At 41.2% G+C, this 144179-nt stretch overlaps 2 protein-coding genes across 3 annotated transcripts; one reads left to right on the top strand and one right to left on the bottom strand.

Annotated features, from left to right (window-relative positions):
- Nucleotides 1–24758: 24758 nt before the first annotated feature.
- Nucleotides 24759–103692, top strand: fbxo41 (F-box protein 41). 2 transcript variants are annotated; one of them, XM_049569198.1, is made up of 15 exons: nt 24759–24773; nt 24930–25030; nt 44874–45679; nt 47889–48118; nt 72168–72375; nt 81603–81676; nt 87814–88202; nt 92601–92839; nt 92981–93096; nt 93623–93775; nt 93941–94036; nt 94143–94261; nt 95688–95846; nt 97145–97260; nt 99513–103692. In XM_049569198.1, the coding sequence occupies exons 3-15, from the start codon at nt 45131–45133 to the stop codon at nt 99573–99575; spliced, it is 2511 nt and encodes an 836-aa protein (XP_049425155.1). In that variant the 5' UTR covers nt 24759–24773; nt 24930–25030; nt 44874–45130; the 3' UTR covers nt 99576–103692. The 2 variants fall into 2 exon arrangements, with proteins under 2 accessions (XP_049425155.1, XP_049425148.1); XM_049569191.1 differs by lacking the exon at nt 24759–24773 and having other exon boundaries at nt 24791–25030.
- A 6229-nt stretch (nt 103693–109921) lies between these two features.
- On the bottom strand, nt 109922–131146 carry smox (spermine oxidase). The gene is made up of 7 exons (XM_049569271.1): nt 130988–131146; nt 123857–124091; nt 121683–121909; nt 117563–117736; nt 115001–115745; nt 113088–113248; nt 109922–110473 (listed from the first exon to the last, which is right to left on the bottom strand). Exons 2-7 carry the CDS (start codon nt 124062–124064, stop codon nt 110321–110323), a joined length of 1668 nt encoding a protein of 555 aa, XP_049425228.1. The 5' UTR covers nt 124065–124091; nt 130988–131146; the 3' UTR covers nt 109922–110320.
- Nucleotides 131147–144179: the final 13033 nt, after the last annotated feature.

Genomic DNA, 144179 nt, shown 5'->3' on the forward strand with positions numbered 1-144179 from the left:
CACTTCATCCCATTGTTGGTATGATAAGAGTTATTTCATTGAACTGCTGATCTAGATTTAAAAAGGGACCAGTATGTACACTAGTTGTGGTACAGCTTTTCAACAAAACTAATTTTACAGTATGTACAGAAGTATGTTTAATCAAGCTAGAGATGACTAGCAAATCATATAAACATTGCTTTTGAGTAATCAGGTAGCACACATTGCTGCGAGTTTCTGTGGACTTTACCTTGGACTTTTACCATGAAAGGGTTTTGACTCCTGGTATCTTTTTTTGCTGGAGATACTGTATGCTGAAATGTTCACTTTAGCAAAAAATACAAAAAAAAAAAGAAAAATACAAAGAAAAAAATGAAAAAATGTCAAGAGTTTGGTGAAATTGTCACCAACAGGGTACTGCAAAAAAAAGTAATTTAACTCGCCTTAAGTTATATTAACTGTTCAAGTAAAGATTTTGTACATACACAGTTTCTACAATACTTTAAATTAATATTGATGTTGTTATTTTTATGAAAAGTTTATGAACAAAATAAACATTTTCTGGAAGCAGCCAGTTTCTTGTGCATGGTTTAGAATTTTCTCACTTTGCCCAGTCTGTTTCATCCCCCCCATGGGAGCGTTCAGATGAGTGTATCTCGTCCCAAAATATACATCCCAACAGTCCACCTGTGGCACCACACTGTAGCCCTAACATTAGACATCACAGTGCGGCCCTGTGACTCACAAGGCTTTTGACTCCAACACATTAAAGTGAATACCCTATTACTCAGTGCTGTGATTCTGAATCCCCTCGACTTCAAAGATCACTTTTCTCATGCTCTAAATGTAGAGATGAACACCATGGGCGCCATGGTACTCTCTACAGGAAACTTGTTAAACAGGACATTTTCTTGCCATGTCAATGAGATGATCTGATGCTCTCGGTTCATTCATTCCTTTGTTCATTCACTCATCCATTTTTGCAATAAAAGGATATTAATTTCCACTCAATTGCTGAACGCGATTATGGTCTATTATCATGGGTTTTTTTTTTTCTCTTCCTCTCAAAGAATGGTGGTACTGAAGTCTCCTCTTGTCAAAACTGCCTGTGCATTCTTGTAAATGCAGTTAATGGTCTCCGTGCCTTGAAACCTCTCTATTAGAATAAAAATAGTGGTGCAAGTCATCGCTTCTTTTTCTGATAGTAAGGGCATTTTTTTCAAAGCAGCAAAATTTGTATGACACAATAAAGAAGGGACCAAAACGGTGCTGAATTTTCACTTAACGTAGTAAAATTCCCAACACTTTGAGCATTACATAAGCAATGTTTAAGGTAAACAGATGCAACTTGTTTATATAGAGAGATTTTGGGGGATAAGATGGTTGTGTCTATACTTAAAATGGGATTTCAAGCTGCTTAGGATGCTCAGACTTTACAATCTGTCATTGCAAACCATGCAGGCATGTATTACCAGGGACTCCGCTGTGGTACGTAGGACATGCATGTGCCCATGACGCAGTCGGCTGGCAGAACACTACTTTGCTTGCCCACGGCAGTGCGTAAGTGCCTGCGTTGTCTGTAGCTGACAAACATACTGTACCAGTGTGAAAATGCAAGCTGCCACATGGAGCACTGTGAATAGTATGTACCCATCCTCTCCTGTCCATCACTCATCATCACTTACAATAGCACAGGGCCCCACCAGCATCAACACACACTCCCTTATCCATGTTGTTTTAGTGGCAAACATTGTCCAGTGATGGATAGTTGAGGTTTTGAATTGCAGTGATGTGCAGTCACAGTGACCATTATCCAGACACTTGAAGACTGAAGAGTTATTGAACTCTGGCCAGTGATGGAATTTCTGCATTTGTGCATTTGGAAGCTCAAATTCACATTTGCATACTGTAAATGGTCCTTGATAGATCTAGCATGTGCGTACGGTTTCAGCCGCGTTGTCTTTTATTGAATACGTTTACCATGTCATAAACCCGTGCTTTGGTACAGACTAAAGACATAAATCAGTTCTTTTCCACTGACTGACATTTATGTGTTTTTTTTTTACTCCCGTAGATATGCGTAATTGCTGAAGCCATTAAGTAATTGTGCAGGGAGGGCACATGACCGCCACTGAGAACCATGATTTCTCAGAACGCGGACCTCTGCTGTGAATGGTTGCACATCCAGTCCATTAAATCCTCGCCAGGATATTACTAATGCAAACATGTTAACATTAGGACACTTGCACTGGGGGGTTTATCCAAGGTAGTGTCAGTGTGTGACTAAAATATTCCATATGAAATCATAGAGGAAACCATGAACAGATTTGATTTCACTTCTTCATTGTCTCATCCAATTAATCGCTTACTGTAGGATTGCTTCTGGTTAAGTCAATGGGACTATTTATCTGCTGTACCAAATGAGTACTTTGGCTCAGGATTAAATAAAAAAAAATCCCTAAAAATGACAGTGAAGGATTAGATGGGCCCAAATTCTGAGGATAAGTGTCATCGCAGAATGATATGTACTTACATGATCATTACTTGTAAGCCTTATCTTTCGTCTGACTGGCACAAAGGGTTGTTTTTTCTGCATATTCTATTTTTTTGCATCATACGCAAGCAAATACTGACCTCCAGTAGATCTACGTAATATATGCTCATAATTGGAGCACATCCTCCTCAGTGTCAAGCCCATCCACATCTGTGCTGCCATCACATATCTGAAGTCTATCTGAAGAGGGACAAGTACGGCCCCAGTCGTCTCTGAAGAGCCCAGCATCCCTTTTATCCATGCTTGAACTCCAAACAATCCTACCTCTACAACAATAATCCAATAATGACTTTCAGAATGTATGAAAATGAATTTATTTGCTTATATGAAGGATCAGAGGCAGTTTCGGCGGTTCAAGCCTCAGGTATCAAGTCACCTCAAGTACCTATTAATAATCACAGTCCTACTTGAGACGGTCTATATGGCCACACAGTCTCATTCGCTTGTGGATTGATCTATTGTGGGGTAATCACCACATAATTTTATGCGCACCTTTAAAATGTGCACCGGGGCACGTCATGGTCCTTGGGGTGGGCTCAGTAATCAAGGTGCATAATCGCATGGCGGTAATGGCAATCAGGCTTAGCAGATTAATTCTTTGGATCATACATCAGCCCGTCGGTCCTGTATCTGATCATGAAGAAGGGTGTAGGTGGTCTGGAGAGTGCAGGTGATTAAAAAGAAGAGAACCATTGCGACGAGAAGGAGCTCGTTATGCAAACATTTTAAAGTGCCTAATTCTTTCCATTGTTCCTGCTCCCAAATTCTCCATTTGTATTACTGATCAGACAAAGCACAAGACTAAGAAAATAACTTTTTCCATGCTCCTTCATGAACTACATGTCAATTCTGGGGGTCAAGGAGTCCAGTCTACCACTTTTGTCCTGGACATCTCTATGGTAACTACCTCAAAGGACTTGCAGTATATGCTGCATCTAAAGTGAATGGGAAGCAGCAAACATACCCCAGCTAGCTGAATGACTTCATAGCAATTCAGTTACTCAGGAAAATTTACAGCTGCCCTTGGAACATTCCAGGTTCGAGCCCTCATAATACTGCAGCAGCACTGCCGTGTACCGATGTGTACACTGTGGCAACCTCCAGTAATCTGGACCGTCAATGGAAATAATCAGTCGATACAAACAGCTCTGACCATGTGGTCATTTCTTTTTAACCTGTTGACCTGACTGAAATCCCAGGGTGTTGAAAGGCTACTGCTTCAGGTTAGTATAGGAACAGGGCACCCTTTAGTAGCCTATAGCATAAATCATAAATGACTTAAAGCTGCTGTAATCAGTATTTTATATTAACAATAAATCAAATGACTATAGCCTCTTTTCCACTGCACAAAACCCCCCAGCAACACCCACTAACATCTAGCTTTTGTATTTATAATGGGGAAGATCACAATTGATATTCACTCCTGGGACAAATGACTCTGAAATTGTCACGAGTATTTATCGGCTCCAGCTCCAATTGGCCCAATCAGCAGTAATGGAAGTATGACACTTGGGTGGACCACGGATGTACGAAGAGAATTGGATACAGCGTTGGAGGCATTGCCCCGTTCATTCTTATGAAAGTGACTCTGTAGCGCATGAAGACAAAAATTGGTTCAAATGCCACGCATAAAATTATCCAGATGATCGGCACTGCTTCCACACTGTGTGGCCCATAGAGCAGGCACACTAGAGACTTACACTGGCCGAGCCAGATATTTCTGGTTTGGCACTTTGTTAACTTAAATGGGGATGAAAAGATTTAAAATGTGCAGTTCTTCTAGACTTTTCGGTTGCTATCAGACCACATTAAATCTTAATGGTGGAATGAGTCATTTTGCCGGGGTGTGACGCTCAGAAACCTTTATCCACTGATTTACAGATGTCTCCTTCGCCATGTAAATCTATGGGAAGAAGTTTTTTTTGGGCCACCAGGCATCACGTGACTTTGTAATTGCACTATTTGGTTACAACATAAATTGGATTCAAAGCCTGGCACACTACTTCAGGGTCTACGCGTCAATTCTTGCCCCTTTTCCAGCACAATACAATAACGCCATGCCGCAAAATACCACTTATCTCCATACAAGCAGCAGAGGTATATCGTTCAAAATTAGTGGCATCAAGTTTGAAAGGTAGTCTGAATAAGTAACCACCGTAAAATTCTCACTGGCCTCCATGCACTTTCTACTGTTTACTAACCTGTTATCTGGTGTGTCTGTAGTCTGAGTGGGCGGAAGTTCACTGCATAGATCAGCCTCTCACTGGGCGGAACGAGCCACCCGCTGAAGTCCTGCCCTACCACCTCCGGTTGTGTAGCAGTTTTCAACTGTTTTCAACATGTCCTTTACTAACTTTTGTGGTGTTTGATCTTGCAAGGATGTAGCCATTTTTCTGCCATGGTTTGCGTCCTGTAGGCGATATTTTTGTGGGCGTGTTACACCAAAACCTGTTTCCCCCCGGCAATATTTTTGCAAGCGCACCGTTGCTGTGGCACCGCCCAGAACTATTGTGATTGGTTGAAAGAAATACAAGCAGCTGGGCATTTTTTTCTCCAATCTTAAAGTGAAAGTCGGCCCAGCCAGACCTTTGTTTTCTTGAGAAAGGTCTGGTGAGCGAGACTAGGGTGTCTGTGATGTTGAATGCGACACATCAGAAAATAAGAACAGGAAGGCGTACTCAGCTACTGCAGAGAATGTACACTGCTCTGGTCAACTGGCAACGGAAAAGGAGTCTATCGCCTATTTTTAGTGGGTTTTCCCCTGTTTGAAAACGTGCTTATATTGGTGGGAAAAGGGTATCTGCGTATAGTGAAAGGGGATGCTCGTAGTGACGAACCTACAGAGAATAACCACCAGACTCTGTGCTGTGTGGAGCAGCTCATAACTGTGGCTCAGGATGGTTCGGACGGCTGTGACAGCAGCTTGTAGTGACAATAGGATGCAATGTTAACCATTAACCTGATCAGCTGGTGGCAGATTACTACAGCTTCCTCTAACACTGAATGATCAGTCAAATCCGTCATGATATATGTCAGAGGTGATGGTGATGTGCACAAAAAAGAAACCCACCTATGCTCTCATCACTTTGTTGGAACAGTTAACCTGTTACCAATGACATGGCCAGCGCCAATACTTTGAGGTTTGTGGAGGAAAATAAGCTTTGGGTGCTCGTATATCATCAACATAGCTGGGTGCATCTCGGATTGACAGTAATGACTCTGAAGGAAGTTTGTGCCTGTGGGTAAAAAAACTATTACTTGTTGCAAATATCTAGAAACCTGCTGTCACATTAGCATGCAGCCATCCCCCAAAGTATCTGAAATTTAGAAATCCACTCATCAATATAACATCACCATGTACACACAGCCGTTAACCCCTCTTCCCATAAAATAAATTACCGTATGACCATGTGTCCAGTAGAGCTGTGAGTGATTACTTTAGTGCTTTGACATTTGCAACAGCAGTAATGAGGCATGTCTGTGACAGCTGTGTCACTACCAGCAGCCTATGTCTCGGCTTTTCAGTTCAACGCTGGGAAGAAGGCATACTGTGGCCAAACACTGGCACTCTCTCTAGATAATGATGGCTCACCCATAGAGAAGCAGAGAGAATGTGTCGAAGTCTGAGGAAACTGTGCGCATGTGTGTTTTTGCCGAGAGAAAGAAGTGAGGCCGATTGAGAGTGTATGTGAAGTGTATTAGTGTGTGTGTGTGTGTGTGTGTGTGTGTGTGTGTATGTGTGTGTATATGCATGTCTGTCATTGCCAAGATGGAATCAGAGACTGGGAGAGGAGGCTGGGCTGGGACATAAAGACTAGTAGTATAAAAATGAGTGGGCTGAACATGCTCAGCTCATACAGTGCACCCTCCCGTCAAGCAGGGCGGCGATTTGCATGTGCACACCAGCCTCGACGCCAACTACAGTATGTATTCTGCATCTAAATTAACCATCAAAATCAAGCATCGCTCTTTGGAGCTCCGTGAAATGTATGCAAAATGTAGCTACTTCAGCACTGGCAGCTTGCTTCCTCTGCTGCAACAGTTGTTTTAACGCCGGCTGAGTTCTGATAGTTTGTGAATTGGAGCCATTAGTGAAGAATAACAGAGAACACAGAGCCTCATTATTTTCAAGTCAGGTTCATGAGTGACCTAATGGAATTAGACACTGGCTGTTTGTAGACGTTTAACATCATTTGGGACACTTTTTTCTGTTTTATTCTGATCTGTGTCATTGGTCATATTACTGATCATGTTATTTTCTGTTCTATTCTGTTCTATTTTGTTCTATTCTATTCTGTTATGTTCTCATGGGTTCTGTTGTGTCATGTTCTGTTGTGTTATGGTATTTTCTATTTTGTTCTATTCTGTTCTGTTGGGTCCTATTCTATTCTATTCTATTCTATTCTATACTGTATTATTCTGTTCTCGTCTATTCTATTCTATTCTATTCTATTCTATTCTATTCTATTCTGTTATGTTCTCTTGGGTTCTGTTGTGTTCTTTTCCATTCTATTCATTTCAATTATATTCTGTTCTTTTGTGTTCTTTTCTTTTCTTTTCTATTCTATTATATTCTGTTCTCATGGGTTCTGTTGTGTCATGTTCTGCTGGGTTATGTTATCTTCTGTTTTGTTCTATTCTGTTCTATTGGGTCTTTTTCCTTTCTATTCTATTCTATTCTATTCTGTTATGTTCTCATGGGTTCTGTTGTGTTATGGTATTTTCTATTTTGTTCTATTCTGTTCTGTTGGATTCTATTCTATTCTATTCTATTCTGTATTATTCTATTTTTGTCTATTCTATTCTGTTCTGTTCTAATGGGTTCTGTTGTGTCGTGTTCTGTTGGGTTATGTTATCTTCTATTTTGTTCTATTCTGTTCTATTGGGTCCTTTTCCTTTCTATTCTATTCTATTCTATTCTGTATTATTCTATTCTCGTCTATTCTATTCTGTTCTGTTCTAATGGGTTCTGTTGTGTCATGTTCTGTTGGGTTATGTTATCTTCTATTTTGTTCTATTCTGTTCTATTGGGTCCTTTTCCTTTCTATTCTATTCTATTCTATTCTATTCTATTATGTTCTCTTGCATTCTGTTGTGTTCTTTTCCATTCTATCCAATTCAATTCTGTTCTGTTCTGTTCTATTCTATTCTATTAGTTCTCATGGGTTCTGTTCTGTTATATTCTATTCTGTTCTATTTCTGTTCTGTTCTCTTGGGCTCTGTTGTCAAGTCAAGTTCAGGTCACGTTCAACTTTATTGTCATCTCCTCACACACAGTACATGGGAAAGAAATAGCGCTCTCTTACAACCCCAAGGTGCCATCATATACATGCAAGTGTAAAAATATAAGGATAAAAAGATAAAAAAAATATATACACATCACACATATGTGCACGTATACATGTGTACATATATACATATACAGATTAATAAAAACACACATGTAGAATGTAAGGACAGTTCCAGCAGAGCCCTGGACTATGAGACATCTGGTATTTAAAGTGCACAGCAGAATGAACGGCCAGTTAAATAAATATGAATATAATGTTGTGTTGTTTCTCATTCTATTCAGTTCTATTGTGTTCCAATTAATTGTTCTTTTCTATTCTATTCTGTTCTGTTTCATACTATCATGTTGTTTTCCATTATGTTCTGTTCTATATTGCTCCATTGTGTTGTTTTCTATTATATCCTGTTCTGTTTTTTATCTTTTCCTTCTTTCTTGTTCTCTTCTATTCTGTTCTTTGAGTTTTAGTTGACTACATTTTGCTGTAAATGTATAAATCTTTCTTAAGTTTTTAGTCAAGTTCATCTCAGGACTGACAGGCCGACCAGCCTCCAGTCTTTTTTTTTTATTTTAATGTATTTATTCTTCATTCAGCAGCTTTATTGCTGTGGCAATATTCATACAATCATATCATATACAGTCTGATATTTTCTGTTACTGCACAGTTCACTGTCATTACAATCAGTGGGCGGGAGAGGTTACTGAACCAAATGTAGCAATACGAAACTGCTTAAAATACGCCATTATAAATTAAAGTGGTTCAAAGTTTTACTTGATTCGTCTACATCAGGCTGTTCGAGCACCATTAACCTCAGATGAACTTTGTAATATATATTTTAGGACTGTTTCCCATCACTTACATTGAAGATACATTAGGAAGGAGTCTTTTAATGTCCAATATGAACAGCAGGAATTATTGTAAGAATCAAAATTTGTGTCAGTGTTCATATGGGCAACTGACTATTGTTCGAAAAAGATTTGAAAAATTGTGAACCAATCCTTTAATTACAACACGTGAAGGTGGATTATGCCGAATGGATCCTTTCAGATATACCAATGCATTAGTATTGTGGATTCATTTATCATTGCATCATATCTTATTTATCATCATGTGTTAACTTGTAAAATCTGCAGTGTATGGAGTATGTCAAATTATAGAATTTACCTTTGAAATGTACTGCGGTATAGTTCAAAATATAAAGCAATATAAAGTAGAAATACTCAGGTTAAGTACAAGTACTTCAGGGTTTTACATACATGTACATTACTTGAGTGAATGTCACTTTCCACAATGGTTTGCATGTAAGTCAGTGAGGATATCCTATAACGCTGCTGAGCACTTCACTCAGCCCTACATGCAGTGGTAGGATGTAACTAAGTACATTTACTCAAGTGCTCTAGTTAAGTGCCTCTTGTGCTTTGCTTGAGTATTTTCATTTTCTGCTACTACATACTTTTACTCTGCTACAGTTTAGAGGAAAATACTGAACGTTTTCTCCTCTACATTCATTTGACAGCTACAGTTACTTTTCAGATATCATCAGTTTTTATATTGGTGCAGATTTAAAAATTGAAGGCATTGTAGAGTATTTTTACTTTGCTGTATGGCTACTTTTACCTAAGTATAGGATCTGAATACTTTATCCACCACTGCTTGCTCGTACTTGCTGCTTTACCCCCAGCAGCATAGCAAAGCAAAGCTGTGACACAGTCCCCTCCCCTCCTTATTCCTCACTGTTCCCCCACAGTAGTGCATAATGGCCAGCTCTGCCCCCCCCCCCCCCAGTGGCTTTTAGCTGGTGATGGACTGTCACTTTCGAGCAGGGGGAGTGCACCCAGTGTGACGTCTCTCCCTGTCTGAGTGTATAGGAGCCATGCTGGGGTCACACAGGGGCGTATACAGCACCGCGTGTTTCCCAAGCCTAAAAGCCCGGCCGTATATCAGACAGAAGCTGTCTCTGATCTCAAACCTGTAGAGTGCTGGGAAACCTAAAGAGACGCGTTTTGCTCCCCTCCTGTGATTCTTGGTGCTTGAAATGGTGGCTTTCATATGTATGAGTCAGATCAGCAGTACACATTTAAAAATCAAAACACTTTGGGCTCACTGCAGGCCCCAAAGTCTCTTGTCTTGCGTTGTAAGCAATCACCATGTGAATTAACAATGTGATTCAGGTTGTAGTTTTTGTAATTGCAGAAGCTTTGGTGAGTGTGATGGCAATGTATAGCTGGAAATGGAGAAAGTGATGGACTTAAAATTGTTGTTTATGCTGTAGCACATTAAATAAGGACATACGATTACATTTATGAAGTTACATTATGTATAACTTCACAATCCTCCGACTCAGGCATTGTAGCATACATTCTGACATTTAATTTGGTTGCGTCGTTTTCCTACATCAAATTTTCTGCAAAGAATAAATGAAGGAATTAATGCTACATTCAGCTGTGAAAAATTAGCAGCAAAAATGCTTAGTGAGGAAACAGAAGAGAGAAAAAGGAGTCTCTCTGTTGTTGTTAGTCATCTGTGATCCTGTCACTCAATGCTGTGGCGGCATAGGGTCTGCTTCCTGTTAACAAGATATGTTTACAGCATCAGCATTGGGCTCCTACCGTCTGTGTATTTGTGCATTTATACTCCTTGTCACTCCTCAGGATTGATGCATCCGCATGTCCGTTAACTATTAACTAATCAGGAACTGCCATCTTTGGGGAGACAGATAGTGACAGGGCCCCTGATGCTCCTCAGCGCTCAGTGGCTGAGGCAGGCCTTCCTTTGTTATGGAGCCAAAATGGTGCCCAGTGGCAGGATGCTGCGTCTAACCATTAACTAGAGTCTTGGCACTCGGGCCTACTACCGAGGTGACAAATCACAATGTCCCCCAGAACTTAGGCTGGAGAAATATTAACCCCATCTCAGCTGGGGCTCTTCCTCTATCGTCCTGCAGATAAATGAAGAGATGCTGATCCTTCCATCACCATCAGCTCCTGCCTCCTCCTACTCATCCACTCTCTGTGTTTGTGTCTCTTCTGGCACCACTGACAGTGGCGTCTTGTGAAGGAGGAAGAGATTGATATGATGAGAGGTAGATGTGCTGCTTCCTGCCTCTGGACGAGAAAAAAAAGATAATTTATGGACTCATCACTTTGCTGGTCGTGAAAGCAGTATTTTTTTTTTCTGACAAAGAATAACTCTCAAAGAAATTATCATTATGAACGAATCCAGAAGTATGATTGAAGTTGAACAATCACTTAAACAGTCGCAGAGCTGGTACAATCAAGGGCTTTAATTTATGTAGCAGATTCTCTTCATTTGTGATCTCCTACAGCACCTGTGCTGTACAGAGTCATTTTTAATGTGACCGCGTGTCTGTTCATATGGCCCATTCACTGTGCCCTTGAATGTTGTAGGTCTCCCTGTGTTTAACACCTCTGAAATATTTCCTCCCTCCTTTCACGAGAAGTTAAAAGGGTGACAGATTTAGCTGTTGCCTCCATCATTAAATCCTGTACCCCTTCATAAAGTCAGCAGACCTCCACGGTGTCTCGGTCCTGCGCCGTAATGGCCGCTCATGGTCCAAATGGACTGAAGAGCTTTCATGTGTCCTGAACAGTCTACTCCTCTCATTACGGCCCATAGTGGTCTCACATCAAACAGCCTCATTATTTTCATCGAGGGAGGAAGCGCAAATGTGTGACGAGTTGAAGCTACAAAGTGACTACCAAGTTCAAATAAAATCTGCACTTTATGGTTATGCTATGCAAGCAAAATGCTGTACAGATTAAAATGTTTCTCCAGACTGGTGACACTGGGCTTTAAGTCACTGGTTTCTCACATTTATATATAATATGGTGGAATTTCTGTGCAATCAGAGCCTCTAATATTTTAGCTTCTTCAGCAGCAAAACTGCAAAAAATATCTGCTTTATGCACACTGAGCCATTTTAGTATTAAACACAGTGATTATGATGAACAAGATTAACATTCAGCACCTCTGAATATCCTCTATCATAAATGGCTTTTCACAATCTGATCATTAAAGCACAGCAAAAATGTTTTGATATCAGCGAGACCATCATATCAGCTCTCAGCTGAATTATGCCTATTTATAGTTTTAAAGCATTTTACATCATTTACATAAAAAGCCTCTATTACGAGGCTAATTTAATATTAGCTGACAACAATTTGACAAGGCAGGATCAAAGGTTAAGCTAACACACAATGGCTGTTAACTCTATTAACATGGAAATGAATGCAACAACTCAATAGCCTGTTGTCATACCTACAGTGAACAGCCTAAATAAGTTGCAGTGAAAAATCACAAGGGCCGTACTTGATAAGACATACTCGTGTTACTATGGCAACATCCATGGCTCAAGCAAAGAATGCAGAGATCTGGATAATCATTGTCATTGTGATACATGGGCTTTTTTTTTGTTGCTGTAAGACCTGTGTATTACTATGTTGGGACATTAATGCGTTTACAGTCAGCAAGATCAGTTTCCATTCAGAAATCATTTCAACAATGGCTATACATTCTCTGAGCTGCCTGCAACACAAAAGCCTCTGTCCATCATTTCATCTCCATTCTCAAGATTTATATGCTCCTTCCTTTACAGATGAGTTGTACATCACACACACATGAAATCGAGTTCAGCTTTTCTGACAAAACACACATAACATTTACTGAATATTCTGCAGCAGTCCTATCAGTCAGTGGAGATGTATGCAATGCATTTATTTTTCAAATGCAGGTGCTTCGCTAAATAAGTGTTTGAAAGTGTATCAGTATGCATTTCCTATTTCAGGAAGCACCACTATGCAAACAAATCCCATTGTGATCTGTTTGATTTGCTTGTGTATTGCATTTTAATTTGACAAATTAATTCAAACAGTAACGCTGAAACATCTGATTTGATATTTTAGTCAAAATAAAATACTGGCACTGTCTGCAACACTTCCAGCGGCCTTTGAACCAAACCACACCATTGAAAATGCTTTTAAATATACATTTGCATCAGTGGAGGAATTAGATAATAAATCATCAGCGTCTGGCGTTGTACTCATAACATTCCTGCAGAATACTGATAAAAAAGCGGCGCCGTTTGACAATATCACTTGAACGATTCTTAAAGTGATTTCCAAATGTTTTATATTAATAATTTGGCCTCTTGCTCATTCTCATAGCTGGACTGCATGATGATAAACTGTACACTTACAGTTGAGTTGCACTGTCGTGCAGTGAATGTGATAATGATTTCCAAGCTGTTAGCCTGCAGTTTCATCACATTTTAGACCTTTAATGAGTATAATTGGCACTTGAGGTGATATATTGATATTGGCCGAGCTCCCACAGGCTTGTATGTTGTTCTATTGTGTTACTGCGAGTGTTAACAGACGGCAAAAGCCCATTTGACTTACTGATGTAGCAAGAATTCCTCACCCTTTGAGGAAGCCAGGCTGGCTGTCATTCTGCGTTGTGTGAGGTCTCTGATCAGTGAGTGTATATCTTTGTGAGATTTCTCCTCAGAAGATTTGATGACAGTCAGATATATAGATGTTACACTGCTCAGCTGATCATATTCAGCATTCTTTAAGTCTGATTTTAGAGATAATGAAAATACAGGTGGACAAAAAGGTGACAATCATCTATTAGGACACAATGTCTGTACAAACAATTACAGACATCTCTTATATTTGATTTTATTTTGATAACTAAAAAGTACACTACTGTATCTCTCACTAACTGTCATAATGTGCATCAGTTAATCCTTGCATATTACTGGTGCCCCCTGCTGTTCAAACCTTTAACTGCTTTCTGTGCCTTTTTTTGTTCTCACATTGTTGTTGCTACATCATACAGCCATGGCTTATTGATGTGTTCAAGGGTGGGTTATTAAGTCTAACATGACCCAATGAATTAAATCCGTCTAAAGGCCAGATAAGCAGGCTAATTTCTTGTGAGAATGTCATCAAAACTACATTGGGAGGGGGGAGGATTGTGCCAAAATGTTTAAACTGAAGGTGTCCCTTTAAGGTGAGTTAAACACGATCACCCCGGTTGCTTCTTTATGTTTGTCCCCTCCATTTATGTCACATTTGCTGTCGACATCACTTAGAAGCAGAAGTGTTAGATGCTGAGCGTCATGCATAATCTTAATGAAAAGAGATTCTTTCTGTGTCTTTACAATCTTCCTCTCCTTTTAAACCCCCCCCCCCCCCCCCCCCTTTTTTTTTTTAAAAATCCACGCAGCCAAAATAAAATAAACTCTGAGCAAAACGTTTTCATTGTACAAAAATGTCAGACATGTGTTGTGGTTGCTAAGCAAACAGTGACTAATAATATCTACATGGAAGAGGTTTGCATTAGTGCAGCAAGCCAAAGCACAGCATGTCTCAGTCTCTACCAATCTAAAAACAATGAAGGTTCACCACACTGTAATTACCAGACAATGAGTTTGTCAGTCACTTCTCATAAATATGAATAAGGAGGGATGGATAAAGGTGTTCGGTCTAAATTTGCCATGGTTTTTGACGTGAGAACGAGAAAACGGCCTAGCATCATATTCATCCTATCAAAATCTCCTGAAGGAGAGAGTTTTTAAGCTTTTGTGTGTCAGTCTTTCCCTGTCATGACTGGATGAGTGCGGCATGTAGAGGGCGTAGAGGGGTAGAGATTGATGTAACAGGTTTGGGTTTTTACTTTTTTTTTTTTTTTTTTAATTATGAAAGGGGTGATATTTTTTTTAGAAACAGCCTGAAGGTGTCAGCTGTTAACTGTGAAATGCAGGGAAATGTCAGGAATCCAGCAGACACTATGGATTCACAAAACAGAAACATACAGCTGATTGTTTTATCATCTAGTTTATTTAAATACTAATGGCATGTATGAAAAGCACCACTTACACTGCTGCATGTTCGTCACTTAGCATCTATGGAGAGTACTCTTAATGCCACCAAAGTAGGCTCCATCACAACCAGTGTGCTACATTTACATTGCAAATTAACAATATTAAAGGTTATTTTCTCATCGGAAACTGTAATCGTCAATTAATCTTTATTTAGTCATGGAATCAGCCTCCACCTCTTTAGATTGTGTGTCTAGCTCCTTGCTGTTTAATGGATGCATCGCTATACATGTTAGAGCAGCTTAGACACAGTGTTAGGAACAACATAAGGTGGAATAAATCCCCCCCAGCTGCTCGAAAATGACGAAAAAGCTGAGCTGAATGGGTTCATGCTATTCTCAGATATTGGTTTGATAACAGCAGGTGCAATTAAAAAAAAGCACACAAATGTTCAACAAACCTTGCATGCTTAATCGTTAATGAAATTATATTAAAATTAGTATTATTATGTGTAGTATTTATGTTGCATGTTAGCTGAATGAAGGTTTTTAAAGGTCCAGTGAGTAGGATTTAGTGGCATCTAGTGGTGAGGCTGCAGAACTGAAATATCTGTCCTGTGCCAAGTGTGAAGGAGAACTACAGTGGCCAACACAAAAATGCAAATGGCCCTGTCTAGAGCTATGTTTGATTTGTTCATTCTGGGCTACTGTAGAAACAAGATGGTGGACTCCATGGAAGAGGACCGGCTGAATATGTGGATATAAACGGCTCATTCTAAGGTAATGAAAACAGAACATTCTTTCGCTTCAGGTGATTATAAACAAATAAAAACATGGCTATGAATATTAAATGCCATTTTTGCCAATAGATGCCCCTAAGCAACACATTCTCACTCAAACCTTGTCACATATAAATGTTTGGTCATGAAACTTCCACATTGTGGTTGTTGATGTTCTGGGACGCCGTGTTAACTTCTTCCTGTTACATGCAATGACTTCTTTCAAAATACTCTTCCGTTGTCACAGGAAATTTACCATTTACATACAGTCTCTTTCAAAACGCACTACATCAATACAACAGTGCGAACTGACGTTTTTTTTCCTCCAACAACTAATGTACATGGTTGGGTTTAGGCAACAAAAACATGTGGCTAGGTTTAGGAAAAAAAGAACAGGGTTTGGCTTTATAATCTTAGAAGACACAAACACCACACTCCCGGGTGAAAGTCGAGAGTTTCGCTGCCTTAAGTTTCATTCTTGTCCCGCTGTGTTTACCCCTGATGCTGCAGACCGCCATTAAACTATAACAGCGTCCAGCTGTGTATCATGCCAACATTAAAGGATGGCTTTTTTCGTCAGTATCTGACACCAGAAGTCGTTGCCCAAGCGCCACATTTCGACAACTTCAGAGTGAGACCAGGTTGCCCTAAGCAGCAGTAAGCATTTTCTTGCTAGATTTAATGAACTTCTTTGACCCTCTTAGCGACTTTATTTCTAAAAAGCGAGAAGCAACAAATGTATCGGCTTTTCAGACCATCAGAAAATAAGAGAAATATATTATGCTAAAATCTGCTGCCATGCACGCCACTCACAGTAATTGAGGTCCACGGCTCTTTCGCCATACGCGTCGGGTCTCTGATCTCCTCTCCTCCTGCGCCGTGCAGCAAGTGTGGGATAGATAGGAGGTGGGGAGACACTGCTCACTGTTGGAGTTTTGTTGAAGTGAGTTTCTATGGTTTCGTTGATGCTCCCACTGTCTGGATTGGAAGCGAGACAGTAGTGCATTGTTTAAGCACCGTAGCTCTCATGCCATTCAGATGTTTTTGGTGAAGATTTTTCTATTGAAACTAATTTGCGTGATTAATGCGTGATTATGTCACCAATAAACAAATGTGCGCATGACGTCATCTGGCAACTTATAGCGACTACTTCGATTGTTAGCAACACTGCCCCCAACTGTAAGTCCTCCACCCTGGACCTTTAACTGATACTCAACACTTTGCCCTAACATGACTTTACAAAGGACAAGATGGACAAATTCCTTTGTTATTCACGTACATAAATAAGATTATCTATCTATCTATCTATCTATCTATCTATCTATCTATCTATAGGTTGGTTGAACATACCTGAGGTCTTTCAAAATACCAAAGTTTTAATTCAGCACCAACAAAACAACATGAGATATGTGTGTGTGTATGTGTGTGTTTCCTGTGCATACACGTTGACATTTAAAAAAGATTATTTTGGGGCAAAAACATTCCCTCTCTATAACATCAGCATGCTGCTACCAGCATGACAACTGTACTGTATTTACCACAGTGAGAAAAGCTTTAAAATGAATGCTCGCCGGCCATAAAGAACACGGTGTAGCTTTGATCTCCTGCGAGTTTTACTGAGAAAATTAGTGAGGGAAATGTTGACATTTGGCATGAGTAATTTGTCAGGTGCAGGAGTATGATGAATTATGGACCATTTGACACCTTAATGCTCTGTGTACTGAAGGCAAAGAGGGTTCGACTTTTTAATTGCGATTTCAAAATTAAGCCAGGGTTTTTACATTTCAGACATCACCATGAAATGAGGAGGAAAAACTCTCAGTCTATTGGATGAATTTTATTAGTTTATTTGGCATCCTGATGTAGAATGCCATCACAAAACAGGTTGTTGTCTGTCGCTGCAGGTGACAACTTGTTCGTCACTGTATTTTTGTCTCTTTGTTTAAAATTATAATTCTGCTATGTGCTGCAATGGTAATGATGCAAAGAGGTTTTGTTTTACTCATTATAATTTACGACATGACTGATAATAGCTTTGAGTTTATTCAGTATGAGAGCTTTTGTGTCTTTTACAGCAAACCCGATGACATGCTGAATCTTAAAAAGTGCTTTCTAACTCACAGTTATGTGTTTAAAATCCAGCACTGAATCCTAAATAAATCAAGATTTCCTCCAGTAGAGATAGTTGTGTGCTGCACGGTAAATTTGATGATATATATATATTATACTTCATTTCATTGCAATTCATCACATGTAACAAGAACATTATGGAGACAATGTGGGAAGTGTTAACTAATATATTTCAGTTGTTAAATTATGATTATGTACATTCACTGTATTTTCAAATGGCAGTCTGTACACGGTGTACTTCCTGTCTTTGACCAGTAAGTGGTGCTTGAGCTCCTAAATGGGATTTCTGGGGAACCTGCAATTCTCTCCCTCTCTGTTTCACACACACACACACACACACACACACACACACACACACACACACACACAATGTGGTTGTGGCTGAGTGATTTTTTAAGCTACAACAAAATTAAACCTTACACTGTACAATCACTCTGAAGTCTCCAGCTTCAAAATACAAAAACTACTTCCAGCAGTTGAGGTGTAATGTTCCCTATTAAAACACACCCTCTTCATGAGCTGTTATAAGAAAGAGTTGCAAATGTTTACACTCCTGCGCCTGATGTGCTCCCCAAATAAGATATGCTCATCCTACTTTATGGTGTCACCCACGTGGAGTAATTAACATCACGCCTTTAATAACAGGAATGCACTCTGAAAAAAAGACACTGAGACCTGAGTGAGATTTAGGATTTCACAACCCTTAAAATAATCTTCTCTGTTGTAGCTGTGTCATTGTATAAAAATATTTTTTGCTGGTTCACACCCATTTAAAGGAATACTTCACCCACAAATTTTGAACTCATGAAGGAAACTTTGCTATTCTGGCATGCGTTCCTGCAAAATGGCAAGCATATTATTATTGATTGATTGGGGACCATGTTCAACAACATAAAAAATATGTCAAAACATCTGTTTACAAACTCTCATACAACTCCTGCAGTATAATCCAAGTCCCATTTATCCAGCTGTATGCTCAGTATCTCCCAAACACATGCATTTTCCCTAAAACCTTGATATTTAAAACTGAAGTGAAAGAGAAATTTATGTGTTCTCTTCAGAGCCAGACTCCAGCACTAAGGTTTTTTTGTTGAAACTGCATGTCTTTGAAAAATACTAATCATCCGACTGGATTAATTAGATTTAGATTATACTGCATGGATGTTTTGGTATAGTTTTGCTGCTGTTCAGTATGGTCCCCAATCAATCAATAAATCGATATGTTGCTGTTTTACATGGCGGCATGTGAGAAAAACAAACTTCTTCATGAATTCAAGGTAACACAGCATGACTAACTGATATACAAATAGTAATTTTGTGGTTGATGTATTCCATTAAATCACTGCAATGACGACTATGTTCTGCAGGCACACTACACACCCCATATTAAGGTTTTGTCCACTGGAAGGTTGGTTGCTTTACATGCTTAATCCTAATTGTAGCATCACTTCAGTGACACCTAGGCCTGTAGGAGAACCAACCAGTCAGATTCAAGGATTACATTTGCATCATACAGCCGTAGCACCGGAATTAAATTTAAAAAGTGATATGACAAAGGCAAATACTAGTTGCTGTAAATACACAGCTATTTTTAACCACTGCTATAGAGAACATCCTCAGGCCGTGATGCATGGGACCAAAACATCAGCTGGAGAATGAAGCACTGGGAGCAGATTTGTAGTTGTGAAGTCTTGTTTCCATTTTCTTCTCTTTTCTGTCACAGCGTAGAGACTTAATGTGTGATTAGTTCTAAGAGTTATGACCCCCGCACTAACACCCTGCGTACAAAGGGCTGGAGTGTTCTCAAACTTTGTGACGTCAAGAACCCTCAGAGAAATAAACAGCATGCAGCTGACACCATATCTGACTTTTTGGAGTACTTGTAATTACAGTATGAAAACTGACTGCAAAATATATTAAATATACAGTAAAAATTATCAATCTGCACCTGCAAACTCTAACATGATCTTACACAATAACCAACCCTTTCATTTAAGGTCATGTACTCCTTTTATAAAAATAACTTTTTAATAATAATAAATAATAATGCATTTTATTTATAGACACCTTTCAAAGCACTCAAGGACACCTTGCTGTATCCATAGATCATAAAATCAAACAAGTCTGTTATATACAATAAAAGTTAATAAAATGACAAGACAAAAATCTTGGGTATAAAAACATCATCATAAAGTCATCATCAGTGCAGGTCACCATATGTGTGTCTCTATTAAATCAGACGGAATATGCTGAATGTCGCAGGGGAGAGTTCCAGAGGCGAAGGTCAGAACGACTGAAGGCTCTGAAAATGTCACTACATACACATAGTAGTACGTGAGACAGATTTTAGAAAAAGAAAGATCATGTCCCTCTTCCTCCCCTAAGTGCTTTTAATGGCATTTGCTTGAATCTACCACGTCGTATGGAAAACAGCCAGTTAGGGCCAAAGAGTCTCTATGGCAGCTGTCAATCATGTCAATCACTGCTGGTGAACTGTGGTCACAATGTCAAGCTAGTAAATCAAGATTCTGTTACTGCATTGCCTATTTCTCATCTCAAGTGTTTCCCGAAACATATTTTGTTGTACTGTTTAGCTGTAAAATGAGAAAGTTGCTCCTGCCAGTGGGCGGTGCTTTTGCTCAACTGTTGACTACCAGGTCACAAACTTTCTCATTCAACAGCCAAACAGTGCACTTAGAAATGATTCTTTAAGCACTTGAGGTGAGAAATCGGCAATGCAGTGACAGAATCTTGATTTATATATATATATAATAGTCCATCAAAACACGCACCACAAGATTCACACACAGTCTTTAGCCCAAGGCCATTACCATCCTGAACTCTATATGCAATAATATGCAAAGCACTTTTTTATTATCCCATTTTAACTGCATATGTTGGCAGTGAGTGTGTGAAGAGTATCTACAAGTGTGTAGAATGTGAGTGCAATGGAGGCATTTATTTATTTATTTTTATTACTATTTATCACTTATTTTTATATATAAGCCCGGTCCTTGAGTGCACCTGAATTTCATTGTATGTTTATACAAAGACAATAAAGTAATCTGACATTGATTAACAAAAACCATAGCTGGAAGCCTGTTACTGGGGCCTGGGGCAAAAATTTGCTCCTGTTGCCTCACGGTTTTCCATATTTACCCACAAACCAACACTCCTACAGTGGAATACTGCCTAACCTCAGTTAATCTATGTTTATATAATGAAACGCAGCTTTATTATACTTCCATAAATGCACCACGTGATATAAACTAAGTATAATATAAAGTAATACAGGTCACAGAAATGGGTTCTGACGCAGGGTCCCTCTAGAAAGCAGAATCACAGGACTACTTAATGATGAAGGACCCAGCTAATATTGTTCTTTAGAGATGCTAAGTCCCAAACAAGTCTGCAAATAATTAAAAAGCGGCTACCACACAGTGGACACCGGGGCTTTACTGACAACAAAAAATACTATAAGCTTCACTAAGGTGCTACTGATTATGGTACTTATTAGACTACAATATATTTATACAGGTGCTCAGGAGCACTGTGTAGCATCTGTTGGCAGTTATGGTATAGAATATTCATAACTATGTTTTTATGCACTTATATACAGTGGTGGAAAAAAGTTTTCGGACACCCTTAAAATTTAACACAATCTCAAATATTATCATGAAATATTTGTGGAAAAATCTTTTTCGTGTTTCAAAAGGTGTGGCTGCATTAGACAGATACAAACAAATACAAATTATATTTTTTTGTTTATTGTTTACAAGAAAAACTAACAAAACTAAATTCTTGACAGTTTCAATATGTCAGTTCTCAACATTGTCGGTATCAAAGTCAACAAATAACAGAGAATGAGTTCAAAACTGAACAAAAAATAAATAAACCATCACATCATCAAATTAATATTTAGTAGTCCTGCCATTGGCACGTAGTAGAGCTCTAATCCTGGCTGGCATGTTCCCCACGAGCCTTTCACACTGTTGAGGGCTAATCTTGTCCCATTCTTCTTGAATTACTGCTTTTAATTCTTCTAAATTCTTTGGTTTATGCTTTGAAGCAGACCTTTTGATAATCCACCACAGATTTTCAATGGGGCTCATGTCCGGGGATTGAGCTGGCCACTCTAAGACCTGGATACTGTGCTCCTGCAGCCAAGTTTCACTGGCCTTGGATGTGTGGCAAGGGGCATTATCTTGTGCCATCACAGACAGTGAGATGACCAACACCAGCAGCACTCATGCATCCCCAAACCATGATACTGCCTCCACCATGCTTGACAGTAGGTACTGTACATGCTGGAGATAATGCTTCGCCTGGCCTTCTGCGTACCCTCACATTAGTAGGAGGAAGATAAAGCTGGAAACTGGACTTGTCTGACCACGAAATCTTCTTCCAATTCCTGGCTGTCCAGTTCTTGTGTGCCTGGGCCCAACGACGCCGGGCTAACCTCTGTCTCTCATTGATCAGGGGCTTCTTGATAGCCTTGTAGGACCTTAAGCCATGATCTAAAAGTCAGCCACGTACAGTGCGGGTGGAACACTGGACACCAGTTTGGTTTGACCACTGCTGCTGAAGCTCCTGTGATGTCATTCGGCGGTTTTGCCTGCACATGCGGATCAGGATGCGGTCATTTCTTGCTAAAGAAACCCTTGGACGCCCAGATCTTGGTTTGTCTTCCAAGCTGTTGGTTCGTCTGTATTTCTGCAGAGTGTATCCAACTGCTGAAGGACTGCATCTGCACTTCCTGGCTATCTGGCGGCAGCTGTACCCTTCCTGGCTGAGAATCTTTATCTTCAGGCGTGTTTCCTGCATTAGGTTCCTTGTTTTAGCCATTTTTGTGTCTGAAGAACTTTCAAATGTGCTGGCTTTATGTAGACATGAAGCTTGGCAACAAAAATTGTGTCTTTTAATAAAAAGAACGACCTTCATCACTGGTACCAAAAAAACCCCCCAATACTCAAAATTTCTTATGTTTTTTTATGGAACCAATCAATTTTAAGTTTTTAATGGCTTTTTTAGGATTTATTTAGTATTTTAGCTGTGACTGTGCTAAAAGAAATTGCACTTGAAGACCTAAGAGTGATTCTTAATGCAATATTTCTCAAATGCATGGGGTGTCCGAAAACTTTTTTCCACCACTGTATATCACCTGAAAAAAAACATTGTATTTTTGTTACTTTAGAATGAGCAGTTTATATCTACATATGGAGCGGGTGTTGTAAATCAGTTCAGGAAGGAAGAAGAAGCAAAACAAAACTGAAAACCAAACGGGGTAATTCGATGAACTCAGGTAAAGAATCCAAATAGAACACAAGACACCAGGCAGGAAACAGATCAGGGAACAACACCAAGAACACAGGATGAACACAGACAAACTGACAAGGAACATAGGGAACACACAGGTATATATACACAGAAAACAAATCTCAAGAATGAGACACAGCTGGAGTAGGAGGACACGGACAAAAGGAGGGAAATGGGGTAACAACAAGGGTATGGTGGGGAACAAAAGGGTGGAGCAAATAAGACTAATACAGCACATGTGTGAAGGGAAGACTCTGGGAACTGGGATGGACTAACGAGACTGGTGGAAGACAGGTGTGACAGAAAACGGGTGGGAAAACGCACAGGAAGTAAAACCAGGCCTGACACATAGAGAGAAGCTACAAAAGTAAACAGGAAACAGATTAAATATCAATGAATAGTATAACACAAGGAAGAACACAAACAGAAAAGCCCAAAACGAAGTCCACAAGATGACGTACTATGAACAAAAACCCAGGATCATGACAGTGGGACCAACTCTACAGAGTCCACCATGTTGATTCTACAGTAGCCCAGAACAGACAAACCAAACACTGGCTCTAGATAGGGCCATTTGCACTTTCACATCAGCCGCTGTAGTTCTGCTAAACACTTGGCACACAGAAGTTTACGTTTTGCAGCCTCACCACTACATCTAGACACCTTTAAAGCAAGACTTTATAATTTTCAAAAACAAAATAACACATTATTTTTCTTACAAACGTAAAGTTAAATTCATAGGCATCCATCACTTTACTACACTCAGGGGCAGTGGTGTATGGTATGTAGGATGGGCCACGGAACACGTTATTACGATGCACCTTAGTACAAGATTTTGCATCTAAACTAGCTGTGATTTGACACTGGACAACATCAACATAGTCAAGGCAAGGCAATCATCAGTGCAAATCCGTATATGACAAAAATGCCAGTAAATTTTTGGTAGGTTAGCTTCAGTTAGTGCAGAATGCTGCAGCTCGTATTTTAACCAGGACAAATCTATTGTTGAATTGAAAGTATTTGTTTAATTTTATATTTTTTTTACAGTTTATTTGTAATTTTATAGTTTATGTAGACATATTATTTTATAGTAGAATAGATTTGCTGTTGACTTTTTCACACACAAAAAAGGAAACCATAACTGAGATGGGTTTGCCTTTACGATGACATTTATAGCAGTTGATTTAACATTGGTTTCTCTTTGAACATGAGTGTATTTCTGAGGCAGCAATCTGAATGAGTTACAAGAGCCTGTTCTCTGGCCGACACGCTGTTGGAGGGCCTACTTTCTCCCCTGTCCCATGGGCTAATGTTTAGTAATGTTAGATAGTAAAGGACATTACTGGCTCAGTTTGCTGACTTGAAGGTACTTCTTGAGCTACTGTTACACTACATTTTACCCTTTATAATCACCACATAATTATCACTTATGGCCACAGCGGCCTCAGTTTAATAGTCTTGTTCTAAAGTGTCCAATCCGTCTTCATTGTAAACAAACTTTACATGAATCAAACAGCACCAAGAGGGACATTTACTCTCTTAATCACCTTCTGTTTTGCAAAGGAGGACCTCCAGGAGCAACACAGCAGGAGGTCCATAGATTGCATGACTTCTGGTGTCCTCCTTTTGTATCAAGGCTGTCTGAGAGACATATTGTTTGGATGACTGACAGGATGCTAAACAGTAAAAGTGATGCATGACACACAGATGATGTTTCACAATCCCCCACTTTACTTGCTGTGGATTCACAAAGCAAAGCAGCAGCTGGCAGGAGCAAATTGTCTTTAACAGCTTGCAATGCTGAGCTGGAAGAATGTGATGTGTTGTCTGTGTGTGTGTCCGTCTGTGTGTGTGTCAGCTATCTCCACACCCACAGCCTCACAGGTACAGTATCCACTCCTTAATCAGAATGGGAGGGATGCATTTTTTATGCTTCATGTTTTTGCATCTGTTAGAGCATTCTCTCTCTGTCTCTATCTCTCCTCCTCTCCTCTCTCCTCCCTCCTCTCTCTGCCTCTCCTCCCTGGTCGTCCTCTGCAGGCCTGCTGCTCTCTGCTGCAGAGAGGGGCTGCGTGACGTCAGTGAAGGCTGGAGCGGTTCCTTGGTTGGAGCGGAAAAAAAAATGGGGAGAAGATTGCGAGGTGAGTGAGACGCACATTTCTTTCATTTTTTTTGACCCCCCCGCCACATTTGTGTCGCCGCGCGTGTGTTTTTGCGTTGTGTATATGTTTTCAATCATCGCTCCATTGACGGCGCTGCTCCTGTGCAACACATTTACGCAACGAGTCCGGTCCAGCGATGAGCCAGTGCTGCTGTGAAAACAGCAGAAAATCGGGCACATGCCAGCCTGTCGCCCTTCCCCTCCGAGGGCACAGCTGCTGCCATCAGCATCGGTGTGCATTAACCTGACTCCAGGGCCTGTTGGTGCGTTTAAGTCATTTACGGTGGCGTTCATTGCTAACATGATGACATTTGGTGATGCCGCTCGTCCACACCCACATGATACGCTGCTTGTGATTGATCCATGTGCAGTGCAGATATGAGGATCAATGTGTTTTGCAGCGCTGGATGTGCCAGTGTTTACTGTCACGTCGTTAAGCGGTTGTCAATCGACAGGAGACTGTGACCGGCCTGTGTTGGCCTGGGTGTGTGGGGATTGTACCTGCTATTGCTGTATTTATAAATGTTAAAGTGAGCTCCAATGCAAGTTGAATGTGTCTGCTTATGTAGTGCACACACAGCTGTTTGAATGCGGCAGTATTTCCATAAACTATCTCAGCATGACACACATGCATTTATATTTTTTTCTTGCAGCCATGCTCACAGACTAGTTTCCATGCAAATCCTAGCTTTTTAATATTCCTCTGAGCAAACACCAAACAGACAGAGTCCACTGAAATCATGACTCTCCAACAATAATATTCCCATGGGATGCCTGGAAACTCTCCTGAGCAGCACACTGCTGCTGAAGTGACAAACAGCCAGGGCTGCTGGAGTTTGGGAAACTGTCATGTGACTACGGTGCATGAGAAACCTGACTCAGAGTCAGTGGGCTGTGGCCTATATGCTGCTGTGTTTGTAGAAATCAGATGTGACAAAAAGTTGGGAGCAGTCATGGTGAGACGAGGAGGAAGAACTACAGGAGTAAAAACAGGAAATAAACATGTTTTTTTGTAGGGTGAGATTCACTGTCAGATGATAACTGAGCCAGGGAGAGTTGTGTTGTGTATCTGCACTGCAGCACTACACAACACACACACATATGCTATGTGCGTGTGTGTGTGCGCGGACCTCATGGCGTCTTCATACATGTAGTTTTCAGCCGTCATGTAAATGTGGCAGCAGACAGATGGTTTCCCAGTGATCACACGTGAGGCGAGGATTCACACTGATACAGAATATTTTAATGACTGTTGTGCAGTCCATAACGTTGAATATTCCTACTGGTGTGTGTGCTGGTGTGTGTGTGTTTTCATTCTGTATGCATGTATGCATGGCTCTCAGAACTGTGACAGTGAGTCTCGTATTCATTACCCACGATCCCACAGGCAGATAGAAATCCTCCGTTGGTAGAAAACTTACGAATGTGTGTTTACAGTATTGTATTTGTGCCGTTTTGGGACAGTAGGGAAACTTTTGTTTACCTTTTTTCTGAGTCACACCGAATCATACACTCTCTGCCTCCTTCTCATGCTCACCCACCTATCCACCCACCAGCTGACTGATTCACCCTGAGTGACAGTTACCTCTCTGGATGTGAGGTTCATAGATCAGACAGGGATGCAGATCCACCTGTCAGGATGCTGTCAGTCAGTTCATGGGTACAAGCTAGCAGCGCTCGCACTAAAATTCACATATCCCACAGGGCTTTCAGTGCAGGTCCTGATGTTAGACACTTACTGCGTATTTAAAGAATAATTGTCTGCAGATTCCGTGAAAACACCAAAACTAACAGTGCTTTAGTTTGTCTCTGAAAACTTTACGACCTCCTTACCTTCCTCAAGCTTATTCACGACTGCTGAATATGTAAATCTCCAAGATAGAGGGTCTCAAATGTGTAGTTTCATTTACTAAAAAGCTCTAGTTATTTTCCTCAAATGGTTGTTCTGTGGCACAGAGGACCAAACTAAATCAGACTGTGGATACACAGCCAATACTTTTCAGTAGGATCGTAGATAAAAGAAAACAGTGACAGGAATCCTTCACTCTTTCTTAATACCCAAGTCGATGTCTTTAAAGAAGTGTCTCACTACTGGGAAGATGTTTTTTTTTGTTTTATATATAAAACTTAGCTGTCTGTGCAGTAGAAAGAGACAAATACTTCTGAAATAGATGCTACATGACCAGAGGAAACAGAGGAAAAGGACTGTGGTGTTTGCTTCTGATCAAGAGATACAAAAGCTAGAACTACCAGAATGCACTGCACTGCACTGGACCACTAATTGCTCCTGCTGGTGGGTGACGTTGTGCAAGCTTGGCAGTTTTTCCACAGAAAACAATATTGCAACTGCTAACAAAAGATTTTGAATTACAGTTAAACAGCTAGAGTATGTTTGTCATTATAGGTGAGAAATAGGCAACGCAGTAACAAAATCTGGGTTCATATTTGACCGTTTGATTGGCATTTGGTTTGAGTTTGAGAGAGAGGGGTGGCTCTCTCTCACTCAATCCGCTTCTATATTCTTTGTGTCAATGGTGGCAGGCATACAAAAATGTGGAAAGATTATCTGTAGTTTGAGCCACAGCCCTACAGCCAGCAAATATCCACTGGTTTAAGGTTTAAGCTTGGAGATGAGCAGGGAGATCTTGGCGCTGGCAAGATGGAGGGAAGTTTACCACAGTTCATTTACATATACTACCTGCATTGTCATGACTCAAAGCTGGTTGAAAATCAGTAAAGTATTCCTTTAAATGTCCAAAATCCAAAGATATTTCTATGTAAAGCAGAGAAAAGCAGCAAATCCTCACATCAGAGAGCCACAGAATGTTCTTTGAAAACAGACTTGATTAATTATTTCAACTCTAAAGAAAAACATAACATACCACAGGGCTATAATCACTGAAATTCTACCTACTCTTCAACCAATCGATCAATTGATGGGGGAGAAAAATCGGCATATTATATCTAGATTAACTAAATCACCACAGTGTGCTCTACCTGGTGGCATTGTGTGTCTACTAAAACGTTTCTTTTTTTTTCCTGTCACAGGGCTCGACATTAACACTTGCCCAGGGCAAGTAAACTGTGTTCAGGCAAGTGGAATGCCTGGAGTGAAAAATAAATGTGATCCAATGTGATATATCCAAAAATAAACTGCGTACTGTAACGCTTTCGCACCTGAGCTGCATGTGCGAGTGCGTCTCACCACTAAACGTTGAACAGGACTGATGAGAAAAATTGGACACACCGGACACTATAGAAGTTAACGTTGGGGTTGACGATGTCATATACAACATAACGTTACTAACGTTGAATATCTCTGTAATGCTGCATGCGAAAGAGACTTAGCTAATGTTATCCATTGTGCTGCTCCAACAAGAGCTACCGCGTGACTCTGTCCCTTTCAGAAGTTTTGTAATCCAGCCTTGAACTGCACTGTCTTTTTGGATACTAAACCCATAATGATAAAATCTGATACTTATTTTCCTCTGTGATTATTTATCTGTTTTCTAATTAAAAATGAGAGTTGAAAAATGTTTAACTTTGGGTACAACACTGCACTTGTCACTGTCACCAGCAATCCAATCACAGTAGAGAAGGGGCGGGACAAATACCACAAAGACAAACAATCACAGAGGACAATACACATGCTGGACAACAACTGCAGTTTTCAGTTGGTACAAGTAAGATTTTGGTGGACACACAGCCTTAATGAATTAACACCAGCAGTTGTTCGACTAATGAGTATTTGGTTGAACGAGAGCACATCGACCAACCAGTTGACCATCAGACCAAAGGGTGACAGCCCTAGAATATCACCAGCCTTATCCTTCAGAGCCAAAGCACTCTCTCCTTTTACAACTCTGCACTTGTCTTCAGTTATGTGTCTCATTTAAAACTTATCATTTCACCGTAGCTTCATGTCCTAAGTGTCCTTTCTCTTGTGATCAAGTTTTCCCTTCAGCTAATCATTGATTTGAGACTCACTACATCTCAGTATTCACTCCTGTTATAACAAGACTGTGTTTGTGCCCATGCACAGCTGGCTCAGGCATCTCTGGGCTGCTCTGTTATTGTTGCAGCTGCCTGCAAAATGGTGTTCATCCAACCATCACTTAGAGATCAAGGATCAGGCTCATGATTCTGGCCTTGGGGCTTTTAAACTTTTTCTGACAGCTCGTGACGGCCAAAGACTGAATCTGGAAAAATACTGACAGTAGTGTGTAAATTGCTTTTATGCAATATTCACTGAATCGTCTTTATTGTCTTAAAGATTTTACAACCACTGAATAACGATATATTCTTCATGAATGACATGCTATCACATTTTTTCTCATTTAAAGTTTCCCGTCCTTGTTAGACAGAGCTCTATATATGAGTTTGGTTGAAACAGGAAATATTTAATCTGCACTGGTTCTCTCACTCGTCTACCAGCAACTCAAATATCTTGTCAACACAGGCTCAGGATTAATGAGTATAAGAGGACCTAAGAGACAGACGAAATGCGGCCACAAATCACAGAGGCCATTTTCTGCATCACTTCCCACACACATCCTCTACAGAAGCTACGTCCCCAGCCTTGTTTAGGCTAGCACAGGGAGCTTAACGTACGTACATTAGAAGTTTGCTTATGTTCTTTTAAGAGGATATGAGATACAGAGTATCTTATCCAGCTCTGACTGGATAAGGTATTGTAGCTCTCCTTGCTGGTGGTGACAAATGTGTAAGCATATATGAGAGGGCAAGCTGCATCGCCAGCAGTGGCTTAGATTAATGCCACTAAATGCGAGGTAAATGCTTGGCATCACTTATTAATGGGTCTTATTACCTGCTGAGGAAACTGTGAGATCCATTATTTTTTACACTCTTTCATTAACAAGCTAATATCCATCTAATCTCCCCTCCTTGTTTGTGGAAATAAGGTGGCTGGATATAAACAGAGCTTTCCATATACATTCTCAACAGTGGCCCCATACTGTAAGTCTCCATGCGTGCCAACGTACACAGTGGTCAAAGCAGGAAGCAGTGTTGTTAGTGTGTTTAGCAACATCCTCCTGGCATGCACTCTTGATGTATGTATACTGGAGGGTAATTGTTTCTGTGAAACAGTCATTTGGATCAATAGTAGACGGCGGTGAGCCTGGGAATGAGTCTGTCCATCGGCTCACATTTGCGAAAGTCAGTCCATCTCATTCGCCTGCCTCATCCTGACCCGAGCTCCCCTAACGATTCCTTCAGTGTCACACTGCGGTGAGAGCTGTGCAGCTTCAGCTGTCTTTTTGTTTTCAGTCTCGTATGTGTCAGCTGAATGTTAATACTGCTTCAGTCTTCCTTTGTCTGGGTGTATTAATGAAGTAATGGCTAAATGACTGTAGCCACTGTACAATAGTCATCAACAGCCTTAAATGCTTTTTTTCTAGAGACCATGTTGGAAAGATGGGGGGTATCCTGTGGGATTAGGCAATTATGTAATCAAGATCAGTTTTAGTGCAACCCAGTCACAAGAATGTTTTTGCATTGTACGCTTCTGCAAATAATAGATGCGTTACATTTGTATGTAGGTTGAAACTTGAAGGGTAACATGTATGTTGAAGCACAAAAATCACTTTCTTGTCGTTAGGAAAAGTTCCTGTTTTGGCTTAAAATACCTGGCTTTTGGTGACACAATCTCACCTGGAGATGCAGCAATGTCGTAGTGAAAAACATCCACTTTTGGTGCCTAAAAAGCTGCTTCTAAAACGCGATGAGTTGTTTAAACTCAATGAGAGGAAGACGAGAGGGTGGAGCTGTGGCGGAGTGAGGGGTGAATGGGGCTGAGAGCTCGAGGACACCAACTGTAGATGGCCAGGCACTCAAAATTTATACCAGGCTGTAAACATGTTTATTTCTGCTGTAAAGTTAGGCATTTTAAGACGGGGGTCTACAGGGATTGAAGTGGCCATTCGAGGAACTGCAGTTTTTGGCACTTCTGCGTTAGCTTCATGTTTTAGCCGTGCAGGTCGCTGCTTGTTATTATGAAAATTATTAAGCCACTTGAAGTTACCGTGCTTTTGATTAAGGGCTGCACCTGACAAAACTGTTTTGTCCCCTTGTCCATTAAAGCCTTAAATTAGAAGCTAACTGTAGCTTAACCATACAGTCTATTTATTTTTTTCAACATATGTAATTTTAATGATGACTATGCAAAACAGATGTGTTGTATGGGCAGGGTGTAGTTTGTTGGCTGATGGCAGTCTGCACATGTATTGTAGTTGCAGAGTGTGTGGGATTGTGAATAGCGACAGCTCTGTGTGTGGACTGTATGTAGGAACTGTATGTATAAACTTTTTGTAGTTTTTAATGGTATGTTTTGTTTGATGCGGTCAATAATGGAGGGGTCCCATCAGATTATGTGTGGTCATATGCCTACAAAGTTGCGTGGTGATCGGTGAAACCCTTGAGATGTTATACACCTTTATGTGATGAGCCACGCCTTCCACAATATTCATTGCCTTATGGAAGCTCAGTTTTAAGTTTAAGTTAAGTTATAAGTTTTCTAACTTTTGCCAAGAGGGAACTTTAGATATTGTTCCCTAGATTATGTTCACCGAGTTTCATGCAGATCAGTCAAACTTCCGAGGAAGAGATCGATTTGAAGTGTTTTTCAAAAAATCCATATAACCGGAAGTTATGGGTTCTAGAGGCAAATTCAATTTCTATCAGTTGCTATAGCGCCCCCCTTTGGCCAATTGATGTAATATTGCTTCATTCGCATCCTCCCATGACCCTCTACCACTGTGCCAAATTTCACATGGATTGACCAAGTCAGTGAGGAGAAAAACGTGGAACAGACACACAGACAGAGTTTTCGTCATTATATAGTAAGATAAGATAAGGTAATTTGTGTTGGTTATTTTGTGTTGATTTGGATTCTATGCAAATGTTACATATGATCTGCCTGTCTTCAAGGAGATTTTTTTTCCCTATGAATATGCAAATAGGCTTTGCAAAAGAAGGGGAGTGTCGTGGTAACACTGTCACACGAGGTGAAATGTTTTGGTCTTGTCATCTTGGGTAGCTCGCTGTATAAATCCAGTGTCTGCTGAGTCCTGTTCAACATAAGTGGCAAGGTTTGCCCTTTGCTGTCAGGTGAGGAGCCCCAGGTTGTGAGATTGTCCTGTCATGGGAGTCCCATGGCTTTTCTCAGGACTAAAACACTTTGACATGCTCCTGTAGGAGCCTAGAAGGCATTAGGAGCCCTCACTAAACCTCCCATTCAGCTTCTAAGGGAGTCCATATAATGCAGCCTGTCCAGGGAACATGTCAAGGCTCTGAGTTCTTGTCCATGTCGACTGCTGTCAGAAAGCTTTAGCATGTATTTTACATTGGTGCTATCACACTGTATGCTATGCAGAGCAGACTAGGGTTGGGCTATGTGAATTATTTTTGCTTTATTTACTTGGATATTCTGTTTAATCATGGCATAGACTGTGAGAATGTGGGAGTGGGTGGAGCACATTATACACATGACAAATACCAGCAGTGAAAACAGCTCCAGTGTTGAAGTGTAGGCTGATACTCGTGTCACACCTCTTACAGTCTTTGGCACCTCCTGTATTATATACAGTAGCTTACTGCTAAACTGCTAGTTCGAGTTCAGTGCCGCAGCATCTCTGGGTGAAGCTTTGCAGAGGAGTGGCATGACTGCTATGATACACCTTGACTCACTCTGCTCTCCACACCTCGGAGCAAAACAAATCTTTATCAGAGAGCACAGGCGCACAGGCATAAATCTCACCCGACTGTGAGATGGAGCCCCAGAGCCTCCTGGCCTCCGAACCTGAGTGACATATTGCTTTGAACCAGTGACTTTTATTATTTATGAATGACTTCAGACCAAGTTGATCAGTTGATGTTCATCCTTTGGAGGTGATCTTTAAACAGTCACGTCATTAGTGTAGCCTGAGGGCCCGCTGATGTTTTATGCACATGGTGCAGAGTATAAGAATTCAGGTGCAATGACTGCAGCGCAAGCCGCAGTGTCTTCACACAGATAGTGTAAGGAGTTTGAGCTAAATAATTTATTATCATAACTGGGGTTATTGTGCTAATATTCCTCCGGTAATGTCAGTCTATCATGGTGCTGCTACAGCCTTATTTTTCAAATGTAGCCACAGTGTAGTCAGACACCCACGTCAAGGAATTGACCATTTATAGGAAACGGTTATACAGTCAGATTTGGCAGAAGAGGCTCAGCGCTCTAAAGGAGCTCTCAAAGAATCCAAGCAGTTATCAGGATTCTGCTGGGAGAACTAATTCCTCTTTGATAAACAGAGAAATGGACATTAAATCTTATCAGCAGTACCAAAAATATAGCACAAAAGGAGAAAGCGGGGGCAGCTAATTCAGGTGTGACCTCAGTGAGTCATGTCAGTAGTTAGGTTTCTTATAGGGGTAGAAATCACCAGAGGCTCCATGATACAATATTATCACAATACTTAAGTCATGGTACAATATTATTGCGATTTGAAATATGTTGCAATATGCTGAGTATTGTGATAAAATGTATTGCAATCAATTTCCCTTTTTCAACTGTAAATTATGTCACCAAATGAAAACTTTGTCAAGTTTTCAGTCTTTTCATCTCACCTCAGCCAAATAGGCTTTTGCAGTTTCACTGTGTTACGGTATACCAGGGTATTTCGAAATCCCGACAGTATGATTTTCAATACCATCAAAAATACAGACACTCATCTATTAACCTCATATTGTCCTCATTCACAAATAGTGCGTACGCATAAATCTGTGCTTAAACCATGCATTCCATCATTATAGTAGATCCAGGATTTATCAATATTTTCTTACCTAAGTTTGTTCGTACTGCAGCCTCAGACCACACATACAGAGGTCAGTCTGGTGGAACAGGCAGCAGAGCTGAAAAATATGGTTTCTCCTAGCGGTGAGGATAACGTTACAGGACTATAAACAGTCCACATCAGAGACACCACAGGGTTAAACAGCATAATTTCATATCTAACTCAGTGAACTAAGGACTTATTTTGACCAAACCAGAATTGGTAATTGCTGGAACAGTGGACTAACTAACGACACGGCCAAAGCAGGAGGAGTTTGGTTAGTTTTATTACGGTTCTGACAAATTTGAATGCAGTGTGTTTTACAATGAATTAAGAAGGCAATTAAGCAAGTCTTAGTTTGCTGAAAGAAATAAAACTGGAATTCAGAAGGTGTGTGGTTTATTTCTGTGTTTAATAAGGAAAATAGCTGTAAGAATATCTTGACAATTTGTGAGTGTATCTAGTCTATTTGTTAGACTTAAAAACCTAAGGCCTAGTTCACATTACACGATTTTCACCCTGATTTTGCGTTGCGGAGACTATCGTAATCTTTTGAGTGTTATTACCTGGCGATGTGTGTTTCTGTCAGCGGGAGTCTCGCCAACTGTGTTACAACCTGGGTGTGCACACCACAAGATTTCTCCACTGAGCCCTCGCCGGCAGAGCCCCAGATAACGCAGTGACATCACCAAACTTGGAGACGACACATCATAAAGGCATGGATATTCTTCCCAGTGTTGAATCAGATCTGCCTCCAGGGCCTGGGTCCAAACACAACGCGCTCCCTGTGATCCCGTGGACGCCGCCATTGTTGTTGTTGCTTGCCAGCTTGTCAGTGTTGCCAGATCTTGGGAGAGAAACAAGCAACCAGGACTATGGAAACAAGCCCAAAATAAGCGACTGTCATGCTTTTAAATACCTTATTAGACAGATATATAGAGAAAGGTGACGTTTAGAGAGCAAGCCCAAGTAAGCAACTCCACTTTAGAAACAAGCCCAAAGTCACGGCTAATAAGCGGACCTGGCAGCCTTGCGGCTTGTCCTCCTCACATTTCTTCCGTCCTCCTGCGTGCTGACGTGGGACGTATCCCGCCTCTCATTGGCTGATGCTCTTTGTCAGTCGTGTCAGACTTCTCCAGTTTTCTAGCATGCCAGATATCCAGTCCCAGCCGCAGACGAGGGGGCGACTTGCTCTTAGGCTTGTTCACACATGAGGACTCGTCGTGGCAGGCTATCTGCGGACTCACCTCCGACCTAAGGTGGCTCTCGAGATCCTCTGGGACGTCAAAATCGCGGTGAAATCATGTAATGTGGACTTGGCTTAAGACAGCTTGGGGGAGGGGCACTCATCATATCACTTGTTCGTCATTTACCGTATACCCCGTTGAAATTTCAGGAAGGTGTGATGGTATGAAAAATAAGATGCTGCCCACCCCTAATTAGCATGACAGTTAATTTTGTTATAGAGACTTTAAAACCTGCTTACTATAGATTTAAGAAATCAAGAATGCATTACAAAATGCAAGGCGATTATAGACAGTATTCAAGCCTGTAGATTACAAGTACTTTCCACTTTATAACCATGGGCAGTGTGATAAAAACTTTTAAGAAGGCTACACAAGTAGAAAGAGACTTAAAAAGAGAGTGACCTTGAGTAGGCTGAATCAGGGAGGGATCACCCGCTGAGACAGTTGAGCTTGCAGTGAGTGTTGGGGTAAAATATTAAAATATCTAGCAGCATGGATCTGCAAAGCTTGTGGGTTGAAGCAAATGTCACTGGTGTTAGCCTCTCTCTTCTACTCTTTCGTAGATAGGATGCTGCTGTGCTGGACAGAGTGGCACAGTGGGTACAATCAGGATGTTTGTATCTCGGTTCATACCTGCTCGACATCAGTGTTTCCAGCTGCGTGGAAACACTCTGACTCTGATGTAGAACATAAACACAAAAATCATATGAAGCACACTAGTAACACCATTAAGTATATGAAAGCCTGGTAAATTTACTTACGTCTGAAAACAATGGTTGAGTGCTTATTCGTTCTTGATTAGGGCTGAGCGATAGATGTAATCAAATGGACTGCAGTTATATAGAGATGTTTACACTACATTTTACAATGTGCCTCTCATTCACCCACACACACTGTTGGTGTTGGAGCTGCCATGCAAGCTGCTGGCCTAGCTGTTAGCAGCAATCGATGATCAGTGTCTTTTTCATTAACAGTATGAATATATCAAAATATGGGGAAAAAAATCACATATTAAAAAACTGAGTAATAAAATTGATTGAGTTATGTTCATTCAGTGTTAATCACCAAAACACATTTTGTCCTTGAGGCCAAATAAATGTGTTGATTGCATTTCCTTCCTCATAACACATTTGCAGAGGTGATTTTTGGAAGAATTTTAAACCATGATTTTTATTTATTCATTTATTTAACCTTCATTTAACCAGGAAGTCTCATTGAAATTCAACATCTCCTTTACAAGAGAGACCTGGCCGAGGTAGCAGCCAATCAAATCACATTAAAATGCAACAAATACAACATCTAATACAAATATCCACAATAAAAAAACAACCATTCAAACAGTGTCTCTATGTCAAATGTCTCTATCACCACATTCATATGATGCCCTTATTGTTTACATTCATGTTTGCTTGCTAGTAGTAGTTCTCCTCTTTTTTTCCTTCTGTATTTTTTATGCATTGCAGCTGTTAGGCATGTCATGATAACTCTTTTTGTTGGACGATGTATTGTCCCAGGAATAATTGTCATTTTGAGATCATTTTATGCCACTGCTGTAACGATAATATAATAGCATAATAATGCAAGTACGCCTTTTTAAAGTGCAATGAACTTATAATTCTTAAGAATATTAAGACGTGGGATTTGGAATATGAAATAAACAACATTTAAAGAATAGAATATAAATTTGTCTTCAGCTCACCAAACACAAAAGACAACATTGTAAAAGCAGACAAACAGGCAAATAGAGTCATTGCGAAACACTTTACATATTAAATTAGCACATTGTCTGTGGTTTAAAACTCATTAATCACTTGGTTGAGTTCAGGATACTGATGGCACTCTGGCTGAAGGACTTCTTAAATACGTTCTTGGTTGCCAGAGGGACTCTATAGCGCCACCCAGAGCTCAAGAGTTCAAACTGGCCAAAACAAAAGCAATGATCACCTGCTACTATATAAAAGAAGTACATATAAAATGTTAGTGCCTTTATAGGAGTAGCCCAAAATTACTCAGTTTGAGACTTAATAAAAAAATTTGGTCAACAAAACCAAGTGATGCCTCTTGCAACTAATAGACAAGCTTACCTCTGGGAACACCGCTGTTACTCGCAGTTATTCGGCTGTACTCTTTGGATGGTGGATTTGTTGGAGATTAAAACTGCAAACGCAGGACTCTCTGGCTCATTGCCAAGCTAAGGATTATCAGGACTTTGCCTCTTCCAGTCTAAAACCGCAGCTGCAGGCTACCAGTTAGCTGCACTGTGTCGTCTTTTAAGTGTTTTTAATTTTTATTCGGACTTGCGCAAGCAGGCGGGGGTGGAGAGAAAAACGGGAGAATCGCTGAGCCTAAGTCTTATAATGGTCGGGAAAACCCTGCTGTTTATTTTGGCATCCTGTTAACTAAAATGTTGATGACATTGTCTTGTGTATGTGAACACAATGGGTAAATGGTAAATGGACTTCACTTGTATAGCGCTTTTTCTAGTCGTCCAACCACTCAAAGTGCTTTTGCGCACACAGTGGTGGCTGAAGCTGCCATACATGGTGCCACCTGCTACTCAGTAACCATTCACACGCTCTCACACACTGATGGAACAGCCACTGGGAGCAATGCGGGGTTCAGTATCGTGCCCAGGGATACTTTGACATGTGGACTGGAAGAGCTGAGGATTGAACCACAGATCTTCCAATTAGTGGATGACCTACTCTACCTCTGAGCCACAATTACTAAGACAGTCCGCAAAAGGATTAAGATTATGTCCATATATTGTATCATAGGTTGCTAGCGTAATTATTTAGCAGGCGCAGCGAATTCCACCAACTGAGGAAGAATGGAAAAGTGTGACACCGTGTGCAGCCTCGTGCACATGCACAAGATACTAACAAAACTGAGACCCATTTATAAAACCATTGCTCCACAGTGCTTCTAGTGGTGGAAAACTCCACAGGGTACCTCCAGTGAAATAATAGCATCGTATTATTGCCCAGTCCTACTCTTGAACAGCTGGTCAGCTCACACAATTTCAAACTTATTTTACAGTGGCTATCTTCTCTCAGCAATCGATTACTTCTTTACAATTTCTAAAGCTCTTGCAGTATCTGTGCCTCTCCCCATCACTGTGAAACACTTTCACTGTCTCTGTCTGTCTCATTCTTGCAGCTTCCTCTCGCCCACACCTCTGCTCCTTTCTCGCTCTTTGTCATCACCTTTCTATATCTTTATTCTCTCTGTCTATTTGAGAAGATCCACCTGTGACTCCCTCCCGGCTCTACCTTCAGAAATGGACCGTGGGAGTTTGCAACCTTTGTGGTTCGGCCTCCATTTTTAAACACCCCTCGGCTGCCCAGATGTAAGCAGCAATATATAAAGAACCTTTTAGTCATGACCTTGTTGTAAAGAACCATGGTCAAATTGAAGCCCATGTTCTGATTCTTGTTGGTCTATTTATGCTTTGATTAGACCGACTTTAATGGCTTGTTTGACCGTCTGAAAGCTTGCATTGACAGACATTGATAATGAGATTGTTACTGTTTCGCAGCAAACAGCTTTTAAAAAGTAGCTTTCCATTAAAAGTCTGTACATAAGGGTTACTCAAGACTCAAACAGAAATCAAACAAACAATTAGGGTGATGTTTTTGATGGCCTGTCATATCAGTCAAGAATATGGTCTGTAGCAGTAACAGTATCCAGATCTTTACTAAATGACTTCATTCCCCTCAGACATAAGCCAGAGATGACTAAACACAGACAGTGAACATTTAAAGTGCCTAACAGTGCATACAAGTTAGAAAGAAAGATAGCAGCACTACAGTATTTTCTTAATGCTTGTGTTTTTAAAAGTTGAATGCTATGCTTCTTAATGCTTCTTAGTGCCACTCTCTGTCATATTTTACCATAGCACCAGGTGGCTGCTCTGTACAATCATCATTACAGAGCCGTTCTGTGCATGTTTGTATCCCAAAATAGTGCCACGACACAAAATGTGGCCTTGGGATTGTGTCAGATGTGTGTCTAATCGGTGCATGAGCGACAAAGAAGCACTGAGAATTTCCTGTTTCAAACCCCACTGCCTTTACTAAAAGGACCTCTTGTATATCTGATCACACAGCTTGTCCGTTGGCAGTTGGAAGGTAGAGACCACTTTATTTTGGATGCAGATGGGACAGCTGGTTTGGTACGACTGATGGTGTTCGGTTGTTACAGATTTTTTTTTATACAAAGAATAGTAGATTGGTTTGAAATGGGGCTAGGCAATACAGTAGTATTCTATCCGCCATGATGTGAGACAAAATATCATCCTAGATTTTTATTTTAATAAAGTGAGTGCCGTCTTTTCCTAATTTAAAAGGCTGCATTAGATAGATACCCTTAAACTTCAGTTGAAAGCCAAGTCCCAGTTAAACCCCGAGTCCCTTTTACTGGCCTGATGTGGCTACACATTTTGACAAATAAACACCTGTCTCAATTAGACACCTGGTCTTGTGGCCGAGCAGTTCATTTTTTTTGGTAGAAATTCTTTGGATGCCCTGGCTGTCAGAGCTAGATCAAATGAATGATTCATAATTGAGCCTCATATTATACAAGTAATATTCATACTGGTTTAAATAAATAATTTGATTGTATTTTCCTGATCTTTGCTGAGCAACACTTTTGTGTGAAAGGAATTAAAGGCCTGCCCTATATAGGTGCCTGTCCCAAATATAGGCCTGATGTCCCAGGCTACTAATTGAAGTTCTTACCATAGGTAGGTAGGTAGTAGGTAGTTGGATGGATGGATGGATGGATGGATAGATAGATAGATAGATAGATAGATAGATAGATAGATAGATAGATAGATAGATAGATAGATAGATACTTTATTAATCCCAAGGGAAATTTAGGCACCCAGTAGCTCACTTATCTGAATAAATAATTGTGATCTTGAGGTCGTTTAAAATAATCATGATTATCATATTGGCCTAAGTCATGCAGCCCTACTTACCAGACTGTTCTAGCTATTCTATTTTACCTTAACCCACTTAGTCTCTGTATCCATACTACTGATGATTATTCAGCAGCAATCTAATTTTGTAAATTTTTTGTGAAAGCTTCAATAGTCAACCCTACGAAATCGTTGCAATGTCGATATCTGGCCCAACACTAGTTCGAAAAAGTGTCAGTCACATTTTTTGTCCCCACATATCAAACCAAGTATTATCTAATATTTGTCTTCTAACATTTATACATATGGTTTGTCATATTTCATGGATTTTTTTTTTTATTGTTGATGCTGTAATCATCTCAGGTGTTTGCATTTCCTTACCTTTTGATTGGTTGTTGCAGCCTTCCACTCAAGCATAACAATCTTGTTGGTTCATTGCAAGTTGATTGATCGATCAGTCGTTGGACAGAAAAATGATAATGATGTTTGAGTTATTGTTCAAGCTGAAAAATTAAGTGGGCAATTTTCCCACACTCTCAGGTTCCAGCTTCTCGACTGGAAGGATTTGCTGCCTCTCTTTAACTTTTGGTTGTTTGGTTGGACAAAACAAGACATTTGAAGATGTCACATTGGACTAATCCCAGGATATCTCCTTGTGTGTTCCTAATATGCATCAAAGAACTGTTGTTTCTTGCTACAGGAGAATGCAGTCTACTGCAGTTTACTGGGTCGTTTGATGGTGAGGACCACACAGAATATGTTTCCTATAATAGAAAGTAAACAGACGATATGGGAAAAACACATCTGTCAGTGTAAAACCAGAGTTACCAGTGGTCACACCAAAATTTTTTGTAACGTGGATCTTTGAAAATATTCACAATAAATACAGAAAATATGAACTCCAAAATGATGAGTTGTTAATACTGTAGATGCAGCAGACGTCGTAGATGCTTTACATCCTGTGTGTTTGTGCATGAAATCTGCTGTCGATCTTTGGTGCTGGTAGAATCGAGGGAAGCTGAATGCCGTGGCTATTCATGTGTCAAATGTATTACACACGGTCACCATTCAATAATCACAATACAGAATTAAATGCAGTCCTCTCTGGGACGTCTCAGCTGAGCTCCATTGGCAGGATGTGACATGTGGCTACCAAACAGCCTCACTTCCTTCCATTTCCTGCCCGGTTAAATACCTCGCTTTGTAATTTTAAGCAGATGGGAATGCCTGCTGTCTGCAGTGTAGTGACTGCATCTGTGAAATCCTCCTCCTTTAATAAGTGGGCACGGCTTGCCAGTACACTCCCCGTTCCAGCCTCACCAGACTTCTAATAACAGTCTCAGTGACTTCTGGGGATTTCCAGTCTATAAGCCCTCTGCTGAGGAACAGTCTGCATCTGTGATTTGTGATTACACCGCCAATGTCTGTGCCTACTGCCTCTCTGAGTAATAGCTGCTGTAGAAAGTTGTGAGTCTTGGATTGGTGTACAACTTCAATTCTACTCAGCTGTAAGAGTCCAAATGGTGCACGTTGAAATACAGACTGTGCCCACTCTGCGACATCCGCTGTACTTGATATGCAGACCATGTGGACTTAGATTGTTTGGCTGAAACAGAAATGTACGCCATTTCAAGTTCAGAGCTTCAGTATTCTTGGTTGTCGAACCAGCACCCACTGGGTTGCTGTTTTTAATTTAATTTGATTTAAAAAAAAAAAAGAAAAAAGAAAAAGACAAATTACAGTAATGATTTAAGTTCTTGGATGAGGTATATTCAGTATTCAGCGGTACTTGATGTTCAGGATCTTGGTTTCATTGGGCTGAGTACTAAACAGGAAGTAGGAGTTCAGCAGAGCTTTAAGATTATGATGATATTGCTTTTTACATTATATCACAATACAGCAGCCCATTTAAAATGGTTCTTATCTTAATAATAATGATGATAATTTTAAATTTGAGTAGAATGCTACGCTACAGCCCAATATAATGTGATAAAAAATATTGCATTGCAATGAATCTTTATACAACTAATGAATGACTATGACATCTAAGGAATACCCATCCCACGAATTAGCACCCCTAATGGGTGGTTAAGGAGAAAAATGTGGTTGGACGTCATCACATTAGATTAAAATGATGTCTTTAATGAACAGTTACGTAGCTTAGGTTCATGGAAAGGTAGTAAAGTTATTGCAGTTAAGTTCAGGAAAAAATCATGGTTGGTTGTCATCACGTTACGCACTAAACATAAAGGTATGTAAGTTAGTTTTGGGAAAGTAAACCTACATAGGTTAGGTTTAGGAAAAGAAACATGGACAGGAAGCCAGGCTATCTTAGAGACAGACAGCCATTCACACCTACATATGGCCAATTTAGAGTCACCTATTAACCTGCATGTCTTTAGGGAGGAAGCTGGAGTACTGTACACAGAGAAAAACCCATGCTGACACAAACATGCAAACTCCACACTGAAGGGCTCCTCCACCCAAAGATTCGAGCCCCCCCACCCCAGGTTTGAACCGGGAACCCTCTTGCTGTGAGGTGGAAACGCTAACCACTGCACCATTTGAAACAGCCTTGACACTTTTTTTTTTTTATAGGGCATTTTGCCTTTATTGGACAGGACAGGTAAGCTTGAAGGGGGGGACAGAGAGAGGGGGGATGACTTGCAGCAAAGGGCCATGGGCTGGATTCGAACCCGGGCAACAGCCTTGTACATGGGGCGCCTGCTCTACCACTAAGCCACCGACGCCCCCAGCCTTGACACAGTTTAACCATATTCTTATTATTATGCAATATGAAGACATAACCTGTTTTGGCCATTTTAATAGTCAAGAGCGCACCTGATTTTTTTTCTTACCACTTTCTGGTTTTTGAGACCCAGAGATCCTGCAAAAATATTTGTGCTTGATCACAATACTGCACTTTAATTAGATGAGCTGATGCAGGGGAATTGACGAAGGCTGGTATGCTGAATTTCACCAGGTGCATCAGGTGCTGAGTAATTGGATAAACACCATGATACAGTGTTCTTGAAGCAGCTCAACTCTGTTGAGCATCTAAGGAGCAGATGGAAATGATAATAACATGATGATTTAAGTGATTAAAAGTTTTTAAGAATATTTTTGCCTGACTCCGGTCATAAATGAAAGGTGCATTGTAATTCAGAAATTAGTCCAAGTAGAAAGTTGAATATTTTAAGTGTGCACTTAATTGACTTGTGTTTTCTTCACTGTCTGCTGGGGTATATATTGAAAATATACAGCAGCATGTAGGGCTGACAAGGAACTGCAGAGACACAAGCTGGATAGTGTGAGTTACTGGATCCCCTCATAAAGGACTTAGAGTATTGTCCTGCTGACCTCGTAGACTTCTGACCAGAAGATGATGTTGGCGCTAACAAGCACTCTCACTAATGGAGCCATTTACTCTTCCCCACTCTTCCCTCAGTCTTCCTTTAAGTATTTCAGGGTACAAGTGCAGGAGTTTGCTTTTTAACCCTTCAGTGAAATACAGGTTTCATGTTTCTCGACCACTAATCTTATCGATCAATGTTTCTACTTGGAGAGTTCAGACACAGCAGGCTGCTGGAGTGGTAAATATGGAGAGATGGACTCATACAGAGAGGAGCTCATCACTCTCATTCTGTTCCCATTAATTCCTGAGATGTTCTGGTACTATTTTTTCTGTTTTGATACTGATCCCTATACCTGAACTTGCATAATGTCCGAAGCCGATTACTGTTCCGATACCATTGCTATCGTTGTTGTATGGCATGGTTCAAGTCAAACCCTCTGTGGGGGTGGCGTTGTCCACATACCAGACGAGGTCCTCAAGGTCCGATTTCGCAGTTTCATCAAGGTCTTCCTGAATGTGGTGGCTGGGGTCAGTATTAGAGATAGGGTAAGGAGCTCAGACATCCGAACCGATGTAGAGTAGAGCCACTGCTTCTTTGCGTCGATATGGGTCAGTTGGGGTGGATCAGGCATCTGATCAGAATGGCTACTGGGAGCCTCCTGCTAGAGGTGTTTCGGACACATCCCACTGGTAGGAGGCCCCGGAGCAGAGCCAGAACACGCTGGAGGGACTGTATATCTCATCTGGCCTGGGACTGCCTTGAGTCCCGCAGGAGGAGCTGGAAAGTGTTGCTGGGGAGAGGGATGTCTGGGGTGCTTTGCTTGGCCTGCTAGCCCCATGATCCAGCCCTGGATAAGCAGATGAAAATGGATGGATAGATGGGTGAAAAACGGACATTTTATGTGACTGTGAAACTACTTTAAGTTACATAAATTACATAGTATCTGACTGCTGCACAGACTTGCGTACTTGCTGATACCTGTTCCAGCACTGTCAACAGTGTCAGAGGCATTTCCCGTACTGGTATCAGTATTAGAACAACTCTGTTTACAGCTAGCTAATGCTTCACTGTATGTCAACCTTTTACTTTTTCTGCTCAAATGAAAGAAGAAAAGCAAAATGTTTTAATTAACAGCTTTGGGAGTCCATAGGAGTTAAAGTAACAGCATTAACCTGCGATTGTTGCAGGAAAATACAGGATACATTTGTCACAAAAGGCTCTGGAGCACACAAGTTTTCCCCAGTATGTTGTTTTGACGTTGCACTTAGATAAGATAAAACTTTATTTATTCCAAGGGAGATTGTTGGCTAGGATCAGCCTTTGTCATCAACTTTCTGACAGATATTTATTTAAACTGATTGTGTTCCATGTGTTCCTGTTGATTCTTTTCTCTGATCTGATGTTGGTCCAAAATTCTCAGTATAAAGCACTTAAACTTGTTTGTATTTTCTTGCTCTGTTTCTAGGACCTCAGGCAGGGGAACCATGACAGATGAAGTGAAAAGACCAGTTGAATGTTGCCACTATGTGTGGTCATGTGACTGAGCTGGGCTCCTGCATAGCACATGGGATCTTTCTTCATCTGACTGACTCGCCGTTGTTGCTCTGTTGCCCTGTTTTCACCATGAGAGAATCTGTCGGGTGCTTGACCTCTGTGCCCTCATACTGGCACGACTGTTGTGCCGCGTGAGCGCCTTCTCTCCTCCGGCAGTTACTGCACGGAATGGCCTCTCTGGACCTGCCATACCGCTGTCCTCGCTGCGGGGAGCACAAGCGCTTCCGAAGCCTGTCGTCCTTACGTGCCCATCTGGAGTACAACCACACGTACGAGACCCTCTACGTACTGTCCAAATCCAACAGTGTGTGTGACGCTGCTGCTCTGCTGCCGCTAGTAGCTGAGGGAGCTCTCCTCGCGCCTGCCAACAACAACGACCCTTTTGAGCCGCTGCGGCCTTCAGCTTTAAAGGAGCGGCGCTTCCCTTGTCGTGAGCTTCCCTGTGCAGACGACCTTAGTTTGACCCCAGCTAACTCCAACACAGCAGCTCGGTATATTCCCAATGTGGAGTTTCCTCTGGGGGAGATATTCATGAAGAAAGCCATGACATCCGCAGACCCTGGTCCCCATGGGAACCCCAGCACAGCTGTAGCAGTGGCAGCTAATGTAGCAGCTAGCGCAGTGGAAGCGGCCTATGAGGAGGGCCTGGCCAGGCTGAAGGCTCGGGCGTTTGAACGGCTGGAGCTGGATGAAAGGCTGGAGAAGCTGTCTGAAGAGGTCCTTATCATTTTCAGAATAACTTTAATAGCCAAGTGTGATGACGCATTCAAATCACTCTGGTTCTCAGCAGCTCTCAAAATACTTGCGATGGGAACAAAATTGCATGATACAGACACAGATGCTAAATAAAGCTAACAGGCTAAACAAACATAAGCAAACTTAAACATATAGCTATCATGTGCAGCCAAGAGCTGGACGCAAACTGTGTAGTTAGTGGTCAGATTGTTACGTCGAAAATAATTTTACTGGAGAAAGCTTCACCTTGTTGTGTGGAATTAGAATGTTTCTCCCTTTAGTCCCCCCTAGTGGTTGTATCAAACAGTACATGCCAATTCATGACCCAAGGATGCAGCCAGGGGACGTTAAGAATGAATAGAATAAACACTCAAGGGTGGTCTACAAACAAACAAAATCTTCAGATTGATTTGAAAAATGCTGTAATCACATCAAAATACACACATGGTTGCTTTAAGGGTCTAGTGTGTAGGATTTAGTGGCACGTAGTGGTGAAGTTAGTGAGCTGACACTTCTCCGGTGGCCAACACTAAAACGTGTTTCTAGACTCAGTGTTTGATTCATACGTTAGGCTACTGTAGAAACAAAATGGCGAAGTCTGTGAATGAGGACCCATAGATACAAACAACTCATTGTGAGGTAACAAAAACACAACACTTCTTAGTTCAAGGTGATTATAAATGAAAGAAAACATAGTTTAGAGTATTTTATTCCATTATTGCCAATAGATGCCCCTAAATCCTACACACTGGACCTTGAAGAGAAGAATGTAGAAAATACAAATTCCTTGACGTAGGAGAAACAGTTCAAGTGCATTCTTTACTCCAGTAAAGCACAGGGCTCTCACTTATAAGCATTGCGTACACACAAATCAAGGCCTAAAAAAAGGCGTATGCCACTTCCCATGCAAAAGTTGTGATCTATAAAAACAGACTTGATGGAAGAAACTTTGACCCATGCTTACGAACATTTTGGAAACTGGAGATTGGTGATGCAGATGGTGAGGTGGAAGTCTGACTTTGGAAATTGTCGAATATTTTTTGGCGCACATCATTTTTGGCTTTTGTATGTACGTACATTTTTAGTATGGATCCTACTCAATGTTTTATAAATGAGACCCCTGGGGATTGAAAATACAAAATGTTACATCATTTCTTTCTTGCTGTGCTGTTGAGCAGCATAGTGCTCAGTCCTGCCACCAATGGCTGGAGGCTGTATTGCAGCGTAATGTAACGTAGATGTAAAGCTCATGATGAACTATGGAAATCACCTGCAATGCCTCAGATTTTCACATTTCATATTTCACATATTAAAATTAGCAACACTCTGTCACTGAGAAACTCAATCTCTGAAATTGCTGGGGTGCTTAGATATCACAAGATCATAACATTCTGTCTCTTGCCCCTTGTACTTGTATGTACTTTGCTTTGGGAACCTTGAGCTCAGCAGCAGAAAGAAAATTAACGATCTTATGGGAATAGCATGTTGCCTGTAACAGGCTGCTTAATTGTAATCAGGAAGATCGTTACGGACCAAATTATAATAAATAACATTAATCAAGGAATCAAAAAGTTAAGATTTAATTAACAGTGTCCATGTTTTTAGCTGAAAGGAAACCTTAATCTTTACAGTTTCTCTTGGTGAGAAGTGGCATGTGTCACTGATTCATCATGCTTTTTCACACTCAAACATTTGTCAAAGAAGATTCTCATACACAGAAGTCACTGAGTCACATTTTTGGACTTTAAAAAAGCTATTTTATTCGAGCACTTTTAGTACAGGTCAAGGACAGCATGACAATTTCCGATTTGGCTGAATTCATTTGCAAATTTTTTTCCAGTCAGTATGATGTCATAATTGTGTCTGTCCTTATGTGACTGTCGGCAGTAGACAATAGAGAACTCAAGAAGTTCAATTAAGTTTTCATTATGATAATTTCATCAGGGCTGTGAGAACTCTTCTATCTAATTCTGCATCTAATTTAGGAAAAATAATTTTCTTTAAACTAATAACGCTGCAAGATGTGTAGGCTGAACATGGATATTTGAACACTTTTTTGCTGACGGAAATCTTTGTTAATGAACGTGTTAATTGCTTAGCTAATGACCATATTTGCATCACCAGTTCTGTTTCACACAATGTGGTGATTATGGCGGGACATTAGGCAGCTCAAGTGCCTCTTGTCTTGTAGGTGGAGCAGAAAATAGCGGCCCGCGTAGGTCGTCTTCAGGCGGAGCTGGAGAGGAAGAGCTCTGAGCTGGAGCGGGCCAAGCAGGAGAGCGATCGGCTGAGCCAGGAGAAACAGGACCTGGAGGACAAGGCCTCTGAGCTCTCTCGGCAGGTGGACGTCTCTGTGGAGATGCTAGCCAACCTCAAACAGGACCTGGTGAACAAGGAGCAGGAGCTCAGTCACAAACAACAGTAAGTGATGTTTCCATTCTTCAGACTCAGTGTAGGCTTAGAGCTGCAGCCGGCCCTGATGGCGTGCCGTCAATCAAGAAATGAGCTGAAATCAATAATTGACATATAATTGTTTAAAGGGGCAGTTATCACCCAAATCTAAAATGCATATTTCCTCTCATATTAAAGTGATATTTATCAAACTTAATTGTTTTTGTGTGAGTTGCAGGGTGTTGGAGATCTCGACCATAGAGATGTCTGCCTTTTCTTGAATATTATGGAACTAGATGGCACTCGGAAAACCTCAACAGCAATGTGTCTTTCCATAAATCATGACCTGGTTACTCAAGACAATCCACTGACCTTGTTGTGTGCAGTTAAATGTAGGAACTACACCTGTCAACCATATCGCTGGTGCCAAAAGCACAAGCCTCTTGTCCATGAATAGATGCACACTCCTTCTGTGCCGTGATACAGTTGGGTGTATAGTTCGGTCCTTCCTGAAACTGCTCTTAACAAGATCTGTGGATCATCTTGAGACACTGGATCATGATTTCTGGAAAGAGACATTGCTGTTGACTTTTTCAAATTAATTTTTTTTGGCACTTTAAGCACCATAAGCTGAGTGCCATCTAGTCCCATCATACTTGAGAGAAGGCAGACATCTCTCTGTCTCCAGCACTTGGTGACTCACACTAAAACAATCTAGTCCAAAAATAGAAGACACACTGTCACTTGCTGCTGTTTTGATGACGGTGATGTCAGTTTGTTGGTCGGTTGGTTCTTCCATCTCTCTCACAAGGGTTAAGTCAACACATTTTCACTTCCTACTCATCAAATACAGACACTTGGTCAGTGACCGTACACGTCAAAATATGACACTCTAGCTACCCTTTTGGTGTCAGTTTTGGACGCTCAGGGATAGCAGTTAAATGTACGCTCGTTACATGCAGTGTGTTTATGGGTAATGACCAAAAGAACGAGACTGCAGATACAAGCGGCCGAAATTAGTTTCCTCGGAAGGGTGGCTAGGCTCAGCCTTAAAGACAGGGAAAGGAGCTCGGACATCCAGAGGGAGCTCGGAGCAGACACACTGCTTCTTTGCGTCGAAAAGGGATCAGTTGAGGTGGTTGGGCATCTGATCAGTACGCCTCCTGGGTGCCTCTCGTTGGAGGTGTTCCGGGCACGTCCCACTGGTAGGAGGCCTGGGGGAATGCCTTGGGGTCCACCAGGAGGAGCTGCAAAGCATTGCTGGGGAGAGGGATGTCTGGAATGCTTTGCTCGGCCTGCTGCCCCCCGCGACCCGCCTTTGGATAAGTGGTAAAAAATGAGATAGATGGATGGACATGCATTTTTGCCATGTCAAATTAAATTTCCTGGTTGTTAAATGCATACATTCTCTTTTCAAAATAAACTTAGAACGTAGGTAAAAAACATTTTTTAGCTTTATTTCCTTAGGCTTAGACAACAAATGCATGTGGTTCAGAAAAAACATCATGGTTTGGCGTAGAATAAAGACTTTTGTTACTAACATAATGTAACATCATACAGGAAATGAACACAAAAGTCCAGACTTTCTTTGATCCATGCCCCTCGTACTGTGGCAGTTGTTCAGCACATCAAAAAATGCCACTGCCCATTGTGTCTCATACCACTAAAAAAGTGCGCCTTATCACACTGCAATCTGATGCCAAGAGCCACTCACCAAGTGTCTGTATTATAAGTCGGGAGTGAGTCTGGGTTGTAAAAGTCCACATCGTCTGTGGTGGAATGAAACGTAGTAGCAGGAAATAAGTAAATGTGAACACCCTTGCATACTAATACCTCCACCCTTGACCTCAATACAGATGGCTCTTCACTACTCCTCGCTCGTCCTTTTATAAAACACATCGTCATACATAAAAACCGTCACACACACTCCCCTCCTCTCCTTCACCTCTACCTCACTGTTGATGCTGTAATTCTCAGTCGCGTCCACCCGCCAGATGTGGCCAGCATCTGTCTCCATACCCCCGTGCCCTCCAGGGCTGGGTAGCTGCTCATGCTGAATGGAGAGTTGGACAGGAGCAGCTGGGTCGGCGGCAGAGATGTCCCCCGCCTACCTCTCTCTCAGGCCAGTCTCTCCATAAAGCTGCCACGCTGCTTGGTGAACTAGTTAAAAGTATGGCTGCTGTAAATAGAAGGAGCTCTTGGATATAAATCACAGTGTGGTGATGCAAGTTGTTGCTGGCTCTGAATCTGATGAACATGACTTGGAGCTCTCCCACAGCATGGCACAAAGAGTGAGTAGGACCGGGCTTTATTTTTTCCTGATTTTCCGAGCTTTTATTGAAATTAATCCCGCAGTAATTTATTGTGCACTCCAAACATTGATGCTATTTTTAGTTTGACAGGCTAGAAGCAATGCGTAAAATATATTGTGTTCACTAGCCTATGTTAAAATGGAAGGTAATAAATGAAAATAATGAATCCTCTATTATACTTTACAAAAGGTTTTCCACTCTCACTAATTAAGTTTTTAAAGATGCATGACATTGAATTTCCATAATATTGTACCAACGTCAAAATCTCATTCAGTTTCTTATTTATTATTAATGGCAAGTGTGTAGAAAAGGGAGTCAGGAGGCACAATAACAACCTGATGGGAAAAGAAGGCTCTGGAAAAACCGAAATGTGATAACTTAAGGTTTTAAAATAGGTTTTTTAAAAAGTAGTTTTCTTGTTCGTACCTGTTTTCTTTGTTAAATTGATCAACAAGTGTTGACAAGTGTCATTCAAGGCTCATATTAATGTCGTTTGGTATCTGCGCTGCGTCTTTATCTGACAGGACAGCCAGCCTCGTCCCTCTATCTTCCTCTGGGTTTTTATCACTTCCTCGGTTTCTTTATCTGGTCTGAATGTCAACAGTAGGTCAGAGACAGAAAGGCGCTTTCCAAGGCATCTTATCTCATCGCAAACACACAACAGGACGTCACTGCACCGTATTTACATATGTATGCATGTGTGTGAATGTGCCGTTCTCTGATTCTTTGTAAAATGAGTCAGAATGGCACAGAGGTAATGTACATATCAATTTAAAGGCCTTTGTGAGTAATTGTTATGTGTCACGGACATCTGCTGATTATTTTCAATTAATAGTTTCATCTTCAAAATGTCAGATAATGATAAAAATACCAATCATAATTTCCGAAAACCTAAATAAAAAAATTCTCATCAGCCCTATGTCACGGCCTTCATCAGTGGATGAAGTTGCTCAGATGTCAAGCAGATGGTTTAGTTGTTGCCATGTGAAGTGAGTATGGAGCTTCAGTCATGTGAAAACAAGTGGTCGTATGGTATATAGGGGAAGATCGTAACCCCTGTGTCTGTTCAAGAATGTCCTTGGCAGTTGATGTGAATGTCCTCTTCCATCTTTGTCCGCTGACGTCAGGACGATGGCTTTGAATCTTTCTCAGCTGGGGCTTGGTTCTGGTCTGGTGCTCACAGAAAGTTCATGCTGTCTGTGTCCAGTGTTCATTTAGTCTCTTGTCTGGGCTCCTTGTTGCCTCACAGATGTGGTGTTCCTTACCATAAAGTGCTTGTTCTGTCTGATCAAAACTCTACAACCTTGGGGCGTTGGTAGCTTAGTGGTAGAGCAGGTGCCCCATGTACAAGGCTGTTGCCGCAGCGGCCCGGGTTCGAATCCAGCCCGTGGCCCTTTGCTGCATGTCACCCCCCTCTCTCTGCCCCCCTTTCACGCTTACCTGTCCTGTCCAATAAAGGCAAAATGCCCTAAAAAATATCTTTAAAAAAAAAAAACAAACAAACAAACTCTACAACCTTAGTTTTTCAATTTCCAATTACATAAAAAAGAAGAAAGAGTCAAGTTAAGTCAAGTTAATTTAAAAAGCACATTTCATGCGACAGGCATTAAGTCAATGTGCTTCAAAATACAATGGGACAGAGCAGTTCAAATCTGGAGGCAGAAGATGAGAACAAGGCTGGACGTGGCTGAGTATTGTTGAAGCTGGTGTGGTGAACCTCACCACAAAACTTAGAAGTTGGCGTTGACCTCTGTACCGCAGGGGAGACTGAACAATCTGGCAGAACCTGGACTTTTGAGCCCGGCTTTTATACTTGATTGCTGATGAGGTTCAGGTGTGAAGGTTCAGCAAACTCAGGAGGAGGGAACCAGGAGGCCATGCCCAGCAACACACACAGAGACAGGAAACACAAGAGAATGACAAAGCCGAAACCCTAACAGAAAATAAGAATCGCTGTGTTTTTGTCACCTTAAATGAGCCTTTTATATCTACATAACAAACAGGTCCTCCTCCACAGAGTTCACCATATTGTTTCACACCAGCCCCAACACCAACACCAGCTCTAGATAGCATGAATTGTGTTTTTGTGTTGGCCCTCGTAGTTCTCCTACACACTTGGCACACAGGAGAAGTTTCAGTTATGCAACCTCACTGCTAGATGCCACTAAATTCTACACACTAGTCCTTTTTACCATGCACTGTAAACTTAAAGAGTGACAAAAAAGACGCCTTTAGTCTGCTTTTAAAAGAAAACAGTTTTGTAGCAGACCTTGTGGCAGAAAATTCCAGAGAGTAGTATTGTTATGACCGAAGGCACCATCAGCTGATTTAGAATTTGTTGTCGGTTTAGTGAGTAGACATCCACTCGATAATCTATCTGTGTGTATTCAGTGAGCATCTCAAACATATAGGAAGGAACTAAACCATTTATAGGTTTTCATAAATTAGAAATATTTTTCCAATCAGTTGTTTGCCTTTTGTTTAAGCTAATACTCTGGCTGCAGCGTTCTCAACAAGCTGGAGTTTATTTAACTTTGTCAGTGCAGCAAAAAGTGCATTACAGTAATTCGGTCTACTGGAAATAAATTCATGAACCAGCTCTTCAGTATCTGATTGTGACAAGAAGCATCAAGCTTCAGATACACGTCTTAGATGATAAAATGCAGCCTCGGAGATATTAGATTTGCACTTCTGGTAGTTGAGATCAGCATCTGAAATCAAAGGCAAAGACTTGGCATGCTCACAAGGTTTAACTGACAGAGTCAACAAAACGTGAATCTGGTACCTCAAAGGCTTGGGACCTACGAAAAGAATCTCAGAACAGAGAAAAAGAAAACGGCTTTTATGGAGTAAAGATGTTCATATAAATGTCTTGAAGAGTATCGAAATCATTTAAGCACAGAGTCGCCTATTGTGTTTCAGAGCTCTTGTTATGATCTGAATTTAGCAGTGCAATAAATACACACATGCAGCACATCATCTTGGTCCCTGCAGGTCACAGCTAACTCACAAAACTGTGTCTTTGTGTCAACATAACAACATTATCATGTTTTTCCTGCCCCACAGTCTCATGACAGAGGCAGTTAAACTCTTAACAGAAGTTGACATGGCTGATCTTGTGATAATAAGATACAAAACAGCGCTTCATCGGGTTGAATGAGCTGAAGACAATCGTGCTTTTCTTCTTTTTTAGCCCTGCCTTACTGTTGTAAAGGTTACAGTAGCTGTGGTCATGCATCCCAAACCTGGCAGCAACAGACCGGGAAGGTCATACTCTTAAAATCCCTGCCTGGGCTGTGTGACTGCCTCGTAGTTATGCCAGCAGCCCAGTCTCTGTCTCCATTGCTCTCTTTCTCTCACACACGCACACACACACACACACACACACACACACACACACACACACACACACACACACACACACACTTTTCTGTCTCTTTCTCTCTGAGGAGAAGCTGGCAGTAAAACAGAAAGCTCATTCAGCCTCTAAAATACAGAGTAGGTCTGAGGTGGAAAAAGAGCATCACAGTCGGTGAATGTTCGGCAGAGTTGATGACTAAGCAGAAGTCAGCAGACACAGAGCAGCTTATTGGCTCAAACATGGCCGCCCAACAGCCTCATACACACAGCTGATCCTTTTAAAACCCTCTAATGTTCTCCAGTGACTTCGGAGAGTCTGTGGAACTCCTTCAAGGAAATATGCATCGTGTTGTACATCAGTGGTGTCAAATGCTAAAGTGTGACTCACCTTACTGCGAGTTGCTATGCAACCAGAGGAAACTCCCACGAACTGCTGCTTGGCAGTGCCATGCATAAAAGTATGACACGACCTAATAATTTATTCTGCACTCACAAACACTGTAAATAATAATGAAAAGCATACAAAATGCCTCAGGTGCAGCGGTTCGATTCAGCTTGGTCTTATTATAATCTCTGCGTGCAGTTAGTTTGCAGCAAAATTCATTCACAAACAACAAAAACACACAAAAACACACTGCATGCTCGTACTGTAGCAGTCACTGAAAACACATAATGATAAACATGCTACGCTGAAGCAGTCATAACTGAATGAATAACAGAGCCCCTCGAGCACGGCTGTTAAGTGGTTTGATAGCAGCTGGAATAAATGAGAACAGCTGTAATCAGCAGAAACTGGAGCCGGAGGAGAAATGAAAAATGGTGGGACCGTTATCTCCATCATTTCAGCGTGCTACAGACTCGCTCAAAGTGGAAAAACTGCCTCATTTTGTGTCTGTCACAGAAATATGCGGAAGACTGTTGTAATCTTTCCAGACATTAACGATTGCTCGATGACAAACGATGAGGTTTATTTAGTTGCTATGAAATTATTACAGTTGCTGATGTGCCAATTGTCTCATTATTGTTCCAGCAGATAATTTTAAAGAGCTTTTTCTAATTAACTTTGATCTTGATCCTCAGTTTGTGATCCGTTGCGTACATGGAAGTGATGGCTGGCCTCACTGAGTCCTCCTGCAGGAAGACATAATACTGTATGCTCCAGTGGCTGCAGGATTATCAGCCGCTCTGCTTTTAATACTTAATTGTTTCTCTTCTCGTGGGAAAAGTTTGTATGACAGGCATCATTTAGACCTGTGCAGAGTTTGCAATCCAATACTGCAGCTCTGGAGTGAGTCAGAGCTGAAACGATTTGTAGATTTAACAATTAGTCAATCGACAAAAATATATATGCTGCAACCATTTTAATTATTAATTGTTTAAGTCGTTTTTCAAATGTCCCTGTGTTCCAGCTTCTCACTTGTGATGGATTGCAGCTATTCTTTCTGTTTGATAATAAACTCAATATCTTTGTAGTTTTGGACTCAGTCAGAGAAATCAAGCACATTGAAAGCATCTTTAAAGAGGAGTGGATTGTGATATAGTAAGCATCTTTTCTTTAGTGTATAATCACCTGAAAATGAGAATCATGTTGCCCTGCCATGTTTCTACAGTAACCCAAAACGGACAAACCAAACACTGGCTCTGCACAGGGCCATTTATGTTTTCATGTTTCTGCATCAGCCACTGTAATTAGCGGCCACTCCACAATGAGTAGCATCACAAAAACACTGATTTAAAAACAAACAAACAAAAAATTAACATGAAACTAATTTACTCATTATTTTTACCAGTTTAAATGAGCAGGTCCATTTGTTTTGGAGAGGAGGAGACCTCTGTGGATAATTCTGCTCCCAGTAAAAGCCCCCTGAGCACCAGGGGCCGTATTAACAAACATTCTGAGAACACTCTCAGTGAGCTCCTGACTTAGCCTGAAAATGTGTAGTTAGGAGTCCTAGCTTAGGAGTTATTTAGGAAAGTTCTCAGAGCAACTGTGAGCAAGGAAGGGACAGAAACTTGTGTGTCTGTGAAACATCTGAAACAGATGTGATTGGTTGTCACAGACACACCTCTTTGTGAGCCTGCAAGGTGTGGACACCCAGTGGAAATGAAATGAACTGCAGACCCAAGTCATCACTGTTGCATGTTTCCAGTTTTCCAAATATCTTAGTATCCCTAATGACAATAACCACACATATCAACCCCACAGGATCTGATCTGTGGCATTTCATTTACTCACTCTCATCCAGCATTTGGAGAATAACTCTCTGACCTCTTTGTGTTTCCACTGTTTTCTCCTCTGCGTAAGAAATTCTGAAGCCTCTTAAAAGTCCTCCTCCCTACTCCTAACAGTTTTTCACCTTAGGAGCTCTTGTAAGGTCTAGGATGCTTTGTGAATAACTTTTATCTTTACAAGAATCCTAATCTTAACTTTTAGGGGAAAGGCTCCCAGTGAAAACCTCCTAAACAATGAACACTAAAGGGTTTCTAACGGGGCAAGTTTCAGCTGGTTGCAATCTACAATCCTCACCACTAGATGCCACTAAATCCCCCAAAATCATCCACACTGCTCCTTTAACAGGACCAATGCACATTAAAGAACATGGCTGTAAATATGCCACTGTTTGACAAGCGGCTATTTTTCATCTGTAGTCCCTGGGCAGATGTTACGTCGCCCGAGAAAAAGAAAAGAAAGAAGATTAAAATTACAAAGTCATTGAGATCATTTAGAAATGTGCAGAGCAACAAAAGAAAAGAAAGCAGCTGGACCAGACCAGACTAATTAAGTCAGAATATAATTGCCAAAGTAATAGACAATATAAATAATTGCTAGTTGCAGCCCAACAACAAATACTTCCTTTGTGAAGCTAATAGCGTTCCTTTGTGTTTGAAAGGTTATTATTATGGTAATTTTTGTAGATGTACTTTTTGGCATTGTTGTCTCAAATTGTGTTGTATTATGATTTGTATTGTGCCACCTCATGTGGTAAAAAAAAAACAAGGGAGGGACTAAATGTTGCAGTGTTGCAGTTGTTTGTATGGGATTGTGCAGGTGTTCATGATCTCTGTATTGAAGAGGGAGGAGAGCAATACACAGAAAACTCCTGTCAGGTTTTCATATCATATTCATCACACACACACACACACACACACACACAGAGTTGCTGCAGTAGGCCTCAACCCTGAGGCGTGATTTATTCCTACAACCAGCTATGATAAAGCAAGTGCGCCCTGTGCAGCAGAAGAAAGCCGAAGGCTCTATGAAGCTCCACAGAACATGAGGAGTCTGGCTATTTGCTGTCACCGTGTCTCAAAACACAAGCTCGAGCAACAATCTGGAATGCAAAGTGAAGCTGTCAGGGCAGGGAGAGAGAACTCGCCTCATTAACGGCAGTGTCTGAAGGAGAGGAGCGTGCAGTATTAGCAAGGCAAGACTTCTGAAGGCTCTCTAATGAAAAGGAATCAGTGTGAGAATGTGATCTGCAGCACAGCTAAGAATGTGGAGGGTTTGCACTTAGTTTGACACCTCACATAAAGATAAATGTAATCAAGGGTCTTTGTTTTAATACGGATGTTGAAGTTCAGTGTGTTTTAAAATATGTCAGAGCACAAGACAGTGGAGTATTTGTTCGAACCCTGCAGGAACAGATGCTGTGTAAACCAGTAAATTGTTTGGATTACAGAAAAACACTGCAGCGCTGACGCCAAATACAAAATGCATGCACAGAATGGTTGTACATAATTTTTTATGTTGAAGATGTTTATTAAAGGAATACTTCATCCATTTTCAACCAGCTTGTGTCATAACAATGAGGGTAGTATGTGTAAATGAACTGTGGTAAACTCACTTCTATCTCACCAGCACCGAGATCTCATTTGCACCAGCAGATTTTTGCTGGCTCTAGGGCTGCTGCTTGAACAACAGATCGTATTTCCTCTTTTTTGTTTGCCCGTGGCTTCCACTGACACAAAGAATATAGAAGCGGATTGAGAAAGAGATCCAACTCTCTCTCAAACTCAGATCAAACTCAGCTCAAATGGTAAAACTCGACAGTGCTGATCAAGTGTATACCAAGGCTCTGTTGCTGTACTGCCTATTTCTTGCCTAATATGTTTTCAGAAACATATTCTAGTCAGTCAGGACCACTTCAGCCAAAGAATACTTTATTTCCATTTGCAGTATTATATGTAAGGGATAATGTATAATGAGCAGTTGAATACTGGGAAAATAACTCCCGACAGGGGAATAGAACCCTGACGCGCAGTGGAGCTGGGCTACATAGCAACTGTGTGTAATGACCGTTGCTACTAGCAGCGGTCATTACACAGTAATATCAGACCGCAGAATGCCGCTACTGACCAATCAGAATACAGCTTTTAATAGAGCCGTGTAATAATTGGTGGTGTGGCGCTGTTCTGGGGCCTCTCTGCTTTTCCTCAGGCCTATCCAGCAAGCCTCTTCCACACGCCTACATGGAAAGCCTAAAGCAGAGAGAGCACACCTCCCTGCCCTACGACTCGCAAATGAGGAAAGCCTAAAGCAGAGAGAGCACACCTCCCTGCCCTACGACTCGCAAATGAGGAAAGCCTGAGGCAGAGAGAGCAAACCTCTCTGCCCTTCCACGCGCCTACATGGAAAGCCTAAGGCAGAGAGAGCACACCTTTCTGCCCTTCCACTTGCAAATGAGGAAAGCCTGAGGCAGAGAGAGCAAACCTCTCTGCCCTTCCATGTGTCCATATGGAAAGCCTGAGGCAGGGAGAACAGCAGCAAAGACCCCCTGGGAACAGAACAGAGCAGCATCAGTGAAAACAGAAATGACATTGATAAGTCAGACACAACATAAAAAGGTGGAGCTGGGGTGGAGGCGGGTTGCAGAGCAGCTTGCAGAGGAAGCAGCAACAGTAGGCAGACCAGAGCATTTAAAATAGGGTGCCCTGAATGACATTTGGTTGCATAGAAGGAATCATGTTATCTATCAGCTGACTCCCTTCCATCAATCAGCTGCTCCATCAGTCGAATGCCCGCTGCCCTTTTCCTCTGTTCCTCTCTGGTCATGTACCACCAATTTCAGCACCAAATATTTGCACCTTTCTACTGCATTGACAGCCCAGTTTTATGAAAAGACCATCTTCCCAGCAGTGAAATACTTCATTAACTTGAAATATGCTGTAACTCTATATAATTAGTACTTGACATGTACTTTCTTCATTGTTATACTCACAAAGCTCAGTTGATGTCTGCAGTTGGATATTTTAAGACTTTATTGTACAGACAGAATTATGCTCTGTGCAAACCAAAGGTACGCATGTAGACACTGCATTCGGTTTTCCGGCAGTTATATGAAGTGGTGTTTAACAATAAAAGGCTTCTGCATGGCATTAGATAACCCAAATTGAATGATCCAGTGAATGTTAGCCCTCAGATAGAGCAGGATTTATGAGCGGAGGGCTGTACATGTCTGTCATTAGATGGAAGAAACTGACGTGTGTGTCCTTGAGGCTGGATGAAAGGCTTTGAACATGAAGGAAACAGGAAACAGGAAGGATGGTGTAACGAGTCTTTCAGTGGACACGTCTGTCTTCTTTCTCATTTAGTTGAGACTGACATGAAAGGTTGAAGTAACCAGTGCTTGTTACACTGTTCGCAGATGGACTGTAAGATGCTTGGAGGATGTACTGGGGTTCAGTGTCAGTATGTGTGTGGTTCCTCAGTGGAAAGTTGATATTAAGACAATGCTGTCATAATTTTTTTTCTCTGTCTTTCGAGCTGTCAGGCTGTCATAGACCAGAGTGCCACTGGTGTGTATAGATTGAAATGCTTGTATGATTTGCAGAAGTCTACACTCGAGCTGATACATTTAGCTGATGCATCTTTCAGTTGATGGTGAGAAAATTAGTTATATAAATTGATGAATGATTTAAGACATTTTTCAAACAAAACGCCAAACATTACCTGCATCCAGTCAGGGGTGGGTAACATATCGATTATATTCAATGTATCACGTCTCGTTCCACATGGGTTTTATAAAATGACGTATCACAAACATTGAATAAAAATTGTTAGGTCTTTTTTTTTTTGGTAAGCCACCACCTTAAGACTCACTTTTCCGTTTCAGCTCATCATCTCTCCCTCTCACAGACACAAAAAGAGAAAAGACGATATGTCATCATATGTCACACGCACCCCACCGCCTATCCTGACCACTCTCTCTCTCTCTCGCCAGTCGTATACAGTATAAGCAGGCATTTTGCGACCATGGAGCACCGGTGGGATTTGCAAACATTATTAATATATGCCTGGAGAGCAGTTAGTTTGTTTTCCTCTCACAGTGAATAAATCCTCGTGTTTAACAGCGCCCCTATAACGGTTTCATTTTCTACTGCTACTGTAACAGCGGACTGTTGACCAGACGCTTCAAGTTTACCGCAAAAACATCAACATGTCCAACCCGAGGCGAGCCAGGTGCTTCAGCATAAAAGCATTTTATTTTACCAGTACTTTATTTAACCTTATTATAACAGTGTTTTATTAAACTTTAATGTAATTCTTCATAATTTAACCCTATTATAACAATATTCAACTTAACTTTATTATATCAGTATAACAATACTTAATTTTACTTGAATATGACTGTGCTTTATTTAACTTTATTATAACAATATTTTATGACACTTCATTATAATAGTACTTAATTTAACCTTATTAGAACAATACTTAATTTAACTTTTATATGACAATACTGTATTTGACTTTATTATAACAGTATTTTATGTCACTGTATTGTAACAGTACTTAATTTAACCTTATTAGAACAATATTTAATGTAGCTTTCTTATAGCAGTGCTGCTAGTGATAACAACACTTTAACTTTATTATCACAGTACTTATTTTCATTATACTTGTACTCAATTTAACCCTATTACGATAGTACTTTATTTAACTTTATTATAACAGTCATTTATTAACTTGCTTAAGTGGTGCAGGGGTTAGCATTGTCGCCTCACAGCAAGATGGTTCCTGGTTCGATCCCAGGAGGGAGCCCTTCTGTGCAGAGTTTGCATGTTGTCCCTGTGACAGCGTGGGTTTTCTCCAGGTACTCCAGCTTCCTCCCACAGTCCAAACATGCAGGTTAATTGGTGACTCTAAAATTTCCCGTAGGTGTGAATGTGAGTGTGAATGGTTGTCTGTCTCTATGTGTTAGTCCTGTGATAGGCTGGTGGCATGTCCAGGGTGTACCCTGCCTCTCACCCAGTGTCAGCTGAGATATCCTAAATGTGCAACCCTACTCTGCGCATTTCCATATGCAATATATCTGTTATTTTTACCCCATTTTGTTCCAGCTGCACCTCTGTTTTTCAGATGACGATTGCATCGACAAGTACCGTCACTGTCATCATTGCAAGTAAGCATTCGAGGACAGATTCATTCTCTGTTTCAGAGTCTGACAGCTGAATATCAGGTGGCCTTTTCCTCCATAATGAATCCATTTCTATCATGCGTGATGAAATGCTCTACATCATCACCTTGCTGTTGTGTCTCTGGGTGACTCAGTCATGTGTGATTTGTAACGGGAATCTAGATTTTGCGAGGACTGCTGCAGCCACAATAAAATATTTACTCTCCCCTGATTGATCGGGGCTCAGAACTGGATTAGTGGTTTCTTGGGAAACCAGTCGTGTATTTTTTTCCCCTGAGAGGCTTTTAAAACAGTGCATTTTCTCTTTCATCATCCCTTTTCTCTCACCCTTTCATCCTCGTCCATTCCACATCTCCTTCTCGTGTAGCCATACTCTCCACACATCTCCTCGCGCTGCCTTTCTCTTTGTGTGTTTGTGTGTAATGCATACAAATGTGTGACATTATGACATGATAACACAATGTAGCCCACTGAATCTGTCTCACTCCCCAAAAAAAACCTCACCATTCGATCCAAGTGTCAAAACAGAACGACACACAAGCAGCTGTCCTTTGTTGGAGCGGAGAAAGCTCGTATTCATGCTACAGCCACGTCTTCCTCATGCGGGCCTTTCAGTCAATCATCTCCGCTCTTTAATATTAATGAGGCATAATTTTGAATTAATGGCCAGAGATGATGACAACTGTGAAAGGAGGCTGACCAGTGATTATAATTAACATTTAAACAGAATCCTTCAGAAGATCATGCCTTATTAATCATGCCTGTTACAGCTGGATGTCTCTGCTATACAAGACTATATTTGTTATGGCTTTTAAGTGGCAGGGAAATGAAACATTGTTGGCCTAGCTATTCATTATTTCCCTGAGCATATGCAGTAGCAAAAGGACATTTGAGGTCTTCAAAGCCTATTTTCATTCGTTTGATAAAAAACTGTAGCTTGGAGTTTTGTTAGCAGGCTCTCAAGGCCTAAATTTAACAAGACTGGAGCTTTTTCTATTTCCAAGAGCTTAAAGGGACAAGGAGGCATCAGAGTTTGAATGAATATGAGGCAAACAAGCCGCTTACTCTGGTCTCGGGGGAGGAAAAGCAGCAGAGAGCAAAACCAGTGTTTGTTGTCTGGGCGCTGAGGGGGAACGTGCAGTAAAACTAAAATGTAGCACTATGACCTTATACTTTCTAATCAGTGGTATTGATTGTATCTCAACCGCTGTGCGTTAGTGTTCCTGTTAGGATTTAGTGAGGCACATTGTTTGCAGCGGAGCTTAGCTGTTGTATATAATGTTTAATTCAATACGGACAGATCAATCGGAAGTGTGTAACAGTATGAAGGTAGGAGATAGGACAGGATCCCCCAGAGTATAAATGCGTGGTGGAGTAAAGCCAGCAGGTAGATGATTGAAACTTCTGCACATCCCAGAGGTACAGTGATGATGGGTTGTGCAGCATTTGATTACTGTATGTACTGTACATAACAGATATGCAGTTTCTAGCCAGTAAAATATGAAACTATGGCCTGTAAAGTTTGAAGAAACTCACTATGACATATTTGGTCTTGATCTCATGAGTTTTCTTTGCACAATTAAATTTATTTGACCCCTTAATCGTAATACAAGGAGGCATGTGGTAAGATCAGTGGTGCAATTAGCCTTTCGCTAAGCCCCACCCCTTTGTGATGGTCCAACAAGCTGTTAGAGTAAGCATGGAGCCCACACTGTCACTAACGGCACTACCTGAAGAAATATTATCATATTTTTTGAAAAATGAAACAGTGATTCCAGAGAGAAGCAGACAGAGGGGTCTACAGTCTGTGTTTGAAGGATATATCCAGGATGTCAAACTGACTCAGCAGCAACAACAGGTTAAAAAGACAAAGATAGTTAGAAGCTAAAGCCGAACTATAGGCTACAGATCACAGTGTAAAAGTGAACCACCACATCACTGCTGATCGCCACACAAGACAATGAATATAAAGGGAAACTTTGCCGATATTGAACCAGCTGTGTGACATCACAGTGTGTGCAGATGAACGGTGTTTGGCTTCCCCTCCGTGCCGCTGCCAGTGCTCAGACCTCTGCTGCTGGGCAGGGATCTCTGGGGGAAGTCAAACAGTGTTCATCTGCGCACAATGCGATGACACACAGCTGGTTCAAATCAGCAAAGTTTCCCTGCTTCCCTTCACTGGTTCCTGTACAGCAGGGTCAGTCTTTTATTCACTGTTATAATCATTAAAAAGCAAAAGCAGCATGTGTATACATTCAGTAGGCTATATCTTCAGTAGCTAGCTAGCTAACCCTACACTTTTCAGGGTCTGATTTTGGTTTTGGAACAGGGAAGAAACGTATATCTTTTTCCAACCTCTCCAGGTAACAAGTGTCATTAATACACGACGTGCCCCAGACACAACATTTAGCTCCAAATCCACAAAACCAGCCTGAAAATGAAGGAAATCTGAAACAACTGCATTAGAGTCAATGGAGCACAGCTGTGTTGTTGTCGGACCCTGGTCTGAGCTGGCCCGATGCTACGTTATGATTGGCCAGTCTGCGCCCGGAGGGCGGGACTTGAAGCATCAATTTTTATTATACTGTAAATAGAACTATATGACATTAATATTTGATGACCTGCCATATCCTGTTCTAAAGATAAACAATGAGTGTATCACGTTATAATGTGAAAAGTTTATTGTTGTGACAAGATGTTTTTCACATTGTGACATACAAACTTATCATGTTGTCATGTTATATAAGAAACTTTTCTTTTTACAACAGTATACTATTTATCGTTATTGTTTCCTCATTCAAACATGACTTTTACATTGTAAAAATTTGTTATAAAGTTATCACATTATAGCGTAAATTTTTTATGTTATAATAAGATAAATGGCATATTGTTATAACACGAAAAGTTTCTTGTTATTATGTGATAAGTTTGTATGTTGTGACAATATGAAAATATATCTTTGGTTATAACTAAACTTTTCACATGGTACTTGTCTTTTTCTGGCTTGGCAGCATTATGCTCCCATATTAATTAATAATGCCATATTAATTATTCCTCTGTAGTTTATTCTGTGCACCACACAGCTCAGCATTAATCTGTGAATTTTCATTTAACACTTAATTGTACAGATCAAACCAGTGGTTCACAACTGGTCCAGCCACAGGGTCCAGATTTCTCTTTAGTTCTTTAGTTTAAGTTCCACAAAGTTTAATATATTCAGTGTCATACTTGAGTTTGGCCATGTCGTAGAGCTAGTTTGCTGTCTCTGTCAAGGAGCTGTCTGTTATTCACTCACTCTACAACAGGAAATGGCACTGTACTTCAAAGAAAATTCACCGTACTTCAAAATAAAGTGTGTTTTTTATAAACTTGACACATTTGTGAGTCACTTGTGGTCCATTCAGGATGGACCTGCGACCCACTTTTGGACCACGACCCACCAGTTGGGAACCACTGGATTAAACAAATGAGATGCAGCCTTTTAATTACTTTGGAGATGTTGGTAGGTGGATTTGGTTACCTGTAGAAACAGGCTAGCTGTTTCCCCCTGTTTCCAGTCATTATGCTAAGCTAATTAGCTCCTCACTCCACTTACACATTTACCACACAATTATGAGAGTGGTCTTTTCATCTAACTCTGTGTGGTGTTCTGAACAACATCCCAGCAAAGAGTGTGTCATAAAGTCAGTAGCTGGATGCTGTGTGTGTGGGTGTGTGGGTGAGATGGAAACAAAGATAGAGAGGAGACAAAACTCTGCGGCACCGTCAGCAAACTGTGAACGCCAGGGTCACAAATATGCGGTTGCCCCTCACCCACGAGTGAATCGGTGTTATGAGGGTGTGTGAAGCCACTGCCGAGTCATTGTCTCTGAATCACGCCCCAGACTTAACCTGCATGTTCATCGCCCGGAAAAGATGGCGGCCTTCCTTTCCAGCTCCCCCAGCGTCCGGGTAAACACGCGTGCATGTTTGTCACCTTGAGGCTTTCTTTCCGAGGTGCCGGAGTGAGTCATGCTTGTTAGGGCGAGGTGTGCTCGCGCGTGTACGTCTGAGTGTGTGTGTTGAAATTAGGATTGACAACAGGAAGCAGCCACATCCCATTTCTCTCCCCTCCTCTGTCAACCCTCCTGTGCTTTCAGCTTCCACATGACTGCAGATTTCTGTTTGCTGTCTGTTGCTTTAGCCTCTGCAGTGTTTTTTCCCTCACAGCCTTTGTGCCCATTCCCTCCTCTTCATTGGGTTTTTATCAGCTCTGTTTTTCCTCTCCTCTTTATTTCTGGTCTTACCCCCTTTCTCCTTGCATGTCTCCCGGGATCCAGCAGAGATGCCCCCCCCCCCGTCCCCTCCCCCCTCCAACATCTCTCTGTCTTCGATCACATTCCTGAATCTCTTGTCTCTTCTCCATAAGGATTTCCTCGCTGAGTGTGGTTCCTTCAGCTGAGTGGTTAAGCTGCCAGACGGGCTAGTGCATCCGTGCATTTCTTCCTCACACGGAAAAATGAGAGGGAACGGCTTTACTGTGTTGCCTCCAACACGTTCCTCCTCATGGGATCGGTGCATCTGTCTCCAGCAACAGCAGAAATCTGATACTGTTGAATAATTAACAAAGACTAATTACAAATGCATTACAGTTTTGGATGCCAAAACACAATCTACGGTGCATACAGACCGACCACAGCTACTCTATTAATAGCAGTTGTGAGATAACTATATGTCATTATACTGGAGGCTGAACTAAAAACAGTGCTCAGTCATTGTTGCCGTCCGTTTATTAACTTCAGTAATGAGAGCACAACTTTTCCCTTCAGGCTGCTTAATCATACACCACATTAGGTACAGCTGCAATCATTGAATTAAAATAAATGATACTTGGACTCATTAATTGTGTGCGCCATGATGAGATGCATCATATACAGTCGAATGAATCAATGATATAATCTGCTGAGACAGTCTGCTAATGCATGTTATTTTGACATGAGCACTTCTACTCCCAGTGTCTGCCTTCCGTCATATTCAGTGTGTTTTTTTTTTATGTGCATAACACTCTTACGAGCCCCATCATCATCATCATCATCATCATCATCATCATCATCACTACAGCAATTGACTTACAAGTGCCAAAAAATTGTTGCGTGATTAGATAGTGGGAGGTTCATATTTTAAATCTCTGCAATCCCGTCAGTTTTGATAGTGATTTTGAGTTGCGAGCGACTTCTCCATGTGGATCTGATTATTCATGAGAGCTAATCTTGTGTCTATATTGCACAAAGCATGTAATATTCTTATCAGCGCCCAGTTTAACCATCCCTCATTCTTTCCTTTCCTCTAGGCTAGGCACGATTATTTGTTTAGCACATTTCTTACACAAAGGAAATTCAAAGTGCTTCACATATTGCATGAGAAATAAACAAGAAATACAGCACATAAACACTAAAACACAAATTGCAAGGATAAGAAACTTATCAAATATACAAGAGAGATGCACAAGAGGTGAAGATGAAAGTGTAAAGCAGATAATGTCGAGTGCTTACAGCTGCACTCATACATTGCCATTATATTAACAATGGATTGAATGACTGTGTGTAACGTGAAAGGTAGTGCTCACAGTGATGAACCCACAGAGAATCATCACCTGACTCCTCACTGCGTTGTTGTGGCAACATACTAGCATACATCTGACGCTGTAATTACCCACATAATGTTAGCTCATGCTGTGTTCACACTATGAGCGACGAAGCAACAGCATAGCAACAACATTAAGGCAGAGCTGCCATTGAGGTGCAGCAGGAAATATGTCTGTGGCTGGTGAAAATAGTGGAGCATAAAGGAAAGTGAATATTGGACCTAGTTAAGAGTCAAGCAAGAAGCATTGGTGTTATCCTGCACTCAGATTTCCGCAGCCACATCAAATCGGTAAAGTCATCTGCCTGTTACCATTTAAAAAAATTGCTAGAGTTGGAGGAATAACGTCACAACAAGACCTTGAAAGGCTCATCCACGCCTTCATTTCCAGTAGATTAGATCACTGCAGTGGTCTGTTTGTAGGACTAAAAAAACAAGCTGCTCGCCAACCTCAGCTTATTCAGCATGCTGCTGCTCAGGTCCTGACTAAAACTAGGAAATGTGACCACATTACTGCAGTTCTAACATCCTTACATTGGCTACCTGTCACTCAGAGAATTGATTTCAAAATCTTGCTGCTTGTGTTTAATTTGCTCTGTGGCCAAGTGTCCAAATATATCTCTGACATGCTTGTGACATATGAACCTTCTAGGACCCTGAGGATGTCTGGGGCTGGACTACTGACCATCCCAAGAGTCAGAACAAAACATGGTGAAGCAGCGTTTTGTTATCATGCAGCACAAACAAGGACTAACCTCCCAGATGATGTTAGACAAGCCCTGACTCTGAACACTTTTAAGTCAAAGTAAAAATGTCATTTTTTACGCTGCCTACTCCACCCTGTAATGACTGCAAACTTATTTTTAAACTCAATTTTAAATAATTTTAAATATATTTTTGCACCTCTTGTCTGCACTTTTGCTATTTTAATGGTGTTTTTTTTTTATTGTACATCGTTTTGAAATTTTAACTTTTATATCTTATTTATCTTTATTCTTTTCTGTATCCTTTATTATGTTTTATATATATTTTTTTATTATTTTTATTTTTTCGACGACAGTTTACAAAGCAAAACATAAAATATGATGAACAAAGTAATTTCTCCTGCTGTTCAAATTTTTTCCAGTTTAAAAACTTTGTAGAACATTTTGGGAGAGATTAAAGAGACAAAATAAAAGCAGTCAATGAAGTTTGCTTCACTAAACATCAGGTCATAAGGGTCTTGTTTATTTCACCCACTTCGCCCAGAAGTTAATGAACACATTTTTCTGAAAATGAAGAGAGAAAGTAATGTTTTCCATAACATAAATCTCATTTACAATATCTATCCACTGCCCTAATGTTGGGGTTCAGGAAGCAACCAGCACCTTGTGAGGGCTTTCTTGCAAGCAGATATCAAAACACCAAACATATTCGTCAGAACCCTTTGCCTTGAAATTTATGTTTTATATTTTATTGTTCTGTAAAGCACTTTGAAATGCCCTTGTGTATGAAATGTGCTATACAAATAGTACAATGCAAGTTTGTCATATTAACTTAATATGGTGGTAATGTCTCAATCAGTCACAGTGAGTAGGGAACAAACCATTTTTAACCAGGATTTAGGCCAAAGCTGGGGTAAAACTGAGAAAAGTTTGTTGTAGCTTTAGTACCCTCAATTGATAAAGCCTGTCATCTCTTCATGTGGTTGAAACCAGACCATGCCTTCTGTCTATATCTTCAGTTCATCCCTGAGATCCCTGTTGATACGACGTTTCTCATGTGTTGGCTGGATGTGGAAATCCCCCTTTGCTTTTCCAGAATTAGAGAGGATAGTTTATAGTTTGACGAGGATGAGGTGATTGGGAGAGCTTGGAGCTGAGACACTCTGTGTCTCACACACAAACACTGGCATTCTTCATTCTTTTCCCTGTATAGTATTAGCTCCAGCGTACAGTAAATGGCCTCTTTCTATCACTTTACACCCAGTTACAAAGAGCCCAGTGAGCCCAGAGTAGATAAAAATCATGTTATCTCATATTAAGAGCAATTACCAAGAGACAAACTCTAAACAGGAATTGATCACAGAGGAGAGAAAGAGAAGCTATGGCCACTTAATTTTGATATCATGTACTGATGTACCGATTGTTTACTCACAAATTGGATAGCACATGTGCTGTCTTTACCACCTACAGTCAAACATCTCAACTAATTTTGGAGTCATATTTTTATAATCTTTGCCTGAGGATAAGAAAAGTTAACTGTGCCAGATGGCAAACTATTTTTATCGCAGAGTGCCCCCATTTCAAGAAAATTCACTGTGAGTGCCGCAACTGTTGTGTGGTTGGATCCTGGGTTATATAATGGTTAGTAGTAGTGGATATTTCATATGAGTTGGATGTAAAAGCATCCATCCTGATGAGCGTCTTGACTTATTTATGGGCATGAAGCTATTTGAACTGAAGGGACACAGATTTTTATGTCCCCATTCCTTGTGTGCAATTTTTTTAATGGCTCCTTCAGTGTTGTCAAGGTCAGATGTCTGGATTGTCTTGTTAAGCTCTCTGACTGCATTGCTTTAAAGGCTTAGGCGGTTTATAAGGACACAAAGGGAAATACATAAAGAAAGCCTCTGGGAATTGTAGAAGTCCCATATCGAGGCAGTTCCACATTAGGATGCATGAAAAGACAGAGGGACGTTCAGTAGAAGTGGGATGTAGGATGTTGGGTTGGATGATACTCATATATGAGAAGGTTTGTCTGGATGTGGAAAGTAGTGCTGGAACAATTGTTATTGGTAGACATACAGACAATTATAAACAATAATTATGGTAATCGATTACTTGTCTGTATCAAGCTTGTTCCAGCTTCTCAGATATAAGGATTGGGTGCTTTCTCTTGTTGTATATCATCTTGATAAAATGTCTTTGGGTTTCGGACAGACTGGACAAGCAACTGAAGTCATCAACTTGGGTTCCAAGATAGTGATGGGCATTTTTCAATGACATTTAACTGACTAAATAATTCATGGATTAATCCAAAACAAAAAAACTCATCCATGATGAAAATTATAATCAGTTTCAGCTTAGAGTCCAGATCAGTCTTGGTCTCAAGAACGCTTTTTGAAGGTTCTTGGTCTCGTCTTGGACTTGACAGCAGTTTTATTCGGTCTTGTCTCCATCTCAGGCAAAGAGGACTTGGGATTTTATTTCAAGACCATTACTGTAGGGATATCATTGAATTGCCTGTGCAAAAAGGAGTGCTGAATAAAGATGGTGAAGTTTTATTTCAGCTCCTTAGTGTTCCTATTTGTTTGCTCATAAAAAAACAAAGGAACAGTCCCACATATGATTGCCTGTTGATTATATTATCAAGACATTTCTTATGGGTCACTCATATGTCATTAAAGGGGTCACTGGAGAGGAATCATAACTTGTTTTCTTGGAAATGAGTCTCTCAGTTCAATTTGAGAAGCACTTATTGTTTTTGTGTTCTTCATTTTATCGTAAATGTGTCATGCAGTGTGGGACTCGCACTGGTCTGGCCTTGGTCATGATGAGGGCTGTACCTGACTCAGAATTGTGTCAGTGTAATCAAATTTAGATGTGTAATACAAATATTCAACGACTCCTTCAGAGTGATGGCAGCATTTATGTAACATAGTAAACAAGCTAGCAATGCTAACGATGAATCAGAAATGTGCATCATTTTTTGCCGACACTACATATCAAGCGAACGCCGGAGACTGTGTTGTATTAAGTATCTGTTAGCTGTAAATCCATCACTTCCAAGCAGAAGAGAGAATATAATGATATCTTGGTGGATTACGGTGGGAAGTTTCTTCTCCTCCATGCTGCTGCATCACGTCTGCAGCTGTCTGTACCGAAGAGTAGCTCACTCTGCAGCAAAATCTGGTGACCAAAATGTCCCCAGAAGTACATTGCACAGCACACTGACTAGCAAAAACAAAACAAAAAGACTGCTGGACTTGAAGCAATCTCAGTCGACTGAGGGGTCTCCGACTGATGATTCAGCCGTAGTAATGACTTGTTCTCAGTTTAAATGGTCTTGACTGAATTACTGGTTTCAGCCCTCATGAAAAGCAGAGTAACTCAAAACATAATAATAAAAAACATAATCTTTTTTTTTGTTTTGTTATAATAATGTATCAAATGTGAAAACAAAGTGATAATCAGTCACACATAGAGAACCTATAGAGAATTATCAAGAAGAAGACATACTTTATCAATCCCTGAAATTAAATTTTTATCACTATTGTTATTTATGTGTTACATTGTCACCCAAATCTGCAGCTCTCCTCTGCTTTACGGAGCTTTATAACGAGTTTTAGCTCATTGTTCAGCTGTCCGACTTCACTCTGACTGCTCTGATGATGTGAGTTTCAGCTCCAGTGAACCCCTGCACACTACCTGCTCAGCACCAAACAGCAAACAGACACAGTTAGCAGCTTGCTTATTGGACACAGTGGAGCATATAGCAGCTAAAGAGTCAGATATTTCCCTTAGGAGTTGGTAGAGACCAAAAACAAAGCAAAAAGAGAGTGATTGTGGGACTTATGTAACTCTACATAAATGATAATGGTCCTAGATCACTGCTGAGTGTGTAAATAAGCAACCGTTTGCTGACACGTTAACGTAAAAGGTGATTACATGACAATGTCGTTTTCACGACTTGTTTCTGCTGCCTCCAAGTGGCCAAAAAAATGGCTACGGTTACAAAGGTTACAAAGAATACCATTTATGATTGACAGTTTTTGTTTAAACTTGTTCTATGTGACTAAGCTGCTCATCATCAGGACATTAAGGACTGCTTATATTATTCATAATCAGAGCTTTAACTTACCGAGTTAATATGATGTAACTAATCACATCTGAACATGTAGGAATGCTTAACACCAAACCAGGGAATGCCAGAATTATACAGTGTGCCGTTCAGGCTGCAGACAACTACAAACATGGTCTGAGTTCCTGGTTTGTTTGCTTCTGTATGTGTAACACACTGTCCCTTAAAATGACGGGAACTTGGCCCTTCTGTGCCTGCGGCGGTATAAATTCCCAGCTGCTTTCTCACCCTCTATTCCTCTTCTCCCTCTCCCTCCCTTTGTGTTGGTATTGTGTATTTATCTCTGTCACCAACCTCGGTGTACGTAGTCCCCATACAAAACGGGCACGACAGCAGCGAATGTGAATGTGAGAGATTGTAAAAAAAAAAAAAGTACTGCAGCAAAGTACATTTTTGCCACAAGTGACTTTCAGTAGATCTGTAATTTGCCCCCAAATGAAACAGATTGACAAAAAAGGTTTTAATAGAGCTCACAGCTGAGTTTAAAGAAAGTCCTATTAATATCTCCGTTCCCCTCTCTGCCCTCAGGGAAGTTGCCCAGATTGACCAGTTCCTTCAGGAGACGGCAGCACGTGAAGCCAATGCCAAGGTGCGGCTGCAGCAGTTCATCGAGGAGCTGCTGGACCGTGCGGACCGCGCCGAAAAACAGCTGCAGATCATCAGCAGCTGTGGCACCACGCCAAACGGCAGCCTGGGTCGCTGTAGCCTCCAGGCCTCAAAGGGCAACGGACGCCAGGTGAGGATATCTTGACTATCCTGTCCTATCTTGTGTTGATGATTTTTTAGACATTTTCTGTTCTGTGCAACAAAATAATATACAAAATATAATACACAAATTAACACTGATCACATTGAACTGCATCATAATATAGACAGCAATATAAAAAAAATATGTCTCAGGTCTGATTTTGTGACATATTTTAAATGTTATAATAAACTATGAATTCTTGTTTCACCATCCATCACTCCTCAGTATGCTGCTTCCAGCTTTCCGACAGTCCTTCACAGAGCAGCTTTCTGCTTTTGAATAGTGCATAAGCATTGATTTTATTGAGTAATGTCCCTGTAATGCACCACAGGTCGAGCCCATAATAGACTTGAAGATGCCCGAGACAACAAGTCTGCTCTTCTTTATAGAGCCGAAGTGCGGTAACTGTCCAGAACATTCCCGTGTTTTCACACACCAGCAGGTGAAATCCAGTAAATGAGAATCACCTCAAAATCTGCACACATGCAAGACAAGATAATACTGCGCTAAATTCAACCTACAGGCTCGGTGTTTGTTAGTAGAACAGAAGATCGTGACTGTGTGGATGTAAATGTGGTCTGAACGTGTGCGTGAGGTCTTTTGAGTCATTTAGCTCATTAGTTGTTTCTTCTGTTCCAGGAATCAGTCAGTCATTAGCTTTCTGTTGACTACATTAGCTTGACTTAAGTTAAACCTCGCACAGATGATTTTTGTTACCTGAAATTAACAAATGACCTAAAATCACAAGGTATGGATATGAAATGGGTGCTTAAAGGGTACGTGTGGTATTTTTCAACCTTATTTCAACCATACTTTGTCTGCTTTTAGGCCCAAGTGATGAATGGAGACAACAGTATTCAAAACTGGTCCAGTATTTAATGAGAAACAGGCTGCAGTGTAACCACTCGGGTCATGCTTGCATCGCACCAGCAGTGTACATCCAGTAAAAGTGTTTGTTTTGCCACTGTTATGTTCAGATTATTATTCTGAAAGTATGACAGCATTATGGAAAGGATCCCTACAGAGACAGACATTTTTGTCAAAGAGTAAGATCCTTTTTTTTTAACCCAAAACAACCCCAAAATCGCTATTGATAAACCCACCAGACTTCATTCAGTCAACATTAATTTTAACGTGTATAGAGCTATCATATTTTCATATCTAACTGGGTGAATTAAGGGTTTCTTTCAAGCAAAGCACAGGCAATGATTGTTGAAACAGTGGAAAGGTGAAGATGGCTTTTGTTGGTTTTATTTTGTTTCTCTTAACTTTGAATGAAGTTTGTTTTACAGTGCTAAACTTAATGTTTATTTGAATGGAGTCTGGTTGGTTAGACAACAATTTCTGGGCTGTTTCTGGATAAACTAAAATATTCTTACTCTGACAAACAGGTTTATCTCTGTAGGGATCCTGTTGTCAAACACTTAGAAAATCAATCTAGGGGTACCCAGTACCTCATCTGGTAGAACAGGTGCCCCATGTACAAAGGCTCTGTCTTGCCACAGCAGCCAGGGGTTTGATTCCAACCCACAGCCCTGCGCTGCATATCATCCCCCCCTCTCTCTCCCTGTTTCACGCTAATACTGTCCTATCAATTAAAGGCAAAAATCCCCAAAAAGTATCTTAAAAAAAAAAGAATGAAAAGAAGATCAATCTAAACATGTCAGTGGCACTTTTAGTGGATGTGAATTAATGGCGCACAATTGCCCTTTCACATTACATTGCAACCTTTTTCACCGCTGCAGGGTGGTGTGTAGCGCTGTCACTCGATATCGGACTAATTTCAAAAACTGTTCTTTGCTTTTAGTCACATAGACACAAAAAATGGAAGTAAAGGGTCCACGTTAAAAAAAGTTACCCTTTAAATTATTACCTCCGCCAAGGAGGTTGTGTTTTCACCGGCGTTGGTCTGTTTGTCTGTTTGTCTGCAAAATAACTCGACGAGTTTGGAACGGATTTTGATGAAATTTTCAGGAAGGGTTTAATGGGACAAGGAACAGATGATAAAATTTTGGTGGTGATCAGTTGAAGCGAAGTGGATAAAATAATAAAATCTCTCTGAGTTTCCGATTGCTATAGTTGTACATGGGATTTTATTTTTCTAAAACATTTAGGTTTTGTGTGACTTACCCTGACAAATGATCTTGGTTTCTTTTCTTTAGTCCATCAGATTTCCAATGTCGCAATTACACGTTGGCTTAATACACAACCTGGCCAAAAGAATGTAGACACCAAAACACGACACTCTTATATGCGATGTTAAATATCTCTTTGCAAAAACATGGGCATTAATACAATGCTCAAACAGCCTCCGCTCAAAGATTTTGACACCTTATGGCAGGAGTTTGCTCCCATTCAGTCACAAGACCTCAGTGAGGTTGGTGCCTTGATGTTGTTTGATGAGATCTGGCTTGTTGTTTCCGTTTCATCCCAAAGTTGTGGATAGGGTTGAAGTCAGTGCTCTGTGCAGGTCAGTCAAGTTACCCAAAATGTGGACTCCATCTCTTTATGGACCTGGTGTTGAGTATATGAACTCGGTTCACTTAAACACAATCCAGCCATCACTATTATGCTTTGTAGACTGGCCGTCATTAGGTTTTTGTAGACAGCTTCATTTGTATATCTTTGTAAACAAGGCCTTGATGGGTCAACTTTCCCCATGTATGTGTAATCTCCTGATGCAGACCTCCAGCAGCACCAAGCATTGTCTCACTAGTTAGCTTTTTTTTAACCAGGTATTTATTTTATCAGTATTTGCACTGAGCTGGGGAAAAAAGCCTTCTACTTTGCTCCCTAAACTCTGAGTTACCTGCACATTACATCATGATATTTTGGTCCCCTTAGAAAAATTTAAAAGCATGTTAAAAATCCAGGTAACTGAGAAATGCAACTGCTCTTTTCGAGCTGGTTTTAGTCTTTTCTGTGAGTGTTTGATGATTCTATTTTCCTGTCTGCTGTCTGTCTTTTTATTCCCATTCTTTTTCAGCTGTAGCTGGTGTGCTGTCTTGGCCAGTTCTGACCTTGAGAAAGAGATTTCTATATCAAGGGACTGTGTGGTTAAATACCAGTTAAATAAAAGAAAAAACTAAACTTTTTGTCCGCCAGCACAGACACAAAGAGTAGAGAGCAAATAGAGACACAGAAGTGCCCTTCTCTCTTAAAGCCAGACCAAACTCAGATCAAATGGTAAAGCTAGGTGCTGATCAAATAAGAACCAAGATTATAGCCCTTTTTAAACAGGAACTGTGCAAATTTGCAGGAAAGCCCAACGTGTAGCTCAGCGCGTGACGTAAACAGTGACGTGGGAGGAAAGCCGCGGCTGGTCAGTCCTTCAGCAATTCTCTCGTAAGTCGGCCTGTCCTTCACCGTTCCTGTTATTTGACAGTTAATGGCCTCTTTGTTTGCGAGGGCAAGGAGGGCACGAAATTCCTTGTCTCCCCAGTTGCTCATTTTTACAGTGTCTGTCAGGTTTGCGTTTCCCTCTTGCTACTGGCTGCTCATTCCTACTATCAGCTGTTTCCTGTTAATCCACCGCCAGTGGCTCGCACATGCAGCATCAACAACAGCTCCTCCCACAAGGCTTCAACAGCCTCTCCCATGGCGGAAGGCTGCCTCGTTCTGTTTAAACCAAAAAGTTTCCGCCAATATGACTACCCTACGAGGCAGAAAATTGGGCACCTCGGATCAACTCGCCAATCCGGCTCTGTGTGTCTAAACGCTCGCAGCTTGCCGCCAAAACGGCCCAACATTTGCAGAAAATCTGGCGGTGTAAAAGGGGCTTCTGTTTCTGCGTTGTCTATTTCTTGCAAATGTTTTCAGAAACATATTTTAGTGTACTGTTTAGCTGTAATTTGAGATCGGTTGCCACCAGCCGGCTGCCATATTGTTTCCTGATGAAAAAACAGCCAAGCTGGCATCATGCTGCCCACCAGCTGGAGCGTGTATTGTTGTGGTGTGGTGCAGTGCATTCTGGTAGTTGTAGGTTTTCTACATCTTGAGCAAAAGTGAATGACACAGACCCGTTTCTCTGATTTCTCTGGTCATGTAGAACCAATTTCAAAAGCATTCATGTCTTTCTACTGCATAGACTGGACAGTTTTATGAAGAGACCATCAACCCAGCAGTGAAATACGTCTTTAACTGGAACTAAGGTGCTGAACTCAAACCATAAAAACAACCGTGGACCAAAATTACATAAAAAATATGTGGACATGGGTGTCTACAGACTTTTTGCCATATAGTATATGTTTGTATCTACAGCATTTTCTGTTGTATGTGATGCTCATCTGCAACAGAATCATAAAGTGAAACTACAGTAGAGGCTCGAAGCCTGCCTGCTTTGCATTCAGCATGAATAGTCAAGCTCTGCAGCAGACAACATCCTGACCAGAGAGCGTACTGGCACAAAAAGCTTCCTCATGCTCCGGAAGCTGGAGATGGGCCCTTTGCCTCCAGGCTCTCCACAGCTTCCATTGTGGCATCCCCCCCTCCTCTTCTTTTGCCTTATTACACGATGATAACACTGTAAAAGCAGACAATTTCTGTCCTTAAAAATGTCACTTATTCAAATTATCATCCAACACCTCTCGAAAGAGGGGTGACCTGTTTCATTGCACAAATCCGCGTGCTGCCATGGAAACCAGCGCTTGCTCTTGCTCGAGGTTCCAGCGTGATTTTGAATCAGATGTAATGTGGTACAGATCTGCCTGAGAGGAACAAGCTCTTTCATTTTTGGCTCATTATTTGAGAGAATCTCAGTAAAAAAAAAAATCCCCTCCTCAGATCACTATTCTTGAGTGCAGAGATATTGTCGACATCACTTAATAAAGTCATGCAGTACAGTGAGTTATGTAAGTGATACCTCTTTGTTATGCTGTAATTAAACTGTTGCAAAGACATCTGAAATTGTTCAACGGCATATTTTTTGTGTTAGTCAAATACATTTGAAATGAATTTTTTTTGTTGACCTGTGATTGACCCGAAACACTGCCGCCTAAATTTAGACGTCCTCTCTTTAGATTTCAACATCAGTCAGTTTCACGTAGGACTGTGAATAATCGACATGACAAGTACAAGTGTGGAGTCACAGACTGGTTGGCACCTTGTTACACCGTCAAGGAAAGCCCGGAGATGTCACCCAAATGACCCCACACCCTCACAACCTCACTCTCCGTCTCTCTGTCACGACATCAGCAAGGTCGCCCTTATCTCCTAGGAGACAGGTTTAAGAGCCACAGAGGTATTTTAGGACTGGCAGCAAGAGAAGGGATGGATGGCTTGTTTCCTGCTGACTTTCTAGTTCAACTCAGACTGAATCTAATGCCTTTCTTCACAGGAAGTGCAAGGTGAATGTAACTTTAATTCAAGCGGAGTGTGTCATAAACTTTTGGCTTTTTAATGGAGGGATGAGAAGAGGGAAAAACTCGAGTTTAAAACCAAATTTCAGTCACCAGATTGGAGTTTTCCCCTCAGCTGAAGGCATTTTGTTCCATCCATTTCTAGGAGATTTGTCCCTGTTCTGCCTTCACTGCAGGCTAGCCAGGAATGAGAGCCACGGATGGTGTTCGCCTGTTTCCTCCATGGTCCATTTTCACTGGCACTAGGCCAGAAACAAGCTGTGTGAGTAGAAGCAGAGAAAAGGAAAGAGAGGGACAGAGGGAGGTACTGACAGTGTCTGTGTTTGTGCACATTTTCCCTCTGTGGCACGTCGCCAGTCTGGTACACTGAGTTCCACCTGGCACTACTTCACACGCGCGTAGATACACACACATGTACAAACACTACACACAGCATACTTCAATGCACGGGCAGCTTTGAGAGGTGTATGAAAGAGTGACTAGGAGGATTTCGCTCTCAGGCAAGTAGAGAAGGTAAGAGTCAAGCTGCACACCCACCATCAAATACACTTAAAGAATTCTCACGTGTTTTCACAGCTACAACCAAATATTTTAGGTTGCAGGAAAGATGCTAAAGGCGCAAGATATCTGGACTACTGCTGCCCAGATTGGCAGGAAGTTAGTCACTGATATTCATGATCCCCAGTGGATTATTACTAATGACTCTGGTGGCCTCTTGTAGCATCACTATTAGGCAAAAGCTTTCACTTGTATAAAGTACATGTGCCCCCTGAAAGTTGAAAGTTACAGTCATCAGTTGGAGTCCTCTCAGTCGACTGCCATTCTTTTATTCGAGCAGTCATTCTTTTGCTGTTGTTTTTTTGTCGGTCTGTGTACTTTTGTGGACGTTTCAGTCCACAGTTGTAGCAGCAGAGTGAGCGCTCCTCACTTTCACATTGAACTCCAATTAAGGCAGCCGCAAACCCAGACCCAGGGTGAGCCTGAGTGAGATGGAGACAACTGCCCAGAGGAAGAGAGGCTTTGCTCTGAGATAACTTTACCTCTTTTGTTTTATCTCTGGTGTCGGCAAAAAATGTTGTTGCTAACAATCTTTTGTTAGCGTAGTTAGCACGCATTAGCATGGAGGGCTAATTAAGCATGTTTACTATATTATGTGAACAGCGCTGTCACCCTTAATGTTCAGGCTCAAACTTTATATGGCAAAAATGGACCATACAGTTAGTATTAAACAGCCAAATTTGATTTGGTTGACATAATTCTGAGTTGGGTACAGAACTTTTATTGAGCATATTCTTACTCCACAGAGGGTGAACCCTTTTACTTTTGAGACCTTCCACAGCCCTTTCTGTACTGCCACCCTCAAGACAAATCATCAGTTTTGGACACAAGATATTTATGTACACTGACAGGATTTAAATGAAATTTATTCTGGCTATTCATGGCCACAGATTATGATTTATATTGATATCAGTCCTGCACCAGATCAAAATGTCACTGTTGAACAACATTGTAGTTTATGGCATGTTAAAAAACAGTCACTGAACTAATACGAAATGTTCTTTCTTGTAGTATCAAGAGTTTTATTGTTTTAATACAAAAAATATACAGTGAAATGGAGGTGACATTTTCTCAGTACATTAAAGCTGTAGTAACATCTATAAGAATAACTGTCACTATATCCACACAGTAAAATGTGGTTATGTGGATCATCAAAATCATGTTCCTCTGCCTCCTCTTAGTTCTTCTAAAGGCATTTGCAAGAATCCACTACATGTGAGTGAACAACCTATCAGAGCTGAGGATTCTGTAATGCAGCTGTCAATCATGTGAATCACTGCTCGTAAACTGTTGTTAAACTAGGCATCACTGATCAAGTATGAATCTTGATTCATACTTGATCAGTGATGCCTAGTATGTTACTGCCTATTTCTCACCATAAAATGTTTTCAGAAACATATTTTAGTGTACTGTTTAGCTGTAAAATGAGAAAATTTGTGACACGGCCACCATGTTGGAACCAGTCGAGCCTAAACGAAACACTGCCTATCGGCCGGAGCAAACATTCTCATTTTACAGCTAAACAGTACACTAAAATATGCTTCTGAAAACATTTGAGGTGAGAAAGGCAATGCAGTGACAGAATCTTGATTCATATTTGATCAGCGCAGCTTAGTTTGACGGTTTTACCAGAGTTTACCGGCCGTGATTGACATGATTGGCAGCTGTGTTTTCCAGCAGCCACAGTTTGATTCTAGCGAATGCCATTAGAAGCACTACCAGGAGGAACAGACTATCTGTCTCATGTACTGCTGCAGGGAAATAGTGACGGTTTCAGCAAATATGACAAATTTATTTTCATTAACGTTACTAACTACAGCTTTAACGCTCCCACTTTTATTTTGTGCCACCCTCAGGGGGAAAATGATCACATTAATCCTCACAAGCTTCATCTTGCTCAACTTGTCATATGGGACTGATCATCTTTTATTCTTATTGTGTTGGGAAGGAATTTCTCCATTGATGTCCTTGATTTATGCCTGATGCTGTCACCAGTCATAATGTACATGTGAGATCAAACCACACAGAAACACTTTAATTTGAAGATCGCTTGAGTTGTTCATTTCAGTTTGGATTATTTGACGAACATATGAGCCGTCACAGCTTTTTGGGAAACACACACAGAGAAGCCTCCCATGACAGCAGCAATATAGGTTACCTTTTGATTTACTGTTATTGTCTTTTCAGTGGGAATTTATTAAGCAGCCCTCTGTACCCATTTAAATTTTTATAGCCGCACTAACTGCTTTTAAATTATATGATGCATGGCTCGTGCTTTAGTCTTGAGTATACTGTTTTCATAATGTTTTAGGGGATGTATGTGTTCACAATCACAACTAGAAAAGTGCCTCAGTAGAGTGCAGATCTCTGCCAGGCGACTGTCCGAGTTGACCTTGGCCACTCCTGGCAATTCTAATAATTTCAGCAGACATGCTGCAGCACGTTTCAGAAGCGTCCCAGAAGCTAATGAAAACACACACCTCGACTATTTTCAACAAAGCCGCATCGCGTTGCACAGAGCAGATCAAGTTTTCCTGCTAACAGGCACTGTATATTAAATATAAATAAAATGTAATTATGAGGATGAATGTATTTTTAATGACTAAAACACAGCCAGAAACCTCTGATCCATAACAAAGCAGGAAATAACAATAAACACAACTAAAACAGACAAAACAGGAAACCATTTAACCACATAGACTGCTTATTTACTCATGGTAGAAGCACAAAAATGTCAAGGAAATATGACTCCTGTTGTGGTATGACACCGTTTAGCAGATGCAACAAAGCCGGGTCGCAGCTGCGCCTGTTGGAATTGTCCCTTCCAGCTTCCAAGATGGCAGCAGAGATAATTAAAACAGAGACTAATTCATCTCCTATTGTTCCTAACTTTAGTAGATTATGGGTGTGGAATTAATCTGCAGATGCTCCTGTTCAAAATAAGACCAAACTTTTCCATTTTTGAGCCACAACGAAGGCCTGGAAACTTGGAAAACATGTGGCCCCTACCACCCAGTTGAGAGGAGTGAGGAGTCAGCAGTCAGTGACGATGTAAAACGTCAATAATAGACTAAAAATGCATCATCTCCTTCAGGTTTATATTGAACATAGATCATTTCTGAAAGTCTCATGCAGATCGTTGAACAAATTAAAGGTACAGCCAGAGTATTAAGTAATACCGAAACCTCACACAACCAAATAACATTTTAGCCCAGAAGATGCTTATAGAAGCAGAAGTTTAGGGAGACTAAGTAGTTGTACGACTAACACTTTTCTTTCTGCATGTTTGTGTCTCTCCAGAGAAACTCCAGCCTCTCTGGGAGCACAAGAGGCATGTACCAAGTGTCAGACCGACGTTCGTCCCCCAGCACAGGGTAAGTCAGCAGCACACTTCTCACACTCCACTTTTACACATGATTTCACACCTCTGAAATATACTGCGATCAGACCACCACCACGTAGACCCTCACTTACTGGTACACTTACCCACCCAGAAGTAAAGAGAGGATGAGCTCATAACTACCACTGTGCATGTGCTTTAGTTAGGAATAATTTTGTTTCTCAGGAAGGCGTTCTGTCTGTCTGTCCGTCTGTCTGTCTGTTTATTTATTTGGAAAGAAGGCCGGTTCTCTGTTTTTTTGTTTTGTATTTTTTTTTGGTCCAGCTGGAGATTTTGTGGCTCTTGGCTCACAATTGCGTTTGGTGCACCTCCTCTTTATTACTTTGTGAGAGCTGATGTTGCTGAAACACAGTTTGTCAGTTGTGTGGAAATATAACAGAACCCCTGGAGCCGCAGAGCTTTTAACCACCATCTACTGTGCTCACTGCCTCTGGCCTTTGGGGTACAACTTGTCAGTCCTGTGTATAGATGTTTGCAAGCACGGCAGCTGTGGTTAGAGTAAGTCAGAAAAACAATGAAAACAGTGGAAGTACTTTCAAGTGGTTACAGCCTGTTTAACTTTATATTATATCATTTTGTCTTTCACATATCCGTTGAAATTAAAAATAAAACATTATACTGTACATAAAATACAAGATTAGGTTTCTGTAACAGTCATACACCAGTGAGTATACTTGAAAGGCAGGTTCACACTATAGTTTTTTATGCTAAAATCATAACTAGATTTGTAGATGAATCTATATTTGGATTGACAGAAAAATAGTCGCCAACTATTTTCAGATCTTATTGATGATAGTTGCTTAAGTTATTGATCCAGAAAGAAGCCAGATATTGCTGGTTCCAGCCTCTCAAATTTAAGAATTTGTTTTTTTATCGTTGTAAATTGACTTATTTTTGGTTATAGAGTGGACAAAACAAACAAACTGAAGGTGTTGCCTTGGGCTCTGAGGACTTGTGATGGGCATTTTGTGATAATTTTAGATTCATTGACGTGAAAATAATTGTTAGTTGTAGCCCTGTGATACTTACACCATAACAGATTTACTGCATGCAGTTTGTTTAATACTGAAAATGAAGTGTATCATCCTCTTGCTTGTTGTTTCACACTCAGACATTGACATTAAGATATTGTAGTTTTGTATAGAAGCATATACTGTGTAAAATAATGGATGTAGCTACCGTGTTGTCATCCACTGGTTCATGGACTCAAGTTTGGCATTTAGACAGTCACCATCTTGAATTTTCTGGAGCCAGAGGTGACTGTATATCGATGAGAGGGTGGAGCTGTGGAGAAGTGAGGAGTGGACTCCACAGCATAACACTCAAGCTTCCCCACCCTTAAATATGTGTAACTTTAATCCTTAATAAAAAGTAAATGGGTGAGTTATTTAAAAGTTCACCCCCATACAGTCATGAAGTGGTGAATTAGCTATAGAGACTAAAACTGTTTTTTGTACCAAGCTGTGAACATGTTTATTTCTGCTATAAAGTTGGGCATTTTAATATGGAGATTCAGTGGGGATCGACTCGCTTCCGGCACAAGGAACTGCAGTTTTGGCACTTCCACGTTGCCTTCATTTTTCAGCTCAGTAGGTTTCCGCTCATATTGAACACTCTGACATGGAGTAGATCCCATTTTTAGTCGGACTCTCATGCAGCAGAGCAGTGGGGTGCAGGTTGGACGTCTCTCTGCATGAGGTGTGACTGAAGTATTTCTGTGTTCCTGCTGGAGATTTCAGACACATAGCTGCGCCATAGCACTCTGACTAACACAACTGTCATTCCCGGTTGGTACGTGAATGTGTTTCCTAACGTGACGTCACGCAGAACCTGTCTGGCCTTCCCCATTGAATCATTGATGGCGCGACGCACACACGGTGGCACAATAACAACTCCCGAAGCCTTCTGTCTTTTGGTTATTAATAGGTCTTCATCAGGAATGAAGGTCAGAATCTCAAGTGTGCAATGGTTTTAGTGATTTATTGATACTGACCTCACCAGATGATCATGCAGTCATGAGTCTGTGTGTGTCAACACCAAAGTTTGCTCTTTTTTTACAGTTTGTGTTTCTTTACTGACCCAAACTTTTTTATATTATCCATCCATCCGTCCATCCATCTGTCCATTTTCATCCACTTATTTGGGGCTATGTTGTGGGGGCAACAGGCATTTCCAGACGTCCCTTCCCTTAGCAACATATACCAGCTCCACCACCACCTTCAAACTTCACTCCCTCTTCACTAACCCAACGCCTGCATCACTGCTGATGCTGCTCAAAACAGCCTGTCCATGTCAGGATCCATTTTACCCTCACTCGTGAACAAGACCCCTAGATACTTAAATTGTTTCACTTTTGAGAAGTTCACTCCCAACGTCAGAGTGGGTGATCCATTGTTTGATGGCAGAGAGCCATGGACCCCTGAGACTAATTTCTGTATTATATATTTCATACACACTCACTCGCCACTTTATTAGGTACACCTTGCTTGTACCGGGTTTGACCCCCTTTTGCCTTCAGAACTGCTTGAGTTCTTTGTGGCATAGATTCAACAAGGTGCTGGAAACATTCCTCAGAGATTTTGGTCCATATTGACATGATAGCATCACACAGTTCCTGCAGATTTGTCAGCAGCAATACTCAGGTAGGCTGTGGTGTTTAAACGATGCTAAGTTGGTACTAAGGGGCTCAAAGTGTGCCAAGAAAATCTCCCCCACACCCTTACACCACCAGCAGCCTGAACCGTTGATACAAGGCAGGATGGAGCCATGCTTTCATGTTGTTTACACCAAATTCTGACCCTACCATCCGAATGTTGCAGCAGAAATCCAGACTCATCAGACCAGGCAACGTTTTTCCAATCTTCTGTCGTCATATTTTGGTGAGCCTGTGTGAACTGTAGCCTCAGTTTCTTGCTCTTAGCTGACAGGAGTGGCACCTGGTGTGGTCTTCTGCTGCTGTAGCCCATCTGCTTCAAGGTTTGACATGTACATCTTGGTTGTAATGAGTGGGTATTTCAGTCACTGTTGCCTTTCTATCATCTTGTACCAGACCTCTGGCATCAACAAGGTGTTTTCGCCCAGAGAACTGGCACTCACTGTCTCTTTTTCGGACCATCCTTTGTAAACCCTAGAGATGGTTGTGTGTGAAAATCCCAGTAGATCAGCAGTTTCTGAAATACTCAGACCAGCCCATCTGGCACCAGCAACCATGCCACATTCAAAGTCACTTAAATCACCTTCTTTTCCCCATTCTAATGCTCAGTTTGAACTTCAGCAGGTTGTCTTGATCATGTCTACATGTCTAAATGTATCGAGTTGATGCCCCGTGAGTGACTGATGAGCTACTTGTGTTAACACGCAGGTGAACAGGTGTACCTAATAAAGTGGCTAATGAGTGTATAGTAATTATAGTAATAGAAACAGTTTTAATATGTGTGGATCTCATTAAAATATATGATAGGATTTCCCTCTTAAAATGTCTAAATCAGTTTTTTTTAGGCTCATGTGCTTCATTCAAGGCAGCAGAGTTTTGTCTCAAAGCTTCTAATTTAAATGTAATTCATCTCCATCAGAATCAGGACATTAAATTTTACTATTTATTTAAGTGTAAAGCTTATTTTGATTTACACATTAAACAAGGGGTGACACAGGGGAAGTTTATTTCTTCCACTGATTATTGAGTTGTTTTTTAAGTTACTCTGATACTCCTTTGCATTCTGGATACACACTTTGAAATCATTAATTAGCAACTGCTAATCACCAGCTTCCCGTGATTGGGATCAATCCAGATCATTACATCATGCTTTTGATTCAATGTTGACAAAACATTCAGACAGTTTTCATCAGGTTACCGCTTCACAACAAGCTCATTAGACTGTAATGAATCACAGTTTTGTCATTGACCCAGTTCCGATTGTTAAAACCATAAACATACTGCTGTGTTTTGCTTTTACATAATCTAAATTTGTACTTGTGGCATGACATGCATCTCATCTTCTGTGCCTCCTTTTCCCCTGTAAGTGCTGATAAGTGCTACCTGCGGTATCATCTGCGATTCTCTTTCATTTTTATTCCTAAAATGATGCATGCAGAAGCTTCTTATTATGCTGAGAGAAAAAGGAGGGAGCACTGAGACGACAGAAATGAAGCAAAGAAAGAAAAATGGCCTACTTTTCGAGAGGCTGATATTTGTAACTGCTCATTACTTGTATTCGGAGGTTATTTTAAGTACTGTAGCAGCAGTACTTACGTGCAAGAGCTGCCCTCGTTCTACTATAAATCCCCTGAAATACAGCTGTTCCTTTTCAGTCATGCTCTATCTACTTGTGGTTCATTTTGGTTTCAGAAGTGCATCAGTCAAATGAAATACCAATACTGTTGTTTTCCTAAGTGGACCCTTTAAGAATGTTACTGTGCCGAGGGGAGTGAAGTATCAGAAATGAACAGGTCACCAAAGGATTTAGAGCAGGTCTATTGCCTGCCTTTTTGATATTTGTGATTTGTTTGCTTTTTCTAAAATAAAATTTGTCCTAATAGACCTCTTTTCAAACACCAACCTTTTGGCTTTATTATGATATTTGATCATAAAAAGCAGAGCTGATTGTGCATTGTGAATGGATTAAAGGAATGCTTCAACATTTTGTGAGACACACATATTTGTTTTTTTGCCAACAGTAAGTTGTGGACAAGAATTTCTGAGCGCCAAGTGTTTAAAAATGTTCAACTCTTGGTTCAACTTTCGTCACTGTCACTCCACCTCCTCAGTAACAGTGGAGGAAGGACATGTACCACTAAGACAGCCCGTCACATCTCACATGTACAAGTGCTGAACAACAACAATTGAGGAAAAATCCGTTGATACACTGCATATATGTTGTGTTTCATCTCATGAACCCACACAGGCCGGTGGGTCCATCCTCTCTCCCTGCACGCTTCACCCTTCTCCTCATTCAAAGCAAATACTCAGCTTGTGCCAACATGTTTACTTCTGCGAACGTTCCATATCATGGCAACCACACGCAAATCATCTCAGCAACAATACGGCCTTAGAAGTCATTAGATAGACATAAACTTGAACTTGTGAGGTCTTAACTACTATATACATTTTATCTAATATCATTTATACATCTTTTAATTTCTTTTTGTGAAGATGAGTGAAGCCTTTCTATGTAAAAGTCCACATTTCTACTGTTACAAATCTTAAATAACTATAATACTATCATTTTATTTCATCCTTACATTTACCTGTTGGCAAAATGTAGATTGACTTAACTCACTCTAATAACCATATTCCTATACGACACCTACCTCTGCACAAGACCATATATACACTACTTGCCTGCAATGTTTACCTGCGATGCTTAGATTAGTAAGACATGACTTGTCTGAAAATCTGTCATAAATTTGGTTAAAAGGTGATCTGAAAGGGTCTTAAAAAGTATTCAACTTAACTGTCTGATAACCTGAAAAACATTGCACCTCCAAATCGCTCTCAAACGCTTCCAGCTGGGGGTTTTCTAAGGAGTGCTTGCCATTTTTAGCCAGAAAAAATGCTTTGGTGGACACAGAGCCTGAGAGACTTCCATGTTTTAGGTTCTACAACATAAAATATGTCAGTGAAAACCACACTCTTGAATTCTGAAGCTTCTCAGTGTCTTAAAAAAGGTGGTTGCTAACAAGTGGTTAAATGAGACTGAACATCATCACACAAAACTCTGCTTTGCAGCCTCATTCTGGTGGCTATGTGAAGTTATGTGACAGTGTTGTATTTCATTTATAGTCTAATGTTAACTTTTACTCCTGGCGATTGCATTTACGCTTCAAAAGTCATGAAAGTGATGTTTATTTGTGGAGATTGTCTTGCTGTACAAAGAATTATAAACTTTTTTTTAAATTTTCTACAGCAATTCAAAATCCAGTGGAAAAAGCGCATTGACTTTCTATCGAGGGAACCAGGGCGACGCTAACTTCTGGACTTGTTGATTCTTGTTATTGTGATTATTCAGAATACAGTATGGGGTGTTACTGGATGTGGGATGGACAATCTGTGTGTTTAATTATCCTCATAATTCAATCATTATTAATAGTTCATTTCCTTCTCTTTGGCTGCAGAGCATCAGGGCGGATCAAGTCCGTCTCACAGGGCTCTGGAGGTTACGACAGTGACAGCGTGGAGATGCACCCGATGGAGGACTGTCCTGAGGCTCAGTACTATCACATGCAGTGCCGGCTGGGTGAGGGGGGATACGAGCGCTCCCCTGGATGCGGCGGCGGCGGGTCGAGGAATTGGGGTCTTCGTAAACAGGCTATCCAGAACTGGCAGCGGCGACCTTACAGGAACAGCACTGAAGGTGAGGAAGGAGACGTGTCAGACGTGGGCTCCCGGACAACTGAGTCTGAGGTGGAGATGTGGGAACAAGAGAGGAGAGCTGTGGCTGAAGTCCAGCAGTCTGCCCCTCCCTATCCTCACCACAGCCGGGCAGGATATCGCCCTAACACAGGTAACAGCTCTCTGGGAAGTTCTTCAGACCTGTTATTCTTAGAAAGGTGCACACAGTCACACACTCTCTCCAATCTAACATCCGCACACATGGGAGCCAGGATTCACAGAATAAAGGCCTTTAAAATGACTCCCATAGGAGCAGTCACTGATGTGGATCTAGGTCAGGTGGAGTTGCAGTCGCTGTAATGCTGCTGGAGCTGTGTCACTGACCAAAGCTCGTTCTACAAACTGACTGTGGATTAGCCATGAGCATATATGGTAAACATGGAGGAAAGGGGCCTCGTACTGCTGCAGTGTGTGGACACAACAATGTAAACACTCGATGAAAAATGACTTAAACACTGCCACAAATGTTCTTGGGAGGTTTTTCTTATCTAAATCATGAGCCAAAGGATAGAGAGTGCAGTATGCTTTACAGCCTTATGATGTTGGTCTTTATAAATGAACTTAAAATGCCACTTAGCGGCATTTCAGTCATTTCTGTATTTTTGTGATTCTTAAATTATCATGACACAGATCACCAAATTGATATTGCATGTCTACAAATTGCAGATGCAACAGTCAATAATCTGAAAAAAAGTTAAAGGGATAGTGCACCCAAAAATGAAAATTCAGCCATTATCTACTCACCTATATGCCGATGGAGGCCCTGGTGAAGTTTTAGAGTCCTCACATCCCTTGCGGAGATCGACGGGGGGAACGGGCAGCACACCTAACGCGGAGCACAGAAAAACAGTCAGAGCTACAGGCTACAGTGAGGCTAAAAACAGAGTTCATATGACGTTTTTCGAAACAACTTTTTATGTCGCGGCTGCAGCACACTCGGATCACTACGGATGAGCAGTATGGAGATACTTTGTGGATTCAGTTTTGTGTTATTGGACATTAGTCTGGGGCGCCGTCTGCCATTAGGTGTGCTATCCGCTCCGCCCGCCGATCTCCGCAAGGGATGTGAGCACTCTAAAACTTCACCAGGGCCTCCATTGGCATATGGGTCTCAGTCGCTCCTAAACAAATAATAGAGAAATGCCTGGCTGCTCCTGAGTCGGGAAGACAGTAATTGATCCCAATTCAAAATTTATTTTGGTGTTACTAGTACTGTAACTGTAATTTAGTGTTAAATTATTGTAGCTATGTGGATTTGTTAACAGTGTTTTGTATTTAATAATATTAAAATATTAAAGTATACTTAAACTGTTAAAAGTTAATACTATATATCACACCAGCAGCAACAGCACTGTGGTGTGGCACAGAGAAAGTCTTCCTGATTGACTCACACCCACACAGTCTGTGGTGTGGTGAAATCAAGCGCAGCGTATTGACAGATGGCAGTTCAGCGTACCAAGGTGCCACCAAAACTTTCAGGAGTATGGGCTATGCTACACGCCACTCTATTCATATGATGGTATTCAGTGAAGTACTCTATTGGTATTGGCATCACTTTAAGGGTACTGGTATTGCTACTGGTATGGTAAGTTTTTAACACTGTCAAGTCGTAGCTCAGGGTGCATAAATCCTGCTAATTGACATGCAACCGAATATGATCCATCTTGGTTTCTGAGCTTACAGCGTGATTTTACCAGCCCAAGTCCTTTTTCCACAAGTTGTTTACACTATTTTGTTTACCACCAGCATGTCTGTTATAGACGATGAGTAAACCAAGTCATACATTGCTGTTGTTGATACACTTTCTTTGTGTGTCTTTGGTAGAACATATTTGTATTTGCCAGAATGCTGTTCCTCCTCTCATACTAAGCTTTGCCTCTTCGAGCGAGCCAAGTCAGACTGCCAATCATGCCCGCACATTTCTTCAGATCCACCACAGATTGGGCATCTCTCTGTTAACTTCCTGCGCTGCCAGAATCCTTAAACTCACTGCAGCTGCCCTCCATTTTTCTTCACCTGCTGTCGGGTTTCTTCTAAATACCAGGTGGATTGAGGCAGTCTGGGAAACTGGGCCACGGCCCCGTGACAAATTGGTACGAACTGCCCTGTGAACTCAAAGGTTTTTCTCACGTAACACTCTACATGTTATTGGCATTCCTCGGCCCTGACGTAGATCTCCTTACTGGGAGAGTCCCTGCCAGGTTTTATCAGATGGTATGTATCTACAAGCACAGTTTTTTCTCAGCATGTAACACACAGCTCGGCTTTTTTAGTACATTTGGCAGTTTTGAGCGTAGGTGGTGTGTGTGTGTGAGAGAGAGAAAGAAAGAGAGAAAGAGGAAGAGAGAGCGAGAGTGTAAGTAATGGTTCATAGCCCTGATGGTTTCGAGCAGACGCCTTCCAAGGCCAAAGATGAAATGAGTCATCTAGGAGCAATCTGGCTGGGAGGAATAAGACGAGCTTGGATTGGACACACGGTATCAGCCAATAGATAGCAATAGAGAGAATGAAAAGATGGAAGGAGGAAAAAAAAAAATTATGTAATCTCATTTGGTGTCTCGTTGAAGGTTGGCGCCACCATGTGACAGCATATCTCTTAAACATTGTTTATGTGGCACTTACTCGTAATAGTTCTTTAGAAAATTGGTCCACAAGAGCATCTCTCTATAGAGGTAAATTAATTTCATCTCTTTTTAAATGTAAGAATTTCCCAACTTGGGATCAATCAAGTGCATCTATCTATCTATCTATCTATCTATCTATCTATCTATCTATAACTAGCTGTGGAAAGCGCCAACAAGTCCCTGAGAACATTGGACAGCATGCAGGCTGATAAATAGAAAGCAGCAGAGAGAAGTAATCTGAGGTCAGGCCATGAAGTGCTAACAGTAATGAATTCTAAAACATTCTGGCATCCAGCGTTGAGTTATTTAAAGAGAAGTATGCAGTATGTTCTCTTTTAGTTTCATCAAGAGTCTGAGGAGCTGCTGCATTCTGCACAATTTAGAGCCTGCAAATAGTTTTCGGATTTATTCCATTGAATTGACTGTTGCAGGAGTCCAAAGGTGATGAAATGAAAGCGTGTGTGATGGATCTGGCATCTGGAAAACTCAGAATTTAAGTGATGTTTCTGAGATGGTCGAGACGAGATTGGATGACTTTGCTAACGCGAAATTCATGATTGAGGAAGGACGGTATTCTGAAATTGTAAGTCCTTGGAAACTTTAAAGTCCAAATTCATTGGAGCGGTCTAATGATCCAAAATACTTGCTTTGCTTTACATTGGACAGAACTCCCTCACATTATGTTAAAGGGGTTGAAAGACTCAGTGGTACGGTGGTGCTGTGGTCAGAATTGTCGTCTCACAGCAAGAGAGAGTTTACTTGTTGTCCCCATATCAACGTGGGTTTTCTCCGGGTACTCCGGCTTCCTCCCACAGTCCAAAGACATGCAGGTTAACTGGTGACTCTAAATTGTCCGTAGGTGTGAATGTGAGCGTGAATGGTTGTCTGTCTCTATGTGTCAGCCCTGTGATAGTCTGGCGACCTGTCCAGGGTGTACCCTGCCTCTCGCCCGATGTCAGCTGGGATAGGCTCCAGCCCCCCCGCGACCCTCAAGAGGATGAAGCGGTTAGAAGATGAATGAATGAATGAATGAACCCCGCAGCCCCCAACAGTTTAGCGGTTATGGAAAATAAATGAATGAATGAATGGTTGAAAGACTGTTGCTGTGTCTACGCTTACATGTTGTACAGTGAATAAACTATGTACTTACTTGGACAGTGTGCGAATTTTAACAGGGTACTGTTGTCTTGAATCAAACACGGCCATTGTGCACTTACCAGAAATGATGATTGCAGCTTTTCTTCTTCTACTCTGCAAATTGCAACCATGCGTTTATCGTCAATAATGACAAACTAATGGTGCTCGCCAATATATTTGCTTGCTATATCTGCTTGTTTGCTCGCTAACTTTTTCTGTATTTATTTATTTGCTTATTTATTGTGTTACAAATTAATGCAATGAATGTCTGTGGCTGATACTGCCTGGCTCAGTCACCAGCTAAACTACCAAGTCAATGATAGTTGCCACGTTCTGCAAATATTTCCAACTTGTTAAGCATCTCATCACAAACCGAACACTTAAATCTTCCACAGTGAAGGTGATAACATGCATAAACACTAAATGTAACGTATGGTCAAAGATCATATAGCTTACGCCACATGATGTCAGTGTCTGATGATAAAATGTGCTGTTGTTGGTGAGCTAGCAAGCTTACTTTAGCAGTTATGGTATTGTTTGTGGTACCAAAATTAGTATAGAATTTACCCAGTAAATAAACTGATGGCTTATACCTGATAACAGGGCAGTGGTAGTGAAAGGTACTTGGTGTTCACAGTTGACATTTCACATGTTTTTAAATGTGTTTGTGGCCCTGCCCCTTTGTGTCCAGCGTTCTGTGCTCAAAATAGCAAGTATAAGTACAGAAGTATCCGATTTTCTCCCCACAGGTCGATCTGATGGGGTCTACAACAAGCCATGCCGCCACGAAAAGAGCCCATCCAAATCCAACGAGGTGATCAGTCCAGAGATCCTGAAGATGCGCGCGGCTCTCTTCTGTATCTTCACCTACCTGGATACTAAAACCCTGCTGAGAACTGCTGAGGTCTGCCGTGACTGGAAGTTTGTGGCTCGTCACCCAGCTGTGTGGACCAGAGTGCTGCTGGAGAACGCCCGCATTTCTTCCAAGGTGCATAGCGAACATTTAGACACCATATGCACTTTAAAAGCCAGTGGCATTATCAGAGCTGTAGCATGTTGCGCATTTAGCTATATCATCTTTTCTGTGTGCCTTGAAGATTTATGACAGATCTCCATGTCTCTCTGTTAGTTCCTGAGCACATTGTCTCAGTGGTGCACTCAGACGCACTCACTCATCCTGCAAAACCTCAAACCAAGACAGCGGGGCAAGAAGGAAACCAAGGAGGAATACCTTAAAAGCACACGGTGAGACAGATATACAGCTGCACAATACATCTGCACACAGTTAACTAAAAAAAATACCTATTCTTTTATTTACTGCACTGTGTTTTATTCTGGCTTTGAATAGCACATTGCTTTACAAACTATTGAACGTGGTGAGGTTCTAAATGACTCTTCAGTAATTGGTGAGAGGAGGACAACAGCAGGAACATGAGTAATTGAATGCTGATGCTTTTGCGCTGTTTGAGTAAGATCAGCATGTAAATTATCAGTCGCCCTTTCCCGAAAGAAGAAAAGTCAGAGATTTATGTGAAAGGAAAAAGTGAAGTTGTTTGCGTCTAAATGTTCTGTGTAAACGAGACAGCTCGAATCTGCTCTAACAATGCATAGACGCGCTGCTTCCTGCATATATCGCTGCAGACACCGGAGGAACATTTTGTTATGTGTTATAACTGGAAGAAGTGCTGTTTTGAAGGACAGGACAATTACTTCCTCTGCTCTGTCTCTGTCTGTCTTTTTCTGTTGACCTTCCCTTACCTTTCCATCTAAGTGGCTGTCTGGAGGAAGGTCTGGAGGCGTTGTTAAAGGCCACAGGAAGTAACCTGCTGATACTGAAGATTTCACACTGCCCCAACCTGCTGACCGATCGCTCCCTCTGGCTGGCCAGCTGCTACTGCAGAGCTCTGCAGGCTGTAACCTACAGGTAGACCAGTTCACAGAGGTCCCATCTCTATCTGCACACATATTACAGTTTCACCCCGGTGACTTTGCTTTCATGTGTCCGTAAGACTGCAATCAGTTTTGTGCTGTAGACGTACAGTGTCACATGTGTGCAGTATAAACACAAATTGTTTACACTTGTTACCAGAAGTGCCACAGATCCAGTCGGCCAGGAGGTGATCTGGGCCCTCGGAGCAGGTTGTAGAGACATCATCTCTCTACAGGTTGCGCCTCTACATCCATGGTAACAGACAGAGACATACACTCTCTACTTTTGATGAACACTTCATCTGTTATGATACCAGTTGTAATAAAATGAATTAACATTGAGTGTATTTTGTGTCTTGTAGCCAACAACCTGCTCGTTTCAGTAACCGATGCTTGCAGACGATTGGAAGATGTTGGCCACACCTCCGGGCTCTTGGTGTGGGAGGAGCTGGATGTGGCATTCAGGGGCTGGCCTCTCTAGGTAAATGTGGCTTGTAATACTATTCAATTTTTTGTTTAAATCCTTTCAGTGATCTTAGGGTGCTTTCAGAACTAGAGTTGTCTTGCTTTGGTCTGAATCAGGGACTAATTTTGTTGCAAAGTTGCATAATTGCCTAGAGTTGGTTCACGTTCTCATGGCAGCACTTATAAGCCGACTAGATCAAATGCCTTGCACAAGAAAACTGCTCTTGATTGGACAGAATTTCCACGCGGGAAAAATTAACGTTGTTGTAGATCGAAGTCACCACAAACAAATCGCACCAGAGTTCGTTTGTATCCGAACCGAGACCACCTCTTAAAGAAGGTCTTGGTCTGGTTGTTTTGGTGCTCACCTGAGTGCAATTGCTGTGTTCACACCTACCGAAACAAACCGCACTTAGGAGGCAAATGAGCTTGAGTTCGATTGAACCGAACCAAACGGCAGGTGTGAAAGCACCCTTAGCTACAAAATGTAAAATACATTTTTTATTTATGAAGTATTCAAATCACGTGCAGAATAAAGGAGAGGACAGAGGTAACATTTGTGGTTAGATGATTAAAGGGAACCTACTATGCTCATTTTCATGCCCATACTTGTATTTAAGGTGTATACTTAAACATGTTTACATGCTTAAATGGAAAGAAAAAAAACATTTTATTCTCCTCATCTTGTCTCTGCTGGGACTCTTGGATTCAGCCTTTGTCTGAGAGGCTCCGTTCAGCACCCGTCTCTTCCCAAATGAGCCCATTCTGCTCTGATTGGTCAGCGTTTCCAGCTTTTCCATATCATGGCATCTCTGCACCATCATTGCATCCTGGGGATGACTGTGATGGAGAAGCAGCCCTTTTTGCCATGAAAAATCACCAGTAATAGCTTCTTAACACCACTGCACATGCTCCAGTAGGAATATGATCCGAAATCAGGGAGATATTTACAATATTGGCAACCAAGTTTACATGTTTCCCTGACTGTAGCATGTAGTTTCATTCCGCAGTAGCGTGCCTAGAGCTGATGACCATACAAAGAAATCCAGCACACCGTATTTGATGTCATAGTGTAGCCAGAGTAGACAAAAACAGTTAAAACAAAGCATTGAGTATTTTGCTCACAGGGATTACTTTTACATACCCTTACCTCATTATCTGAAACGTTGGCAACGTTTGATATGAGCGTCCTTCATTGTAACAGTATATAGAAGACACAGTACTCGAAAAAGCATCATAGGTTCCCTTTAAACAATATCACTGTGATATCAGGACAAACTAGGACAGTACAGATACTGCATGTAATCAGTGTCTTAATTTTAAGCACTACTGGTTGTGACCTTACACAGGCCTTTATGTACTAGTGTAACCCACTGTTCTTATCTTGACACTCTCCTCCTTATCTTCCATCTCTGCATTCCCTTGCCTCCATTCACCCTCAGCGAGGAACTGCATGCGTCTGCAGGTGCTGGAGCTGGATCATGTGAGTGAGATCAACCAGGAGGTGGCAGCAGAGGTTTGCAGAGAGGGCTTGAAAGGTCTGGAAATGCTGGTGCTCACCTCTACACCAGTCACCCCCAAGGCCCTGCTTCATTTCAACAGTGAGTATGAAAACTGCTGCGCTGATTAATTGCCTAAAAATCCTGCCTCGTGAATAGACAACTTTTATCAGTTTACTCTAAAATTGTTGCTCTGATTTTAGCACTTAATATTTTTTGCACAACACTGAGCAAGTGGGCCTTTAATAATGTACTGAACAGTGTTATCTCATGCAGTATTTCTGTGATACAAAGAAACTGTTAACATCAGGCACCAAAAATATTTTGGGTACTGTTTAAAGCTGGAGTAGGCAGAAATCTAAAAATGCAAAACAGACAAAAATGGCAGAATTTGACAACACACACTCCTCCTGCAGCTCCCCCCTCTCTGTCCTAAGCCATCTCCAACAGACATATGCACACACTTCATCCAGCAACCCAGTGTTTCCCATACACTGATTTACTTAATCTTATTTCAGTGTATGGTCCCACACTGCAGATTCGCTCACCCCTGCTCTCTTTCTTTGTTTATCAGACCACAGATCTGTCGAGAATTAGCTAGCTAGTTATTAGCTCACCCCACAGTCCCTCTGCCTCGCTCCCCGCCTCTGCAGACTGCTTCCCAGGAGACAAGTGGCCACTAGCTCTGGAGACCAAGCTTCTGTCAGCGGATGTAGCAGCTCAAATTCGGCCAGCACAAACCCCTGAGTGCCGGGTGTCACAGTGGGCTGGTGTGCTAACCTGTGTAACAGCAGCCACAGAAAGTTTGCTGATCTGGCAGGGAGTCAAGGCTGTCTTGCATTGACTAGATTTGGGTTGCTGCAGCCGCTGACTAGGGGTTCATCTCCGGAGCTGCTGCCCACTCTCCTTTTGGTGAGGTAGTCTGTAGCGGCGGTGAGTAAGGCGGAGGACACACTGTGATTCAAGGCTTTAGCTAGCGTTAGTTACATAAACGTGAACTTGAAGCTGCAGTCATGAGTCTTTACCTCCGGTTAGCAGGAGGCGAAACTGTTAGCAACATTTTCTCTCCGTCTTTGAAACACTTTGTCAGACACTCTTTTAGACTCTCTTTTTGATAAGTCCATCTCTCTTTTTTGGGGTTGCTTTGCAGTGTGGGGAGTCATTGCCAGTGCTGGAATAGCAACTCTCTCTGCAGGATTCTTGGCCACTGAATTTGTATTTGTAGAACAGCCCATAGGAGCGCCCTCTCTCTGATATGACGTTGAAGTTTATTATGGGATCTTTGCCCAATAATGTCAAGATTAAACTGCCTAACCCAGCTTTATGGTTAAAAGATAATAATAAGAATAATAATCCACCAAATAACAAATGCTGCTCAAATCCTCCCTCCACTCACGTAGGTGTGTGCCGTAACCTGAAGTCCATCGTGGTCCAGATTGGTATAGAAGACTACTTTGAGGACCCCAACAGCCCTGAAGCCAGGAAGTTGTTTGATGAGATGGTTAACAAGCTGCAGGTAACAGCACCTCTGTGTCACACATCACAGGACAGGGAACACACGCCATCAGCCACCACTCATACATGAGCACATACAAGTCTCCATGTTCAAGAAATCTTGAAACCCATGACCTTTCCTCTAACGACATAATCTGGCTGAAGTTTCCGTAAGTAAGCACATAAATAATATTTTATGTGCTGATTAAAGCTCCCAACAGGAAGAAGCAATGTTTTGGGTTTTCCCACACACTTATTCAATTACTGTGTAACTACTCTCTCCATCAATGTGGTGTTGACTTTGTGAGGGTAATGGCTAACAGGGAGGTACTTGGAGTTTTGCACCACTGTATGCACATGACTAACAGCTTGGTCCGTACTTCTTTAGAGGATAAGATGCATCTATATTTATCACAACTACACACACAGTTTAAACCATGACTCAATCCTTGAAGTCCCAGTGATGGTTGGTTGTGGATGTGCGGCTGCTAACTCACTCGAGCAGAGGCTCACTGTGAGAGGCTTGGGTCACCCTTATAGCTGACCACACACAAACAGAGATATAAAAGCTGTGAAATCCCTGGTTTTATTTATGCTTTGTTTTTATGACTCAGTTTTACAGTGTGTTCCTCTCAGATATCACACTCAAGATGGTGGGGTTGCTCACAGCAGTTAGGTAACCTCTCCAAACGGCTGTGATTTATTTTTATCCCTCCCTCTTTAAGTTTGCTGTGAAGAGAGAGCCAAAGTTCTCCTCTCGTGTTTAATCATCCCGTTTTTTTTTTGAAGGGAGCTCTGGAGAGGTGAAGCTTATGAAGCAACGCCGTCATCCTTAACCCGCTGCACCTCAGTGCTTTACAGTTTTTTATAGCTTTCTGTCATACACCAGCTACTGTACACACTTCCTGCTAACGGAAAAAAACAGAAAGGTATGAAGAGAACAGAGGGAAATGGCAGCTGAGTCCTGAGAAGAAAATGTCGCAAACCACAAATACATTACATATCACATCAACATTTCTATACTGACTTTGGCACAGGGAGGCGGAGGGGAAGGTAGATGGCATGACACTCAGGCGAGACACCTGCCAAGCTGTAGACCACTGTTCGAGACCAACAAACAGCAAAAGCAGTTGTGTTTTACAAGTCATTGCTTTGTTTTTATCGGATTTTTGGGCTTCAAACATGGGTGTTTTTTTTTTAGCAAGCTATCAGCAGCAAGTTTTTTTTCACAGAGACATTGCCGCTTTCCCATACCCTGGAAATCCAGAGTTCTCGCGAGAGCACAATTTGAGTTTGCTCAGCGAGTCACTCTGGCAATCAGTAATGATGCTCAGTACCTATGCCCATGAAACCGAGCTACACCAATCACATCGGTGTATCTGATATAGGCGGGCCAGAGGTGAGCTAAACAGATGACGACAGCGCTGCGACAACGAAGTCCGGAATCAGACAGTGTTTGAATCTTTCCTTTGCAAGAAGGACGTTTTTGCTGTTTTGCCGACCGGATACGGCAAGAGTCTAATCTACCAGTTAGCTCCGCTGGTAGCTAAGCGTATACGCCACCCCGTGTATTGTTCTGATTGGTCGATAGTGTTATCCAATTGCGTGCAGTGATATTTACAAATGCATGCTTGGCGCCGCCCCTCGAGTTTGGCCATTTTCATTACTCATGGCCAGACCCTAAATCTTTCTAGATTTGGGTCTGGATTTCCAGGCTAGCTTTCCCAGCCGGGATTGTACAAAAGGGATGGTAAATAGACTTGCACTTTTGTAGTGCCCTTCTAGTCTTCTGACCTCTTAAAGCACTTTAACACTTCTTGTCACATTCATACACACATTTATGCACTGGTGGCCAAGGCTACCATACAAGGTGCCACCTGCTACTCAGTTACAGTAAACATTCATACATTCAGTATCTTGTCCAAGGATACTCGGATTGAACGGCTGATCTTTTGATAAGTGGACAACCCACTCTACCTCCTGAGCCACAGCTACCTGTTGTGCCCTTCTTTTTCTAGCCATAAACAAGTGTTAACTGTGACTAAACCTCACCCCACTTTGCTGAAACATGAAGTTCCTGCGTATCCAATACAGAATATGTAAATGTTTTGTATCAGGGGTTTGCAGACACGTACAATGCCAACATTTTTTTCCTGACAATTGGGTTTGAAATGAAGCGTTGTTGACCGTCAGATATTTAGAAAAAGATAAATCACGGACAGTTTCTTTTGAGAAAATGAAATTCTGATATCACTTTCTCCCTTTTTCATCCAGGCTCTGAAGAAGAGACCGGGCTTCTCCAAAATCCTCCATGTGAAAGCAGACAGTCTCTGCTAACATCTTTTGTGCAGATTCTTCAAGTCTTGGAGAGGTGCCATCTTGGCTCCAGTCGATCAAAAAGACCCAGCTGTTTTGAGCCCCCTCCACAGGGTTGAATACGTCTGCAGCACTGACAGAAACAACAGAAGACCGCCATGATGAACCAGGACCGAGGCTCAATGTGCATACTCCACAAGTACAAACTTCAAACAGAAAAAAAAAACAAAACAAAACTCATTCACCACTCCGGTACGGGGAAATCAATATCTCCTTCATGTTGGTTATGACTGAACAAACAGTCAGGAGACTTATTTGGACAAGCAGTGGCACTATATATCACATGAAGGGCCTGTCTTAAACCTTACAGACTCAAATAACACAACAAAACTGTCAGATTTCTTGTTCTCAGTCGTCTTCTGCGTTCACCGTGAAAATGGTGGAGAAAAAAAGATCCCTTTCTTGAAACGCCTGGAGCCAGGTGACAGCGCTGTATTTAACTGTCTGCATCTACACAATGCTTGACATAAACTACCTTCAACACCAACAGCTCGCAGGCAGGAGCACATAATGAAGCGTGCATACTTTCCGCAGAAGTACATAAAATGGTGGCAGGAGTAAGAAATTATAGAGAAATTGATTCCCTCGAGAGATCTTGAGCTATCAAAGTAAAGAGTCTTGAGACAGGAGCTTTATGTTTGTGCGCGTGATCCGAGGATTGAATAAGTGGTTTTTCCCATCCTGCCCGCCCTACACTCTGCTGTGTGTTGAACAACTTTCAACACGTACTGCTTCCACCCGGGAGAGAGACAGGCTGCACCAGCTCCAGGCACAGTGGAGAGAGCAAGGACAGCCTCCCTTGTAAAACACAAATCTTGACAGTCTTCTTAGCCAATTGCATGGCAGCGATGCATTTACCCTCTTCTACCATCCTCTCTGCTTCCCCATGTGAACGGCGTCGTGTCACTAACCTGGACTCAAGTGTTTTTGGACAGTTGTAGTATCTGTGAGAGAACAGGACGCAGTATCTGATGCTGCTCAGGCCGGAAGGATGATCCATAATGCATTTCTCTCAAAAACTGGTGCCATTTGTAACAGTGTCTGTCCTCATTCCAGTGAGCGTTTTCTCCAATGTGCCATTAATGAGGGAAGAGGGACCATGTACAGTAAAGCAGGTGTTTAATCTCGTCAAATCATCACTTATAGCAGATTGATTTGAGTGTAAGCAGCTCTCACTGAGCATAAGGGTGTTGTGTTTCATACGGAACATGGTCTCCAGGTGTATACAGGTGTTACAGTGTTTATATATCATGTGACTTTCATACTTTACCATACTAAACAGTGCCATTCCTATTAATAGTGCTCGTCGTGGCTGAGGCCCTGATCAATCCTTAGTTGTATTTTTCAGCTGACGTCCTCTGGCTCCCTCTGCTGGTTGTTTCCAGGCAATTACACAGCCATCGGACAGCTGGTGTTATGTGACACTTTGTACTCTTTGCAGCAAGGAACAAGTATCACCGTTACTGTTTTGCAGCAGTCAGAACCAAGGAATCAGGTCATCGGTATCACCTTCAAATGAGGCGCAATTCGCGGCTACAATTCAGTTTAGCCTATGTTGCAGAGATTCTCAAGAAGTATGAGTAGCAATACTTACTGTGGGTGAATGCTCCTCTGTGCAGATAATGAAAGGGGGGTTCCAACAATTTTGCACATCCACTGGTTTATTATTCACAAGAATTAAAACTCGGCCTTTGGAAAAAGTTGTATAACGCCGACAATGTTGCCAAGTCTGAGAAAATAACCCTTGCAGTGTTATATTGGCTTGGAAAGTACAAATTAATAGCACAGAAAGCTGCATTACAAGCTGGAGGGCATGTCGTTTGAAAAAATGTGGCTTGACCCATACTAGGGACCAAAAGTCAGGATATTTCTGCCTTTGCTGCATTGATTTTTTTTTTATTCAGTCTCTTGGGAGTCCTTGAACATAATGAAAGTGCAATAGTAAATGACTGCAGCTCCTATTTGACACTTACAATCACTTTGCTTTAAAAAAATCTTGCACACAGATTTGAAACAGGTTGAAAAAGTGATTCACACATCAGGCAGAACATCACGCCCCCCCTTGCTTAACAAGTTGTTCATTTTACATTGCACATCTCGTTTGTCTCCACAACACACGTTCGTGGGCGGAGTGTGCAACAGAGCAGGAGGGCCAAGCAAGTGTTGGGGCACGTCACGGGTGCTCTTTGAAATCTCAAAAAGTCACTGATGAGGATGTTTTTTCCGGGGGGGTCTCTGCTTTATTGTCAAAATCGTGTTTATAAGGACTTGTGTAGCTGCATATCGTAGTGATGGTATTCCAGGTGAGTGTGTGAGAACAGTTGTGGGTGTCCAGTTATTCATGTTCTTCCAGTGCTGCATATTATTATCCTACACTGGTACTGATTCATTTGAGGGAAGTCGGTTCGTGGGGAAGGTGTAAAACTTTGCTGACACAATAGAGAAAACACAAAGCACTTGTCGATTTTAAGTTTTAGACAATCCTGCCTTCGCTATCAGCTACTCTGTACATAGTGTTTGTAAAAAACAAAAGAAAAACAACAAAAAACAAGAAAAAAAAGGACCAATATTTGATGTTATATAATATTAAGGTCATACTTATGAGTGGAAAAAGTTGAAGTTTACAGGTCTTCATTCTGTAAGCATTTTCTCTCCAAAGTTGAATGAAAGATAAACATAGAGAATTATATTATGTATAACAGTAGTGTTGAAATTGCAGTTGTGTATTAGATACTTTATATTAAATGTGCATCAGAGTCATATAGAGATGGAAATTATTTAAGAAGAGGATAAAGATGATAATTCAGCTATTTATTTCTATAAAAAAACTAGCGATGTGTATAATGTTAGCATGTTTGTGTTCGAGCATCAATCATTAAGTTGCCTTCTTAACTGTTCTGCTACTGTGACGAGAAAAATTATTAGATGTTTAAAGAGCTTTGATTGCCTGCAGGTTAATAACGTTTCTCTTTATTTGATCCAGTCTGTTGTTGCACTAGTGAGAAAAAAAAAAAAGATATTTCAGATGTTTATTATAAGAGTGTTGTTTTTAATGTTCAGCTATTTCTCAGTATTTGACAAAATATGATGCACTTTTTTTCCTGAACACTTTTATCGGCCCGTTGGTCGTTGGTTTAGTCAAAAAACGACGATGGTTTCTGTCAGCGGGATACTCGGCGGCGTTTTTAGTCGTGGTGTGAAACTGAACGTCCACTTACACGTTCGGTTTCATGGGAGGAAGATTCTGGAAATACAGCGATTACATATGAACTTGTGTGACTGAACACACGTACAGTTAGCCTCTTTTCTCTTACACCATCTCTCATGTCTCATCAGTTGGGAAGTTGAAGATTGAAACCGATTGAACGACATTCAAGTGCTTTTTAGGTTCATTGCCAATATGACCTTATGCTCTCCTTCGTCTTTGTTCCTGTCTTTTAATTTAGTTTTGCATTATACTGTAGATCTCACGCTCATACCGATACTTACCGTTTGCTTTATTGTGAAAATGGACCTGCTGAAGATGTAACAGAGCTTGTGTGCTCTGAAACTGCAGATTAGAGGTGCCAAGTATGCCGGAATCCTTTTTTGGCTTACATCTCCACTCTCTGCCTCTCCAAATATAAAGCAGAATCATGTCTCATTTATTTATTTCTGATTCAGAAACTGAAGCATCACTTACGAACCAAGGTGCTTCCTCATTCTCATGTTTATTTCATATTTAAAATCGAGATTTATTCCTTCTCTCTGTGCATTTAAAAACAAACAGTGTCTGAGTGTCCATGTACCTCTCTGTACATATTTTATGTATGAATGATTGTACTCTGCCCGTTCATCTGAATAGTATTTTACACATTACCTCAACACTTATCTGGGCAATTAAGTGTGCAGTTTGTCTTTGTAATTTTTTTTCTTTTGTGTCATTTTTGACTGCCATCGACAGGTACGACCCATGAACTTCATCCATGTTGCTACAACAAACAAAATGGATTCTGTCGCTTAAATAAACTTTCCCAAAAGACGATCAGCCTTCTGCGATGACTGCAATAGATGGAAATGTTTTACTATTCATTTTCACTCATTTGTTGTCATCAATAAAATTGCTTTAAATTGTATTTGGTTGCGCTCTGAGCTGCTTTATGAATTAATGTCTAAAGGAATTGTAGATTACTATACATTCATTTTCTGTGGCTGCTTATCGTGTTGGGGGTCGTGGGGGCACTGGAGCACCCTGGACAGGTCGCCAGGCTATCACAGGGCTGACACGTAGAGACACATAGAAACAATTCACACTCACATTCACACCTACAGGTAATTTAGAGTCACCAATTAACCTACATGTCTTTGGACTGTGGGAGGAAGCCGGAGTACCCATTGAAGGCCCACGCTGACATGGGGAGAACATGCAAACTCCACACAGAGGGGCTCCCCCACCCTGGGTTTGAACCATGACCCCTATTGCTGTGAGGCCACAATCCTAACCACTGCACCGGCGTGACGCCTGACTACTATCACGGCTGCAAATTAATTTCTTGAGCTACTTTTTACTGACACAAGATCAAAGTGAGGTCTGTGGATTATCCAGCGCACCACTTGTCATTAATGTCTGTGTGTATTTTGAGCACCACAAAGCCCCATTAAGCCCTTGACTTAAAACAACTGTTCCTGTATACTTAATTGATCTGTTTCACCAAAACCCGAGATGAGTTTACCCTCCGGCAATTGAATGGTTAAGTTCTCTGCGGCCTCACGTGTTCCCCTGCTGGACCCGGGACTCCTGCCAGAACTTTGTCCCCGTGTTTCCCTCTCTTGCTTTCCAACTGCCTGAATGAAGGAGGAGGGGGAGTACACTTCCCACAGAAAACAAGGTTTCACTTCTAAGGCCTTCACACAATCACAGTGCACAACATCAGTGCAAACCCACACCAGCTGATTTTATAACGTTTCTCAGAGATGGGAGGTGTTTTTTTTCTACAGCTCTACTCACAGTAGATCAGCAATGACTCAAAGGTTGAGGTGTGATTTGAAAATGATATGACAGAAAGGCTGCAGCTCTGTTTGGATTTTAACCTCATGTAGCTTGTTTTGGTTTCAGAGCACACACATACTACACAAAGCCTTTTTCTGCAGACATTCTTTTCGCATTTAAAGTTGTGGCACTACTCTGATGATCATGCCAACCAACACCAAATGAAAGACCAAGTTAGGCAGCTACCTGGGAAAGAAGACAAACTATAGGACCCAGATATTTTTGGATGTACATTCGTCATGTGGAGATTAAAACATGACCCAGAATCAATACTCATGAATGATTGTATGTTTATATGTTAACCATAACAACTTTACGAGGAAGTAATGTATCCGCTCTGTGTGTTTTTCCTCAAGTTTATTTCACCAGAAGAACATTTTCCTAAATCAAATTCTGCATGGCCATGCTGTGGCAAAGCTCTGCCATGAAATGTAACATGAGCTCTGATTGGCTGTGAGGTGAAAGTGTTGGCCGGCTCAACCATGTCTGTGCCCTTGAGGTGTCAGAAGAAGATGTAACTCTTATTACATCTTACAGTGGATTACTAAAGTTTTGCAACAACAAGGCCCCTGAGAGCCCTTAAATAAAGGGAGAACTAAAGTCTTTTTAATAACCATATTGATTAATTTATTTGTCAGTTTAAATTATTATTATTATTTTAATTTAACCTCTGTCTATGAAGCTTCTCAGTCATGTAGGCCAAAGTATATCTAGAAGTGCAAGTCCTAACTCAGCAGTATTCGATAACATTATTGTCTATAATGAATCTGCAATATATTAGGTATATGTTGTGACGCACATCTCCTCATCCCTCAACCATTCGACCCCCATCCCTTCATCCCTTCATCCCTCAATCTTAGACCCTTATCCCTTCACCCCTCATCCATTTGACCCTCAACCCTTTATCCCTTCGACCCTCATCCCTCATTCATCTGACCCTCATCCCTTCATCCCTCCTCCCTTCAACCCTCATCTCTTTATCCCTCAACCTTCTACCCTAATCCCTTCATCCCTTAATCCCTCATCCATTCGACCCTCATCTCTTCATCCCTCACCCTACAACCCTCATCTCTTCATCCCTTATCCATTTGACTCCCATCCCTTCATCCCTCCTCCCTTCGACCCTTCATTCATCACTCTTCATTCCTTGATCCTCAGCGTGTCATCCCCAACCATTTGTCCATCGACCCTTATCTCCTCATCACTTCATCTCTCAACCTTGGACTCTCATCCCTTCATTCCTCGTCCCTTTGACCCTCATCCCTTCATCCCTCAACCCTTCGACCCTTGTCTCTTCATCCCTCATTTGTTTGACTCTCAACCCATTGACCCTCATCCCTTCATCTCTCAACCTTTGACCCTCATCCATTCATCCTTCACCCCCTCATCTCCCCATCCTCATCCTTTCATCCTGCGCCCTTCATCCCTTGACTCTTATCCCTTTGTCCTTCATCTCCAACCCTTATCCCCTTATTCCTTGACCCTTCATTCATCCCTCATCCCTCCATCCCTCCTCCCTTCAACCCTTCATTCATTACTCTTCATTCCTTGATCCTCAACCTGTCATCCCCAGCCCTTCATCAATTTGTCCCTCAACCTTCATCCTGCAACCCTTCGACCCTCATCACTTCATCCCTCAACCCTTCGACTCTCATCCCTTCATCCCTCATCCATTCAACCATCGACCCTCATCCATTCATCCTTCACCCTTCACCCTCTCATCCCTCCATCTTCATCCTTTTGTCCTGCGCCCTTCATCCATTGACTCTTATCCCTTTGTCCTGTATCTCTGACCCTCATCCCCTTATTCCTCGACCCTCATCCCTTCATCCTTATTTTTTCATTCTCTAATCCCTTCATCCTCAACCCTTCATACTTAATCCACCATATGCAATAAACCATTCAAATCCCTACCTTATTGGTGAGGTCTTTGTTACTGAGCTGCCAATTAAACGTCTAAAATACACAGCAAAATCTTTCTTTCCTACAATTAAAGACGTTTGTTTTCCAGCTGTGAGCAGCTCCTTCATGTAATTTGTGCATTGCATTATGGGAGAATAGCATGAATCGACAGCCCACTCAGAAATCGACCTCACTTAGTATGCACGCTGTGCAGTTTGAGTATACTCCATTTTGTGACCTTTCTAATGTGAACACACTGCATACTCAACACCTGCTTATAACAGTGTGCAGTAAAGATTTCTGACACAGCGAGTGATCTTTTGTCTGTGCTGAGTGCGCGACTCTTTCTGTTTGACTGATGTGGCTGCACATTAGGTTGCCTTTAATTCTAACAGCTGCAATTAGTAACAGGAGAACGACAGAGATCTCAATCAGGCACAGTTTGCACACACCCACACAGTCCTGACAGGAGAGGTCTAATCAGGCCAGAAAGTGAAAACACCTGTGTGTGTGTGTGTGTGTGTGTGTGTGTGTGTGTGTGTGTGTGTGTGTGTGTGTGTGTGTGTGTGCATCCCCGAACATTTCAAACACCAAATCAGAGAGCCAGTTTCAAAGCTCTGGGTGTCTGTTTATCAGTAGACAAACTGTGTTGGCACCATCTCTAAATATTGGCTTGTTAAATTTTTGGATGTCTGTCATGTTCTCACACTGGAACTTTGGTCTTTCTGTTCCTTCTCTTCCACCAAGTTACCATCTGATGCTCCTTGATATTTATGGCTGGCAACAAGTCGACGTCCAGGAAATGTATTAGCTCTGTCCTTGGCACTTGTTTGGTCCCTAATCGTTTGGTCATTAGAGTAAACTCCGGCTGTTTCCCATAAGGACACATACTCTCATTCCTCACATTATTATGTTTAATGATTTTAAGATAAGTTAAGATAATCCTTTATCCATACAGTATTCATTCAGCTCTTTAGTTTTTCCTGCATTAATCTGGAGGTGGCTCTGCCATCACCAGCACACAAAACCCTGAATCAGTCCCCTGTATTCCCTGTCACCCTTGTTTGTGATGATGGTCTCTTGATAATGAATATATCTCTTGTGAGGCTGTAAGTAGTGTAGATTTTTGGAATATTTTTGGATGCATTAAGATGCCTTAATATGTACTGAACCACACTGTGGAATTGTATGCTTTCCTGTGGTGGGAAAAAATGTATTCAAGTAGAGATATTGGGATATTTTGAGACATTTTCTGCAACTTCTGCCACTTATACTCCACTATATTTCAGATTAAATTAACGTTTTACTCCACTGCATTTAATTCTAAGCTTAAGAAGTTAATTTTTAGATTGACATTTTGCATTGTGCAACACTGTGTCTACAAATCGGATTTTCTTAAAACAAGAAAAAAAAAATCAGATTTGCCTTTCGAGATCATTTCAACCTGGTTCACAGAAGTCAATTTTATTCTTCATGAATTGAACATAACCTTTTAAAACACGTCAGTACGAACAGTCTTATACACGGCTGGTGTGCCTTGGTACGTACATGCGCTTATGCCCAAGTGGAGCTCATACTTCCCCATGTGCTCAGGACGCTCAGGGAATGCTACTTGTTGGCAGAAGTGATTTATATTGTAACATTTTAGCAAAAATGCATGTGTTTGGGAAGTACTGAGCATACGCCAACTGAGGGTTCCTGGTTCAATCCTGGGAGCACCCTCTGTGTGGAGCTTGCATGTTCTCCCTGTGTCAGTGTGGGTACTCCATAGGTGTGAATGTGAGCGTGAATGGTTGTCTGTCTCTATGTGTCAGCCCTGCGATAGTCTGGTGACCTGTCCAGGGTGTACCCTGCCTCTCACCCAATGTCAGCTGGGATAGGCTCCAGCCACCCTGCGACCCCCAAAGGGATAAGCGGTTAGAAAATGGATGGATGGATGGATGTTTAACATGGTGCCTGTTCACTTCAGTTTATGAAGCATGTTTGAACTTTTTTGGATTCTCCATCAACAGTGTCCTTTATGACTTCAGCATAACATGGTGAGTAACTGATACACAGATGATCATTCTGTAGGTGAAGTACTTCTTTAAGTGAAGGATCTGAAGACCTATACATACACATTTGTACATGCATACACATGCAGATATCTGTTTATATATAGATACATAGGCCTATATGGTAATGGCAACATGTGTCACAGAGCTCCATTTCTGTAGCTGTGGCCCTCTTCAGACATGGTATTAAGATATGTTTGGGTGATCCAATCACAAGTAGACAGCCAAGACACATCATTGTTCACACCTGTACCTATCATGTGTCTCAAGCTGACTGCTTGTGTTCAGATTATGTTACTGCCCGGTGCACAGTTATCAAGTCCTCACTTCTGCTAGCTGCTCTGCAATATGCCCGCTCGTCACGTTAGCAGACGGTCAGGAGATGTTGCTGTTAGCAGAATTCAACACGTCTCCCTCCATAGGGCAAAACGAACGACGGTCTCGCAACATTTCACCCAACTTGACATAAAATGGGTATGTTAGAGAGCATCAGCCCGCTGTCACCAACAATCACCACGTCCTGCATTGATGTCGTAGTCTTTGGCGGGGACACATCAGGATGCGTTAGTATTTACATTACCAAAGATATGTAGTCAAATGTGTCCCAGACCACCTTGGCAAATGGTTTGAGTGATGGGATCACAATGCAGCTTGGTGGTTGTTATTTGGTGCTGTCCACTTGTGATTGGATTGCCCAAAATGCATGTTAATACTAGATCTAAACAGAGCCTTTGTTCATTCAAGTCTACAAAGAATGGCATCTCTATTAGCTTCAATGAAGTGGTTAAAAACTACAAATATATTCATTTAAGATTATATTTTATGTTTTTCCATGTTGATGGGAGTGCTATTACAAAACGCTCGAGTGCCTCTGTCATCAGTCTCATGACATGAAGTGATTTGTCATGCCTCTTGCTAATAAGTAGAAATGAAATAGAGATTTTTAAAACTAATTTTTCTGTTTTCTGTTGCCAAATAAAACTTTCCCGGCTCTTCTCAGCCTCTGATCGTGTTTGTCACCGAAGAAGAGGATTAACACTGTTGTCCAACAGAAGTGAAGACTGGGTTGAGGTCTGTTCTAACACCATCTGTCCCTTTGGCTCAGCGTTATGGCTTTGGCGCCTTTTCTTTTTCTTTCCATGTGCACTCACTCTCTGCCTCGCTCTCATAGATTTAAAAGGGTGATAGTATGGAAACAGCTCCTGCCTGTGGTTGCACTTTCCTGGAAAATATTCATGAGGACAAGAGGTGAAGGGAGAGCAGATATCCGACGGCTACACTAGAGCGTTTAATATTTACATAAATTAAGAAGACTGGTCATGTTAGATGATGATAGAACTTTTATTTTGTTAAAACTTTCTCAATTTTTATGCATCATTTTCATTATTTTTGAAATAACATAACAATACGTACAGAAGGCACTTACAAAAACAAGTTAAATTACAGATGCTGTTATTATCAACATTATATTAATAAATGATTAAAAAAACATAACGACAGAATGATAAAGACGAGAAATGACAGCACCATTGGCAAATTTTTAACAGTACATCTCAAATAAAATTTAGCATGATTCGAATCTACAGTACAACAGAAACAATACTCATTTGTTATCAATGTAATAATGCCCGAGCTATGCTTTTAAGTATAACTTAAGCATCGAGATAAAAAGCTTAAAATTCAACAGGTTTTTTTTTCACTAGTCAGAGGTTTGTTTTATTTTACATATTAGGCTTTGTGGTTTCCGCTCTGTGCAAGTCCTGGTACATCTCTATTAGCCGTGTAGCCTCTCTCTGTCCTGACAGCAAAGCACCATGGGTAGTGGAATAGTATTTTCTGTGGGTGGCCTCTCCAGCGAACAGGACCTGTAGAGGCTAAGGAAGGAGGAGGGGAGGGAAAGGAGAAAAAGATTTTGAGAGAAGAAAACCAGATTCAAAACAACAGCCTTCGATGTCATGTTGACATATTTTTGGCTTCTCGCGCAGCAGCTTTTTCTATTTCCATCTCTGATTCCCCTCTTAGCGCTCCACATGTAGGAGGCTGCAGTAACTTTCCTTTAGGGCTTAAGATTTCAGTTTGACAGGGTTGAAGGACTTCAGCGGAGGGGTCATGCTATTCCTTCAACGGTGTCAAGTGAACACACAAACCCCCCGCCTCCAGCCCCCTTCTCCCCTTCTCCCCTTCACCCAGAACGCATCAGGTTTCATGGTCTAGACTGCTGGCCAGGAAACAGCCTTCTGACCCCCCGACACCAGCTGTATTTGCTCTGCATGTGCTGCGATGTGACATGGTAGTGATGACACCGCCGCATTAGCCAGATGCTCTCAGAGGGCGTGCAGGGAGTGTAAACAACAGTGAAAACACTGCTGTAAAGGTTGTTACAGCTCGATGTCTCTACAACAGTCAGAGTGGGGAAATTAGGAATTAGCTTAATAAATATACACTATTTTACAGGCCCCTTAGTTTCCTAAAATTTCCTGCAAAGGCCCTGATATGTAACTGTAAATTCAAGGGAAGTTTTCTACGATGATCTCTGTAATTTGGTGTTGATTATAGGGACTCAATTTCCATTTGTTTAATTCCATTTAACTGTAGCATACAGACTCTTAATCAGTGCATAGCAGGTCAGCTGAACATACAACAAGCGAACAATTCAAAATGTGGGAGTAATGAGGTTTCCCTATAATAAATCAGTTTTAAATGGGTTTAAATCAGGCCGGCCCACCATGGATGGATTACTGAACTGGCCTATTGGGCAAAGGCCCAGGGCCCAAAGTGTCAGGGGCACCCTGGGCCCCTTCGCCTGCAAAATGTAACTCGAAATAACCACGCACTGACCAGGAAGAGACACAAAATAAGAGACACACAGGAATGGCAAAGAGACACAAAATGACCAAAGACAACACAAAACTACCTGAGAATAGGGATGGGAATAGGGATGTTTCGATCCAGTCGCAAAGATCGGGATCAGGGCCGATTGAGGCAGGTTTTTTTTAACTGATCAGGATCGGCTATTTTGAGCTACATAAAGGATCTGATCCTTTGTTTATAATCAGCTGTCACACACGTGTTTTTGCAGAAACATGCGGAGTGCAGCCATTTCCAACTCTTCACTCTCCTTCCTGTGTGTGTGTGTGTGTGTGTGACAGCAGGGGCTGAGCCTGAAACACAACACGCCATAAACAAAAGCAAAAATGCAGTATGAGACTGTTTATTTTTGTTCTTACAAAAATTAGGAGCAGCCGTTTAATTTCAGCTCAGTGTCAATGTCCAGTGCGTTTATGGCGCATGGTGTTGATCCACAGGCGGAGGAGAGACAGACAGCAGAACTGATTACACCGGCCCTCATCATGTCACTGCACAGTGCAATAAAAGCGGTATATTAATAAAGCCTAATCTGCACAAATGATGCACAGACGACAAAAATAGAAATTAAATAAAATGCTGTTCATTCAGCTAACCTAGGTAAAGGCTGCACCGAAGCAACAAACACTGGAGACTACTTTCTTAAAGGGACAGAGACATTTCCTCAAGACAGCCACAAGGCCTAAAAGATTAAAGGGAGGTTTTTTTTAAAATTACCTATTTATTTATTTTATTTTTTCTTAATGCATTGCAGAGCTTGTCAATTGTCAAGTATGTACATTTGATTGAATTAATAGTTTTAATGTACTTTATCGGGACAGCCCTACCTGAAACAAATAATACAAAAATGAGACACATAATGACCGTGATGAGACACAAAACAACCACAAAAAAAATGACCTCAGAAAGACACAAAATGACCTCAGAGACAAAAATAATGACCTCAAAGAGACAAAAAATAACTACAGTGAAACAAAACTGCCACTTAGTTTGTCTTGCAACTGTGTGTGAGAGGTTGTGGGGCCTTTTGCATGTCTGCGCCCAGGGGTGTACTGCCTCATAATCTGCCCATGCCCCTGCATGCATTATGAAACAGGATACATTTTACAAAAGTAACAATAAATACAAAGTTTATTTTTGTTGTTTTAATTCTTAATGGTGAATATTTTGGTTCAAAATTAACTGTCGTTATCACTGCGTATGTTTTAGATGAACATGATTATTGCAGGCCTCCATGGGCCCCCCCCCCCCCCCCCCAGTGGCTGGGCCCCAAGAGCTTTCCCCTTTGAACCCCCTCATGGGCGGCCCTAGTTTTAACAGAGAACTTCATCCAAGGATATTCCTCTGAGAATAGTTGAGACATACACTCACCAGAACTGGCTAAACTTTCTCAGACCTTTGCTTTCATTTCCCCTAAAATTAGTAACAAATGACGTATTTCTTTCCAGAAAAGCTCCTTGTCAAATTATTAGGAAATTACAGAACTGTAAAATATAGCGTCACAAACTACGCACACACACTTTATTATAAACTTAACACAGGCTACCATTTTGAAATACATTAAATGGTAGCAGTGGTTTTTTTATATTGTCCGCCCCCTGTGTTGCCCCGTGGTTGTCTTACCGGAGCCTTGGTGCTGTTGGCGTAAGGCAGCGGCATGGCCAGCCTCTCACAGTCCCCACCGCTGGATCCCACCCTGGTGAAGGAGTAGGAGCCTCGGATGAAGGGGTTGCTGCCCCACGAGGAGCGCAGCACACGAAAGGGTTTAGGAATGTCGGGGTTCCCTGCAGACAGACAGACAGACAGACAGACAGACAGACAGAAGAAAGAGAGTTAATGGCGATCATGGACAGTCTGGTGGCCACACAAACCAGTTCAAACTAAGAATGTGGCGGCTGTGAGTTTACTGGGAAGTCCAATCTGCCAGCTCTAATCAACTGGTGACCCTCTTTGAGCAGAACGGCACCAGCGAGTCTATATGTAATTAAGCAACAGCTGAGGGGATTACACCACACTGACCTCGATGAGGAATGCGTGCATGTGATTTACAGTCGGCAATCTATAGGAAGTCCACTGACCTCCCCATAAAGTGACAGTGGCTGTTTCTGCACTTACAGTGTGACCTATTTCTGAGGCAGTCACTTTACCGAGAAATAATCTGAGTCATTCCTACAGTGAAGCAAGTGCACATTCCTAATCTATTCCCAAACTGTGAGTCAGCCTATAGTCATACAATGAAACGTTTACATTTCTTGCTGCAATCACTTTGCACCCGCTGTGCCTCCTTGTTCTAAGAAAAAGAGAAATCAGTTGCACAAGATGATGATGCGTTTAGGTAACTAGTGGTTGCAACACTGGACAAGCCTTAGACAACATATAACACCCATGACATTTGTATGTATCTGTGTCACAAAAAGGAAGGACTGATCAAATGTCAGGGCCTCCTCTTCACCCTATCTCAACATATGATCAGTCCTTCTGCTCAGTGTTGCTTTTGTGGTGGTGACACCAGACCAGTTAGCTGCTGTTCGCTCCACACAAAAACAGACACCTGAGTCATTCAGCTGTGTTATCTCCACACCTATTATCATGAAAAAAACATACGCACGTCACAGCTGAGGCTTATATCATTTCCTTTATGCGGGACTCAATGACACAACTGAGTTACTGTTGGTGTGAGTCACCGAGCTGAACCTCAGCCTGCCAGTGCAATTGTGTTAGCTGTAGATCACTGATTCTTAGTGAAACCTTTACTAGACTACAGCTGGTAGGCAGAAGTTGACCTGTTTCCCGTAGATTTAGGGGAATTTAGTGGCATCTAGTGGTGAGGATTGCGGATTGCAACCAGCTGAAACTCCTGGTTAGAATTCCTTCAGTGTTCATTGTTCAGGAGGGTTTTACTGGTAATAACATTAAATAAAGCACTTTCACGTCACAAATCAGTGTTTCTCTGACGATGTTTGGCATGTAGGAGACAAGCCACTAGCCCAGCACTGGCTTTTTCTCTGATAACTTTAGATACAGAAGGACATTCAGGAGGTTTTTACCTGGAGCCAAATTATCCGCAGAGGTCTCCTCCTCTCCAAAACAAACTGTTACTTTAATTTACATACTAAATAAAGCAGTTTTAAGTTATAAAATCACTGTTATCTGACGCTCACGCACCAGAGTTGCTGCTAACTTTAGAGGCCGATGTGAAAAGGGAATGGCCCTCTCTAGAGCTAGTGTTTGGTTTGTCTGTTTTGCACTACTGGATCCCCATAGACGAGCGCTTGCTCCCTATGTAGATATAAATGTCTCATTCTAAGGTGACAAAAACAAAACTATTTTTATTTTCAGGTGATTATAGGCTAAAGAAAACACACAGATTTTGATTAACTAAAAGAGACAGTGTGGGAACTGAGACACAAAGAAATGATTCTTGTGTGAATATCAACCTAGAAAACCCACAGAAGCTTCTGTGGTGTAAACAGGATGCATGATGGGTAACATCTGCCCACAATACACAGCTCTGTTTCCTGTGTATGTGTCCTGACCTGTGAAGCGCCTCAGCAGCTCAGTGCAGGTCTCGGCCACTGTTTCGTCATCGCAGCGCTCCATGTACAGTGCCTCCTGCCCGCAGATCCAGCCGCTCAGCATGTAGCCGTAGCGCTCGGGCGGGTAGAGGACGTCGAAGCTGCAGATCTTCTTGTACCACAGCTCCTCGGGGTAGGCCAGCTGTTCTAGCTGAGCCTCATCCTCCCACACAAACTGGATGCTGTTGCACTCGGGGCTCCAGAAGGGCTCTTCAAACTCTAAGAATATCTTATCGGTGGTGCTGATGCCCAGTTTCTCGATGGCAAACACTTTGTCCTCGGGCAGAGAGGGGGAGAACATGACCTCGTGGTTCTGCTTCAGGACGCCCAGAGAGGCTGTCACGATTATGTGGTCGGCTGCGATCCACTCCTCGTCCTCGCACTCCACGTAAATGGGGTGACCCAGGAGCTGAGGGTCCATGCGAGACTGGCAGCCGTGGTTGTTTTCATTGTGGTTGTTGTCCTGATGGGCGTCGCTGTTCTTGCCGATCACCTCCCGATGCTGGGCTGAGTAGTTCCAGTGGATGCGGCGGACTGGTTTGCTAAGGCAGACAGTGCTGGAAGGGATGTCCTGGGCCAGGAGCTCCACAACCTTCATGAAACCTTCAGGAATGACATAATGTGCACCAGGGATCTCTGTCCACTCGCCGAACTCACTCAGAGACACTTCATCCATACTGGGAGAGCTGCTTTCACAACTCTCCACCTGGAACAGGAGAACACAGAGGATCGAATCAGTTATATTTCCACCACATTACTGCTGCCAAAAACCTCAAATTAACTGTTACACCCAAGGACAACATCTTGATCACTTTACAAACACACTACTGGCATTTTGAACCTCTACACCTGTTGAATTCGTACTGCGGCTGAACAAATCAGCATCATTAAACTGGTTTTAACACACTGGGAACACATGTTTTATTCAGAGGACACATACAGGTGGTGTGTTATTAAAAGGCAAAATTACATCACTGCTTCTGAATCATTAAATACTGAGCTAGCATGGCAGCGGTTAGCGTGTAGCTGATGTGCCACTGTCTCCTCTCTGCTGCAGAATACAACATGCTCTGTTTTCTATGTCTTTGTGTGTGGGCGGGAGCATGTAGAGAGCGTTCAGATGATTATATTAATGGAGACAAAGTTTCAATTAAGGTCTATTCATGCGGACAATAATCATGAGGGGCTCTCAAATGTTTTTATGACATCCGCCAGAAAGAAAAAAAAAATATGCTCCACTTCCCTCTCACAAGTGCTTATTTTTACTCCCTATATGCATGCAGCGAGTTTATCATTTAGTGCCACATCGATTGGATGATTAATCATTAAAAGTTCTACTTTGACACTTTGGGAATTACAATTATTCGCTTTCAGGCTCTGAGCAGTTGCCAGGTAATCAGCAAAGACTCCAGGAAATAACCCCTCCCACCCAAGAAATAGTATGAGATATAAACCTAACTAAAAATGGCAAATAGTTGTTTTTCCAATTCTTTTTGTTCAGATTAAATAAACCAGAAATAACAGCTACTAAATGAGGCTGAAAGGCAGGCTTGCTGTTTCCCCGGCTCCAGCCTTTGTGCTAAGCTAAGCTAATCTCATAGGCTTCTGTCTGTAGCTTTCTATTACTTGATATTATCAGTTGTTTATCAAGCAAACATGTTAAACATTAGCTGATTGCATCTTCTTAATGTGATGATTTTCTTTCTTTTCTCTGTTTTAGTTTATCTCTGGTGGTTGAACAAACCAGTGATGACATTTTAAAGTAATTAATAAAGAAAACTGATCATGTAAATCATGATTAGCTGCGTCCCTATCATCACTGAGTGCTTATCAAGATGTCTCCATTCTAAAACTGCATCAAGCCAGCCTGTTTTTTTCTGTCATTGCAAGCTCTTATAATTTTTATATTGTATTCAGGTTCTCGGAGTAAAAGCAGTTATAAAAGAAAAGATATCTGAGTAAAGTCTCAACTCTGTGGTAGGAAATGAAGAGCTCGACTTGGAATGACAAATCCCCAAGTCAGACTGTTGTCATTAGATATCTAAATGGATTATAGGTTAGGGGGAAGTGTATAAAAGCTCATTATTTATTTAAACAGCTAAAGCCTCATTGAGAATTACAATCTTGTTTACAAGAGTGTCCTGGCTGAGACTGGCAGAGTGGCAGACATACATTATGTAACAGTTACGAACAATAAAAAAACAGAATCATGGCATATCAAGAAATCACTGGATTACATAGAGGCAAATAGTCAAAGCATCTAAAACCCTCCAGCTCCCTCAGCTCCTCTAGACCCACATCAGCCCCTTTTTCCATTTCAAGGTGAACGCTGAGAACAGATAGCTAATCAATAGCTAATTATTGTCTCATTAACCCTTGCTATTAGTGCCAGCAGGCATACAGATTTGACCCATATCTGCTATCTTGTTCCTAGGGAGATGTAGGTTTGAAAACACACTACGTTTTCGCACTTAGTTTCCACATTTCTGACATGACACACACATTGTGCACACACACACACACCTTGAGGTACTGTTGAAGCATGGACAGTTTGAGCTTCTTGGTGCTCTCAGAATCATCAGGATCCAACATAATCTTCTTGCGCACCACGTCCCGCGTGAAGACGCCAACGCTGTTCTGGCTCTCGGCGCAAACTGGCTTCCCATTCTGGAAGAACTCCTGAGTCAGCTCGTACACCTAAAGCAGGGAAGTCAAGAGGAAGGAGAATGAGGAAGGAGGTAGAGAAAGCAGAGAAGTGTGAGAAAGAAACCAGTTGAGCTCAGATCGGGGAGGTCAGGTCAGTAGTTGGTTGTTTCAAACAGTGAACTGCAGCATGATGGAGAAACACCACAGGCAGCACAAATTACTGCACATTAGGAAGAAATGCTCCCAGCAGCTATGAGAGCAGCACCTTATTAGGAGGAGAAGGAAAAAGTAGACTTGTTGCTCCGCTAATAAGATGCGACATGATGGCTGTGTTGTGTTGATGTAAACACCAGATCGCCAGACACATCAGAGGTGATAACAAACCATTACCTAGAAAGTAACATCTGTAATGTATTAACATAGTTCAAGTCAAAACATTAACAGTATGAATCTGGCCTGTGTTTACCTTAAAGGACCAGTGTGTAGGATTTCGGGGGATCTATTGGCAGACATGGAATATTATAATCATATTTTCATTAGTGTATAATCATCAGAATGAGTCCTTCATATCTACAGAGCAGGTCCTCTTCCACAGAGCCCACCATGTTGCATGTTTCTATAGTAGCCAAGAATGGACAAAAAAAAAAACTGAGCTTAGAGAAGGCATTTCACATTCATATGTTACCTGGAAGGATGAGCGAAGGGGTATTCAGTTGGTTGCAATCTGCAACTTCACTGTTAGATGCCCCTAAATCCTACACACAACTCCTTTTGGTTAATGCATTGGACTTAAAAAATAATCCTTGATTTACTGCACGCAGATCAAGTGGCTTAGCTGTAAGCGCTTAATGTATTGTTTAGTAAAGTGGAGCATGAGTTGAAAACAAAGTCTTTGTTTATGTTTGTATAACCCTTGATAATGAAACGTAATTATGACATAATTCATTGTGGGGTTGCTCGATTAACCATTATTGTGTAAAGGACCACATAATATGGTATATTTTGAAAGTCAAGCCAAGGGCCAATTAAAATTGGTCTGAGGGCCACAATTGGCCCCCGGGCCAGACTTTGGATATGCCTGATGTAGAAGAACTACGGTGGGCGACGAGAAAATGCAAAAATGGGAATGTCCCTATGTACAGTCGGTGTGTGCCCATTTTGGGCTACTGTAGAACAAAATGGCGGAGTCCGTGTAAGGGGACCCGCTCCCTATGTGGATATAACAACTCATTTCTAAGGTAATCCCCGTAAATCCTGCACACTGCACCTTTAAAGATGAAATAAGTACTAATCAAAACATTTTAAAAGATTAATAGAAAAATAACTGTTATCAAGTAGGGTGACTGTATAACAGCTGCAGAGTACTTGAGGCATTAGTGGACATGTTGTTGTTATGGCGGCCAGGTGATAGAAACTCCCTCAACAAGATGATGAAGACAATAAAGATTAGAGCTCAGGGCCCAATGAGTGGCCTTCACATGATGCTGACCATGACTCTGGTACTCATCACTCTACAGTATGACAGTCAGGGCTGAATAACGCCACAAAGACTGATAAGAGTGGGCTGACCCTGCAGCATGGTCAGCTATTGAAAACACATCCTGGAGACAGCAACTTAAAGGCTCGGTAAGTCTAGTCAGCATACACAGAAAGCATGATGAAGATTTTTTAAAGGCTGAAAGAAAACTCAAGGAAGGTGACGATGAAAGGAAGTCAGTAAATGTAGGAGAGGCAAGAATACCTCCAGTTTTTAGGATTCTGAAACTGCGTCTGTAAAGGTGTCAGGGTTTGGGGGGTGTGAACCTCCATTAAGAAGATTTATCACAAGGTTTGACTGAACTGATGGACCTGAGTTTATGTAGAAAGCACAGATGTAGCAAGGGTTAATAAAAATAAAATCCCTCCTCTGTGTCCATACCTTCTCTCTGTAACTGCTTTTCCAGACGTGACCTACTTAAACTATAATCATTCTCTGACAGCGGCTGCTCCAGAGCACAGAGCAGAGAACTGGACCAACGGAAATGGTCACTCCTTGTTAAATTCAGCCCGCTTTGGTGGACATTTTATTGGTTCACCTCATGATGTCTGAAGATATATTTGATAATGTAGTGATGGATGATAGCAGTGGCTTTTATTTCCACTTGAGTAGCTTTAGGGAAGTTACAATCATCTTAGTTGCTGCCTGACAGTATCTTATAGTCTACATAATCAGCCTGTTACAACTCTGCACTGAAGCTGTATGATGGTTTTGCGGAGTGAAACATTCAAACTCAAGTGTCCATGTTTTTAGGGAGCTGCACCGTTCTGTCAAGTGGAAATACTCTAGATTAGTGGTTCCCAACTGGTCCAGCCACAGGGTCCAGATTTCTCCTTTGTCATTAATTCAAGGTCCACACAGTTATACATTTAGCATCATATTTGCGTTTGACCATGGCATCAAGTTAGTTTGCTGTCTCTTTCAAGTAGCTGTCCGTTAGTTACTCACTTTGCAGTAAGAAACAGCACTTCAAAATAAAAGCTCTGTGCCAGAAATTCAATGTGCTTCAAAATAAAGTGTGTTTTTGACAAACTTGACACATTCGTGAGTCACTTGCGGCCCATTCAGAATGGACTTTTGGACTGAACCACTGCTCTGGATGTCTTTTTGTATCACTTTACACACATTTCCCAAAATTCAGCTCAACATATTTTATATTTTGTGTCAGTGAAAACTTTAAAGAAACAGTGTGTAAGATTTCGAGGAATATAGTGGTGAGGACTGCAGACTGCAACCAGCTGAAATGTCTCCTGGTTACAATTTCTTCAACATTCATTGTTTAGGAGGTTTTTAGCAGGAGCTGAATTACCCGCAGAGGTCTCTTCCTCTCTAAAATAACCAGACTGAGTGATTAAAACCAGCATAAGACGTGAATAAAGCAGTTTCACTTTACAAATCAGTCTTTTTCCAATGCTGTCTGGCATTTCGGAGGCAGGAAGCTGGCCCACCACATGCTAATGCACGCTCACCTTTTTTCTCTGCTAACTTCAGATCAGAGGTTTCAGAGACAAATTATCTGCAGAGGTCTCTCCCTCTCTAAAATAAATCATGCTCTCAACAATATCCCACTGTCTCCCCATTTGGTCCCTCACCACAAAGGAAACCATTGAATCAATAGCAAGACTATACAAGAGAGCTTAAAAGATCCATGGTAAGGCAGGCATGTTCAAAGTCTGGCCTGGGGGCCAATTTGTGACCCGCACACCAATTTTAATTGGCCCTCGGCCTGACTTTCAAAATATACCATATGTGGCCCTTTACACAATAATGGTTAATCGAGCAAGATCACTTTGCATTTTTACCTTTCACCTCACAATGATAGCCCTATCATACAGTTTGTAGACAGGCATCAGGTAGTAATAAATCATTAAAAGATAAAAATGGTTGCATTTGTCTCTCATTTGATGCGAGAATCAGTTGGCCCCCAGGTATTTTCACATTATTTTATTTGGCCCCCATTCAAAAAAGTTTGGACACCCCTGCTCTAAGGCTTTGACATCTCAAAACTAAACAAATAATCTAGCCATTCAGTTCTTTTTCCAGATCCTAAACAACGACTCTAATCCTACACACTGTGCTCTACTTCCAAGTCACAAAACAAGACAGCAACACATTATTAAATCAGTTTCGCCTGTACTTATTCCTTATCTCACAAAAACAATTATAGTCAGAGATCATTTTATCACACTTACACTAAGATCTGGAACAAGATCCCATAATATGTAAGAGCAAAATCCTACACACTGAACCTTTAAAGTTCAATTTTAGAGAAATTTTAGTTTAGAGTTATCACTGGAAACTATGCTACATAATATAAATTACATCATATTTCTATGTCAGGCAGGCTGAACACTGAGTATCTCTGTGTTCTTGTGCATGCATGAATCCACTTGTGCATATAAGCGTGAATTCCACGTGTGCCCACTGCATGCCTGTCCATGTGCATATGTGTCCCCTCACCTCATTGTACAGGTCACTGAACTCCTCCACCAGGTCCTTGGGGATCCTCCTACCGCCGTTGGTCTGGTAGTGAGCCACGCCATTCTTGGTGTACAGGCTGATGCGGCCCACGCTCCTCTCCCCATCCGAGGTGTGCTCCAGCAGCCCGTTGTCCTCTGCCAGGTGGTACACTGGGTTCCCATTGGACCCATGGATCCAGGTGGCTCCAAGCTCCAAAGTTGCATTTCCTACAAAAATAAAAATGAAAAAAGCAGCACAGGTCATTGAGTTTGAAAAAGATGGATCTCTTTGATCTACGCATCTCCGCTCTCTGCTTTGTTAAGGTGCATTCACACTCGAGTGTTAGATAATTGGGCTGTTCAAGAACGAGGTCAACTCAATTGTCATACTGAAGTTGCTTAACCCCACTGGAGTACCATTAATTTCATTTTTTACTGAGGATGTTGGCATCACGCGTGCATATATTATTACATTCATTTATATAATACAAACTGGCCAATGCAAAGACAGACAATGTTCCCATGATTACATAACGTCCAAGCACATAAAGAGGCATTTATATAACAGACGCAATCATCCGTGTACCTGAAATACAGGTTTATATTTAACAGTATGTATGTGTTCTTTACATGTGACCTCTTTTATGTGCATACAGCAGATGTTGTTCTCTACTTGTTCATTCTGTCGAGATGAAAGAGTTTCTCATGCAACTTTCTCTGATGTGAGACCTGCAGTTCAGCCAATGTTGTTGGGAAAATCCCAACATCTCCAAAATGTCAGCATCACTTGGAGCTAAAAATGCATCTGAAATATGCATTCATTCAAGTTATTTAGGGAGACACAGCCTGAGTGTATGGCTGGCTGATTGGGCAAACAGTACTTATTAAACAAGCTTAATTTGGCCTGTGATAAAAATAAAAACAGATGCAATGTACTTTAATACAAAAAAGAAAGATTATATAAAAACATTTCTGTAGCTTGGCTTTTACATTTTTCACTCCAGCTTGTATCAGATGATTCTTTGTTCTTGTCTCAGCAGTCAAACGGAGCTTTGTATGGATCTAGCTGAGAAAAATGTGGAATTGTTACCCGGGAGAAATACTTTTATTCTAGTTCGCAATTTGTCTGTGCAGTGCAAACCTCTGATGTTGTAAAAGTATTTCTATAAACCCACATATATATATTGACTTATAAAAACAGTTTGACCGCTCTCATGGCCGGATGCTACAGCCAGGAGAGAGTTAGCAACTTAGCAGGAAGACTGGAAACAGGAGGAAACTGGCTCTGTGCTCAGATAACAAAATAAGATAACATATCTTGTTTGTTTAATCTGTAGAAAAATCAATGTGTAAATGACATGTGTGTGTTCAATTCAACTGTGAGTTCAATTTAGAGAGACTTCCTGGAGGCTAGCTGTTTCTTCATGCTCCCAGTCTTTATGCCAGGCTAGGCCACCCACTGGCCCGGGGGTATCAATCTTCTCATCCAACCCTCTGCAAGAAAGCTAATCAGCGTAATTTACACTATGTTAAGCTATTACTTTCTTCCACCAGTGTTCCACCATTGTATTTTTATTTATTAGCACCAGGCAGAGGCCCCTATGATACAATATCATCACAATACTTAAGTCAAAATACAATATTATAGCAATTTTAAACATTTTGCGACAACATGTGTTGCAATATATTGTGACTTATGCTGCATGTTATGTTATGTCCTCTGTCTGTTTTATCTTATAAGATAGTCTGTTCATCTCACTTCAATCATTTTTGGTGGAGCAGAATGTATCTATTGGACTAAAAAAGCAATTTATTTTATCATCCTATGGGCTACTACAGGTTTATTTGTATCTGCATTATTGATGATTTGTGTAAGAAAAAACAAAACAATACTTGCCATCGTGCACCCATACATAATTGCCACAGAAAATATTGTAATACTATGTGGTATGGCACTTAATGGCACTTAATTATCATCATCCTTAAGCTGAAATAATGCTCATAGCCACAGATAAAATTTATAATAACCCATGTCATTGCTGTATGTTTAGAAAAATCAAAAGGCAGAGGTATTGCACCAAATAAATGTGTTGCACAGGCCACAGTAACAGTGTTTAGGTTAGCTGAACACAAAGTTTCAGGCAACAGCGGGTAAACAGGGACACGTCCTCTCACCAAGTTGAACGCTGTGAACTCTCCCGCCGATGTGGTCTGACGCCTCTAGGACAGTGACATCCGTGAAGCCGTTTTTCAGTAGGATCTTAGTTGCAGCAAGGCCGGCCAAGCCAGCACCAATCACTACTATTCGAGGCTGCCGATGAGTGCGTAGGCCGCTACTAAGAGGATCATCAGTGCTGTCTGAGGAAATTTCACAACTTTGCATGCCGTCCAAGATCCTCTTCGATGGAGTCTGTGGGCAAATTCAAGAGAAGGACCCGAGTTAGAAATGGCTCCATTATACCGTTAACACTGACTCAGCAGGCGACGGGCGCTCGTACAGCACAATAAAACTGAGTGACAGATATACTTTGAAATAAATACCCCGTGAATGCATACACTGCTAGTTGGGTGGGTCATGTCGGGTTGCAGTATGTTGCCTCCTATATCATGTCCCCAGTGGGTATTTTCAGCCACTGATCACTGCTGCTTGTGTACTGTAAAGCCCTCTGAGGCAAGCTGTGATTTGTGATATTGGGCTTTGAACTGAATTGAATTGAATGAACTAAAATCACTAATTTCGTACTGCTGTGGTTGCTAAATTACTAATATAGGTATAAGAAGGTGTAGCTACCAGGTGTCTGTGGATATGTTGAGTTCCAATAACAGTATTGTCTGTTTGTTCAGATTTGACTGAACTGATAAACTTAAAAAATTTGAATTATAAAAAAAAAATAATTTGGTGTTCAGTAACTATGGAGCCCCCTAAGTCTCCGAATGTGGGCATAATATATTATCTTTTGAGCATAATAACGTGTGTGAACAAGATATTACATTAATCTTATCTACCCAACAATTTATCATGTGCAAACAACACCCGTTTTTCATAAGCACAAGTTAATATGCCGTGCAAACAAATGATTACCTTGTGTCTACAAGATAAAATATAAATATTCCAGGACTCCTTAAGAAACAGTGTCCCTGTTACTTTGGATAAACAGCAGAATTCACGATGAACAGTTTCATTGAAACTCGCGATGAGGTCTGATGATTATACACAGACATTGTTTCTCTCTCTCTTGTGGAATATCTCAGCTCTGTGAGCCCCACAAACTAAATTCCTCCATTGTACTGGGCTGGAGGCAGACATCCCAGAGACAAAACTTGAAATGACTGATACCACAAGAGACATAATAATTATATGGCTGAACTGATCCTGAGACCAAAAATGACCTATGCACCTTCAAGCTTGCGTCGGTTAATTTGTCCTCTTTGGAGCTCTGTTCTCTTGTGTTGCTAATTAAGTGCTGACTACACAGATCTCTTTTACAACTGATAAATGCTGCTTATCAGCATTCCCCCAAGTATGACCCGAGTATACAGCCGTGCTCATAACCGATTAATTTCAGTTGTCTCCGTGATGGCTTTACATTATTCTGTGTATCCTGTTGGACGACATTTATTTTTAGAGGTCCCTGTTCCATTCATCACAACACAACTGCACAACTCTAAAATGCTCAGGGACACTAACATTCAGTGTGAAGAATACACAAGCGACCTTGTTATCCCAGTGCACAAGGCTGCTTGCTGTGGATGTATGGACAGCTGTGTGTAAGAATAACACTGCGGGAGTCTATTTAAGAGACATTCCTATCAAGCCAATAGACATTTACTGTCTGTTTTTTTTCATGGAAGATGTACACAGTTAAAACTGTTACCTCAGAATATTTGTTAGTACAAAACGGGTCTGTTTCTCCATGCCTGACGTGCATGAGGAATGATATAAACTCCTCTGAAGTAAGACGGGGATATTTTGGCGTTACATGACACAAACACACACAGAAACATACTCCCCGCTTTGTTACCACAGCAACACTGGACACAGGGCAGCACATATGTGGAAAATGCACACTGATGTTTCCCACAGGTGGAGATCACACAGCAGAAAGAATTCAGTGGAATTCAGTGGATCTGAATATCAAGCTTATATTTTTGTGACGCATGAGCCTCACAGGAAGTCTTTAATCTTCCTGTGCCAGGCCAGAACCACAGACTGTATAAAAATAATGGCTGTTGCTACTGTTACGTCACCCATAAGTCTGTGGACTCCCAAGAGTTTGGCATTTCAGCTGTCCCCATCTTGGATTTTTTGAAGCCAGGAGTGATTATATTCGGACCAGAGGGTGGAGCTATGGAGCAGCGAGGGGTGGGTCTAACTGAGCGCACAAAGACACACGACTACAACTTTAGGCCTTAAAAATCTTTAATGAGTTGTATAAAAATGAATTCTAATTTAATCTGTTTTGGAGCCAGCCTCAAGTGGCCATTCGAGGAACTGCAGGTTTTGGCACTTCTGTGTTGGCTTCATTTCCCCCAGACACTGTCGCTTGGCCAGAGCTCAGAGTGTAGTTAATGTAACGCTCCTCTCCACTTGTCTTTAACCTATACTGAACTTTGACTCCACTAAAACTGTGTTGTAAGCATGTTGTCAATCGTGACAACTCCTCTGGAGGAATCACAAGAGCTGACAAAGAGAGTCGGAGAGGAAACCACGAGCCAGCGTTGCAAGAAAAGATGTGTGGGGGTAACATGTGCAACATGAACACAGAACCAGAATGTGATGAACTACAGAGAACATGCACAGGGAGTTCTGTAAAAGCTCTACAAAACTTCTTGTTTTCAATGTCTACCAGAGTCTTGGTTGAACGCTGACCTCCAACACAGATGTGGATTAAACCTGCTGATCTGAAAGGGTCAATGCATGGGTCATCTGATCTGACTTCATGACCCTTGTTCTGAAAGTGGGTCAGGCATGGCACAGGTTTACTGAGAGGGCATTTACAGTCCTGAAATGGTAATATATATCAGGAGAGAATCTGCAGTCAAAGATTTAGCCGTACTGTTAATATTGGTTCGGCGCGGCTTCTGCAGTGATGCGGGCGTTGCACCGGACCGTTGTCTGGAATAAGCCGGAAGGCAAAGCTTTCGATTAACTGGGCATGAGCTCTGGGTAGTGACAGAAAGAACGAGATTGCTGATACAAGCAGCCGAAATTAGTTTCCTGCGTAGGGTGGCTGGGCTCAGCCTTAGAGATAGAGTAAGGAGCTCGGACATCCAGAGGGAGCTTTGAGTAGAACCGTCACTCCTTTGCGTCGAAAGGGGTCAGTTGGGGCAGTTCGACTGTCTGATCCGGATGCCTCCTAGGTGCCTCCTGTGTTCTGAGCAGCTTTTTAAAATTTCTGTGTGTATCCGCAACCACAGGAGACATATGTCTGCACTTGAAGTTTTCACACGCCCACCACTGAATTACACTGAATAACATCTTTGTATTATCACATAAAGCAATGTTTCAGGTGAGTTGTTTCTCTCTCTGTTCCTTTCAGCTGTGACCATGTTGCATTAACACAGACAACGCAGCTCAATGACAACATTAATCATAAATTGGAGTCCCAGAATCTGAAATGCTGATACATCAACATGAATGGACTCACTCATCGGCTGCGAAGAGAAGGAGGTGAAATGGTGATGGTGATCGGTTTAACTTTTTTTTTTTCTTTTGGCAACAATCAAATATGACTAGCACAGCGACCCAAAAATGATGTGAGGTGGTGAAATAAGGCTTATTTAAAATGTCACACAAACAAAAGCCCAACAAAAGGCCCCTCTGTGATTGTTGGGCGGCACCTGTTGACTGAATCGGTGCTCCTGAATTGAGGCCAACATGTTTGTTTACTGCACTGTTACATGTGAACTGGTCAAAGAATGGATGGAACAAATTGTGAGTTTCTTTTTAATGGATGTTTTTTCAGTACTCTGCTGCTCTTTTATATGCCGCAGCTCTTTGAGATGAGGATCGCAGGGGAGGGGGGGACATGGCTCTTGGCAAACAACAAATGACAATGCAGTGGTACTGTAGATGGGACTGTTTTGTTTGCTGGAAAATATTGTATTTGTTGTGTTTTGTTGGTTGATTTGTGCTAAATGCAGCGGCATATTTGTGAGCATGTGATTTAAGGGTTTATTACGTCATTTTGTTTGTGTACATATATGTGAATAATACAGAAAAGCGTTCCTACAGCTGAAGGCGAATTAGATTTAAGACTTTTGAGGACTTTATAAATGCCACTGACACACTAAAACATAACCCTACATCAATTATTAGGCCCAGTTGGCAGGTTGTCTTGATGACTGTATTTTTCTCATTCTGTGGGATTCCACTGCCTTTATTCCCACTGCACCGAGTTTGAAAAACTTCTGGCAATAAGCACACTGAGCCTCATATGCATTACCTTGGACCAGTTTGGACTACAGCTAACTAGCTGACAGAGGATCCTCTGCATCTGAGCATAAAATCATACTTGACCGATTGATTTGAGCCATTTTCACACAAATTAAGACCTTATTTCAAGATGAATCAAGTCAATACCTTTAAAGACTTTTTCAGGATCCCTTAAGAGTATTAACATATTTACATTGGCAGCAGGTTGTACATCTATTAGTGTATGAATGAGAACAGTTTAACCACCTGCAGCCAGTAAAATCACTTCTGATGAAAGGTAATGCGTGTGAAGTAACACAGAAAACCATTACAGAATCACAATAAGGTACATAAGGAAAATATATAGGGTGTGAAAATGTTTCCTGCCAGGAAAGCCCAGGGGCCAGCTGTTTGTTTTACACATATGCCTCCTCATAAAACATTTTACCAGCTATTTGGGACTTACTGGCACATTAACTGTCTGGACAGAAAGAGACTGAAAAGATCTGTAAGTTTGAATGTCCTCCTCATCTGATTATATTCATACAGTGCAATTACTTTAATTGCTCAGCCTCTTAATTGTCTGAACACTAAACTTTCCTGCTGACTTGGCCAAAGATCATGATCATTTGGGTCAAAACTCCATGAACAAAGGTAATCATGAAAACCCAGAGTAATTTCTTTGTAACGTCTTCTTTACACTTCATGTGTTACTTGAGATTTGACCTCCTCAAACTGCAATATCCTCTCTCTATGCACCGTGGAAGTAGGTGAGGTTGTGCCAGAAATCCCAACTTTATGTCTGCACAGGATGACCAGGCAGGTTTAGGCTTTTACTTTTCACTAAAAAAGTCTAATGAGGTCACATCTTTGCATCATTTCATGTGGAAACTCTCAACGATTCAGCATTCACACAGAATTAATCTGTTAATGTCGGGCTTGACCCATAAAACAAAGCCTGGGTCAGTGCTAAATCCACCTGATTCTGTAAACTCTGGTTTAAAATGACTGACGGATCTAATTCATCGACAGCCTTTGATCACTTCACACACCGGCCCCTCTGACAGATTGCGCATCCCTCCCTGGTTGCTTGTAATTATTGCGCGGCTGGTTAATACACTCACCACATGCCACCTCTCAGCGCTTCACCCCACCACTGCAGATTAATATGTGAGCTGGCCTTGGGTGGAAAGGCAGCTCAGGGTGGGGTGGAGTGCGAAGGGATGGAGGGAGGGAGGGAGGGAGGGGGCTACCACTGACCTAGAAATGGCAACCTACAATACAGTTCATCTGCCAGTGGCCTTTTCAAAAGGAGACCAGCCTTAAGCAGGAATATTAAATTCACGCATCTGACTTTACTGCTTTCCTCTCTCCTCCAGTTGTGAGTCCACACTCATGTCTGCGTTTCCTTGATCAGCCCCGTGTGAGCGTGAGCATGGTGGCAAACATTTCTACATCACTACATAAGAAAGAAAAAAAAAAGCAGTGTAGTCTGAGGGCTCGGCGCCAAAGGCCAGACATTCCACACTTCTCTCCCAGCTCTGATTCTTCAAAGATGAGATGGAGTGGAGACACACACACACACACACACACACACACACCGCTGTGCTACTGTACACCACTGTGGATGTTCCCCTGGTGCCGTTAAAGAGCGCCCTGAGACCCATAATATTCCCAAACAACAGGCTCGGTGCACTCAATTACACAATGATGGCAGATAAATTATCACCACAGAGAGATGATAGAAAACAATAAGAAAATTTAGCCTCTAAGTTTATATTTCTGTATCTTAAAAGCCCTGAGTGTACCACGTTCATATAAGCCTCCTGTCATGAAGAGTTTATACATTACAACAAATTATTAAGAGTTCATAATGCTTCACAGAGCTGGCACTTATGGGTTGCCAGGTTGCACGAAATCTGGTTGGACGATCTGACCTCTTACTTGAACCAATTTTTTAACATTTATACCCACAGACTTGAGGGATTAAAATCTCGTTATTAGTGACTCTACAAGTGCAGACTTGTTAGAAAGTGAGAAAGAAATGGCATAAAGGGTGAACACCAGAAAATCATTTTTTCCTCACCTAACTTTATCTTTCTTTATCTTTTATTAGATTAAGACTGACCTAAAAAAAACGCACAGCCATTAGTTAGCCTACAAATTATAAAAGCTTTAAAAAGGTGGCTCAATTGAAAGTGGTACTAAAATGCAAAAAATAAAAATGAAATGACAATAAAACTTATGGCAGAAAGGAAAAATGGGACTGGAGACAGGGGGGATCACAGTGCTCGATGTCATTCTATATGCTCCCTGGCTGGAAAACTCATCTGTATAGGAAAACCGTCCGCTGCCACGTATAAGCGGTGATGCCAAAGTGGCAGCAGTTGGAAACAAAGCGAGCAACTTCACTGAGTTGCTCTGATCCACCGTCAGTGACAGACAGCATGTGATGGAGACACTGCGAAACCTCCGACACGTTTTAAAAGAAGCGTAAAACACAAATCCACCTTATTCCAGACAGAGTCCTGTTACGCACACACACACGCACATAAACACAAACACACAGCGACCTGTTATACATCAGTGTAACTAACATTTCATGTGATCTGTGGTCGGTGTGTACACACGTTGTTTTTGTTTTTGTGCGGCGCTTTCTGTCGTATTAACACAACAACTGGGTGACATTCAGTATAATAAATGTGCGCTCGCTCACAGCGCTGACAACTCCACTAAATCATCTGTTCTCAGTGTATTTCCAGCGATGTGTCCTGATACAACATGTTCTTTTCTGCTCACTATTTAAATCCCCGCACTCGCCATCACACACACAGTCCCGCTGTGGAAATAACAAATGTGTTAGATGTGGTGTTAGTAGAGCAGCTGCTTACCTGACTCTCTTAGTCTTCAGCTTTAAAACCTCAGAGTGCTCCTCTTTCCTTTGTGCCTGTTTTTCCCTCAGACCGGCTCCGCTTTGTATTTATGCCTGGAAACCAGAAGCAGCCAGTTTCCCCGTGGCCGCTGCCTCCTCATTAATTAAATATGAGCATGATGACGACAGAGATCAGCCCTCCACTGCCCGTTGTCACTGAGCTGCCTGCTGCTGCTGCTGCGTAATACACGGGCACACACACACATCCTGTTACATAGCCTACTAAAAAAAAAAAAAAATAATAATCAGATGAATGGAAAAAATAAGAAATAAATAGGCCTAAATACTAATTATAGTAAAGTAATGCTAATAATAATAATAATAATAATAAAAATTAAAAAATGATAATATAGTTATATGATGCTGATGTCTTTAAAAAAAAAATCAAGTAAGTTTACTGTGTTTCAGGCATAAAGTGTTAAAATTCTGGACATTGCCGTTGTTACTGTCTGAGAGACATTTTGTACTGAAATTCAGTTGAAATGCTTCTCATATTTTCTGTCATAATTTCATTAACGTTTTAACCTTTGAACCCTGAGCAGATTGGTGTTACTTTTTTCAAAATCATGAGGAAAAAGGCACTGAGCAGCTTGGTAATAAAATGCCCCACAAACTGCAAAAATATTTATAATTATTATTATTACATATTTTAAATTATGGTACTGAATTATTATAATTTTTACGCAAATTTTCCAGCTCTTTTCATTTTTTTTAAAACTAATTTACTTGTTTTTAATTTTCTCTTTTTACTAATTACATGCAATTTTTTTGGGCCATCATTTCTTCTTTTGTTGCTCATTGCTGTCCTCCCATGTTTTTTTTAAATATATAAAGCCAATTTGCTCAGGCTTCAAAGGGTTAAATTCACTGTCATTAACCCTTTGAAACCTAAATAAATTGGCTTGATTTTATTTTTCAGAAACATGGAAAGAAGGCAATGAGAAATTCACCAAATGGCCGGAACACTGGCAAGAGATTAAAAAGTTTTAAGAAGTAAATTTAGTAACCAAGAAGTTACCCCCCAAAAAAGTAAAGCAAAAAAAAAACCAAGAAAATTACCTTAAAAAAATAAGCAAAAAAAGAAATCTAAAAAGCCAAAACGCCCCTCAAAAAATTACCCAACAAAGATTGGTATAAATTAAATAAAATAATATCTTCATCTATTTTCTGTGACATAATTTTAAATATATACTTAGAACTTGACATTTCCCTTGTTTCCATGATGATTTTCTAAAAACACTTTTCCTATAATCCTCATTGCCTTTTCCGTCCATGTTTTCTATAGGATTTTTTTTAGGTTTGATGTTTAAATGCTTGTGAAAGGAACATGAATGCAGCACAAGCCAACAGATGTCAATCCAAGTTTAAAAGGGTTAAAAACTTATTAAAAATGTTAGAAATTGGTAGTTAGAAATGTAACTTTAATTTTTTTAAAAAACATGCTCAGTTAAAGAAAAATGTTTTGTTCTTTATGTAGGTTTATTTTGATCTAGAGTAATAGGTCACATGACTAGAGTTCAGGGGTCACACGTGTTGCATTATGGGCGGAGGGAGTATGGTGGCAGAGAGCAGCAACGTGGCTACAGTGCAGAGAGTCAACATGGTTGCAAAGGATGTATATACGGCCCCAAATTAATAATATTCTGCATGGTCCAAGAGGTGCACAGGGTAATTGTAATTTTTTGCACCTTTATTTGGGTTTTGTATCTGATTAGAATATTTGTTTAAGTGGCCTGTGTGGATATTTGTTGAGAGAAGTGAGCGGGAGATTTGTATTTCAGACCTTGTTTTATTTTTTGTAGTTTGTAGTCAAAAATGACCCAAAGCTTCTAAATAATAATAGATACAGCAACTTCTGGTCAACCAACATCAATTCCAGGCTTAAAATAACAACCACTGGTTAGGTCCCACACATTTCTAGTTAAACACTGCCCACTCCAAGTCTAAACTCCGCCCATTTCGGGTACAGACAGAGATACAGATAATTCAGTTAGTTGAACATACACAGACACAGATACAGATAATGGTGTATTCACTCATCCCTTCCTGGGACAATACTCAAAACCACTTCTATGGTGGTTCCCACTACAATAGTCATCACCAGGATCACATTTTTTCCATGATGACACACACACACACACACACACACACACACACACACACACACACACACACACAAAGTGAAAACAATACCAGCTGTCACAACATTACGGCTGTTAAACACTGTCCACCTGTAAACAAGTCCAACCGTTGGCGGTGCCACGCAGCTGAACTTCTCACCTTGCTGCAGGCGGCACCTTGGCATCACTGCTGGGTGTGATTACAGGTGCAACAAAACACTCTAATCCTGGATGTGGATTTGGACATGCCACACATGATGAAATTGCAACAGTCATTGTGTTAGGGTGATTACCTCTGCTGAAAAAGATATGGATATGTTTTTAGAGATGTACTAATACCATTTTTTCCTTCCCGATACTGATTCCGATCCCTGAACCTTAGGTATCTGCCGATACTGAGTACTTACCCGATACCAGCGCGTAAAATAAAAATGGATGGGATATGAATTGTTGTGTGTTTCAACTCCTAAAACTCTATGTAAAATATTAAGAAATTAATATATAATAGTAGAATGAATGCCATAAAACTTTTTTTTATTATTATTGTCCAGTGTTGACACAGGTTAAAGTGCAGCCACACAATTTGGTAAAAAAAAGACATTTTAAAGGCTACAGTAGAATGCTTTTTAAACTCTGCTCTGTTTCCGTTTCGTAGCATGTAGCATGCGTATGCGTAATGACGTGAGGCATTACATGGTATCGGATTGGTGATAGGCTGTACTCGCCGATACCCGATACCGCATTTTAGGCAGTAATGGAGGCATTTCCGTTACTGGTATCGGTACAACTCTATATGTTTTACCTTTTACCTGCATCATGCATGCATTTGATTATTTTTTCTGCTTCTTTCCTTCCTGTGTAAGCAGCATTTAAATGTTACAACTGGTCGAGGTTGATGTAATTTTGAAAGCATCACAATTTATAAGGTGATCATATGTTTTGGATTTAAAATCTTGATTTTGGCTGTCAAATATAGTGGAATATAAAGTACAATATTTTCCTCTGAAATGTGAAGTAGAAGTATGAGCCCGGTCTCACTCCGAAGTCGTCAAAATCCTGCGCTTGGGCAGTGACTTCCAGTGTCAGAAACCAATGAAAAAAGGCGTCCTTTAAGGTCAGCATGTTATGCTGCCAGTTGCTGTTATAGTTTAATGGCTCCCAGCGGCATCAGAGGGAAGCGCGGCGGGACAAAGACGAAAGTTAGTCCAACTGAGGCAGGCAGGAGGGGTTGTGGATTGATCCAACAAACACGGACTTTCACCCAAGAGAGCGGTGTTTGTGTCCCGTAAGTTTCTAAAGCTAAACCCTGTTCTTTTTTCCTAAACCTGACCACGTGCTGTTGTTGCCTTAACCCAACGACACAAACGTTCGTTGTTGAAGGGAAAAAAAAAAACTTCAATTCGTGGTGTTGTACCAGCGTAGTGAATTTATTTTGAAAGACTGTATGTAAAGGTTAAATTTCCTGTGAAAACCGAAGTGTATTTTGAAAGAAGACAATGCATGTAACAGGCAGAACTTGACACTGTGTCCCCGAACGTCAACAACCAATGCACCCAGGGTACCTTGTACATCGTATGTGGACGTGGAAAGTCCATGATGAAACGTCAATATGTGACAAGGTCAGAGTGAGAATGTGTTGGAAGTATAAAGTACGAACTTCTTAAGTACACATACTTTATGTCACCTTAATACAGTATGCTTCTGGGCCAAGACCGATCAGTATTTAAGATACCTATGTTAAACAGTGGTTTGTAACAATGAATGTTTAATGACAACATTCTTTTTTTTTCCAAGTACGGTGAATTTCCGTCACAGAGCTGCATTTCTAAGAGCTGTTTCCTGCTGCAGAGTGAGGGACAGACAGACAGCTACTTAACAGAGACAGCAATCTAGATGTTCGAGGACATGGCCAAACTCAAGTGTGACGCTGAATGTATTAAACTGTGTGGACCTTGAACTAATGATAAGGGTAAGAAGTGGACCTTGTGGCTGGACCAGTTGGGAACCACTGTGTTAAAGAGATGTCATATCACAAAGGCAAGACTATGAGGATGAATTTTAAGGAAGTGGTTGACCATGTATGACACTCACACACACCCAACAACAGAACACAATATTCACACAACCCAAATTTAATGAGGAAGTAAATGAATGTTCTTTAATATTTTCTTAAGTTAGTGCTGTCAAGTGTAAATTAAATTCCCAAAATAATACACAAGAGGAAAAAAAAAGGCATATCCAGCCTCAACCCTGACCTCCAGCTCCACTCTGATTTATTGAGATATTTGGTTTTGTGTGGTTGCAATCAGTAAACATAACAATCTGAATTGTTTAGATGGTGTTTGGGGGAAAAGTGTTTATGGTGTCTTCTCAATGACCAGACATAGCATTTCAAATTGATGATGGTGCCTGTGCTGGATTTGTTTCATGTTGTTAAGCAGGAAATCCCTCAGGAAGCAGCACTGTTTTGTTTCTGTGGTTTGACCCTTTAACTTCTCCAAAAGGCCACCCCCAGCTGTTTTGTCTACAGGTCCTAACCCATAAATCAACAGGAAGATGATTCAGCGGTGTGGTGTACCTCTCGGATGTCATCAGTGTTTGTCTGTGTACAGGCCAATAATAATCGCCAGGGTTCATCAGCAGGTTGCCTCCCTTCCTGTTCTGTGCTTTGTTGCAAAGGGGAAGTTTGTGGGACAAGCATATCAATAATCAGCAGAAAATGGCACAAGCTTCTATAGAAAACTTAAAGATCTTTACTAGAATTATTACATTACCATGAAACAATAGTTGCTATGTGAGAATAAATGACCATGCCATACATGCTGAGGCAGCTTTATGACCAATTTCCTGTTTGTTTGAAGATATAATCACTACTGGAAGAATAGCCTTTGCCACTAAAGTCACCGCGGACAGTAAAGGTATGTCCCCGGGAGGCAGTATGCAGTATGTATTTTAGATGGATAATTTAAAGCAGTTACAATGAATAGTTTTTATGATGACAATGTATTAAACAACAAGGTGATAATATAAAAAGGAGTGACTTGTGGTGAACTTACGAGAATTATCGCCTGAAAATGCAGCTCTGCTCTGCTTTAGTCAGTTTAATCAGTTTATAGTGAGTTGTAGCTCATTGTTTAGCTACTTTACAGTTTTGTTTCACTCATTGCTCTCATAGCGTCACTTTTGGCCGCAGCAGGCAGCTGTTACCAACAATAAACCCTCTGCGCAAACCTGCTCATCATTAAATGGCAGATAGACACAGTTAGCAACTAGCTGGTGGACACAGTGGAGCATGTAGCAGCTAAAGAGCCAGATATTTTGATCAGGAGTTGGTGGAGACCAAAATCGGAGCTAAAAGACAATAAATATTCAATGTAAATTCCCTGTAGTATGTTGCCCCTTAACTACTGAAAGCATAACTGCATAAAAGTTCACCATATCAACTTAGACTGACATTCACAGTGTTTTTCTGCTGCCACCACTAGGCATAGCTGGAGAATTTTCTAAAAACAGCATAGATGATAACAAAATATAAGTTAAATGAAAAATAATTTGATCATTTTACTTGTTTTTGGTTGATAGTTTTCTTAAGGACCTGTTGTTGTGGAAAATCGGGCTCGTCAGCTCACTGTGTCAGGTTTTGAAATTGTTTCTAGTGTCACAGTTTTCACATTGGGATTATGAAATCTACTTCAGCTGTTTCCTGCTGGCACACATACTGTTTCATACCTAAAATCGGATTCACACCTAACAACATGGATTATAGACACAGTAATACACCCATGCCTAAGAACTGACAAACAAAACCAACAAATGGAGGCAGTTGAATTCAGTCATCTCAGACTATGACCTGATCGGCATTATGTCGGTAAAAATATGTCGTTCATAAAAGTCAAACTCCGCAAGATATCATGGGACTAAGCATATCTTTATCTCAATCTAAATGCATGACCTATCTAACATCAGTGGACTATGGGCTTCTGCAGGCCAGAGCGATCTTTTGATCAGTGAGTCATTGATTTTGTGCAAGTCACCCCCTTTGAAATAGATTAAACTTTATCATATCTCCACCACTGTGACTTAGTGTATTACTGTAGGTTACTGTGTGTTAATCGCTTAAACTCCAGACGTTGAATCCAAAGTTGGATGTTTTTTTTAAACAACATTCGTCTTCCACTTCTCAACAGTGAAAAGCAATGTTTGGAAATTGTGGCTCTCCAAATGAGGCCACAGGTTTCATTTTTCAACTCGTCATTTACTAACTGGAGTTGGGTGCCGGTTGAATTGGCTTTGTATTTTCTGCACAGATGTCACGCTTTGCTGTTGAGTTGGTACTTGGTACTACTATCTTACAGATTGCTTTAGGTGGACTTATTTAGTTCCTCAGGATCTCTGTAGCCTGGTAAGACCATCCTGATGACATGAGCTCAACATTCTGTTCCAGTCTCTGCATTGGTCTGGACTTGTTGCCGCCCCAAACTTTTAGTGGGCAGAAGTACTCGCCTTGACAGACGAACTCCTAGGCAACACTAGGGAACATCTTTTTATTGACCAATGGATCCAGTTGATAAATCAAGCTTTTGCCAAATCTAGTCAGAAGAATGGCAAAATGTCTTTTCCTCAGAGAAACTCAGTGAGTACATACTGTACTCTTCTTGTTCTTGTTTAATTGTTGTGACTGACACTGTTTCTGCAATAACTTCACTTAATGCTGTGTTTACTAAGGGTAGAGTTAGCTCTTGTTACTCTGGAGTTGCCATTACTGTTCTGCAAGCTGCGGCCTGCATGTTATGTCATCAACTACAGCGCAGTCCCTGACTGGCTGCTTACGTCATCATCTGCAGTGCGGATCCCTGATTTGCCCCGATTGGAATTTATTATTATACTATTGGGATCCAGAGTCCAAACTGATACAGAGAGCGAAACAAAATGTTGAGCTCAAGTCATCAGGATCATTTTCATAGGCTAGAATCACTGTAGCTTAGACTTCTGAGATGCAGACTCAAGTCATGTGATTTAGGCTCATTTCAGATTTAAGTCACAAATTTGTTGACTTTTGACTTGATTTGACAAAATCAAACAAGACTTGCAACACGACTTGAACTTTAACACCCATTGAATTACTTCCCTTAAAACCCAAAGATTAATAGTGTTTTAGTTATTTGAAAAATGTGCCACAAATCAGTTCAATTCCCTTCATTTCAGTTTTTGTTTTTTAATGTGGATTTTTGTATTACATGTTGTATTTGTTGCATTTTAAATGTGTTTGGATTGGCTGCTACCTTGGCTGGGCCTCTCTTGTAAAAGAGATTTTCAATCTCAGTGGGACTTTCTGGTTAAATAAAAGTTAAATAAAAATAAATACATTTCCTGAATAAACATTTATGTTTTTCATTCCCAGCAAGTCGACACTTAATTCTCCAGATCCACTTTGTTTGAACCAGTGTGACTAATGTTACATTGCTGAGCACCAGATAGAAAAACTGATACCAAAGATAATTTTGTTCACATAGAAAAACTACAAGCAGTCACCAAAAAACAAATCGCAGCATACAGACGGAAACGCAAAAACCTCCCACAACACTTCTTTGAACAAATTAATATTTTAAAAGGAGTCATAATGTGTTACAGTAATAAAATTACTTTTTCCAGTAACCATTAGTGTAACTAATAACTAAAAAAAAATCAGTAATAATATTACAGTTACCTCAAAATCCAACAACTGGTTACAACATTACTTTTGTTATCACATCACTACTGACTTGAAATACAACAAACACATCAGTGGGCTAATTTTTGTACTATACCCGTCGTGCTGCACAGGCATGTCACAAAGCAGCAAGCTAGTTTGGAAGATGGAAATGCTCCTCTTAGGACCTGGAAATATTCCCATTACTTTAATTTTGTCAGGTGGAAAGGTGACAAGAACACGGTTTCTACAGGTAGTCTGACTAAATATCTTTCCACTCAGAAAAAACATGCCTTAAAACCCACACTTCTCGGCCGCAGAGGTCGGCTGTAGCCCTACACTGGCTAAAAAACCAAAACTGGATTTTACTTGTGGACAGCTGCGGGCTACAAAGAAGTAATGAAGCTTGTGGCTGGACATGTGGTGGATGAAATGTGGCTCCGTGAGTGACTCTCCATCTTTCGAGCACATATCTTGGGAAAATACAGATCACAAGCAACAGAAAACCCCCAGGTAGAAAAAGCTATCTAGCCTTAGCTACACTAAACAGCGATTACGCTGACGTTCACAGAGGCACACATCTCAATTTTGGTGAGATACGCAATTACCAATTTTATGGGGTGTGACGGAAAAGTAATATAATGAATTCCTGTTGGCAGGGAGTAATAAGTTAAGTAATTTTATTACATTACTTGACTAATTAGTCGGGACTTACCTGCTTACTAGAAACTTTAAATTCAGCTGTTGTTTGGAATAAACATAAAATGCTTGTGTATATTGTTTGTTAATTTCATGCACATTCAAGAAAGACTGCAGTAACCACATTTGCCATTGGCATCACACAGTTAAGACAGGCCCTTGGTTAGACAGAAGAGCCCTTGGGTTGAGCAGATGGCCAGAGTGATTAACCTGTGCTCTCTGTGGAAGAACACACTGTGAAGGACACACTGCGCATAAAATACAAGTGCCTGAAAACTTTAATCAATAAACCATATCATGTAATAGTTTTACACACTTGTGATTGTAAATCATCTGTGTACCATTAATTGGTATAACCTTGTAAATCAAGGCAGGACAAGATCATTTGCATGGTGTCTTTTGACAATTAAGCAATTTAAAGTACTTTACAGACAAGATGTAAAAGCGACATGAGGCAAAAAATAATATAAATGAATAAAATGTTGAAGTGCAGTGCAAGACAGATAAATACCATCACACTGAATTCCAGAAAAACCAGTGTTAGTAATATGTACATCACTTGGCTGGATATAAACTGAATATTTGTATCATTAAGATTATTGTTTTGACATGAGATGGAGCCATACTGTGCATATCAAAGCAAAAACTGCACAGCAAGAAACCCTGTGGGTCCCTGTAACAGCGATTAAGTAATCAGCCAGTCTTTCATTTTAAGGATTATGCAATCACAAGACAGTAATGTCCTTTCTATGTATTGGTCCACTTGGATCACATGTTCCTTTTGCTATCTTAATTGCTTTACAGGGTGTCCCGGCCAAGGTGACGTGATTAGCACGTGAATATGCATGTGTTTGCTGCATAATTAAAGTGCAGAGGAATGCTGGCGTGGGATTGGCGAAGCAGTTGGATCATGAGAAAGGCCTCTTTGTTAGTTGGTCCAGCAGGACACAGAGACCTCACATTGTGAGTCTGGCCAGCGTTGGGTTACTGTATTGTCCATCGTTTTCCCACCTCCCTTTCGCTCTCCTGCACAGCCACGCACCAGAGAGGGGGAAGAAAGTGGCTTTTCATTGATGGTTCAGTGGGAGCATGCACAGGAACTCAGTGAAGAGGGGAGTCAGTCAGCTGGCTACAACTGCCTTTCATGATCCTCGGCCATTCCCCAGCAACCTGCATGAATGCTACACAGTGACTCATTACCTCCACTGCCACCATCAAGCAATGAGGGGGGGGGGTGCAAACGACCAGTCAGAGTGTACTCATTAATGGCAGGTTTATTGTTATAGTGTAACTTACACTGGTCAGACTTCAAAGTCCTTCATGAGTGGGAAAGGATGTCCACGGCAGAGCCTCAGGGAGTTAGCTGCAGAGTTCAGTGCAGGACAGCAAGCATTTCTCACGAGTGTGAGAGCAACACATGTTGTCCGGAGCAATTAAAAACCTTTGAAAGTTCAATTTCATGGTGTCAAACTGTATCTCCAAGAAGCTGATTTCATTCAGCACTTGACACCTGTTCAACAAAGTGCTAACAACAGGGCCACAGCCAGTAGATTAGAAATACTGAGGTCATGAGTCCAAGTCAATCTGACTGTTTACTTTGCCCTCCCCCCCTTAAAGGTCCAGGTTGTAGGATTTAGGGAAATACAGAAATGGAATATAATATATACGTATGTGTTCTTTAGTGGTTGATGCCTGAAAATAAGAATAGCTCCGTTTTTTTATACCTGAGAATGAACCATTTATATCTACATAGGGAGCGGGTCGTCGTCCATGGAGTCCACCATTTTGCACCGCCATGTTTCTACAGTAGCCCAGAACGGACAAACCAAACTTGACTCTAGATAGGGCCATTTGGGTTTTGGCATCGGCCACCATAGTTGGCAGCCACATGGAAAAACGCAGATATTTAACGTGAAACTGCTGTATTCAGTATTTTAAATCACGGGGTCCGTTAGTTTTTGAGGGGAACAGACCTTGTGGATAATTCATCATTTGGTAAAAACCTCCTAAACGTTTGCATCTTATCAGAGAAAAAAAGGTGAGCACACGTTAGCAGGTGCTGGGCTAGCTGCCAAACAGCATTAGAGAAACACTGATTTATTTTTTTGTAAAGATATTTTTATTGACAAAATTGCCATTTTACCATTTTACATGACAGAAAGTACAAACAGAAAAACAGAATCTGAATGTCTCCCAAGATCCAGACCCTAGGGTCAGATTCTGTTTTGGTTTTTATGACATCTATAGTCGTTCTGATGATATATTTCCAAAATTCCTTCAGAGAGGAGCAACACCAGAGCATATGAAGTAGGTCTCCAACACAGGTTTTACGTCTTTGGCAGTTGGGAGAAACATTATGGAATATTTTGTGTAATCTATGAGGTGTATAATAGGTTCTATTGAGAATATTGAACTGCATTTGTCTATGTTTGGTTGAAATTAAGATAGTCCGAGACATGTTTCAGATATTACACCACTGCATCACCATAAATCCAAATCCGAATCCCATTTTACTTTTTTGTCATTCTTCTTATAGACTGTAAGGTTATTGTTAAGCAGCTAAGCAGATAACCTTCAAGGGGGGAATCTGGTGGGATTTTAGGAAATTCTGTATAGCTGTTGCAAACCCAGTCTCTGATTTGGACATATTTGAATAAATTATGGTTTTGCAGTTTAAATTTTTGAGCTAACTGGTAAAAGTTGATAAAGTTATCTATTGTATAAATCTTCAACTGTTTTTATGCTGCTGTTAACCCAAGCTTTTAAAGTTCCAGAAACACTGATTTATAATGTAAAACTGCTTTATTCAGTGCTTTTACCAGTTAAAATCACCGGGAATCTGCGGATAATTCGGCTACTAGTACAAACCTCCTGAACAATGAACACAGAAGGAATCCTAAGCCAAAGTTCATGCTCGGCACATAGGAGAAGTTTCAGCTGCAGTTCTCACCACTAGATGCCACTAAATCCTACATGCTGCTCCTTTAAATTACTGTTGCTTTTATCAACTGAAGCTAGCTAGCTACATAGGCTAATGTTAGCTTCGTGAGCTGGTTCAGTCCTCAGCAGAATTTTTAATGTTTCCAGCTAACTTGTTGGTAATTCAAATGCCTTCCCCGCTGCCAGGAGAAGCATCCTTTTAACTCTTTCCCTTTTTTGTCAATATAAAATTTATCAAACCTACACTGAGTCTAAAAAATACCCCCCTTCCCAGGTTGTAAAAACCCTACAGATTGCTGTGAGTGGTTGGAAGGTAAGGCAGTGTCTACAGGGATAAACAAAGACAATAATGAGTAGTCAGAATCACTGATTTATCTGACTTGCATGTGTTTGGATAGTGAGTGGAAATCCCCATGAGTATCTTAACCACAGAAACCTGTCAGTCACATCTGTCTTGCTGTTAAATGATATCATCATGCCACTTATCAAAATGTTAAATGTAAACAACTAGTCTTTCTTATTATATTTGTCACCTCACATTTATGACAGGCTCTCTGTGAGGAAGGTTTCACCTCATGGAAAACCAAATCTGAGTGGAGTCATTTGTTGGAATTCCACGGCAAAGATAAGCATTTAAATGTGGTAGTGAAAGGCATGATTTCCAGGCACCATGTCTTCCCCTGTTATCCTTTCATCTCCGTTGCCCCTTACTCTATTTCGCTTCCTTTTGTGTACACTATCACACCACCGGTTGCGCAACAGGTCTTGGCCAGAGGTCTGAGTTTTCTGTTGTTGTAGTGTAACAAGGAGCCCTGTCACAAAGAGTTTTGGCCAAATCCTTCCCCCCTCACTGAAACTGATGCCCCCCTCCTCCACTCTCAAGTCTCTCTCGACCACACTTGTTAACTAGTAAGCTGCCTTTCTGGCAGAATGGCCCAAACGCCAAAGCAGCTTATCTTAAGTAAGGCTGAGAAGTGGCAACAGTGTGCATACACAGTCACACAAAACATCCTCCTTCCTGTTATATATTCTATTATTCATTAAAAAAAAGACAAAATAAATACAGATATTGTTGTTGATAAGATGTTTGATATATGATATTTTTTCCATTTTCACAGCTAAATCCAATCAATAAGACACTGTCATCACTCAAACTTGCCCACTTTGTCAGTGTCAAATCAGTTTGTCTGTTTGTCGTTTGTTTTACTCAGCATATTCAATTCCCTGGTCCATTTCCACTTCTCTGTCTGATTCAGGGGAACAGCCTGCAACCGTCCTTGTACAATTCTTTGTAACCTATCCCTGTCTGGTTTGATGGAGGAAACAAACTTGCGAACAGGACACAGGAAAATGCTGCAGAAAGAGGAAACACCCTTTTGGTTCAATCAACAAGATGTTAGTTTTTAGCCTCCAGCAAGGAGCATTGTTTTTGTAACTTCTAACTGTTGTTTTCTCCATAAACGCTCACTATATTTCAATTATTGTTTTGAAAATAATTAACACCCTCTTCTTTATGTGCATTCAAGGAAATATGCTTGAAAAAGTTGCACAAAACGTTGGGACAGAGGTTGCTGATTTTCTCTTCTTCTTTTCTCTACTCATGAAAATAAAACAGAACTGATTCATAAAACCATAGAGTTGTAAAAATATAATCATGAAATCAAGTAAGATTTTAAAAGAGGTGCAGCAGCGTGAAGCGTAAA

Source organism: Epinephelus fuscoguttatus, linkage group LG3 (genome assembly GCF_011397635.1).
Source record: "Epinephelus fuscoguttatus linkage group LG3, E.fuscoguttatus.final_Chr_v1".
NCBI classification, from domain to species: Eukaryota; Metazoa; Chordata; class Actinopteri; order Perciformes; family Serranidae; genus Epinephelus; species Epinephelus fuscoguttatus.

Bases quoted from the DNA above. Each gene is read 5' to 3' on its own strand.
- fbxo41 (XM_049569198.1), top strand. From the start codon at position 45,131: ATGGCCTCTCTGGACCTGCCATACCGCTGTCCTCGCTGCGGGGAGCAC. The intron at 88,203-92,600 runs GTAACAGCTCTC...TTCTCCCCACAG, and splicing joins AGGATATCGCCCTAACACAG to GTCGATCTGATGGGGTCTAC. The intron at 93,097-93,622 runs GTGAGACAGATA...TTTCCATCTAAG, and splicing joins GAATACCTTAAAAGCACACG to TGGCTGTCTGGAGGAAGGTC.
- smox (XM_049569271.1), bottom strand. From the start codon at position 124,064: ATGCAAAGTTGTGAAATTTCCTCAGACAGCACTGATGATCCTCTTAGT. The intron at 115,746-117,562 runs GTGTGTGTGTGT...CTCCTGTTCCAG, and splicing joins TGCTTCAACAGTACCTCAAG to GTGGAGAGTTGTGAAAGCAG. The intron at 110,474-113,087 runs GTAAGACAACCA...CTCCTTCCTTAG, and splicing joins CCAACAGCACCAAGGCTCCG to CCTCTACAGGTCCTGTTCGC.